General features: G+C 47.3%; 13 protein-coding genes across 16 annotated transcripts; 8 read left to right on the top strand and 5 right to left on the bottom strand.

Moving 5' to 3' along the window:
• Positions 1 to 15,260: 15,260 nt before the first annotated feature.
• On the top strand, positions 15,261 to 17,566 carry LOC101779453 (protein ECERIFERUM 26-like). The gene is made up of 2 exons (XM_012848674.2): positions 15,261 to 15,854; positions 16,335 to 17,566. The coding sequence occupies exons 1-2, from the start codon at positions 15,360 to 15,362 to the stop codon at positions 17,235 to 17,237; spliced, it is 1,398 nt and encodes a 465-aa protein (XP_012704128.1). The 5' UTR covers positions 15,261 to 15,359; the 3' UTR covers positions 17,238 to 17,566.
• Positions 17,567 to 17,936: 370 nt separating this feature from the next.
• On the top strand, positions 17,937 to 19,613 carry LOC105915062 (scopoletin glucosyltransferase). The gene has a single exon (XM_012848673.3). The coding sequence runs from the start codon at positions 17,937 to 17,939 to the stop codon at positions 19,449 to 19,451; it is 1,515 nt and encodes a 504-aa protein (XP_012704127.2). The 3' UTR covers positions 19,452 to 19,613.
• Positions 19,614 to 19,909: 296 nt separating this feature from the next.
• On the top strand, positions 19,910 to 22,302 carry LOC105915063 (heat stress transcription factor A-2a). Its single transcript, XM_012848675.3, has 2 exons — positions 19,910 to 20,963; positions 21,103 to 22,302. The coding sequence occupies exons 1-2, from the start codon at positions 20,613 to 20,615 to the stop codon at positions 21,895 to 21,897; spliced, it is 1,146 nt and encodes a 381-aa protein (XP_012704129.1). The 5' UTR covers positions 19,910 to 20,612; the 3' UTR covers positions 21,898 to 22,302.
• Positions 22,303 to 23,033: 731 nt separating this feature from the next.
• LOC101779844 (transmembrane emp24 domain-containing protein p24beta3) lies at positions 23,034 to 25,944 on the top strand. Its single transcript, XM_004981749.4, has 4 exons — positions 23,034 to 23,455; positions 24,664 to 24,850; positions 25,051 to 25,158; positions 25,526 to 25,944. Exons 1-4 carry the CDS (start codon positions 23,237 to 23,239, stop codon positions 25,657 to 25,659), a joined length of 648 nt encoding a protein of 215 aa, XP_004981806.1. The 5' UTR covers positions 23,034 to 23,236; the 3' UTR covers positions 25,660 to 25,944.
• Positions 25,945 to 26,520: 576 nt separating this feature from the next.
• LOC101780258 lies at positions 26,521 to 29,271 on the bottom strand. Its single transcript, XM_004981751.3, has 7 exons — positions 29,115 to 29,271; positions 27,952 to 28,248; positions 27,761 to 27,880; positions 27,532 to 27,678; positions 27,039 to 27,211; positions 26,840 to 26,945; positions 26,521 to 26,753 (listed from the first exon to the last, which is right to left on the bottom strand). Exons 2-7 carry the CDS (start codon positions 28,189 to 28,191, stop codon positions 26,724 to 26,726), a joined length of 816 nt encoding a protein of 271 aa, XP_004981808.1. The 5' UTR covers positions 28,192 to 28,248; positions 29,115 to 29,271; the 3' UTR covers positions 26,521 to 26,723.
• A 13,525-nt stretch (positions 29,272 to 42,796) lies between these two features.
• LOC101780920 (nascent polypeptide-associated complex subunit alpha-like protein 1) lies at positions 42,797 to 45,676 on the bottom strand. Its single transcript, XM_004981752.4, has 4 exons — positions 45,085 to 45,676; positions 44,565 to 44,640; positions 43,492 to 43,622; positions 42,797 to 43,417 (listed from the first exon to the last, which is right to left on the bottom strand). The coding sequence occupies exons 1-4, from the start codon at positions 45,154 to 45,156 to the stop codon at positions 43,079 to 43,081; spliced, it is 618 nt and encodes a 205-aa protein (XP_004981809.1). The 5' UTR covers positions 45,157 to 45,676; the 3' UTR covers positions 42,797 to 43,078.
• A 10,552-nt stretch (positions 45,677 to 56,228) lies between these two features.
• On the top strand, positions 56,229 to 74,476 carry LOC101781324 (protein SPIRRIG). Its single transcript, XM_004981753.2, has 19 exons — positions 56,229 to 56,815; positions 59,652 to 59,721; positions 59,824 to 59,909; positions 60,049 to 60,184; positions 60,268 to 60,324; positions 60,644 to 60,817; positions 61,090 to 61,281; positions 61,373 to 61,438; positions 61,929 to 62,043; positions 62,276 to 63,405; positions 63,656 to 64,358; positions 64,451 to 64,553; positions 64,665 to 65,755; positions 65,835 to 67,485; positions 67,598 to 70,624; positions 71,344 to 71,652; positions 71,794 to 72,100; positions 72,219 to 72,365; positions 72,734 to 74,476. The coding sequence occupies exons 1-19, from the start codon at positions 56,589 to 56,591 to the stop codon at positions 73,898 to 73,900; spliced, it is 10,758 nt and encodes a 3,585-aa protein (XP_004981810.1). The 5' UTR covers positions 56,229 to 56,588; the 3' UTR covers positions 73,901 to 74,476.
• Positions 74,477 to 75,696: 1,220 nt separating this feature from the next.
• LOC101781720 (stem-specific protein TSJT1-like) lies at positions 75,697 to 78,997 on the top strand. Its single transcript, NM_001280844.1, is given in 4 exon segments — positions 75,697 to 75,905; positions 77,924 to 78,164; positions 78,269 to 78,389; positions 78,519 to 78,997. Coding segments are annotated over 4 exon segments (765 nt in total). The 3' UTR covers positions 78,713 to 78,997.
• A 570-nt stretch (positions 78,998 to 79,567) lies between these two features.
• Positions 79,568 to 87,466, top strand: LOC101782116. The gene is made up of 10 exons (XM_004981755.2): positions 79,568 to 80,132; positions 82,049 to 82,313; positions 82,721 to 83,643; positions 83,736 to 84,159; positions 84,242 to 84,423; positions 85,067 to 85,223; positions 85,313 to 85,540; positions 85,633 to 85,983; positions 86,470 to 86,571; positions 86,668 to 87,466. Exons 1-10 carry the CDS (start codon positions 79,690 to 79,692, stop codon positions 86,896 to 86,898), a joined length of 3,306 nt encoding a protein of 1,101 aa, XP_004981812.1. The 5' UTR covers positions 79,568 to 79,689; the 3' UTR covers positions 86,899 to 87,466.
• Positions 87,467 to 98,054: 10,588 nt separating this feature from the next.
• Positions 98,055 to 101,656, top strand: LOC101782525 (ATP-sulfurylase 3, chloroplastic). Its single transcript, XM_004981756.4, has 5 exons — positions 98,055 to 98,771; positions 99,803 to 100,208; positions 100,626 to 100,886; positions 101,010 to 101,096; positions 101,188 to 101,656. Exons 1-5 carry the CDS (start codon positions 98,227 to 98,229, stop codon positions 101,326 to 101,328), a joined length of 1,440 nt encoding a protein of 479 aa, XP_004981813.1. The 5' UTR covers positions 98,055 to 98,226; the 3' UTR covers positions 101,329 to 101,656.
• Positions 101,657 to 101,974: 318 nt separating this feature from the next.
• Positions 101,975 to 104,158, bottom strand: LOC101782938 (calmodulin-like protein 4). Its single transcript, XM_004981757.3, has 4 exons — positions 103,879 to 104,158; positions 102,698 to 102,855; positions 102,524 to 102,604; positions 101,975 to 102,431 (listed from the first exon to the last, which is right to left on the bottom strand). The coding sequence occupies exons 1-4, from the start codon at positions 103,949 to 103,951 to the stop codon at positions 102,279 to 102,281; spliced, it is 465 nt and encodes a 154-aa protein (XP_004981814.1). The 5' UTR covers positions 103,952 to 104,158; the 3' UTR covers positions 101,975 to 102,278.
• A 1,311-nt stretch (positions 104,159 to 105,469) lies between these two features.
• Positions 105,470 to 107,671, bottom strand: LOC101783345 (probable histone H2A variant 3). Its single transcript, XM_004981758.4, has 3 exons — positions 107,516 to 107,671; positions 107,212 to 107,358; positions 105,470 to 105,999 (listed from the first exon to the last, which is right to left on the bottom strand). The coding sequence occupies exons 2-3, from the start codon at positions 107,326 to 107,328 to the stop codon at positions 105,703 to 105,705; spliced, it is 414 nt and encodes a 137-aa protein (XP_004981815.1). The 5' UTR covers positions 107,329 to 107,358; positions 107,516 to 107,671; the 3' UTR covers positions 105,470 to 105,702.
• Positions 107,672 to 108,119: 448 nt separating this feature from the next.
• LOC101783747 (pentatricopeptide repeat-containing protein At3g04750, mitochondrial) lies at positions 108,120 to 111,985 on the bottom strand. 4 transcript variants are annotated; one of them, XR_002675892.1, is made up of 4 exons: positions 109,901 to 111,985; positions 109,587 to 109,660; positions 109,026 to 109,112; positions 108,120 to 108,841 (listed from the first exon to the last, which is right to left on the bottom strand). XR_002675892.1 is itself a non-coding variant. In XM_022823223.1 (2 exons), the coding sequence occupies exon 1, from the start codon at positions 111,731 to 111,733 to the stop codon at positions 109,922 to 109,924; it is 1,812 nt and encodes a 603-aa protein (XP_022678958.1). In that variant the 5' UTR covers positions 111,734 to 111,985; the 3' UTR covers positions 108,120 to 108,841; positions 109,901 to 109,921. The 4 variants fall into 4 exon arrangements, 1 of the variants encoding a protein (XP_022678958.1); XR_001163075.2 differs by having other exon boundaries at positions 109,587 to 109,664; positions 109,901 to 111,984; XR_215775.3 differs by lacking the exon at positions 109,587 to 109,660 and having other exon boundaries at positions 109,901 to 111,982.
• Between the last annotated feature and the right edge of the window lie 8,276 nt (positions 111,986 to 120,261).

Raw genomic sequence — 120,261 nt, forward strand, 5'->3', positions numbered from 1 at the left:
CCGAGATGGATCGCCGGTCGCCAGAGACCTCAACCTCGCTGCTTGCTTCATGCATCCAAGTTCGTTCCAAGCTCTCACATCCGAATCTGCAGACTCCATTCTCATCCAATCGTGGATCCTCAAACTTAAGCGACACTTGCTAATGCAACCCGTGCATCGATCCCAGGCTCACCTATGTACTAGTCGTAGCAAGCGAATCCAGTTCTGCAATAATGCTAGCTGTGAATTTGTGCTGATACACATGCAGATCATGTCATCATGATCGCTGGGTTTATACTTTACACATGATTGTCTGACAAATCGAAGCTTAGAAGCTGAGACTGATCTGTTACTGGAGTTTGGAGGAAGGTCTGGAAAAGGTTCTCCAAAACACCGCAGCAGCCTAGAGTTGGGGTGAAAGCTGCACTCTGAAAAAGTCTTGAGCCACGCGAGGTACGACCGAATCTGAACTCTGAACATTATCAATGCAATGGTAAAATACTGAAACGAGAAATAAAGATAACATGACAAATGGTGAAATTTTTGGATTTATTAATCTTGAGGTACGCATTATTGGGATTATGAGAAACTGAAACTGGACTGACGACGTTAATCACTCTGAACATCGTTGCAGGAAGAACCGCGAGGTAAAAAGGAATCAGCTGCTGCTGCTGCTGCTGCTGGCTTTTGACTGTTACAATATCTCCTTCTGTGATGATCTAGCAACAAATCCGGGTCAAAAGTTTTACGTTACCTTTGCGGTTTGCAGTCGTCACAGTGATTCTGTGGTGATTTTATTAAACAAAGGGAAACATATATGCCAGTTGCAGCAACCGGGTAGAAAGCCTCGTGTGCAAATGTGCAATGATTGCTTCTATTTTTATGACCAGCAAGCGTATCTGAACTTCTCTTCAGTGTCAACGTTGCTAGAAATAATATGATGATAATGAAATGTGATTTGTGATCGACTGATCGTCAACTGACATCAGATAATGTGACTGGGTAATAATTCTCTCGGTATGGATCTTTCAATTTTGTTGTGGATAATTGAACACCATGCCATGGAAATTTTACCTGCCTTCCTGTTGGGGAAAAAGTTACATGCCCACTTGAAATGCAGATCCTGTTATAGTTTAGCTTAGATTTTTTCTTTAGTACCTCATACAGTCATACTGTCATACATCAAGGTTCTTAGAACATCTGTTCTTCCCTTATTTGTTCAAAGATCATATGATCCTCGTGTTAAATTTGATATATTAGAAATCTTACTGATCGACTGCTCCCTGATGAAAGAGCAGTTTCTGAAACCTGGTGCGACTCCTTTTGTCTAAATATGTAACTGCAAAGGTTACTACTTTATCCCCTTTTTTGTACTAAGATCTGTTGAACCAGATGGTTTCCTGAGTTTTCAAGAAGCTAAAGATGAATTAAATTGGTGTGATCTTCGTGTAGAACGAGATATGTCTTCTTCCAGTTTAATTTGGTTTGATTCGAGACCATTAAGCACAGCATCGCAGCAATGTTGATTCTGTAAGACTGTAACTTGTTCATTCCATATAGTATTTCTTTAGTCATCTTTTGGCGATCGTTATTCCTCTTGTGTTCTGGTACCCCTGCAGATGCAATGATCGGAGGTGACTTATCTGGTACCCTGATCTCTGGTGCCAACAACAACCACATAGACAAGATCATCAAGGATGCCATCACCGCTGGCGCAGTTGCAACAGCTGTTGAGTTCATCAACTACCTTACCTAGTCAGGCAACTACATTCGCAGTGCCATTGTCGTACAATAAGGGCTTCTTCAGTGGAGCCATATTCAGTTCAACAAAGTACCACCTTCAGTCTTGGGCTCCTGATCAGCACATTTGCGGTTAGCGGTCGTCATTGTGATTCCGTGACGATTTATTTGAGTGAAGGAAAACATATATGCAAATTGTAGCAGCTGGGGAGAAAGCCTTGTGTGGGTCTGTGGGATGATTGCTGATGCCAGTGGATCCATGACTAGCGTCTGAACTTTTCTTCAGTGTTGGCACTGCTAGAAATAAGATGACGATGATGATAATGGCCTACAATTTGTGACCGCCAACTCACCTCAGATAATTTGTTTTGGCTTTTGACTTGTTGGGGGTGAAAAGAGCCACATCACATCCTTGGGTAGATTTCAGTGCTTGCAGCCATGGAGGGACAGGGACTGAAGGTTGTCATTGCCATTGATGACTGGATTCTCAACTACTCCGTACGACAGATGCAACGAAAGGCTAGGGCTGTACAGCTCCAATGGTGGGAGGTGGCGCCGTGGCGGACGCAAGATAACGTATGGCGCTGTGCGGCACCCTGAAGCTCTGCGCAGCGAGGGCTCCAAGCTTCTGAGTGATGCGCCCGTACATCTCCAACGATAGGCGGTGGCAGGGCAGTACGGGAGTGTGGGTGTTTTATACCCGATAAGTTACCGAGGGGTATCTCGGGTGGAAAATCGTCGGACTTAAATCAGAAGGTACGGGCTGCTAGAGTAGCGTAATACCCTACATCCTATTTGGTGTGTTGTATATTGCGCTCTGCGCTTGGGTTTTGTTTTGCCTTGATTTAGACTTGAGGATTTTGGGCCTCTGTTGTGGTTCTATGAGGTTTTGGCCTCCCGATCCAGAGATTCCTGCCTCCTTTATATACTCCAGGGGGCGAGATTACTAGTCAGTTGAGGAGTCCTAATAGGATTTACAAGGTATGAGTCCTAATAGGATTACAGAGAAATTCTAATAGAAGTCCTTCTTCTTCCTTCCTTGCGGGTACCGGGGATCTATCCCCGATAAGTCCCCGAGCGCTTCATAGTCGAATGCAGCAGTTTTTGAGTACTTTTCAGATCCTCGCCGAGTAGTTTAGTGCTTCTCGAGTATTTTGTCCGGTTGAATCTTCAAAGTTCTCCAAAACTGCCATGAGGCTATGGTGTGCTCAGCCCTCGTTTTGATTTTGTAATCTTCATCTTTGGAATGTGATATGAAGGGCGACGGAAGTCGCACTCTATATGGAGTAGCTCCCGAGCCTTAGGTTGAATCGAAGAATCAGGCTAAGGGTCAATAAAATCTTGAATCTTCTTTTTTCGTCTTGAAAAAATCAACTGTTGGGTATAGCTTATCAGTTCCCGAGCCTTGGAATGATTAAATAATCAATTTGAGGGTCTAGCGAGCTTATTCTTCACGCCAGTTGTCATGTGAGTAGTTTTGCGACGTCTTATCCCCGAGCTTATGCGCCAGGTGAGCCGTAGGAGTCACATCGAGTAGTTATTTGGCGCTTAGCCCCCGAGCTTGGAAGCTAGCTGAGTCATTGAAGATATTCCAAGTAGTAATTGGCTTTTAACCCCCGAGCCTGGGAGCTAGCGGAGCCATTGGAGGTACGCTGAGCATCCTGGAGAGTCGTCGACCTGAAAAAAAATGCATACATTATGTAGCATATTTGTCGAATATTAAAACTACTAAAATTTATTTAATAATAAATATAATGTAAATATTGTGTGCTATGCTGTTGTTTCGGCCATATTTTTCCGAGTAGCTATCATATTACGTTTAGACTCTCAGTACCTGTTTAGCCATTGCCACTGCGTGTGAGATCTTTGTCTCGTGTACGCGTACTGGCACTGCTGCTATAGAGATTTTTATCTCGCGTCCTAGCGTTTAGGCATGACAGAATATCCAAGGCTTTCACGAATTAAGGCATATACTGCTTGAGCAGATTAGTGACCGCTAAGAGAAGATATTTAAAATAAGTAGCCGGCATTGCAATAAAAAGACTGCGCGATTGCGCGTAAAGTAGTCATTGAGACTTTTCTGCCTTTTTGGTGAGGAGAGCGTGTGTTGCCGCGCATAGGGGTGTAACCGCTGCAAGCCTCCAGCACTCAATGCACCAAACCCGTGGTCGCAGCCTCCGAATTTCGATGTACCAAGCATGTTGGCAGAGCTTCCGGAACTCAGTGCACAAAATCCGTGGTTATAGCCTCCGTAATTCGATGTACCAAATCCATGGCTGTCGGTTAACATGCCCCAAAAATAATTGGCAAAGGGTAGCTCTAAAGGGTAATTTCTGTCGAGAGGCATATACAAATAAGCAGTCGGTGCGTTGCCTGCATGCGGAAAATAAGCCAAAAAATTATATAAAATAATTAAAAAAGTGACTTAGCTTGATTCGTGGACGATTGTCGATGAAGCCGTGGTGGTCGTCGTGAAGCCGCAACAGTTGTTGATGAAGCCGACTAATCGGAGTTGATTCCGACTAGTTGTCGATGGTATGAGGTCCGCCCTCGACTAGAAACTAGTCGAGACGAGTAGTTGAAGTAGTCGTTAGCGAGCCGGCATAAATGTATTCCTCTTGCAGCAGTAGTCGATCGCATCATCGAAGATTTGTTGGTGTTGCCACGCAAGCTAAAGTCCTTCTAATAGGTTTTTTGGCGTGCACATAGCTGAATACACCATTGATTTTCAGCGTCAGAGGAAACAACGACAACTATTTCTTTATTTTGATGCTTAGCATGCTTTTCCATCTCGATCAATAAAGCTGGTCTCCACTTCGGACTCGACTAAGAAAATCGATTCATGTAGGATTCCGTCCTGACGCCGTCCAATTCTATTCCATCTCGAATCAACAGCAAGTGAATTACTCCACTCTGCACTCTATTTCGAATTCCAATTCGATGAGAACAGATGCTAGACTTCACCTCAGGCTCCGACGCAGTTGCACACTGAGTCATCGATTGGATGGGAGAACAATATTCTTGTTTTGTAGAGTAGATTGATCTTGATGAGGTCCTTTGAGCTCGTCCGATGATCTTGACGATCACCCCTACCTAGTGTGCCAGATGTCGGTGTTTTATACCCAGCAACCTACCGAGGGGTATCCCGAGGTAGCAGATTGGTTGGTGGGGAATCGTCGGACCTGGTAAAAGCGAGGACACAAAATATGGATTTATACAGATTCGAGCCGCCAGAGTAGCGTAATACCCTACGTCCTGTTTAGGGTGTTGTATATTGCACCCTGCGTTTGGGTGTTGTTTTGCCTTGGTTTAGGCTCGAGGATTTTGATCCTCTATTGTGGTTCTATGAGGTCTTAGCGTACCGATCTAGGGACCTCTGCCCTCCTTTATATACTTCAGGGGGCGAGATTACTAATCGTAGCAGTTCTAATAGGATTATAAGGTATGAGTCCCGATAGGATTACAAAGGAATTTTAGTAGGAGTCCATCTTCTTCCTTACAGGTACTGGGGATCTATCCCCGACAGAGAGGGCGTACGTCCTCCGACGATACTAGTGAAGAGAAGAGCTGGAGAAGCCCCGCAGGCTCACCATCAACGCCGGCAGCGGACCGCCGACGGTGGGAGTGAGGGGGAGTAATTTTGCAAATTAATCCCCGATTCGGATCGTGATTATTCTCCGCGATCCAATATTTTACGTAAGCCCTCTAAATTGGATCACGATTAATAGTCGCGATCCAAATATTTAAACCCCCAAGGCACACGACATTTTTTCAAATTAGTCCCTTGTTTGCGCCTGCTCTCCTCGCCTCCTCGGCTCTGTCATGGCGATGGCTTTCGCGCCCGTCGGCGGCATGGATACGCCGGAGATCCGCGCCTGCACCTTCTCGTGCTCCTCCGCCAGATCCTCCATGCTTTGCGCTGCCATCCACTTCTCCGTCCCTGGATTCGGTGCTTCCCCAAGTCGCGGGTCTCTGACTCCGCCGCCGTCTGCGTGGGCCGGGCCATGGCAGCTCGACTGGAAGCGCGCCGGCGAGCTGTCCCGATTGAGGGCAGGAGCACCTCTGGAGAGCATCAGCGACAGCACGCGATGCTTTCCAGCACGACCGATTCCGATTGCCACGACGGGCAGCATTAGTATGATGACAAACTTAAACTGAAACTGAACTGACGATGAAGAGCACTCCCAACTTCGATTCAGAAGAACCGTGAGTCATAGGCCAGGATATAACCAGCTTCTGCTGCCGGCGACTGACCTTTGCAATTGCAGTATCTCCCTCCATGATGCTCCAGTAATGATTCCTTGAGAGGCATGCGGATCCAACCTGAAGGATTGAGAGGCACTTTCAGCTCTGCAGCACTCATCCATTCATCAGTCGAGGACTGTTGCGCGATGCTCCAGCTGCAATAATTGGCGCACCAATCCAGCAATCCCCCACTGTGTTATGCCAATTTGGCGCTCATAAATTGCTAGCTGTGCATTTGTGCCGATATACATGCAGATCATGATGTGTGGGTTGATACATGGTTAACTGAGAAACCAAAGCTTCTGAAGCTGACATTGATCTATTACTGAGGTTTTGAGAAAGATCTTGGAAAAGTTCTCCAAAAGGCCGCAGCAGCCTAGAGTTGGGGTGAAAGCTGCATTTGTTCATATATCTACAACACGACACGGTACCATTGAGCGCCTTCTTGTTAGTATTTCCGCTTGTAGATCGCCTTCTTGTTGAGCTAGCACCATTTTTTTATAAAAAAAAATGGTCTAGGCTTGGCACCTCCTTGAGATGAAGCAGGCCCATCTGTTCTGCAAACTTTCATTTTTTTTTTCAAAAAATAATAATGCAATGACTGCCTTGACCCCTTTCAACATTTTGCACAAACAAAAATCAACAAGAACGGCTGCACTCCTCTGCATCAAAATACAAAGACACTTGCTGTCTGAAATTAGATGCATTATTATGGATATCTATACATACGTATATCATATCCAACCCCGCCACCATCGCGCATCAGGTGAAACAATTGCATCAAGGACTAGATATAAACCGCTATGCGCAAAACCCCAAATTCCTAATATTCCGACTTCAAATTCTGTGAGCTTAGGAAGAAAGTCTGGCCTTCCAGGCCTGATGTACTCTCGTTGAAAATTGCACACCACAGTGGTACAACCCAAAAATAGAAGCTCACAAGTGACTCTATGCCAATTTGCATCTGGATCCCCGATTCGAGGCATCATAAACCTTGTTATACTTGATCACCTGTAGACGTTAAGAAAAAAACTATTTTGGGTTATGTGGCTCAAAAATATACACATTTTGGTCGTATTTGTGGTAAAAAGATTCAATAAATTATCAATCGCCACAAATCGACTTCATGTTAAAAAAAACTGAAGCACAATAATCTATTGAAATACAAATGATAAAACTTCTTGTAAACCAAAGGAACATATAATTTGATTAGTTATTATAGGCTTATAGCTTACCATGTTTGATTTTTTTCCCCAAATCAAAACACATCTCTACAAAAGAGGATGGAAGGAGTACAATTTTGCGAAATACATGTTTACATGACATGGTATCCATGGTGCACCTTTAACCACTATATTACACTAGTAATTTACGATATTATGAAAATTTTGAATTAAATCTTTTAAAAGTTATTCTCAAAGGTCCAACCGAATATTACCCAAAATTCAAGTTTACTGACGTTGCAGTTATTCGATGTTGTGACATCGTAAAATTGGCCACTAAAAAAACCCACATGTATTTCCCTTTAAAAACTCTGAGATCGATCACACTGAAAAGGTGCTTCCGACACCTAAGATTGCTAATTAGATCTGCACCTCCAAAGTAAAGCATGCGTCGAGGAGGGTAATACAAAACAATTGTGCTTCATATACATACGTATATCTAGATTAAAAAAAAACATCACACGGAGGAAAGAACGAAAGAGACATAAACAATACAACGATGGCCTATGGGAAATTATGAATAGTTACCGACGTAGAGAGAGTCCGGCCGGCCGCTGGCAGCGCCGCCGGCCTGCGCGGTTCCGCAGCAGCTCAATGCAACGACGTCTACACGTCTTCTTCGGTTATTCCCCAATTTGTAATGGCGAGATCCTTATGCTGACCCTACTTTATATAGGCAAGGTAGCGGCTCGGAACCGGAAGTCGCTGCTTTGCGGCACGGCGGAGTCGTCATAAACCCATGGGCACAGCCTATAGCATGATGGATAGTCCTTGACCCTAACGTGGGCTCACAGTTATGGCATCGATCAGCATTCAGCAGGCTTAAGCCCAGCCCAGACATAAACTCCGGGCAAACCACGTCCGGTCCGAACAAGAGCTGATCGGGATTAAGAGTGGGGTCTCAGAATTCACGACACATGACTGGCGTTGTCGACATTGTTGTCCAGCCACCTTCAGGGTTGTGTGGCTCAAGCAGAGAAAGGAAGATGCATCGATGCTCCAACAATAATTCCTTTGAGAGGCACTTCCAGCTCTGCAACGCCCATTATTCATCAATTCGAGGACTGTTGCGTGATGCTCCAGCTGTGCAAGCCCTAATTGGCGCTCACAAATTGCTAGTTGTGCATTTGTGCCGATACACAAGCAGATCATGATGGGTGGGTTGATGCATGGTTAACTGACAATTGAACGATTCTGAAGCTGACATTGACCTATTACTGGAGTTTGGAGGAAGATCTGGAAAAGGTTCTCGATTTGAAACGGCGCCGCAGCAGCCTAGAGCTGGGGAGAAAGCTCGTTTAAGAAAAACAGAGAGTTGGGGTGAAAGCTGCATTCGTTCATATCCCTACAACACAACACAGTATCATTTAGTGCATTCTTGTTAGTATTTCCGCTTGTAGAGCGCCTTCTTGTTGAGGTAGCCCGTGTTCAAGGCTTGGCACCTCCTTGAGATGAAGCAGGCCCATCTGATCGGCAAACTTTGATTTTTTTTAAAGAAAATAATAATACAAAGACTGTCTTGACCCTTTTCAACATTTTGCACAAACAATAAATCAACGAGCTTGTGCAATTATTTTCCACGGCACACTTGAATAAAAAAATACCTGACTGAAATAGATATATTATTATGTATATCTATACAAACACGTATCATATCCTACCACTATCTCGTCGTGCGTGAGGCGAATCAATTGCATCAAGGATTAGATAACAATAACTATTCGTAAAACCCCAAATTCCTAACATTCCGACTGCAAATTCTGTGAGCCTAGGAAGGAAGTCGGGTCTTCCAGGCCTGATGTACTCTCGTTGAAAATAGCACACCGCAGTGGTACAGCCCAAAAATAGAAGCTCCCAAGCGACTTTATGTAGCGAATTTGCGTTTGGATCCCCGATTCGAGGCATCCTAAACCTTGTTATACTTGATCGATCACCTGTAGACACTGAGAAAAAAAAACTATTTTAGGCTATGTGGCTCCAAAATATGCACATTTTGGACGTATTTGAGGTAAAAAGTTCTTCAAACAGTATATTTTGATCTATAATTTCTCTTCAATAAATTATCAATTGCTATAAAACCAGCGTCAGTTAAATAAGCAGACTAGTAGGCTTCAAAACGTGGCCTCTATTTGGCAAAAAAGTTCACATCTGAGGAGACATCTCGTTTCCATCTCTAGAGTCATCTTCAAGTATATAAGCAAATGTTTACACGCAAGCACGGACGCACTGAAGAGAGCAATGTTAGAACAATAAGATTATGCCGCAATCCGATTCGAATATGCAACTGGCACTGCAGATATGTTGGGTTATATATACTCAAAAGTGAAAACTGCGAACAAAAACTATTCAATGTAAAAGCACGGTGACAAAGCTGGGTTATTATAACAAATGGATATGCACTACGTGTCTGTGACCTTAAAAAAACACTTTACACATCATTCACACAATTAGTATGTTCCGTAATTCCTTCTCTATTTCCGAGCCACTTAAAACATATAACTATTCTTTATTTCCAAATGTATAAAAAAACAAACAATATAATTTCTGAAACAGATATCTCGTTTAACCAAATCAGCACATTATCATCTATTTTGGTTTCTACGGTCCACATCGTTCAAGAAAAAGCGCCTATGGTCCCGCCAGTCGTCCCATGCATCCTCTTCATCCAATGTGTCAAGAAGCAGGAATATAGAGCCTTTCATCCAAGCATATGACCCTAAAATAGTCACTCCACGGACTATGAATTGAACTCCGGAGATTGATGAGCTAGCTCTTGTCCTTTAAGGTACTCCCGTTCAATGTAGCATGCCACGATGCTGCAAGAGAGCTAACCCAGCTCGGCGAGAACTTTTGGCAGCGAATATGCCCATGGATCCCCAGCTCGAGGCATCCTGAATCTTCAGGTTAATCGAGCACCTGCGTTACTAAGATTCTCGGAGTTAACCACATTGGATATGCCGTGGAATAAATTGTCTTGCTTTTACTTTTTTTGACGGCTGCCGTTGTTTGTGAACATGCCAACAAAGAGTGCAAGAGAAAGTACCAATACTCAAAGAAAAAAGTCTTAGAAAAATAAATAAAATTGTTGCCCAAGTGTTCGCTATCCCACTAATTCACGAACTAGTAAAAAAAATCCCAGCTCGAGTCGACTTGATTCATGCGGAGTAGAAAACAGATACAGCTAGGACTGTTCTAGTCTTTTCAATTTTTCCGATCCGATGCTACCAACACTCAAGTACCACCTAAATCAGTGCACGAAAAAAATACAAAAAGTATAGACGATAGCGGATGCAAAGACTTGTGCATAGAAGAAGAAAAAAAAGAGAGAAAAGGAAACAAAACTTGGTACCTGTTCATATATGATTCACAACCCGTAACTATTCAGGTGTTTGATTTATCTTTCATTTTTCTCCTTGCACAGGTTGTTCAACCTCAAAACTTAGATACATAACGCAGATAGTTGCAATTGCATCCTCTATATATCTATCTTTATTTTTTTCATACACCGATTTAGATGGTGCAGGTAGCTGGCACCTAAGATGTTCCAAACTGCTCTTGTCAGCTAAATGTTGAAACCTAATCTTCTCCTTTTGTTGGAAGGGGATTTACTACTTCATAAACTATCAAAATTTATTTCAAATTTACAGTAAATATTGAGGATTTAGATCCCTCCCTCCCTTGTGCCTTCTACACAAGAAGGCGCCCATAAAGATCAGTTTATATATAATACGTGTTTTAGAAAAGTCAATATAGATAGATCCGGGACGAGTTGGTCAACTCACCGCTTGTGTAGATTGCTGACGGTGGAGGACGGCAAACCGGCGGCGGGTTCCGATGCCTCGAAGGGAAAGGGTTCCATAGAGAGTGTTTAGATATTGGGTGCTAAACTTTAGCAGTGTCACATTAGATGTTCGAATGCTAATTAGGAGAACTAAACATGAGCTAATTATAAAACTAATTGCAAAACTCCTAGGCTAATTCGCGAGATGAATCTATTAATTCTAATTAATCCATCATTAGCAAATGGTTACTGTAGCACTACATTATCAAATCATGGATTAATTAGGTTTCTTGCGAATTAGACTCCATCTGTGCAATTAGTTTTGTAATTAGCCTATATTTAATACTCCTAATTAGTATCCAAACATCCGATATGACAGGTACTAAACTTTAGCGGGCGGTATCCAAACACCCCATGTGTGCTAACTGCTGATGATGACCTCCTATTGGGTCGGTGCGTGCTCGCTCCCTCTACTAACTATATAGGCGGGCCGGGTGGTGGCGTGGGTGTGAAGCGCATAGGTTTGCACCGACATATATGGCTCGGCCATGCTCCTCGGGGTGAAAGAAGGCCCAGCGACGACGTGTGTTCAAGCAGTCGGAGCCCACCACACGTACATCCCACCCACCACTTCGTGCGCCGCAAGTTAATAAAACCCTTCCTTCGTCTACCTCATGCTCCGCCCTCCTCCTCCGCAGGGTAGGGTCTCTCCCCTTTCACAGCAAAAATTGCTCGTCTTCTTCCTCCGTTTCTCAAACAAACTTTTGCTCCATATTTCTCTCCAGATGGCCGCCGGCGACGGCAAGTCCAAGCTAGCGATGGGACTTTCGAATGTAGCCGAGGTCGTCAAACAAGGATACAAGCATGCCCCACCTACGAACAGACAAGATATCTAGACGATGAAGTACCACGTCGATTCCATTCTCCATCCCCGAGACCCAACGCGCGGCGGATGGCGGCACCATCCACTTTCTCGTCTCGACCCCTCGGGACGGACTCCTCCTCCCTACCCTCTCCCTCCTCTCCACACGTCGGCGTGAGCGAATCCTACTCGCCATCCTCTCCCTTTGGACCCATCGGGGCAAGGAGTCCCTGCGCTGGATCATGCTGCACGGGAGATGGCCGGTCGGCTATTCAATCCCCTTGCTGGTCGCTTGAAGAACCATGAGATTATCAAGGTCGTGTTGTGGTTGGTTGTGATTTTCCTGGTTGGATATCTACTGAGACGCCGGGCTCAACGCGCACTAGGTCACAAAAGATCCTTGGGGTTGTCACCATCAAAACTAGGAAATTTAGTTTTAGGCATTCCGAAATTGTGATTGGAAGGAGCAGAATGGTATGAGGTATATGGTCTACCTATAGAGTCACCAAACTCAAGTATATTGCGAGGATGGAAATTCGATTGCTCACCCTTGACCAGGGGATGCTTAGGGACCAAGGCCCTATCAACACACCCCTGGTAACTTTGTTCGACGCAGTGGCCGTTGGCCCGTCCCTCTTCCTCGCGCATTGGGACCTTGGGAGGTTGGAGCTGAACACTTGGTTGCTCCAGTACCTCAACGCGCGATGTGAGCTTGCCGACCACCCGGGACAATTCATCCACCGCAGTGTTGATGGTAGGATGCCATTTGTTGACGCCATCGATCATGTCGAGGATGATGTCCAATTTCTTGCTGATGTCCTTGATCTCTGCTTCCGCCCCCGCCATCCTGGTCATCAGAGTGGGAGCCCTGTTGCCTTTTGCCAGATCAAGCAAATCTCTGCCGCCACACGTCGCCAGAACAAGATCCAATCGCCGCCGACACACGCCGCCGGAACCAAAACCAAATCGGAACACAGGTTCCAAGGAATCGACCGAATCTGATACCAAATGTCACGATCAAGACCCAGAAATCAGGGACTGAGGAGAGGAATTTGGGATAGACTCGGCTGAATCTCAGGGAAGGATTCTCGCACGAGGACACTCAGATAGAGAGAGATTCAGGGTTTAGTTGTCTGATACATCTTGTTCATCCCTCCCCCTCATCCTCACCAGTACATAATGGCTAGTACATGAGCTCGGCCCAGCATCACTTTGGTTTCACAGGTCTAGCTTGTTGACGGGCTTCTTGGTTCTCCTTCCGCGGCCCAGCTCCTCCTTCCCTTCGGTTGGTTCAGTCACAGGCTGGCTTGTGATAGGCATGTCCTGCCGCACTCGTACTTACCTCCCCTCAACTCGCTTGCAAGCAAGTTCGATCCTCACGATCTCACCTGACTGCTGGTCAATGTGTCTCGAGAAACCAACAGCAACGAATTCCACGGTGCGTCATATGTGATTGAATTGCATGAATGGAAATAAACCTGCATGACGTGATTAACGTGCATGGAAGGAAGGAACTAATTAACGTGCAAGGAAGGAGGGTATGCGTGAAGAAAGGACGTGATCCATGATTGAATTGCATTAAGGCACCGTTTGGATCCTTGGATTGAATTCCATTTTAATAATCATAATTTAGACACAAATTAATTAAGTTAATATAATTGTATGTGGAATATATATTTATATTATTGTTGGCCATATGAAAGAGATACTTATGTGCTGCACTTCTGCTACATGGAAGCGAGTCGAAGAGCGTGCTATAAGAATTGAATTCCATTCTAATAATCATAATCTATATAATCAATTTCCATCTCCCACCATATGAATTTAAGATAGGCTTATATCTAAACTTTGGAAAGTTGTGGAATGCCACATTCTAAGATAAATTAACCTACTCCATTAAGTAGATTCCAATTCCTTTAAAGTGAAGGGATCCAAACGGACCCTAAAGGAAATAAGCGTACCTGACGTGATTAACATGCATGGAAAGAATGAAGGAAGGCAATAATCAGGATCGTGCCTGTGCGGACGTGATTCCTGTAGTGTGGGTATAGGTGGGCGGGTACGTTTGAGGTGGGTGTGAAAATATTTATATGGATGGTGGAAACATTTTAGAAAACATGATTTTGGGTGTTTCTCCGTCCTCCCCCGGACTGCATTGTGGGTCCAACGTAAGGGGTTACCTAAGAAGTGTTTTCAATTATTTTCGATCCTTATATCATTTGGCATATTTGCTTTCCCCTGCGTTGCTTTTGTAGCAATTTCTATTTATACCTCCATGCTGAAATTGTGTGTCTCTTGTTTTCTTTTTGGCAGGAAATGCATGACAAGCGATGATGCGGTTGATTTTGTCCATCAGCAGTTGAACTCCGTGAGTTTTTTCTTGCCTCATCGAGCAAAGAAAAATGCTAGATTTAATTTAAAAGATATCTCGATCATTGATCTCCTTAGCCTAGTAGTAGGACGACGGCTACCTGACATTTGAGAGCATAACACGTTTGACTTTCCATTTCTTTTTGTTTGTTATTGAGATTAATTAAGTACAATATTCATGAGTGAACAACTGAACATGCAACCAGAATTGTTTTGCGTCCAATGCCTGGTGCCTTTAACACATGGTGTCTGTGAATCTGTGATGGATGCAGGGGGAGACCGATCTCCGATCGATATGCGAGAGGCCCGTTGACCATGGCCTTCCGTCGTGACCGCCATACTGGTTCAGTTCAAGGACGCTGGAAGGCTTGCTCCCCTGACCGGGTTGGAGAACGAGGACGACGGCGACGGCACCATCTCGCTGACACCGGACGCCGCGGTGGAAGAGCAGCCTCTGCTGGATGATAACTGACGAGGGGTAGCTTCACAGAGTTCTGAGTTTTGGGGCAAGAGAAGAAAGATCCTGAGATGGGTTTATCTTTCCTCTTCGTCCAAAGCCGAGTTGAGGTGAACATGCGATGCCACTGTGTAGGATATTCTGTAGGAAATGCTGATGCCAGCTGTGTAGGATACTTTGCTCGAGATCACGCGTACCTGTTGTACAGATCGTTAAAAGTTAAAACCCTGAAGTCAGATGCTTAAAGGATTGGTAAATGTCACAGTATCACCCGAATTTGCATGTTTCGTTCTCATGTTAACACTCATTCAGCTATGCAGTTATATTCTACAGTCAGCTGCTGTTATGGCTCAAAAAAAAATTACCCGTATGATTTTGCATACCGCGGCAGAATTCTCCTCATGAACCGATGAATTGAAGGCCATGACGCCATCTTAATAATGGACGCCCTACTGCCCACCAACCAACCTGACACTGTAACACTATCCGTCCACTCACGGGCCGCCACGTGCCCGCCGAATTCAAAAGTTCGTTAATGCGCTCAACTACCATCAGCTAAACCCTGCCCACCATCCCGGCCTTAAATCTCCCCCCATCCTCAGCCCAATCCTCCCCTCAAAGAACTCGAGCAGTAGCCAGATCTCACCACCACGCGGAAAACTCCCTCCGGTGTGCTCTGTAGCGCGCGCGCGCGGATCGGCGATGCCTGCGGCGGCGGCGGCGGTGGCGGCGGGGATGGCGACGGGGCCCGGCAGCCGCGTGACGCGGTTCGCCAAGTCGACGGCGGCGTCGGTGACGCCCGTGCGGCCGGGCAAGACGCACGCGCTGTCGCCGCTGGACAACGCCATGGAGCGGCACACGGTGCACGTGGTGCTCTACTGCCGCGCCGCGCCGGGCGTGGACCGGGAGCAGCTCAAGGAGTCGCTCTCCGAGGTGCTGTCGCTGTACCCGGCCATGACCGGCCGGCTCACGCGCGGCGGCGAAGGCGGCGAGGGGGCCGCCGCCGCGGAGGCCGAGCCCGCGCCGCGCGGGTGGGTCGTCAAGTGCAACGATGCCGGCGTGCGCATGGTGGACGCCAGGGCGGCGGCCACGCTCGACGAGTGGCTCGCCACGGCGACCGGCGACGAGGAGATGGATCTCCTCTACTACGAGCCCATGGGGGCCGAGCCTTTCATCTGGTCTCCGTTCTACATCCAGGTACCATCGACCACCTGCTTAATCGACCCCAGTTTAGCTTTGCTTGGTGAAATTAGGTGAGCTAATCCATGGCAACTTTAGTGGTATAAACAAGAAGTAGCTGGCAGCAAGCACGAGCGTCCTGTTGCCTGAATGTTTTTTTTTTTTGGAGAGCGTTTGTCTGAATGGTTTGGTGGCTCAGCAGTTGAGTTTGGTGATAATGTGTTTGTGATAGTGATGCTACTGTGACATTTAGTAATTCGGTACATATCCAGAATTAAATGGCTTGCGCTTGGACTTGGAACCTTGTACTGCTATCCACTTCAGGCCGTCAATTGAATGCGTCACATGCATGTATCACTGATTGACTGATTGGTCTCACTCCCAGCAGATGCAGAGATGCAGATGCCTTCTAGGACCAAGAAATCAAGCCTTTGATCACTGTGATAGTGATGCTTTGTTGCCTAACCTGCCATGGCGGTGATTGTGTATGGATTGCAGCTGACGGAGTTCGCGGACAAGTCGTTCGCGCTGGGGCTGAGCTGCACGCACATCCACAACGACCCCACCGCCGCCGCGCTCTTCTTCCAGGCGTGGGCCGCCGCGCACCGCCGGACCACCAGCACTTACCCGCCGTTCCTCCATGCCCCGGCGCTCGAGGTCTCCCCAGCCTCGCCGCCCCCGCCCCCGCCTCTGCTCGCCGAGAAGTCCAGCGCCGCGTCCCCGGCCAGCGCCGACGCCGCCGCCATGTCCTCCGCCACGTTCCACTTCCCGGCGCCCGCGGTGCGCGCGCTGCTCGCCTCCCTGGAGTCCGGGACAACCCCGTTCGCCGCGCTCGCCGCGCTGTTCTGGCTCCGGATCGCAGGCGCCGCCGGCGGCGAGCGGGAGCTCACGCTGGCGCTGGACTTCCGCAAGCGGATGTACGCGCCGCTGCCGTGGGGGTACTACGGCAGCGTCGTCCACTTCACCCGCGCGCGCGCCGACCTCGCCGCCGGGCTGCCCGCCGTCGCGGCGGCCCTGGACCGCCACGTCTCCGGCGTGCCGGAGGACGAGCTGTGGCACGCTGTGGAGTGGCTCCAAGCGCGCCAGCAGCAGGAGGGCGGCGGCGCCGGTGGGCCGTTCCAGATGTACGGGCCGGAGCTGACGTGCGTGGCGCTGGACCACGTGCCCATGTACGGCGCGGAGTTCCAGGCCGGCGCTCCCCCGGCGCGCGTGTCGTGCCGCGTGGGCGGGGCCGCCGGCGAGGGGCTGGTGGTCGTCCTCCCCGCGGCCGAGGGCGGCGAGGCGCGGGACGTGGTGGTGACGCTGCCCGCGGAGGCGACGGCCAGGGTATGCCGCGACGGCGAGGTGCTCCGCCACGGCGGCAAGGTGGTGTTCGGAGCGAAGGCCGGAAAGGAGGCATAGGCTGATAGGCCCGATGCCACGACGGAACGGCAAGAATCCCCCGCTGTTACTCCACGTTCTGCTCTTCGTACCGTGCCGTCCATTTGGTTTAGGTCGATGTTCCTTTTTTCTCCATGCATGTGTGTAATGGATGCTGCATTGCTGCTATTTCTGCCACTGTTTTGTAACTATAACACTTGATCTGTTGCAGCCAAACGAACGGTACCTCCAACCCCCCATGTCTGTACCTATGCATGTGTGCGATGGATGCTGCTACTGCTGCGGCTGTTTGCTACTGTAACTCTTGGTCTGCTGCAGCGAAACGAAAGATAATTCCAAATTTCCAACCAGTCCATGTCTGTACTAATGACTATGACTCGGCAAGCGCCGCGACTAACCAGAGCGCCACCCACCATGCCACCAGGGCTAGTGCCAGGCACTGCACCCTCACGCCACACACGGATCACGAAAACCATTCGCCTTCATCATGCACGCGCCCCGGCTATTCTTGGCGTCTTGGCAAAAAAAGAGCGGATCACAACGACACGTGCGGGCAAACAAGAAGCTCCCAAACGTGCATCTGGACGGGAGTATCGGACATCGGAGCGCGTCGCACGGGACAAACGCGTGCCGAGAGAAAGTGGTCTGATAGACAACGCTTGTCGTAACCTTCCACCCGTTGCGCCGCATGCTGGGCCTGAGCGTCCTGCGGTCGTCTCCATGGCCACCACCGCGCTCAGCTCGCACAACGACGGCGACGCCGCCGCCGCGTCCGGGTCGGGCCCGGGGCGGATGCTGAGGGTGTTCTTCCTGCCCACCTTCGCGCGGGGCCACCTGATCCCGCAGACCGACCTGGCGTGCCTCATGGCCGCGGCGCGGCCGGGTGAGCTGGAGGCCACCATGGTCGTGTCGCCGGCCAACGCGGCGCTCATCGCGCCCGCGGTGGCGCGCGCCGCGGCCGCCGGGCACGCCGTGCGCGTACTGCGCTGCCCGTTCCCAGACGTTGGCCTCGGGGACGGGGTCGAGTGCCTCGCCACCGCCCCCGCGCGCGACGCGTGGCGGGTGTACCGCGCCATGGAGCTGGTGCGGCCGTCCCATGAGTCGCTGCTCCGGGAGCACCGCCCCGACGCCATCGTCTCCGACGTGCCGTTCTGGTGGACCACGGACGTCGCCGCCGAGCTCGGAGTGCCGCGCATCACGTTCCACCCCGTCGGCGTGTTCCCGCAGCTCGCCATGAACAACCTGTTCAAGGTGCGCCCCGACATCATCCAGATGAGCTCCGACGCCGGGGCGGTGGTGTCCGTGCCGGGGTTGCCCGGGAAGGAGATCACGATCCCGGTGTCCGAGCTCCCGAGCTTCTTGGTCCAGGACGACCACCTCTCCAAGACGTGGGAGCAGATAAAGGCGTGCCAGCTCGCCGGCTTCGGTGTCATCGTCAACACCTTCGTCGACCTCGAGCAGCCCTACTGCGAAGAGTTCAGCCGCGTCGACGCGCGCCGCGCCTACTTCGTCGGGCCCCTCGCCCAGCCGTCGTGCTCCACCGTGCACCGCGGCGGCGACTGCGACGCGGACTGCCTGAGCTGGCTGTCCACGAAACCGAGACGGTCGGTGGTGTACGTCTGCTTCGGGAGCTGGGCCCACTTCCCAGCGACCCAGAGCAGGGAGCTCGCCCTGGGGCTGGAGGCGTCGAAGCAGCCGTTCCTGTGGGTCGTCCGCTCCGACGACTCCGACAGCTGCCAGTGGGCGCCGGAGGGGTGGGAGCAGCGCGTCGCCGGGCGCGGCATGGTCCTCCGCGGGTGGGCACCGCAGGTGGCGGTGCTGGCCCACCCGTCGGTGGGCGCGTTCCTGACGCACTGCGGCTGGAACTCGGTCCTGGAGGCCGCGTCCGCCGGCGTGCCGGTGCTCACGTGGCCGCTGGTGTTCGAGCAGTTCATCAACGAGCGGCTGGTCACCGGGGTGGCCGCGTTCGGCGCGCGCGTGTGGGACGGCGGCACGCGCGGCGAGAGGGCCGGGGAGGCGGAGACGACCGTGCCGGCGGAGGCCGTCGCGCGCGCCGTCGCCTGGTTCATGGAGGGCGGACCGCGGCGCGAGGGGATGGAGGCCAGGGCACGGGAGCTGGCGGAGCGCGCGCGCGCGGCCGTCGGTGAGGACGGCTCGTCGTGGCGCGACGTCCACCGACTGATCGATGACGTCGTCCAGGCGAGGGCCTCTGGGCTGCTACAAAAAGAAGCTTAATTTCGTTTTGGCACAAACATTTTTGCTGTAATAAGGATAGAAAATAAAAGTTTTTAGTTCGGTAAGGCCCAGTGGCCTGTTCGGCAGATAGGCCCAGGCCTTTGCACTATGCAGGCCGTGGTGCAGGCCGTGGCCGGCCTGCGGGCCCTCGTGCTGCTGGACGACCAGTACAATCCCTTTTCGTTTCAGACAAGGAGCCAGGCCTCGCCCCACTTGCCCTGCGCCTGCGGCGTCACATCACATCAGACATCACGCATCTCTCGCGGCCAATCCGCGCGCAGCCAACTAGCGTCAGCGCGTCTCCCGCGAACCCGGCTGGGGCCACGCGTCGGCCCACGGGTTGGCCTAAAGCGTCAGCGCACCGCCATTAAAATAAGCTCGGGAAGCTGGAATGCAGGATGGGCGGAACCGGCGGACGCTTCCAGAACTCTCCCCGGCGCCTTCGCGAACGTTCCGCGCCACGTCACCGCGCTCCCCCGAGATTAAACTACGCCCCCCAGCGAATCGCCGAAGCCCCTCGCGGAGAGGCCTTCCAGTCTTTCCAGAAGCGTCTGGAAGGTTCCGCGCCGACCCCGGGGTACGTGGGGGCCTCGCGCCGGGGGTATAAGTTGGCGTGGCGGCCGCGTGTACTTGCCTACTGGTCCTCCGGTCCCGGCGAGCTCTCTGCTCACGCGGTCGCCCTGGTCTCCGACTCAAAAGGGGACTGTACTTTCTGGTCCTTCGCTCTGTCTCCCTCTGTTCATGCAGCGTCGCTCTCACCCTCTTCTTCTTCCTCCTCATCTCCGCCAAGCTCTGCTTCTCGCAGCTGCATTTCTTCACTCGTTTATTTCCTTTCCGATTTGCAAAGGCTTCGCTTGAGATTCTGTAATTTGGGGCACCTAGCGTCGATAGCTAAGATATTGGAAGAATTTTCTGTCCACTGACATTCTTTTCCCCTTTCGTTTTCAACCGATCTTTGGTGGTCCTCGAATTCCTCCCCTGTTTGACATTCAGGAAGGCCATTTTCAGATTGAGCTAGTTCCGCTGAGGCCGCTTTTCCCAACCAAAGATCGCCTCCTTTTGACCGGTTCCTGATTCGTCCGGATTCCTTTCCCCTGCTCCGTTAAGTGGAGCTCTGTTCTGCCATTGTTCGATCGCGTTCGTTGGTTGGTTGGTGTGGCCATGGACCCCTTCCACGGCATTGTGAAGGAGGAGGAGTTCGATATCGAATTGGATTTCACCGGCGCTCCGGCGGGGGACGCGGCGGCAGCGGCGGCTGCGGCGTCCTCGTGGGCCGTCGGCGTGCCGGAACTGCCCCGGCCGATGGAAGGGCTCGGCGAGGCTGGGCCCACTCCGTTCCTGACCAAGACCTACGACGTCGTGGACGACCCCAACACCGACACCGTCGTCTCCTGGGGGTTCGCCGGCAACAGCTTCGTCGTCTGGGACGCCAACGCCTTCGCCACCGTGATCCTCCCGCGCTACTTCAAGCACAGCAACTTCTCCAGCTTCGTCCGCCAGCTCAACACCTACGTGAGTCCTGCTAGCTATTGTTCCTTCGTTGTTCAGTGCTCGCGCCATCAATGGCGATCGATCGGCGGCATTAATTTTTCACCGCGGGGGAGAGCATCCCCGCCTGAATTGCATTGGTGGGCTCGTTCTTGCATTGCAGGGGTTCAGGAAGGTTGACCCGGACAGGTGGGAGTTCGCGAACGAGGGGTTCCTCCGGGGCCAGAGGGAGCTCCTCAAGACGATCAAGCGCCGGCGCCCGCCGTCGAGCCCGTCGGCGCAGCAGGGGCAGGGGCAGGGCCAGGGCCAGGCGCAGTCGCCGGCGGTGTTCCTGGAGGTGGGGCAGTTCGGGCTCGAGGGCGAGGTGCACCGGCTGCAGCGCGACAAGGGGATCCTGCTCGCGGAGGTGGTGAAGCTGCGGCAGGAGCAGCAGGCCACGCGCGCGCAGATGCAGGCCATGGAGGAGCGCATCACCACGGCGGAGCAGAAGCAGCAACAGATGACCGTGTTCCTTGCCCGCGCCATGAAGAACCCGGACTTCCTCCGGATGCTGGTCGACCGGCAGGGGCGCCGCCAGAGGGAGCTCGAGGACGCGCTCTCCAAGAAACGCCGCCGGCCCATCGGGTACCTCCCGCGCGGCGGCGACGGCATCAGCAGCGGTGCCGCCACGGAGGCGGCGGTGGGCGACTACATTTCCGGCCTTCCGGTCGGCGTCAACGGCGTGGCGGAGCCTGCCGACGACGAGAGCCGGCCGGACCACACCGGCGGCGGCGAGGACACTGAGAGCTTCTGGGTGGAGCTGCTGAGCCTCGGCCTGGAGGAGAAGCGCCGGGAGGGCGGTGTCGAGGGGAGCGGCGCTGGCGCTGACGTGGACAACGACGTGGACGACGACGTGGACGTGCTCGTGCAGAGCATCTACCACCTGAACCCGAACCCGGGCAGCCCCAGCGGGAAGTGAAAGTTCCAGAACGTTCCAGAACCCACTATGGAAGCATCCAGTCGTTCCAGCCAGCTGCAAGTAGGGGTTAGTTTATCCTACGCCCAACTGACTTTTTTGTCGCGTTGCTGCGCAAGTGGCAAAAGCGTCTGCGGTTGGCCAGTTGCCAAGGAATGTTCAGGAAGCTCGTCAGGCTGCGAAGCTTCTCGAAGTAGGAGTGGCAAGGTTGCAGGCTACTATCAGTGGCAATGTACTCCTAGATTCTGACTAGATTCGGATGAAGCAAAGGCTCATTCCAAATGGGGGTGATGGTGCCATTCCAGAAGCAGTGGTGTAGCACGACAAACCCCTTTTTTTTGGTATGCATATCTTTCGTGAAGTACCAGTAACTAACGTTGTCTGTGCGAAAGGATGCCTGTCTTGTCTCATTCTGCTGTTCCTCCAAGTGCTGACAGTTTTGTTTTTGATTGAAGATTAAAAAGTGCTGACATTTTCTGCGCACGAGGATCATCATGTCTCATCCGGTTCAACCATAAGAGGGTGAAATTAAATATGCATAGAATATTAAGTTTTTCCTTTTTAGAAAAATTGAGAACAAAGCTCTTGCGAAACTGGAATTACATGGCCATGTGATCATTTCACAATGACCAAAATAAAAAACCATAATACTGCATGGGCCCAGTAGATATTTTCTGCATCTGACAAGGACAGGTACTTATGTACCATGATGCACGTAGGCATCATCCAAGATATTTTCTGCACAAGAACTTTCCTTTGAAAAAATATCCAGAGCTTAATTTTAAAAAATATACATCCAGAGCTCATCAGTTAGCTGCTCAGAGCTCACCCTCATCAACAGTTCTCTCCGTCGTTCAAGAAGGCTTCGATTGAGCCCTAATTCGATGGGACTCATAATTCGGCCTAATTCAGTCCAAAAACATGACGGGCCTCTTAGAGCGATGGACTTCATATTCACTAGCCGACGGCCCATGGTAATGACTACGCCTTCGTCGTTCGTTCACGTAAAGGAGGAAACGCCTTCTTCCTGACGGTTCGAGCAAACGGCCCCGCGACCCGTGCCACGTCAAGACATGGGAACCAATCGCATCCACATGGCCACGCAGGCGGCACGAACCCGTTTCGTGCTCGCGCGATTTCGCGATTCGCAGGGCCCTTTATTGCAAAACCACGGCATCACCTCCCCCTCCGTTTGCCCATCTCGCTCGCGTGACCCCGTCGGCTTCCTCCTCCCCGCCCCGACCCCGCCGTGCACCAGCGGAGCTCGCTGCCGCTGCCCGCCCCGCTGAGAGGCCCGATCCCTGATCCGCACGCTGTGAGCAGTGGTACCAAGGGATTAGCGATGGCGAGGCGGCGGCCGGCGGTGCTGCTGCTGGTAGTCGTGGCGCTGGCGGCGGTCCTGTCGGCGGCGCGATGGGCGGACGCGCTGTCGGTGACGGTGACCGACACCGAGTGCATCCACGAGTTTGTGCCCTACGAGGGCGACACCGTGTCCGGGAACTTCGTCGTCGTCGACCACGATATCTTCTGGAGCTCCGACCACCCCGGCATCGACCTCACGGTACCCGCCCCGATCCCCTCGGCCCCCTTGCGTCCTCCGCTTCTGCGCGGTTGAATTGTATAGGAGGGTCGTGATTCGAATGGGTTTATGGGTTGTTGTGGTAGGGATCTGGCCATCCGGTGGGCTGAATTGGGGATCCGGAGGCGGATGGTTCGTCAGTCGTGATTCCCTGACGCGATCTCTAACTTCCGTACAAGTTTGGGGATCTAGAGTATTTCATTGTCACTAGCATGTGGTTGTCGTATATTTTCGGGAATTTCAGTGGATTGCCACTGCTTTGTTGTATGGTTGCATGTGTATTCTGACCTGCGAGTGCACAATATCGGTGGTTCAAGTTTGATTGGACGATGATGTGCTGTTTCGCTGAGTTGTCCCCCTTGTTTGGATTGTTGATTTTTTGGTAAGGGATTTTGGTAAAATTTGATGCCAATTTCATTTCTGTGCAATTGAAAACGTCAAGCAAAAGTCCCATTTGCTGTTCCATTGTCAGCTGGGTATCTGTTGGCTCTGTCGGTGGGTTCTGCTTCTTGATGGTGTCATGCTGCAATTCATGCTAATAGATGTTTTCTTTTCTATCTTTTCTTAAGGTTCGATTGAGTAAACATTGTCCAGATGCTGTGAATTGGTTTGTATGCTTCCCGCCTAGATAATCTGATTATTTTACCTTCAGTACAACACAAGATATTCCTATGCTTTATTAACAGCTAAAGGATCAGCTCTTAGTTCTCTTCACTTATAGGCAATGTTTGGACATTTGTTTTCTGCTCGTAGTAGTTGCTTTGAGAGGAAGTTATGTTTTAATGTCTCAGTAAACTCTTATAATTCCACTGAATGAAACCTCGTGTGGTTTGGAAAATAATGTGTTTCACTTATTATATGATCAATATCTACATTTGTTGCCTATTATCTTGGAGTAATCCTATGGCTGATCTGCCACTAACATGAAGGCAACAAATGATGTCTGTTACTTTTGGGAATGTCTGATTGATCCTACTCATCTACTTACAATTGGTTATATTGTTATTCATGTGCCTTCATTGTGCTTATTAACACTATTCGTACTTGTAAAATTGATATGGCATTACCTGCACATAGTATTTTCATTGTGAGTGCGTTGTAATGTGTGCGCATATAGCTGTATCATACTGTTGATCTCTTGATCACTTTTAATGATGCTCTATATTGATTTTTCACCTCTACAAATGCAGGTAACTTCACCAGGTGGCAATACTGTACATACGTTGAAGGGGAAATCTGGTGAAAAATTTGAGTTTAAAGCTCCAAGGGGTGGCATGTACAAGTTTTGCTTCCATAACCCATATGGAGCACCTGAAACTGTTTCTTTCTACATTCATGTCGGGCACATACCCAATGAGCACAATTTGGCAAAAGATGGTTAGTGTACTGCCTTTGTATCTTGAGCTTCACAGTGTCTTTTTATTCTGCGAAACTTAAACCAATTTGCAAATATTGAACAGCTATCAATCTGATTGGCCTTTTGACTTTAGGTTTATTATTGTTCAGAGTTATGTGTCATCCATTCAGTTTTGACATGTTAGCACTGCCGTATAAGCCATGTTTCATTTCTGTTGCAGAGCACTTGGACCCCATTAATGTTAAAATTGCAGAGCTGAAGGAAGCATTAGAGTCCGTCACTGCTGAGCAGAAGTACCTAAAAGCACGTGAAGCTCGTCACCGACACAGTAAGCTCAATGGACTTGCATTTGCTCTTATTACAACTCTGAAATGTTTAGCCTATCATAGCATCTATGCTTTCTTCTCTTCCGAAAAGTGACACCTGTGCTAACAGGAAGAAAGGCCCTAGTTGGAATTTAGAAACATTCATGTCGTCATTTTTCAATAATTAGAGCACGACTAATATCTTTGACTTGGTATTGAGCTTAATTTCCTCAATCAATGCATTCTCAGTTTTGCCTGCCTCTTAGTTTATCTTTAGTTCAAAGCCAAAAACATGCCTGCACTAAGATCTTGTCTTTTCACTTGTTTATTGTTACCATTGTTACCATTTATGACAATGCGGAGTTAATTTCCTGACTTGATTCAATCCAGCAAATGAGAGCACCAGAAAGCGTGTCATGTTCTACACAATGGCGGAGTACCTTGCTTTCATGGCAGCTAGCGCTTTGCAAGTCGTCTACATCCGCCGCTTGTTCAGTAAAAATGTGGCATACAACAGAGTGTAGGATACAACTCTACTTTGAAGGCGTCAGTGGAAGCAGCATGTGGCTGGAAGGGCAAAAAGGTTCTCTGTCAATTTGACAAATTGTAGCTCTGCACCCTCTTTTCTTCTTTTGTTAGTCTATAAGCAACACTTTTTTAATTTAATCTTGTACCTTTAGCAACTCTTGTGAGATGTGAAGTGCATTTGTTGTGAACATAGATCCATAATTAATCTTCAGAGGATCATCGAGAATGCTGTCGCCCTGTTACAGATTTTGATTCTATATATAATTCTGTGTTGACTTTAAGAGGGGTCTCTAACTCTATGCCATTGCTGAATCTGTAATGGTATGAAGCAGAAGAGTGGCTCTGTTCACATCTGAGATCAGAAGTATTGATGATCATAATAATTTATTTAAAGAGAAATTAATGTTGGCAGAAATTATACTGCTAAATCCTGACGAGATCTTCTCGCACTCCTGTGCACATGCTGCACAATTTCTAGCATCTAGTACAGGATGGATTATATTCCCATAAACAAAATTATTGTAGAGGCGAGGGAGTTGTCAGCTAAAATCAGGCACATTTTCATCTAGACAAATTTTGGTGCAAAATGATTGGTAGCTATATTTTAAATGCGGCTACGTTGGCACGTAACACACGACTAACAGGTAACAGTGTTCACTATGGAAGTGTTCGCTTTCAGCTTCTTTTCAGCGGCTTGTGTTGCAGCTGTACAGCCAGCCGCTCGGCTGCAGGTTGCGCATGCTACTGCTCAGCTGGAGCTGCTAGACATGGTGCTAGCTGACTGGCTGCAACTGTTATAGCTCCTGTAGCCGCAGCCGCAGCTGCAGCCAACTACCTCTACTACAGCTATCTCAAGGTGAAGAAAGAAGCTGTTGTACTTACTTTATTACAATCAAGTACATCAACATTTTTCTTTGGTGTACATCTGCGTGTTTTGAAATTTGAGATCAAATGGACAATGGAAAAGCATCATTCATTACACCATTGAACTTGGACAGGGGAATTCGGTTGGTCAGAATAAAACGGAAGACCTTTGATTGATCGTATTGCTTTCACTTAATCACACTCTTGGCCACTGTGGACTAACTACCTGCAAGATGAATCCAAAAAATAGTGACAATGAAATTTTCATTTTTAACTTATCGTGTAATACACATTGCCAACGCTGCTACAAACCTCTAGTGTGCTGAAAACTAACTGCATCCGGCTAGCAACTAGTGACGGTTCCTCTGAATTTCCTGTGACAGCCATCTGCTCCAGCTGCAAGGTTTTCACCGGTAACCTGCAGCATCAGTATTAGCACAGCATCAGTATTAGCAACATGTATGAGATTCTGATATAAAAGAAGAACACCGCTGGCTGGAGCTGCTCTTACCATGCCATTCCTTTGACATAGTAAGCGTTTGCGATTAGAGCACAAAAACCTTTCCACTGATGCAAGACATCAGCAGACACCGGCGGGTTAGGAGACCACCTGATAACTGTTGGTTGTGGTGTGCACAGTATTGTGATGAATACTATACTGAGCCACAAAATGCATTCACGAATCTGCATACAAGAGTATCACGGAGACCAATGATAAAACTACAAAGATCTTATAGGGGGTATTTACATCTCTCTTCATATGTTGCCAATGATAACTAGCGGAACTTCTTATTTAAAAAAAAACTAGTGGACTTGAAAATTAATATAAATAAGGACATAGCATGTAATCAAAGCACATTTTTTTGCTATAGTAACAACATCAAAGAAAATTTGCTTGAGTTGACTATAAAGTGCAAAGTAAATGTAAGACAGTAGATTATATGAAAACAGTAGTAGTATAGTAAATCAGATGATGCAACTCATATCGATTGGAGTATGTTGACCTCAAAGGAGTGGACTTTGAACTTCAAGCTGATTTCACCTAAGCCTTCAATCTCAAGACCAGAATCTTCAATATCCATAAGTTCCTTTCTAAGCCCCTCATCTGTACACCCTAGGGCATATGCGTTCACTCCAGCACTGACAAACTCCTGATAACAATGACAGTCACAGTAATTACTAATTGCTGCATATAAAAGTTATGTAAGGGAAGATTTCAACAAGAATCAATACTTCTAGGTTCTCTCCACCTCCTCGATCAATAACATTCTTATACCGCTTGAATAAAGTGATCGCTATGTTACGTGATGAGCGGAAGTCGTCATCTGACGAAGCATTAACATGGAATCGATGCTGCATACAACAAGATGCTTAAGAGGGAAAAAAACAGTGATTGAAATCATCAAATGGAGGACAAGGAATACCAGCCAGTGCCTTGTAGTTCTTTCATTTAAACTTTTGCACAGGTGATGGCTCACTCTAGTAAAGTTAACTTTGTAGCTATGAACAATGTGTGGCTTCTGTACATGATGGCCTTCCACTGAATTGTAAACTGCACTGCATCCTAATTTACTATGCAAAATAGAAGCACCCTTTCCAGACAGTTTTAGGTCCCAGCAAGAACCGGGCCTCACAAAAGGAACAGTTGCTTGTAGCATCAGCATGACTAAGTGCTCATCAGACTCCAAGCGATCAGCATCAGAAGTGGCAGGCAATTCAACCTACAATAGAGTATGTTTAATCAGTTATTGAATCACCGAATGAGGATTAAGAAAACCACGGATCTTGCACCCTCAAATTATGCTATAATACCAACAGCAACCAGCTAGTCACCCACTCTTTAGTAGCATATGAGTTATGTGTCCAAAAAAATAAAAACAATCAATGGAATATATTGATGAAGATACTATTTCTCAATGGCAAAGATGGATACTATTTCTTACACATCTTACCATTAAGTTTGGAAATAAAAGCAATGATAATGGAATATATTGATGAAGAACAGACCAAATGGGAAGTGTTATGCCATCAATATATTAAAAATAAGAGAACCAAAAGACCTGCTACTTGACAAGAACAAGGTAGGTTACAAAATGTTGCAGCAAAATTTTCACAGACCAAGTTGAACAGTGAACTATCGTGCCTACGTACGGTTTCAAAATACACTTTCAAATATCATGATACAAGATAAATGCCTTTAACAACTCACAAATACTCAATAGAAAGGATGGAAAATAAATAGTACCCCATAATCTAAAAATCTGCGCATTGGGATTATTTCAGTGGGCAATACTTCATATCAGACAACCATCATTTGATTACAGATTAGCACTGAAATTTGCGCGTACGTTGCATACAGAAGCAACTCATGGTTGGCAAAAGCTAAAAGGGGAAAACAGTCAGTATCGGTAAAGATAAATTAGGCAATGGTCCCCTTTTTAACAACCCAACCAAATACTATAGCTGAAGAAGATTCTAGTTCACAACTCCCAATCCATACATGCAACCCAACCACATACACCAGATCCCAGGCCCTAAATGAAACGATCCAACCACGAGCGAGGAGGAAACGGATCAGCAGGCTTACCTCCCGAGGGGCAGCGGCCGGAAGCTGGCGGAACCTACAGGGCGACGGGAGCAAGGGGGGAAGGTGAAGAGGTGGAAATATAGATACGCGGAGGGGTTAAGTGGCTAAAAATTGGCCAGAGAAATGTAACGGAACAAAGATATTCGGGGGCCACAATTAAAAACGACTGGCGAGGCGAGCTGGGTTGGGGAGAGCGAGGACGGCAGCCCTCGGCCCGTCGCTCTCACTGAATCTTGTGCAAGATGGGCCTGTTGGCTGTTGTGTTTATGGCCCATGCATGGTGGGAATCCGTCCGAGCGATGAAATATATCTCTCCCGCATTCATCCACTTTCACAGTTTATCTGAGCACCGAAATGTTCTAAAAATCTTTTCAAAAAAATGTTCTAAAAAAATCTGAGCACTGAAATATATATTTTAACACACATCACAGAGTGATTTGAGCAACGAAAATTTTTCAGATGTTCACAAAAAAATGTTCAGGAAGTTGTGAAATCACCGAACAATCACTGAATCAGATGTTCAGAGAACTTGAGCTGATAGAAGGAATGTAATGGTAGATCGAATGAGACATAGAAATCAACCGCACAAAAGAAACGGATTAAAACTATTATCTTATACTAGGGCGAGAGCCATTTCAATCCAGTATTCCTATGGTTGGGTATGCTACACGGATACGCGAGGGAGGTGCCTTATCCGTATCGGATACATATCCGATACGAATACAGCAAGGATACGCGTTGAGTACGTATCAAGGGGTATCCGGAATAAAAAATAAAAATGAAAAAGCTGATACGTCCACGGGTACGTATCAAGACTGATTTACGATACGGCTTGCCCGGAGGCCGTGCTGCCAGCCCGCGTGGCCCCGCGACAGCCTCAGCCGCCCCGCACGGTCGCTCGCCGGCGGCCAGCGCTGATGTTCGCGTCGTCGCCCCCAAGCCGCCAGCCCGCCACCCGCTCCAGCTTGGCCGTTTGGGGCTCCGCCTCCGGCCGCTCGCAGCCGTCCCCACAGCCCTGCACCACCAGTTTTGCCTGCGCTCCTGCAAGCCGGGCGTCTGCCTGCGCGGCTGCAGCAATTCGCAAGAGACAGAGCGGACGGAGACGGAGGATGGAAAGAAAGAGACGTACGGGGACGAGAGAGAGAGGAGAAGCCATAGAACTGAGGAGATGGGATGAGCTGTGTGATTCTTATCCTCTCGTCCTGTGAAATATCCTAGCATTTCTACAGTATGACCATTAATAAAGATAGAAAACACGCATAAGTCCTTTTGAATAGCAAGGGATAAAAAATAAAATAAAAAATTACTTGTACACAACTTAAGTACTCTGTTATTTGCATATGTTAAACTTCTTATTGCTCTGACTTGTGAATCTTGTTATTTATTTATATTTAAAAGAATGTTGAAACGTATCCGCGTATCGGATTTTTTTCCCAAAAGTGTCATATCCACGTATCCGTATCTGTCCGATACCGATACACGTATCCGATTAACATCCACCGGCTGACTGAAGCATCTCCCCCAATACTTGAGTGCTAATTACCATGACATGATTTGATTAGCATGACATTTTACAGCCAAAATGCCACAGGACTCTCAAGGAGGGACTCAGTCGATGCTTTGCTAGGCACGTTGTAGTATCGAACCCGGCGGCTCTTGCCAGTCGTCAGGTCTCCATTCTCGCCATAGCTGAGAGAGAACGTCGTCAAGCGATACATGTAGCACTGACCGGCGTTATCGTCCTCAACAGCGACGCACTGCACGAGGCAGAATCTGCTGTTGCCGCCCATGTGGACAAGGGTAGCGCCTACGTGCCTCTCGCCCGGGTCCTCGCCGAACAGATTCTCCCTGCCGAGCTTCCACGCCGGGGCGGGGCGCCTCCCGTCGCCGGTGCCGGAGAAGGCCGCGTCGCAGCAGCAGAGGTGGCCGACGGTGTCCGGGTCTTTGGAGAGCCCGACGAAGCCGCCCAGGTCGTGGTCAAAGTGCGCGCGGCCGGCGAAGGGCAGCGCCCACTCCCCGTGCCGTTTCCACAAGAATTCCCCCGCGTCGAAGTCGAAGGTGAAGGTGACCGCCGCGGCGCCGCCGCCGCTCTCGGTGCTGACGACGACGAGGGCAGTGCCTCCGTCGTCGGGGTGCACGGCGTAGGAGGTGACGTGCTACCTCTCGAATGGCGGCGGCGGGGGCTCGCACCACGACGACCACAGGCGCCAGCCGCCGCCGCCAGGTTGCTCCAGCGGCAGGGGCGGGAGCAGCTCGAAGGAGCCGGCGCCCAGCGCGAACAGCAAGTCGCCGACGGGGAGGTAGATGGGCCGGGCTGGGTACGTCTTGGGCCGAGGCCCGAAGATGACGCCCCGCCAGCGGACGTCGAAGATGGGGAAGAAGCTCTCGGGCACCAGGCGGAGCCTACCGCCGCCGTCGTCGGGCCCGGGCGGCTCCCTGGGATGCGTCGCCATGATCCTGGTGCCGAAGGCGGAAGCGAAGTACTCGGGCAACCCACGCGGCGCCTCCAAGCGGAAGGCTTTGGCAAGCGCCGCGCAGCGCCTTCGCCTGAGAAGGCTTGTGGCGGCGGCGCCGTGATATCATCTGGATCGGAGCAGGACGACGACAAGTTTACCTTGCGGATGGTGTATCCCCGCGACCAGCTATCCCAACGGGACTGATTATTCGGGACTAATACCGACGGGATTAAAAAAATATCACCAACCGGGATTAGAGAATTTTGTGAAAAAAAAAGGATTAAAGAATTTTGTGAAAAAAATATTAGAAATTTTTGGGAGGCCCTCCCATGTGCGCGCACGTCACGAGTCACATCTAACTAAGCAGTGGATGTAATCCTTTTGTAATAACTCGTGGGGACTTTTAGGTCACCTTTTAGTCCCGATTGGCATGGAGACTTTAGTTCAGGTTTGTAATACTAATCGGGTTAAAAACAACTGAGATTTTTGTTGAAAATGAAAAGTCGTAGAATTAAAAACAATCGAGATTTTTAAAAAAAATGAAAGGTTGTTTTTCTACGAATGATAGTCATCGAATACGAGTGATAGTCATCGAAGACAAGGCAAAGGTGCTGCCGCCGACGATTTTCCGAACTACCGCCGCCACGCTCACCGCGCCGCCGCTTTGGCATCCTTGTACCTTGTTCCTTGCTCGTCTCCTTCTTGGAAATCGCATGTGCGCACCTGAAGAAGACGAGCGGTGAATGGCGGCGCCGGCGGAGGGGTTTGGAGCAACAGAAAGCCAGGGCCTGATAGGCTGTTTCCCTGATGAAACATGGTGGGCCTAATGGGCTGTAAGTCAGAGGGGATACGTACTTCAAGTCTTCCACCTACAAAGGTAGTTCCTCTCCAAAAAAAAAAAAACTACAGAGGTATAGTTCCTCTGAACAAATGGTAAACAATCTGCGGATAGTCGAATTCATTTCCTGACACTTTGCATCAAGCACAAATTATTGAGTTGAGCTCGCTCGAGACACCCAGATCAAGGTCCTTACATCCAGAACGCCACGGGTTCGCTCAGCGTGAACCCATTAATCGATTCGGGCACTTTGTAGCACCGAACCCGGCGGCTGTCGCCGACCGTCGGGAGCCCATCCTCGCCGAACCTCAGAGAGAACGTCGTCAGCCGGCACACGTATCTGCATGGCCGGTTCACGTCCAACATATTCCCCACGGGGCAGCCACCCTCGACACGCACTCCACGAGGCAGAACTGGCTTCTCCCTCCCATGGACACCAGGGTGGCGCCGACGTGCTTCTCGGCCGGGTCCTCGCTGAACAGCTTCTCCTTGCCAACCTTCCAGCCCGGGCGGCGGAGGAGGCCACCTCGCAGGCGCACAGGGTGTCCCTTGGTGTTCTTGTCTCCGAAGAGCCCAACCCAGTCGTCCAGGCTGGGTCTTGGCTGGGTCTTCAGTATCGGGTCCAAACCTCTATTTAGTTCCGGATATGCAACCGATATTGCTAAGTCGGTATTGGAGATTTTTAGTACCATTTCAAATAACCGGTACTAAAAGAATCCTTTAGTACCAGTTGGGGAGACCAACCGGTACTAAATTGGCTGCCACGTCCTGCGTGGCCGAGGCCAATTCAGTATCGGTTGATCTCCCGAACATGTACTAAATTTTTTTTCTTTTCTATTTCTTTTCTCATTTTATTTTCTGTTTCTTTATTCTATATTAGTATTCCTTTACGTATACTAGTTCTAATACGTGAAGTTGTATTTGATCTATAATATTACATTTGAGATAATATTATACATAAACATATTATGCATACACATATATGAATAATATTACATTGCATCAACTCTCCAAGTTCAACATTTTGGATCAACTATTCTGAACCCGAAACCTGACGGTGATGCAGATTTGATCCATCATTATGGAACTCTCCCGCTGTATTTACTACCTCGTCCAGAAGAAATCCACTGAGTTGTTCTTGAACTGCCCTGATTTTTTCCGTCTCGATGAGTTCTTCCTTCATGTGCATAATCTATGTCATTAGCAAATGTTATTATATTAGGTCGATGGATATGCACAATTAGAACTAATTTATTGTTAAGAAATCTGTATACGTACTCTGAATTCGTGATCAATTATATGCTTGGGACGTATAAAGCCATGGATGAACTCGTATACGTAGTATCCGCATAAATTATTCCCCGAATTCTGTCTCAAACACTATATATATGGCAAAAGTAGTTATGAAGTATTTGCTGTGTTCAAGGAAGTGACACGAGATGAGAAAATTCAATACATACCGGAAATTCAGAGTGGATATGAAATTGCTTCTTGAATTCACTTGAGTGATGTTGACGGAAGCGAACCTATACTCTGTTAAGCATGTCTATAAGGTCGGTGTATTGATTTCTTATCTCCTCTGAGAGTTTAGGATCGATCAACTACGATATACATATATCGATAGTGAAAAACTATTTTAAAAAATAAAATACAATTAAAATAAAATATATGAGAAACACGCTCACTCGAAGTCAGTACCGGGTGGACCTTAGGAGCCCCAACCGGTAGGTCATCGGTACTCTCGGGACGAATGTCGGGTCGAAGTGCGCGCGGCCGGCGAACGGCAGCGCCCACCGGCCGTGCTCCGTCCAGCCAAGATGCTCCGCCGCCGTGTCGAAGGTGAAGGTGCCGCCGCTCTCGGTGCTGACGAAGATGGTCCTCCCGTCGGGGTGCACGGCGTAGGAGGAGACGGACAGGCGCTCCACGGTCACGGCATTCATAGAAAAGGGATGCATCTGGAGCCGGCGCCGGGCGTTTTCGACGGTGGGTCGAGCACCTGGAAGGAGTCGGCGGACAGGGCGAAGATCCTGCCGCCGCCGACGGGGATGAAGATGGGCAGGACCAGATCCACCTCCGGCCGAGGGCCGAGCATGAAGCCGCGCCGGCGGAGGTCGAAGACGGGGACCGACGTGCTCGGTGCCGAGGGGCGGTACTCGAACCCGCTCCTCATGGACAGGACGGCGATGATCTTGGAGCCAAAGGCCGCCGTGAAGACGTGAAGTGTGGGGGAACCCGTGCTGGGCCTCGACGCGGAAGACGGCCGGAGGCACGGGGTGTTCGGGTGGGAAGGCTTGTGGTTGTAGCGGCTCAGTGCTGTCGTCTGAATCGGAGCCGGACGATGACAGGTTTACCTTGCGGATGCTGTACCCCCACCACCAGTCATCGAGGACAAGGTAAAGGTGCCGCCGCCGGCTGCGCTTTGCCGCACGGCCACCGCCGCGCTCACCGGATCTTCGCTTTGGCATCCTTCTCCTCGCCTCCCTGTTCACTTCAATGGCTCTTGTGCTGATCGAGTCGCTGACCCTTCCCTGCAACTACAATTCGAATCCGTCGTAAATTTTGGAACCGATAATCCTACTCCTACTGCAGCTTAGCTACACGAATCCTAATATCGAAACATGAATCGAGCGCAACAGAGAAAAAGGGGTGAAAATCACATTCGCGCACCCTCCAGGCCTCCACGCAGAACGACTGTACTCGGCAGTCACCGCATCTGTGCCATCCCCCCTCGATCTGACGGAGGCAAACCAACCAAACTCATCTCGCAGGCCACATAACAGCAGGTCGAGTGGCCCATCTCGGCCCAGACTCAATCCTTCCCCTCCGCCGCCGTCTTTGTCGTAGCAGACGGGCGGTCTCGTCGGCTCCTCGTCGCTGCAGCGCACGGGCATCGTCGTCCTGGATGCCGCCGTCCCAAGGCTGCGCGCTGAGCATTCCCCACCTCGCCCGCCGCCCGCGGGACGGCCACCCGTTCGCCTGCCGCCATGCCGTGCTCGCGCGCCGCCCGGTGGTGAGAACCCGGCCTTCTTGCTGACGCCCCCCTCCACCACGGACGAGGTGGAGTCCCTCAATGGCAATGCGTGATCGATCTGCAGCTGCGGAGCATGGCCACAAAGCCACCAGACTCAGAGCGCGGCCGCAAAGCTCAAGCTGGATGCAGTGTGTTTTGTAAATCATCACTGCCTTGTGTTTTGTAAACCGTACAGGTGCTAGCAGGCAAGTTGTAATTGTATAAGAAGCAGCAAGGACTCTACAAACTGTACAGATGGCAAATTGTGTTCTCAATTGTGCTATCACTGGAAGGAACAGAAGGATGCAGAGTTCAGAATGTTCTATTGTTCTCTGGCATGCTAAAGCACAAATATAAAGGTTGCAGAGCTCAAAATGTTGCAGAGCTCAAATGCTCAAGTGTATATGACATACTGTAACACCCAAAATTTCTATAATTCAAACTCATTAAAATTTGCTCAAATTAAGGTGTTATTTAAATTTTAGGCATTTAATTCTATTTTCTTTAATTCAATTAATTCATCATAGGAATTATTTGTGCATTCATGCTGGAGCATAATTTTTGGTTGCTTGAGTTTGAATCAAAGTTTGAATTTTGAATTTCCAAATTTGAATTCAAATTCCAAAACCCCTTTTTTTTTTCTCTTTCTTTTTCTTTCTCCCTCTTCTTCTCCTGGGCCGAAACTTCCTTCCCTCCTCTTTCTTTTTCTTCCTTCGGCCCAGCCGCACCATCACCACCGGCCCGCAACAGCTCCGCCGGCCTCCTCCTCATTTTTCCTCCGCGCGGCCCAGCTCCCCGCCGCGTCGCCCCCTCCTCCTTTTCTCCGCGGCCCAGCTCCGCCTCCGCTCGGCCTGCTCCGCAGCTCGCCCGCTCGCGTTTCCTCCGCGGCCCGCGAAGCGCCGGCCCACCGCTTCGCCCCGGCCTGCCGCTCACCCCCGCCTCGTGGCCCACGAGCGCGCGCGCCGGCCCGCGCAACCGCGCCAGCCCGCCTTCGCCCGCGGCCGCCGACAGGTGGGGCCCACCACCGTCTCCCACCTCCGGCCGAACTCCTCCCGCAACCGCCGCGCGCCGTCTCCGCCGCAGACTCCCTCCGCTCCGCCTCCTTCGGAGGGGTTTAAACCCCCGGGGCCTCTATCTCCGAGCCCTATAAAAGCCGCCGCCTCCTCCCGGTCTCCTCCGCCCAAACGCCAGCGCCGCAGCACCCGAAACCCTAGCCGCCCGAGCTCCTAGCGCCGCCGCCTCTTCCTCGCCGTCGCCCGCCGCCTCCGGTGAGCTCCCGACGACGAGAACCCCCAAAACGGGATCGCCGCACCCTCCTCTTTCTTCTGGTGCAACCCGCGCTTCAAATAGTGCCCCGGAGCGCCGTTTCGGCCAACTCCGGCGACCCGCCGCCGCTCGCCGTCGCGCGCCGCCGCTCGCCGCCGCCGCCGCTCTGTTTCCCCGCCGCCGTCGCGAGTCGTGGACGACCGTGGCCGTCCGATCTCGATCCGACGGTCGGACGCGAGTCAATCAAGATCGCGTACCGGTCAACCGAGCCGCGCCGCGCCGCTTTTGCACTTGAGCCCCTATCCTTTCCGCAAATCAACCCGCGGTTCAGATCGCGTTGAAAATATTTACAGATCTGCCCTCGCCTTTTTCGGTTTAACCCTTGAGCTTTCCAGAAATCAACCCGCCGTCCGGGTTTGTTGTTTTTACGCGTCAGACCCTCGGTTTATACGCATAATTACGTATAAGCCCTCGGTTTTCGCGGATAGGCCCTAAAAGTTTTGTTTTTCTTACACAAAGGTCCCTGGATCTTGTTTTAATCATATCTTTTGCATCTTAACTCAGTTTTTCGCGTTCTTTATATCCACGTGTTCGTTTTAAAGCGTAGATCATCTTTTCAAGCTTATTTTCTCTGTTTAACTATGTTTGGTGTACTGTTTTCTTACTTTTGCCTATGTTTGCTTGTTTGTGCTCGTGTGACGCGTGTAGACGCCCCGCAGTTCGAGGGAGTTGCCGATCAAGCCTTCGAAGAGTACGAACAGCAGGAGCAAGGACAAGAAGGCAAGTCGTGTCCTTGATCACTATCTTGTTGTCCTATACACCTTTACTTTCTCGTACTTAACATTTACGCTATGCACATATTAAGATTAAATTGATGGGTCCCAATTAAGGTTCGCCTAGATTGATTTACCTTTGCCTTGACCAACCGGTTTACTTTATGTTGGGTAGCTCATGCTTAGTGCTTACTTGGTACATGGTGGTTTAACTACACACAATGCTTAATCTTGCTTTACTTCTGTTATACCTTTCATTAAGACAAGATCATTATTTGTTAATCGGAACATGGAGAACCACCCAGGAAAACAGTGCTACCACAAGACTAAATGGCTCTGGTCTTGGCTGATTAATTAGAAACTCTAGCGTGGGGTTACCTTACCGGAAGGGCAAGAGGGGAGGCGTTGATGGGATATAGCACTCGCTCTCTTGGGAAGTGGGCTTGGCTAAGACACTATGCCCTCTAGGGGACTGCTATGTTTCGCTTCGACCTGAAACCTTAGCGGGTTACCACATTGCTAGCGAATCTTTGTAAAGGCCTCGTAGCGTCCCTATGCAATCACACCTCGGAAGTGTGGTATGGTGCCTAGCTAGCATCGCATGGTTGGGTCCAAAGTTCTTTTGAACTTTTACGCGACTTGTGGGTAAAGATGTGCCACCTCTGCAGAGTGTTAAACTGATCGATCAGCCGTGCTCACGGTTAAGAGCGGCCTGGACCCTCACATGATAATAATATCGAAAGATGGATTAAACTTGTGATCATTTCATGCATTTGTTGCTTGCTTTTTGTTCATGTTTAATTTCGGGTGGTATGAACTTATACTTAGTTAATTGCTAATAAAATTTGGCCAACTTAATTAAAAGCGAATGCTATTAAAGCCTTAGCCATACCTTGAATCAGCCTTACACTACACTATTCCCCACGACTTGTTGAGTACCAACCATAAGTGTACTCACCCTTGCAAAACCGCTGTTCAGACCAAGTTAATTGGGAAGAGGAGTACTACCCCGACTTCGAGGAGTTCTAGGCGTACGTTTCTTCAGTCGGCTGCCTGTGGAGTCGTCATCGTCTTTGGAGTTCCGCTGCGTAATGATTAGACTTTGTGGTTTATGTGAGACTTTCGGTCATGTAATAATGGTTAATACTCTCTTTATTCGATTTAACACTGTCTTTGATATTCACTATTGCCGTACATGTGTGTAACTTGATCCTGGCGCACATGTATTTATTGCACTCGATTTTGTCCTTAAAATCGGGTGTGACACATACTGAACTTTGCACTTGAAACACAGAACCAAAAGCTATTCTCCAAAAGACCAAAATCAAGCTCGATTACTAGAACTCAGCATTAAAATCATCGGTCGTTGCAACCTGCAAAATAAAAGAAAAGTAATTTAACTCTTTGTGCATATCACTACACTGATAATCACTCTGAAATATTACCGTCAATAGTTGAGAGAAGGTATTGATGGCCATGTATGATTGAGAAATCCCTTCATTGGACTGAGAAGTACTGGGTGTGTGTGTGTGGGGGGGGGGGGGCGTGATGGGATATTATGTACTGCTGCACCACCATCGATGGCCACTTTTGCAGTTTCTTGTTCCTTCCGATAGAAGAGAATAAAACAATTTGATACAATTATACCTTTTTTCCCTTGGATACAATAAAGAGAATCAAATATAACATACCACTGGACCTTTTCCCTTTTTCTTACTTCCCTTCTTTGTACCCTTGCGCTTCTTATCAAGCTATTATTTCATCTTCAACTTGCTTGCTAAGGATGTCAAGTGTGTTATTTACTAACAAGGTGCACCGTGGATGGCTGGCAGCTCGAAGTGCCAAATTTAGAAATTTGCGAGTCATGTCTTTGTAGCGAAGCATATCATTTAATCTTGGATCCTCCACTATATTTCGGCCTGTCTTGTATTATTCCACTACGTGCTTCAATACATATTGTTTTGGTGATGATTTGATATTCATCAAATCAAGGACTTTTAGAGCATGGCCACACAATATTTCAATTCTGTTGAACTGCCCACAGCTGCATGTGCTGGTTTGCTCTAAAGGATCACCAGTAACTTTGTACTCCTTCTCAAAGGTAAAATTTTCATCAGGACTCCCAATTGCTACAAGATATTCATTGTTGCCTTCCAATGCCGTGGTGCATGCTACCATGGACCTTTCATATTCACCTTGAAACGCTTCGAATATAATTGGTGTGTACAGCTTGGTAGCTTGGATCAGCATAGGTGTCCTCATTTTGATTCTAGGTAACTTATTTCTTGACTCAAATTCAACATTCATCTCATTTTTCCTTTTGTCTTCCACCACCCTTTCAAAATGCTTAAGAAACCGAATGATATCAAAATCAGATTTGAAATGTCTCTTCAGTTAACTATTCAGATTCCCACTCAATTGTGTACTTCTCATCCCTAATGTGAACACATCTTTCATGAAACATTCCACCCATTTTTCTTTCAACTTGTATATACTATCCAACCAAGTTTGCTTGTTGGCCTTTGTCCTCATGATGTTAAATGCATCTTCAAATGTTTCCTCATCTTCATACTCATAATACATGCACTAAAGTCTGAGAGAATACTTGGTTCTTTCTCGCTGCCTTCATCTACATGTTTGGGAGAAGCACTTGATTCTTCATCATCGGGTTCAGCTAGATGTTTGATAGCGTTCTGCATAATGTGAAAAGTGCACAAACCATATCATGATTCTAAAAATACTTCCTTCACTGCTTTTCCCAGAGCAGGAATAGCCGATTAGGACCAGAGCATGGAGACGAAGGAAACTGTTGGCCTGATGGGCCGTAACGTGAGGAAACATATGGATTTTTTTATTTTTTTATTTTTTATTTTAATATTTTGCAAAAAATATATGTCCTAATAAAAAAGGTGTAAATCTATATCTATAGCCAATTGAAACAGCGCAACCTTACCGTCAGTTGAACCGGCGGAATTTACCCTCTCTGGGCAACACAGTTTCAAAAAATCATAACTAATTCATATGAATTCACATGGAGATAAATTTTATATGAAAATTGCAGATCTCGACGAGATAAACTTTGTAGTTCAAACTTTTTTCATTTAGAGCCACCTTGGTGCTCAAATAATCAACACAAGTTTGGAAGCACACATTCAAAAAATCATAACTAATTTATATGAACTCGTATGAAGATAAATTTTATATAAAAATTATATATATCAATGATATATATAATTTTGTAGTTAAAACTCTTTTCATCTGGAGCCATCTCGGTACTCAAATAATCAACACAAGTTTCAATTTTAGATCTGAAACAATTTTAGATCTGAACTTTTATCAATTATTTGAGCATCAAGATGTATCCAAATCAATGTACAAAATAGCGGGCTATAAGATTTAGCGTAGAGCTGTGCTCAATCGCTATAGCTCCGCTATAGCCCGCTATAGCGCCGCTATAGCCCGCTAATTAGTACAACAGTGTTGTAGCGGCAATTAGCATCAAACGCTATAGCGCCGCTATAGCCTCGCTATAGCCCGCTATTTTGTACATTGATCCAAATGAAAAAGTTTGAACTACAAAGTTGTAGATCTTATTGAGATTTATAATTTTCATATAAATTTTTCTCCATCCTAATTTATATGAATTAGTTATGATTTTTTTGAAAGTATGCAACCCAAGAAAGTAAATTCTGTCGGTTCACTAGCTGTTGCTAATGTGTACCTTACGCCGTTCCATTTGGCTATAGTCGCAGTATAGATATAAATTTGCAATTTTTTTATTAGGATATATATTTTTGCAAAATACTAAAATAAAAAATAAAAAAATTCAAACATATGGTGCACCTGATGGGCCGTCGTTTGTCAGGACCAGCACCACTGCTGGCCCACTGGGCATTTCGAGCCCACAAAACGGGAGTAGTTTATCCATTTGCCAGAATGTTCATCGTGGACGGATACAGTAAGAAAAGTCACTCCACAAGACGCTGGATGTTTTTACCATTTGATAAAAAATTGTAAGTCAACCGCCGTTTCGGGTAAAAAAAAGTGGTTATATTTTTCCCCTGTCGATTGACCCAGTTTATCCAAAGCATCCCGTTAATTCTGACCCGATCTCTGCACACACGCGCGCGTGTGCGATTTATGATCACTGGCGTGCTCGGGTGCTCCTGCTGCAAGCACCGTTGACCAAGCATAGATTTCGGGTCAATGAGAAACACTCCATAACAACTAACAAGGCCCTGGAAAATTCTATTTGTTCCAGAGTTACAAATTCATTGCCGTTTTTTGTCAAACAAAAAGAAAATATATTTTTTGTTTTCTCCTGCTGATCGCTACAGTTTATCCAAACCTTGCCGTTTGACCCAATCCCTGCGCAGTACCAACTCTACCCTAAAGGCATTAGCAGCAACGCTCCAGGCTCCAGTCAGAGACGAGATGACGAGGTGCTGCACAGCATATGAAAGCACTGTTGACCAATAATTCTGAATTCATTTCCTGTTTCCTTGACTGTACGATGAACCTGCCAACGCGTGTTGATTACGCTAAACACTGTGGATGGTCATCGGATACGAACATGCAATGGGAAATATTCACAAGAGAAGTGTGTTGGTGGATAGAGATATGCAGCTAAGATGCTCTCGTCAGATGGGCGACTGGTAAACTGTTTTCAGCTCTAACCGATGCTCGATGCTTCTTTATCTGTCGTGACTCTTATAATTCTTATCCTTTTTTCTGCGAAAATTATAATTCTTATCTCATACGGTAGCAGACTAGATTACCAGTCTGTCGTCTTCTCACGGTTTTGCAAGAGCTTATCTCCAAGTGGACTTTCGCTACCACGTGGAGGCGTAGTGGTGTGAGGCGACCCTGTGTTTTGAACCATGGGCATGGGCAGTTGATGGATGGCATCGATGCCATGTGTGGGTTGTCCCTGAATCGTGATCCGTGTCGCTGGTTTGTGCCGGGTCCCTGTCCTCGCGTTCCTGCGAAGCTTCGCTTGCTTTGTTGTCATCCCAGGGGGCTCTGTCCGGACTGGTGACCACGAGATCAGAGGGCACTCGCCGGTTTACTCAAGCGGAGGCCCGTCTGCTGGTCAGAAGCGGCACGAATTGTGCTCTTCACCCCGTGCTGGGCAGCTGGCTTATGGATGGAGTGCAACGAGGCCCATTGTAGGGACCTCAATCGCACACACATTGGACAAATATTGGGCAACCCAGGCACCCAGCGATCTGGCATATGGGGAAAAAAAAAACTTTCCATTCCGCAATCAGCAGAAACCCAGCTCACCAGTGATCGTATCGCATCAACAAAGGTGAAAAAAATGCAAGAAAACTGTGGCATGGCTGAAATATCATTATATCAATGCCAGAGAGAAACAGCATTAAGCTATAGACTGTTGCTGTAAGCAAACCAGAAAAGATGGAACCATGTTGCGATGACCTTAACCGAAGAGAACCATGTCGCGATGACCTTAACGAAGTGAACCATGTTGTGATGAACTTAATCGAAGTGCAAGCAAGCATGATAAAATTATCTAAGCATTATGGTCCACAGATAACACTCAAGCTGCATAACACTACAAATTGGGGGAAGGGGCTTTCGACCGCAACAAAAATAAAACTCTAATTTGTCAGCTCCATAATGGCAGTGACAATGTCGCCCTCGGCTGCCTTGAGAGCCTTGACAGCCTTGGGCCTTGAGACGGATGCCTGGGTCATCACCAGCTCAATGTCCTTGGGCTCGACACCAGTGTCGTCGACCTCCTCCTCGTTGTCCTCCTGGCCAAGGCCAGATGTTTCAGGCTTGGAGATCATCTGGCTCAAGTCAGGAGCCTTGAACTGTTCAGCAGCCTGGGTCTGCAGCTGGGAGCTGAGGTCCTCGATCTTGGCCTCACCGAAGATGACATAGGTATCAGAGTTCGGGCTCTTGAACACATCTGGCTTGGAGATGACAAACAGTATCTGGAAATGCAGCTGTGTTAGCCAAACAACCAGAAACATTAGTCAACTGGTGTGACTGGCAGCAGTGAACTCACATTCTTGCTTTTCTTCACGGTGACACGGCTGACACCAGTAATGGGCTTCATGCCAAGCTTCAGCATGGCCTTGCGGCTCTTCTTCTCGCTCCTGCTTTGCTTTGATTTGCCACTGGCATCACCTTCTTGCCCTAAACATGACAAAATGGAACCAATACTTGTCAGGTCACAGGTGTTGTGCTTGTTTCACAAACCAAACAAAAAAAAGAACATTTAACAACTTCCGAGTTGAAGGGTACAGCTGTACAGGGGCAATAGGAAAAACAAAACCCATGGCTTATAATTTGTTTTGACCACACAGGCTTCTGAAGTGAGAGTACCTAGCGATGCAGTTTACTTGCCTTCTATGCATGGTATCCAATTATGCATAGTTGGCATGCAGTTTATCTTTTAAGGATACGGTTGGCAGGTAGTTGATACAGATGCTAGGGCACACATAATCAGTAACGACAAAAATAATAATTAGCTACATGAATTCACTGCAAGCTAAACATAGTAATGTAAGCATAATGCCAATAACTAGCAACTGGTAACGTAAGCATAATGCCAATAACCAACAAGTTTAGGCAATAAGTAGGGAAACTCCATTCACAACTAACTCCATCTAACAGTCCAAATAAACATAGTAACGTAAGCATAACCTCAAACTTCACATATTCTACTCCAGCCTTTCAAAGTTTACAAATGGCAATAACCAGCAACCTTGAGCAATGTATACATGCACCAGAAATAAGGAAACTCAGTTCACAATCGAACTCCATTTAACACTCTAAATAGCATTCACATATCATGAGGTCATTACACTTGCGACTATACAATGCCCAAATCCCCCACGCTCTAACATGTACAATATTTTACAATGAAAAAAGACCCATGGAATTATAGCAGTACCATTGCTTTGCCCTAACTGATTCTAATACAAAACCATTGGAACTGCCAAACCATTTGCAGAATGAAACGGAAGACAGATAAAAGACACTTTAAAATGACCAAGTGATTGTGCTATGCTACAGATGACCACAATTAATTTCGGAACGAAGGGAGCATATGTCAAGATGATCGCAATAACTTACCCTCATCATCATCCTTGTCATCATCGTCGTCGTCCTCGTCGTCATCATCCTCGTCCTCAACCACAACCTCCTCTGCCTGTCAGTAACATTCAAAAGAGAACTCATCAGGTGCCATATAAATAGTAATAGATGATGCACAGCCGTATACGAAAATGGAAGGCAAATCAAATCATACAAACAGGTGAGATTAAAAGGATCACGCCACCTCGCGCAAATGAACAACAAACCGCACGGAAGCGATGGGCTCTAACCCATCTCATATTCACTCCCCTCACGTATGGCAAATCTGGCGCCAGGAAAAGCACACAACTAGGAGAAGAATAGCAGCACCAATCATTTCCACCTGACCTAATAATACTACAAAAGATGCAGCTTTCCATGATCCAACAAGAACCGCCAAAGAAAATCCAATCTACTTCAGGTTCGCGGATCTACTTGATCACATAATCCCAAGCCTACGCGACACAGATTGCACTTCGAATTCGTACCATTATGGAGGGGAGGGTGTGAGATATCTGACCTCGTTCTTCTGCTCCTCGAGCTTCTGCTGCTCGATCTGGGCGGCGAGCTCCTCGGCGGTCTGCTCCGTCATCTTGGTGTACGGTGGGTGGGAGGGGATCCGGGGGAAAGAGAGAGGCGGCGGCGGCGGCGGCGGCAAAAACCCTAGAGCAGACTCGCGCAATGGGCGGGTTGGGGAGGGGGCGCTATGCACTTATTTAGGCCCCGTTAGATAGTGGGAGATGGATGGCGAAATGACGATTCTGCCCTCACGCTGACACGCAAATGCTTTGCTCGCCACCGGCGTCGCTCTTCTGCCTCCCTCCTGCTGCTCGTCGCCCCGGCCGCCGAAGCTGCTCGCCGGCCTGGCCCCTGCGGCCGCTCACCTGCCCAATCGCTGCGGCCGCTGGCGGCCTGGCCCCCGGCGCCGCTCACCTGCCCGCCAGTCGCGGCCGCTCGCTTGCCAGGAGCGGGGAGGGAGGGCGGGGCACCGCTTGCAGCACCAGGAGTGGGGAGGGTGGGCAGCGGCCGCCTACGCGCAGTGCGGGGAGGGAGGGAGCTCAGGCGACGGAGAGGAAGGGGAATTGGGGGAGAGCGAGCGAGGGAGGGGGACGGCAGGGAGTGACGAGAGAGCGAAAGGAGAGTGGAGTGTGGAGAGCGAGCAAAGGAGTCATGACGTGTGTGCCTGAGGAGAGAGATTGACCGGGGGTAATATTGACATCTATCCACCAATCACAAAAATCCAACCATATGAAGTGCCTGACATCCAAACGGCATGGATTTTTAGTGCCTGTTTGGCAGAGCTCCACGTAGCTCCAGATCCTAAAAAACAGCTTTGCTCCCAATTTTTTCAGTCAAACAGTTTTAGCTCCAGCAACTCCACCGCAGAGCTGCTCCACGAAAACGGTGGATCTACCCCCAGATCCATGGATTTGGTGGAGCACCTCAGGAGGTGCTCCACGAAATCAAATTTGGTGGAGTTGGAGAAAATTACCCACCACTGCCACTCATTAGTGGAAAATGACCGGTTCGTTCTATTTTCTTTTCTTCTTCTCCGTGCGACACGCTGCCGTCCTTATCTTCTGTCATTGTCCACCCCTGCCTGCGGGAGCGCCGCCCGCCCCTACCCGCCAGAGCGCCGCCTGCCCCTGCTCGCCCCACCCGCCATGCTCGCTCCACCCGCCAGAGCCCCGCTCGCCTCTGCTCGCCCCGCCCGCCCGAGCCCCGCTTGCCCTTGCTCACGCCCGCCCGCCCCGCCGTAGCCCCGCCCGCCCCTGCCATTGGAGCCCTCCCCGCTGGAGCCCTACCCGCCCCTGCCGCCGGAGCCCGCCCTGCCGTAGCCCCGCCCGCCCCTGCCGCTGGAGCCCCGCCCACCCCTGCTCACCCTTGCCGCCAGAGCGTAGGAGGGCGGTGGGTCCGCAGGCGCGGTAGGGAAGGCAGCGGAGGCGTGGGGAGGTCACACTCGCCGCGAAGAAGACGTTTTTTCTTTTTTTTTTAATTCTGATGCATGGGTCCAAATTGCCAGCGAGACAAAGACAAGAGTGGAGCTGTACCAAACGCTTTTTGAGATTTCAGATCCACGGTGGAGAGCTCTATGGTGGAGCTAACTGGATCTATGGATCTGGAGCTATTTTTTCAGAGCTGGAGCTCTGCTAAACAGGCCCTTATTATCTAGAATCCCAGATTCTAGAATCTCTCTCTATGATCCAAAATTCTTACAATCAAAATCCAACTCAAACGGAACCTAAGATTTGGTATCCAGAGACAAACGCGCCATGATAAGGCTCGACCCTTTTGGCCTCGTAATGCAGCGCCTTACAACTCCTCCACTGCTCTCCCCCTTATGCCATGATTGGACTGTACTACTATACATGTCATATGCATGTACACACATTTATTTCACTACCAAAATATTCATGGAATTTATGTTAAAAAATCATGGAATCTTCTGAAAAAACGCATCACCTAGAAAAATGTCCACCTTTTTTATTTGAAATCGTGCGTTGCTACGAGTCCTTACTTACTCTCACGTTATTATTCGTTTGTTCCTAATAGGCTTCGCTTCACAATATGTTGGTGCGTTGTCCCTAATAGTGCTCTCTGTGCAAGTATAGTAGCAGAATATATTTGTAGGTGCTTTGATGCCATATGTTTATTACGTGGGACCCACACATGGAACTCGTGCGTTCCGACGGAAGCGGGGGCGGGCACAGCTCTGAGTGGCGTATCATCGTTCGGAGTCCCATTGCCGCGGTAGGAGGCAACCTACGATGGGAGCGGTGTCAAGATGTATGACGTCGATGATGGCGCAACCGTTGTTGGGCTCTGTAAATAGAAATAAAGCTAAGGATGGGAATGATTAAGTTTGAAGGGTGTATTTTTTAATACAAACTTTTGCATATAATCTCGGATGAATACAAACTTTATATTAAAACTGAAGAGCTCAATGAGATTTTAAACTTTACAATTGACAACTTTTTCATTCGAGATCATTTAGTAGTCCAAAAATATATTATAAGTTCAAAGAAGAAACACATTTGCCACGTCATTGATCCACAGCTCTGAAATCGGGCATTCCTGTTAGCCGAACTCTCCTCCCACCCTTCCCTCTCAACTAGCCAACCTTATATCCTCCCTCTCTCTCTTCTCTCCCACCTCTCCTCTCTCTCTCTCCCGACCCTATCTCCTCTCTCTTCTCTCCCACCTCTCCTCTCTCTCTTCTCTCCCACCTCCCCGGCGCGCCAAAATTATCAAAACATATTTCAAGGACTACGGGTTGATTATAGAAAAGTTTAGGGATTTTTTGCAAAATCATCCAGACATATTCCAAGAACTACGGGTTGATTACCAAAAAATTAAAGGATTTTTTTGCAAAATAACCATGACGGTTGGAAGAAACAGCCACACTTTAATATTACTAGCAAACATGCCCGTGCGTTGCAATGGGAGGAAAAAAATCCTCACACCTCCTTGCTCAACCAGGCGATTACTTATTATTTTCAAAATGGACCTTGAATTCATGCACAAACCAAACTTATTGATTTAGCCACATAAGAGCAAAGCCAAAAATAGAAGTAAAGATTGCCAAGATCGAGTGTCGTTTTTCTTTGAGCAATATGGGATCATGAGATTGTACCATAACTGGTGTAGACATATTTAGATAAAACAGAACAATGGAACTTGCCGTAGTCTCAATCTCACATCACGCTTTGAATGTTGAAAACAAACATATTCTCTAGAACTACCTTTCAATCTCAATCTGATGAGTTATATAAATGATTCTTCGTAGCGATGAGTGTTGCCTCGCATTGTACGATGTGTTTTTTCACGATTTCTCTTTGCAAGTTTTTGCTCACACATCATATCTTCATAGCTAGAGCTACCTCTGATGATCACATATCGGCAAATCACCTGTCTCAACTCGATCGAGTTTCAAATTTGCGTAACATGTCCTACCATATGCGCGTCTTGTTCCAATTTGCTCAGAGGTGCATTATAATTTTTCTTGCACATATCGCCGATACCCATCTGACCATTGTGTTCTATGTCAATAATGCCGTCTGTAACTTTCTTTTGCCGACGAGATGCTTCTTTAGTAATTCATCCTTTTTCTGTTGAGATAGTGGTGCATGTCTGTCTCTTTCTTGCTGCCTCTTGTGTTCTTTAGGATTAGTGTGTAGTTCTTGATCACCAGATGTCGTGGACCAGAGTGCCCCTTATCTCCTCTCAATGGTTCCTCTCGTGAACGTGAGGCCCTCGTCTCTCTCGATCGGCTCATGTACTTGCTCCCTCTCTCGGTAATCTCTGCTTCTATCTCTGCAGCACAACGTCCGGCAAGGTGTTCGCCTCAATCGCACGTGGCGACTGGTGAGCCACAACACGGTGCTCAACAGGGCGCTCGCTTGGCCTTGCGGGGCGTCCGATCCTACGCGGTGAGGGCTGCACGTCTCAGATCTCGTTGCAGCAACCTACCTAATGCGGCAAGGATAGCGCGGCGCTCGACTCAGCAGTTAGCACGCGAGGGGCGGCATTGCATCCGGTCCGACGCTGCTAGTTGCTAAGCAGCACTTCGAGGTGTGGTGTGGTGCGGTGAAGACCACAAATGCACACGGATCAACACCTTGACGGTGGTGGCTACTTCGGGTGATTGCGGCAATTCAGTGATGGTAGGATACGTGGGGCGATGCCACGGCGCAGCGCTCGGCTCAGCGTGCCGAGGAGCGGCGTGGTGCGTCTCGTCGCTCAGCCTGTAAGTCGGCACGGCGAGGCTAAGTGCATGCTCGGATCGATGGTGGCAGCTGCTTCAGGTGATGCTCGGCTTCCACCTCCTTTCGCTAGCATGAGCATGCAAAGGCCTCGAGGGGATTCTTTTGCTCGACCGGACTGCTGTGTGGATTTATACTTCGTAGCAGTTGTGCACGACTCGATCACGAACTTATGGAAGGCTAGGGCGATGAAGAACGAGTTTTTTTTGTGGGTAGACAAGAAGAACGAGTTGGAGACGGAGTGACAGGCTAAGTTCAAGTTGTTAATAGCTCAAGACCCACGGATGGATGAAAAGCTCTAGGAGGCGGAACTTATAGGGCTGCGGGTTGATTACGAAAAAAGTTGAGAGATTTTTTTTACAAAATAACCACGACGATCGGAAGAAATAACCTCACTTTAATATTAAATATAGGTAGAGAAAATGAAAAGCGATATTGTTTCATGGATATTAGGATATCGGTGATCAGAGGAATGATGCACTTGATCGAGCGATTAAGAAAGGCATCTAGATGAGAGGTCTTCTAGGGTTCAGGAGCATAGCTTTGTTTAATGATCATTTTCCAACAACAACACTTGAACGGACAAAAGGAAAAAATCTCTAGAACGGCCGACGTGTCTCCACGGAGATTGCTCTCCCCTCGTATTCACTCACCAAATGATGATCGCATGCGCGATCGGTGTGCCATCAACAGGCGGGCCGCGGGCAACAGGTTCCAATCGTGTGATGTTGCTTGGAGAAGAATGTCTGGCCTGTCTTTACAAAGACTTCAACCGGTCGGTTAAGCTTTGATGTACTGGACTACTGGTAGTTGCAGTGAACGATAGACTTGAAAGGCTGCAAACTAACAAGCAACTTATTTTAAGTGCTTGTCGAACTTTTTTGCGAAGAGAATTGATGCTAGTGATAGGGATGCGAGTGGGTACCTAATGGAGTTTTTATTTGTCAGCTTATTAACACGTGGCATGATATTTGTTCGCTCCTATACCGTAAATTAATTACGTGGCAATGCCATTTTAATTCATTTTAACAAAGTTTAGGCCGACTATCCCAAAACATAGTGGAACTTGTATCCCTGCTAGTCACATGAGACTTAGTCATGTCCATTTGACTATTTCATATAAATCGTTTGCCAATCATTATCTAAAAAAATCGTTTGTTGATCGATACGTTGGATTAAAGACATGCAACCAATTGTTTTGACAGTTTATTTAGCTGACAAAATCCAAACTTTTTCAAGTACCTGCACGTAGGTCCTTTTTCAGGTTAGGCACCAGATATACTTGTATTTCCACCCAAGCAATGCAACCAATTTTCGACACTTTGAAGACGACACACGTACTGCTCGAGTGCAAGTAGAAGTAGAGCTTCTTCCTCCACGGCTCCACCGACAAAGGTCTCCTGAAGAAACAGAGCCCTACCATGTTGTAGATAAAGCCGGTTGCCAGGTAGTGCAGGGTCCTGAATCTTGGATGGATTGGTCAGAGCGGCCTTGACTTTGCCATTTAGCTGTCTCGCTTTATGTTCCGCGACTTCCGCCGCCCCCGTCGTAGACTTCCCGGCCTTTTTTGGCCTTTTTTTCTGGCTTCTGTCACGCACCATCCTCCACCCGGCCCCCTGCTGATCTGATCCTATGCCGAGTGCTTGCTCCACTTGCGTGGTGGGACCTTGGAAGAAGCGCAAATGGTGATGGATTCAACAAACCTTTAACGTGTCCGACCAAACATAGCGAGCAACGTCTTTGTAGGAGCACAATATAAAAGGAAAACTGCTAAAGTGCCTGTGCCAACGTTACATGAATGTGCAGAGGCAAACGTTGTACTGGGAGGTGGCAGTGATTATTGGAGTCCGGCAGACCGGTCCCACATGTCATTATACCCAAAGCAAACTTGAACTGTCAATTCTTGAGACAACTGAGCCTAAACCCTAAACCTTAGTACTCCCAGTCTCCCACCAAACTACAAATTCAGAGCTTGTTTAGAAAGTTAGGATAAGAACGATTCCAATATCTGCAACTAAAAGATAGGAGTATTTCGCATTATTTAATTCACTCACGGTTTGGAAAGAACAAGGCACATGGTTCATGCCCTAAATCTGTGCCTTGCCTTGTCCAGCCTTCCAAGGCACGGAAAAGTTTTGCGTTCTAATAAATCGTGCGGCTGCTACGGTTTAGCGCACGCTGCCGTGATCATGGACGAAGCAGGCAGTGGCCGTAATGATCTGCTCCACGTCTAAACCCCCCCCCCCCCCCCCCCCCCCCCTCCCTGGTTCAGGCCTTCAGACATGGTGTAGTGTATCAGTTCAACCTTTAGTCTTTTACTCTTTTTTATTATTTACAACCTGATGATGACGATCTACCGCGACGAGTCAAAATTGGAACCGGTCCAGACCAGTAAGCACGACGATCTTGCACGTTTGCGCTTGCGCACGCTCATCTAGTAGGAGTATTTCACAGATTCTCGACAAAACGTGGCAGATATACTACTCGTCGGAGAATCCGCCGTGGATGCACGCGGACTCAGTCATTCGAACGCGCACGTCGCACGCAACGATGTTTCCCGGCGGCGACCTGGCGAGGTGCCGTGAGGCGAACAGGTCTGGAGCCGCCGATCGAGCACACGCCGGCCGCAGCCGCCGCCTCGTGCTTGCAGCGAGACGAACCGGTCCAGGGCGAGGGTGCGCTCCGCTCTCAGCTTCCTTGTTTCGATTACCTGACGTTGACGGCTTATCCATCATCATTCGGGGATGATTATGCAGGAGCGTCAAGATGAACGGATTCAAACACTAAAACCGGACAAGTTTAATCTCTGAACAGCTGAATCTGTGTGGAATTTGTTATTCATCCATTGCTCGAGCGTAAAAAAAATGGCATCTGAAATCGAATACTACTACTAGGGATTGGACTATATGCCGCTCATTCGATCATCTCGATCGAGTTGGTTGGCATGCATACGCATGCAGCGCAGCGTGTCTGGACCATCCCTATAGGAAAAAAAAAACTAAGGCATGTATGTATGAGCCGTTAATAGAGTCCGTTCGATTCAGGCCAGGCCGCGACTGGCTCGCGCGGTCGGCCGATTCATTTTCTAGCTCCAAGTAGTCCAACATGTCATGCGCGCGCGAGCGGGGGAGCCGGACACCGTCCGTGCGTGCACGTACCGGACGAAAGGCGAGCTCGCTAGATCCTTGTCGCGACTAGGATCCCTCTCTTCCTTCTTCTTTTCCTAATCGATCGGACAATTCCCGAACCAATCATCGGCTCCGGAATGCTCACCCGAAGATCTGATCTGCACGCACGTCCTCCGATCCCATGCATGCAGCCGATCCAAATGAATAAGAAAATTAATGGCTTTATTATTTCAAAAAAATAAAAAATAATGGCCTCTTGTTGCTTCCGCAGTCGATCCACCGGGACTCGATCCATCCATCCATGGACCGTGTCAAAGCTCGAGACGAGGCGTTCCCCTGATGCGGATCGATCGGGGATATGCACGATAGGGGCCGTGCCTACGCGATCGACCAGCCTGGTTGCATTAGAATTCAGACGCTGTCGCCGTCGTAACGCGTCGACAGCACGGCCACACTGTACGCCTGCGCGCGTCCGCACCAACCGGCGTCGTCACCGTCGCTGCCCTGCGCGCTCACGCACCGTGGGTTCGCACGGATTTCCTTCCGGCGGTCAGGGGCTCGGTCGCGGTCGGGGTCAGGGCCCGGAATTATTGCGACCTCAGAACAGGCTGCGAATCGTGTTGGTCGTAGCAGCAGCTAGCCTAGCATTAGGCATTAGCGGAGCTAGCTAGTTTATGCTCGACCAGACAGACCTGGCGAGGCCGTGTGCGTGGAGTACTCGCTTCGCCGTCACTGCAGAATTATTGCCGCCATGTGCGCCCGGCGGTAACATTCCGGCCTCGCCAACCACCGCGCCGGATCATGGGCGGTAGATGACGGCTTCTGTAAATTTAAAATGTTATTAACCATACAAACAAACCTCGAAACAAAATCAACACTCGAATCTCAAAGTAAGATGAAGATAATACGTGCAGGTAAAGATATTTTTTGCCGAGTATTTATTGGTAGACAAAAAGGGACGACGAACATGGGCAGAAGCAGCACGGAGCGACGGACGACGGGATCAATGCACGTTACGAAACATCCCCGTCCATGTTTGCCGGAGTTGGACGACGACGACCACCACCACCGGTTGGCTGCGAGTAATTTGCCGGCTACTAATCGGCAGCCTCCCCCGGCTTAAAGAATAATCTAACAACACCCAGGCCGTGTTTAGTTGGGGAATTTGGGAGGTGCCAAATTACTGTTACAGCACTGTAGCACACTGTAGCGTTTCGTTTGTATTTGTGAATTATTGTCCAAATATTGACTAATTAGGCTCAAAAGATTCGTCTCACAAAGTACAACAAAACTGTGCAATTAGTTTTTAATTTCATCTACATTTAGTACTCCATGCATGTACCGCAAGTTTGATGTGATGGGGAATCTTCTTTTTACATAGTGTCAAAGTTGGGAGTTGGGAGTAACTAAACATGGCCCCAGACTTTTAATTCAAAAACCAGGGAGCCACCCTCCGCATGACACTGTCACACTGATGACACGGACCAGCGGGGGGGCCCACCGCCCACCGCCACGCTTCGTCTCCACGCCTGCGACGTCACGCGACGGGGATCCCGCATCCCCAGCGCCGCGGCAGAACAGCGTCGCCGCGCGCGGCCGGCCACGGGGGAGGGGGAGCGCCCCACCGCGCGCTTTGAGATTCGCGGGCGGGCGCTTCGCGGTGGATAAGATTTCGTGGGGGCGGCGGGAGGAGCGGGGTCCTGCCCGCGCCGTTGCGCGTATGGTGGTGGGGCCGAGGAGCGGGTGGTTTGGTGGGTCCCGCTTGGCGGTGTGCGAAGGAGAGGCCCGCACGTCTGACCCTGGGGCGCCACGTGGGAGAGGCCAGACGGTCCGACGTGGTACGCGGCAGGGGACCGGACCGGACCGGACGCTCCGGGCGGCCGATTTCTTTTGTTTTTCTTGTAGCAAAGCCAATGGAATGCTCGATGCCTCAAAGAAACATCTATGATCATGGATGGTTTGGGATATCATGAAAAGTTTCGAGGATATACAGATAATCTCTAACAATCAATGGCTTTCTAGTGATGGATGATATCCAACTTCCTAGCTGCAGATCAAATGGATTTTCCTTTGGATATCAGATATCACTGTAGAGTGAGTAGATATTTGGGATGAGTCCCTAGATTATGCCATCAGGAGTTATTGAAATCATTAATCTGCCACTGAAACAATCAATGACTTTTCTAGTGATGCATTTCCTGCTTGCTTGCAGTCGCATAAAAACTGCATAAGAATGGAATTTTTATCGCCGTAGCTGGAAATGAAATAGTAATAAAATCCTTGGGACTGCTATGTGGATGTTCTTGAATTTTATGAAACCATTAATCTGTTACAGGGAAAGAATTGTCCATGATGATTTTTTTTCCATGTATGACACTACCATTGTAATTGAGTTACTTTTAGTTCTGCACTTTATAATCTCAAAAGATGTTGCATAGGTAATGGAAAATCTTTAGTACCAACACATGAAATAAGCTTCGTTGGTTGGCAGTAAAGGATTTGATATTATCAGATGATCCATACACAAACTACCTTTAGTCTTTATCTTTCAGTCTTTTTAATTGGATACATAATGAGAATCATACATGCCCGCATATTTTCTTCTTCATATGGAATTCTTTGCATTTGGGACGATGACTCATATTTCAAAAGAATATTTTTATAGGCATAACACTAAGGTGGTAGGTGAGAAAAGCTCTCCTAATATTTACCTGAAGAGACATCACGAGTCACCGATCTTTTATTTGTTTACGAAACCACCTCCTCATATTTCCTCAACCTCAATGTATAGTTGCCACTCTCTTTTTTGCATAGTTTGGAAAACACCCCCCACTCCCACACCTTGCTACTTTAGGGTTTGACGCTATTCAAATCGCCTCCTTGCTAGTTTAGGCTTTGATGCCACTCGATCCCCCTCGTTTGCTACCTTGTTTCATGTGTGTGTACGGCGATGCTAAGCATTGATTTTACCACTTCAAATGCCACCTAATAGCTTTGCATTCATCCACTACTTGATTCCCTTTTTATGGAGTACCATGAATAACCTCCTCCCTCTTTTGATGATCCACTGCCACCGCTACTCAATTGATGTCTAGGGTACGCAACCTCGATCTAGATGTAAGATCAAAGAGCAATGATAAATAATCTAGACTTAAAGTCAAAAAAGGGCCGATGGTTGACCTAGAAATAAGGTAGGATTGACTACAAATCTCCTGGTTCCTATCCTCATTTATATTCGATAGCTTTCCATCAAGATGTAAGGTTCAAGATAACAATAAAGAGAAAAGTGTTCGTGTGCCTCAACCTCTTTTCAACGCAGGTGCCAGCGCTAGAGGTATCTACCATAACTGCACTCAATAAAAGATGAATCATTTTTAAGTTTAATTTTATAGTACTATTTTTGTAAATGCTGATCTACATCGACCGTTGTGTATGTTAACAAGAAGCCTTGATGAAAAAAAAATATTTAGAGAAACAAAAAGTAAATAAATTATTTCGTCCATTAAAAATTATCCTTTTTGCTTGCCAATGTGACCATTTTTAATTTTGTACCTTACATCAAATATGGCACCATCATAAAAGGGGAAATAGTAGGAACACATAGCTCTCCTCTAGAAAAGTCGTAAAGATAAAAGAGTATAAACACGCATGAAAAAAAGTCAGTAGTCAGACAAGGTCATAGTATTGTTGTTACGATGTTACCTACAAGAAACAAATTAAATAAAAAAAGAAAAGAAATAAAAATCATATGGAAGCATAGCAAGCAACCAGGCAACGAAGCCAACCACCATTTACAGAGGACACACTCAAATGTTGCAAACTCGAATAGACGGAGCAGAGCAGGCAGAAGAGAGGCGGCGTCGCGGCGAGGTAGAAGAGAGGAGAGAGAAGGGGCGGAGGCGCGTGGGTGAAAAAGAGGAAACAAAAAAGAAAACGAGGAGGTAGAGAAAACACAAGCAACAGACAACAGCAAAAATAGGAGGTCGGAGGCGACGAGCGGGAGGCGGAGGCGAGGAACAACGTGAATAAAAAATTTATTCGGAGAAACAAGGGGAGGCGGGGAATCGCGTCGGAATTCCGGCGAATCGGCGGGATCCGGCCGGGATCTGCGCGCCGGATGAGGGGTCGGCACCATGAAATGGTCCACATTGCTTAGTAAGGTCGTCTTCGCCGCCGGCCAGCAGCAGGAGCAGCAGCCGCCGCCCCCCCCGCCGCCGCCGCCGGGGTCGCCGCTTCGTCGCCAGCAGGCGGACCAGGACCTCGCCACCCCGAGGCTCAGCTCCGCCTCCACCGGCGGGGACGAGGGCGGCTTCGACGCGGCGGCCGGGAGCTCGCCCTCTGCCGCCGCGTCCCCAGCCAGGTGGGTTCCCCTAGCCGAGTCAAACGCCCAACGGGTCTCGCGTTGCCTGTATCGAATCCGGTGATGCATAGCCAGCTCCGATGCGATCTCGTTGCTCTCGCTTTCCGGGTTTAGCAATGGCGATCGGATTTGGATTCGGGGAACGTTCGATCTCAGATGCTTGCTTTTCCGTTTCATCTGCCCGTATTTGGTTGCCTGTTTGGTGATTTGGTTGGTAGATGTGGGATTATGCGTCATATTAAGGTTTTGACTTGTAGGATTGATACAACTGAATGCCTTTTTAGCTGGAGCTTGGTGACAAACTACACGTCGTTTTGGTATTGCTCTATGGTAGACATGGTGACTTCGGTAGCAATATGCTGGATTAGGACGGTGCCTTGGCGAGAAATGATGCCGGACTAGGATGGTGGTTGCGCGATTCGTTAGCTGCATAGTCAATTCTAGGATTTCTATGTCTGAAGGCTATGGCCCTTGTCCTTTTGGTTTCTTGTGTTTTTGCACGTGCTTTTGAAAACTAACAAAACTGTGGGATTTTGCATTTATCGTAGTAGAGAAAGTGCAACGTTTAGTCATCGCCACTGGGGTTAATTTGACAAGTCGCTTGATTTGCAGTTCGATGTTTGAACTGGGATGCATTGTGGCACTTACCATTCTAAGGTGCTGTGTAGTTTGATTGACTGTGCTGTAGGTTGTTTCTTGAGTTACTGCTCTGCTATGGATATACTTATGCCTTCATTGAATCTTGTTAGATTTCATGCGCTAGCTAGATACTTATAATGAATGTCCTGCTAGGGTCATAGTCAGTTGCTACTATCGATAGTACTACCATATTGATATGCGGGGATAATGGTTAATATTCTCCGCGACCTCCTTTCTGCTGCATTGTATTGGCTGGACAATGGCTGATGAGGGTTGCTATGTTATCAATGTGTAGTTACACGATTAGCTGCTTTGGACCCATTTCATAGAGATCATATATATAGAATAAATTATCTAGTTTACTGGGGAATGGAGATTTATTAGCCATACGTGCTTAATTTTGGTTGGGAATTTAAGATTCCTGATTGTTCATTTTCTTATTGGCAATGCTGCAGTGTTTGTGAAACACCATTACACTATTAGGAAAGAACAACGGCTTACTCATTCATGCACTTGTCATTATACTATCCATTTCCCGAACTAACTGTGTAATCACTCGGTAAAGGGACAGATACTATGTTATCAGTTATGTTTTCTTGGAACGGGTATAGCATTTGGACCTGATAACAGAAGTTTACCTCTTATATGCTAGGTTTCTATTTTACCTTTTAGTTTTCTGCCAATCTCTGCAAGCTAACTCATGTATGTGTATGGATCTATGGATCACATATTACTGTACGCGCTCTCGCACATGATAGTATATGCTCCATAGGTTAGGTGTTTGGATACCACCAGCTAAAGTTTAGCACCTGTCACATCGGATGTTTGGATACTAATTAGGAGTATTAAATATAGGCTAATTACAAAGCTAATTGCACAGATGGAGTCTAAGGCCCTGTTTGTCATGGCTCCAACTCCGGGTGGAGCTGCTCCACTCCAGAACTCCACATGGAGCCAGCTCCGCTCCAAAACTCCAGAACTAAAATGGGATGTTTGGCTAGATGGGTGCTCTCAGCTCCAAAAAGATCGATTTCAGTGTGGATTTCCATTGTTGCCCCCAATTAAGACCCCACTTGTCATCCTCTCTATCCCATCTTCTTCTTCCCCTTTCAATATGCCAACGGGTTGTGTGTATTTTACATCCATCTATCCCCTTTCAATATCCCAACATATGCTGTAAATGAATGGATGAACATGGTCAGGAGGAGTGAAACTCAAAAGACTTTTCAAATGTTTCCCTTGGTCTGTTAAAATCTTCCACTTTCAATATGCCAACGGGCGGCAGGGTGGGCGGCGGGCTGGGCGGCGAGCGGCGGGACAGGCGGCGGGGTGGGCGGCGAGCGGCGGGACAGGCGGCGGGGTGGGCGGCGACGGGCGGCGGGGCAGCTTGGGCGGCGACGGGTGGCGACGGGCGGCGACGCGGGGCGGCGACGGGCGACGGGCGCGACGCGGGGCGGCGACGGGCGACAACGGGCGCGGTGCTGGGCGGCGACGAGCGCGGCGCTGGGCGGCGACGGCGACGGGCGCTGGGCGGCGACTGGCCTTGACGACGGGGAACAATAGAATAGAACGAAACATTTTTTTCCATAACCAGTGACATTGGTGGGTAATTATCCACCAACTCCACGAGGAGGTTCAAAAGAGAGGTTTCTGGAGCAGCAAAAGAGGTGCTCCAAAACTCCACCTCCATTTGCACTATAGCTCCATGGAGTTGGCAACTCCATGGAGTTTTGGAGTTGGGGTGTTTGGCTGAATTTTTTGATGGAGTTGCTGGAGTTTAGGAGTGGAGCCGTGCCAAACAGGGCCTAATTCGCGAGACAAATCTATTAAAGCCTAATTAGTCCATGATTTGACAATGTGGTGCTACAGTAACCATTTGCTAATGATGGATTAATTAGGCTTAATAGATTCGTCTCGCGAATTAGCTCGGGGTTCTGCAATTAATTTTATAATTAGCTCATGTTTAGTCCTCCTAATTAGCATCCGAACATCCGACGTGACACTGCTAAAGTTTAGCACCTAGTATCCAAACACCCCCTAAGTTCTTGTATTCTAGCTTACAACAATCAAATCAAGGATCTGTGTTCTTCATTTAAAATATTCATTAGGAATTTGGTTCTGCTGTTTCAAGTAAATGATTATGTGCCGCAAAAGCTCTTCATGTTTTCCATTTTATCATTCTTTCAATTGTACTCAGGGGAAAAGATGAGTTGGAATCGGACTTCAGGAGGTTCTGGGAGGAATTTCGCTCTTCCAGCTCTGAAAAGGTACCCTGGCGCTTGTTTTTGTTTTTCTCACCATACATCAATAATCACAACTTGAGCTGGTTCTTACCTTAACATTTTGTTCTGTTTTTTTTTTCGCTGCAGGAGAAAGAAAGGGCCTTAAATTTGGCTGTAGATGTCTTCTGTAGGCTAGTCAAGCAGCATTCTAGTGTAGCTCAATTAGTTGCAAAGTATGATTCTTTACAATTGCACACACTACTTTAATTATTTATGCTGTTATATTGCTCTTATTTTGTTGAGTTCATATCTATCGTTTATGTAAAAAACTGAATATTAGTCTTCTGTTTCTTTCCTTCATAATTTCTACAGGTTAGTAGAAGCACATGTTTTTTCTTTTGTTATTGGAAGAGCTTTTGTTACCGATGTAGAGAAACTAAGAATCCACAGCAAAGGAAGATCACTGCGTGTTGCTGATGTTATTGGCTTCTTTTCAGATATCACGGAGGTTTGTTCTTGTATTGTTTATATAGTGCAATTTCTAGGTTCCAGGTGGCCGTCTCTTATAACCCTTTTCTTTCCACAATCCAGCTTGGTATATGTCCAGGATCGAACTTGTTGTACGCAGTCGAAGTTCTTGTGACAGAGGTTAGTGCAATTGCTATAATTTGATCAAAACAGATTCTGTTGTTCATATATTCTGTTTTCTTTCAAGGCAATGTCTGTAGTACTTCGCAAATTAGTGAATGTAATGAATAAGATGAAGAAGCAAGAGGCATCTGCTTTCTCACGCAATTAGTTTCAAAGGGTATTGGGGTGGGTGTCGGGTGGCTCATGGATAAAAATGTACTTAGCTACGATATAGACTTGCTCACTGGTGCTCATATTTTGTATCCAATATGAAACATAACTATGAAATGTTTAAACTAACAAGCATATCTTGTGATGTTTAATTTCTTGGTTACAGACTAATGATAAGCAGCCTCTGTTGGACTCTGGTATTTTGTGCTGCCTTATATATATCCTCAATTCTCTATTGAATCCCAATGAGTACTCCCCAAGTACCTCTCCTGCTCGCCAAGCAGGTTCAAAAATTGAGGAAAGCAAAAAATTGGATCCAACACAATCACGACGGCTTGAGGTAATGCCGATCTTCTGGTTCTCGTAGAAACAGGACTTCCTTTGCAAGACTTTATTGTTGAGATACACAAAATCATAAATCATTTAAGTATTTAACATAGGGTTGGCTGAGCTTTGTGTTTCACCATTCTGCTGTATCCACCTGTATTATCAGTTTATTACAAGTCTTTTGCTTCATGTTCATATGTGGTATAAGGTGACTATATTTCTTGCTATCATTTTATCCTGGTCAACAAAGGTTTTGACTTCTATTCTTGTTTCTGTTCTATGGAGATTGAGGGGAGCGTAATACATATAATGAAAGCATTGTCGAGCCATCAATCTGCTGCACCAAGTTTAATTGAAGATGATGCCCTACAAGTCCTTTTCCACATGGTTGCAAATGGTTCGCTCTCTGTATTTTCGCAATTCAGGGATGGTATTGTTCCCCTTCACACAATTCAGCTTCATCGCCATGCAATGCAGGTAATTTGAAATGATATAACATCATGTTTTGGAGGGTCATGTTTCTGCTGCATCAACAGTTGCTAAATATATTATGTTCATAACTGAGCAGGTTCTTGGTCTTCTTCTTGCAAATGACAATGGGACTTCTGCCAAGTACATCAGGAAGCACCAGTTGGTACATCATCTATCTGCTCTTTATTGTGGATGAAATGCTGTCCTGTTCTTGGTTTTAGTTGGATTTCTTGACATGAAAGTACAAAATAGCATGTAGCAATCATCCTTAGTTATTCGATCTTCACAGAGAACTAAATATGTCTAGCTGTTATCTGTTGGTATTAGGACATTAGGTTCTCAAACAACAGGAAAAACTTCATTTAAATATCGTAGTATTTCATTTAGGCATTCTTTCAGAAATCAGGCTGATCCTTTTTGGATCGCCAGCTAAACCATTGTAACTGGGCTACCAAAGTTCTGTTTTCTCTCCTTTTTCCAATCACTTTTTTAGGATCTGTGCTGGCAGCATGCCATGATTTGACCACTCCCCATTGTGGTGTTGGGCTGCCATCTTGTGGCAGTTTTCCTTCTATTATTTTACTGGAAAACATCTATTCTTGTGCACATATGTCTGTTCAATCTTACTGACCCTTTCCTATCATGTCTTTTAGATTAAAGTACTCCTTATGGCTGTGAAAGATTTCAATCCTCAGAGTGGTGATGCTGCTTACACCATGGGCATTGTGGATTTGTTACTGGAATGTGTTGAGTTGTCTTACAGGCCTGGTAAGTACTGACAAACTTTGCCACTCAGACGTATTTCTTCCGAGTAGAGATGCTTTGATTCAGTATTTTTCAACGTGTAGAAATTAAATGGCCTTTTTGGTCTGTGTGGTTCTGGTTGGGCTCCCATCTCTAGCCTATCCTGACTTGTTTGGGACTAAATGCTTTGTTACTGTACAGATTAAATGATAATTCTTGTCTTGGGCTAATATTTAGTATTTGGTTTACTTTGCAGAATCTGGGTCCATAAGGCTCAGGGAAGACATACACAATGCTCATGGTTACCAGTTCCTTGTTCAGTTTGCTCTTACACTTTGTAGCTTACACAAAAACCAGACTCTCCAATCCTCATCCAAGTTAGTAAGCGGAGAGGATGGGTTCGATCCTTCTCACAGATTAGAACAAGATATATTCTCATGTGACCTTTCACCTCAGTTGTCTAGGTTGCTTGATGTTCTGGTAAATTTGTCACAAGTTGGACCCTCTGAAAATGGTGGTGGTAAAAGTTTAAAATCCTCTCACGCGAAAGGAACAGGGCACAACAGAAGCCGAACTCCATCTGCTGACAAATTTGATGAGGTGATGGAAGTTAGTAGCCCCAAGGTAAAAGATCTTGATGCCATTCAGATGCTACAAGATATTTTTCTGAAGGCAGACAACTTGGAAGTGCAAGCTGAAGTTCTCAATAGAATGTTCAAGATTTTCTCGAGCCATCTTGAAAATTACAAGCTGTGCCAACAACTACGTACAGTTCCTCTTTTTATCCTAAACATGGGCAGCTTCCCTGCAGCACTACAAGAGGTCATTTTAAAAATTTTGGAATATGCTGTCACGGTTGTAAACTGCATTCCAGAGCAGGAGTTGTTGTCACTCTGTTGCTTATTGCAACAACCAATTTCTACTAGTCTTAAGCATACAGTGCTTTCGTTCTTCGTTAAGCTCCTCTCCTTTGATCAGCAGTACAAGAAAGTTCTCAGAGAAGTTGGTGTCTTGGGGGTATTGTTAGATGACTTGAAGCAAAACAAGCTTTTCTTTGGAGATGAGCAACACAACAAGGCCTTTGAGTCTACAGAGAGGATATCTAATGCAAGTAATTTTCAGAAGACGGTGGACAACAAAGATGCAATTCTTTCGCCAAAGTTAATGGCTTCTAGTTCCGCAAAATTTCCCATGTTTGAAGATGAAGGAACAATTACTGTTGCATGGGATTGTCTTTTTTATCTGCTGAAAAGAGCTGAGCCTAACCAGCAATCATTCCGATCGTCCAATGGCGTCAACATCATTCTTCCTTTCTTGGTATCTGAAAGTCACAGATCTGGTGTATTACGACTATTGTCATGCCTGATAATTGAAGATTCTCTTCAGGTTTGTGTTTGTAGCTGACTATCCCATGAAAACAACAAAGCATTTTTCTTCTGAAACATTTTTAGTTTAGGAGCCTAAATGTTAAATTCTCTAATTCATGAGTCTTGGTGGAGCACATGTTCAAGTTGAAGGACTTCACTTTCCTATGCTCACTGTATATTTCTGACCATGCCTAGTGATTTTTTTAGCAGCAGCAGTGGCATGCATGTGAACTTGACCTAACTTTACATATGAATACTTCTGTTTTCAGGCTCATCCAGAAGAAATAGGATCACTGGTTGAAATCTTGAAGAGTGGGATGGTATCAACCTCATCAGGTTCTCAATTCAAGCTTGATAATGATGCAAAATGTGATACATTTGGTGCTTTGTGGCGCATTCTTGGGGCAAATAGTTCAGCACAAAGAATTTTTGGAGAAGCCACTGGATTTTCCCTGCTACTGACAATGCTGCATAGTTTCCAGAACGACAGCGAAAATGAAGAGACTGAATCATCTTTACATACTCATATGAAGATCTTTGGTTTTCTATTGCGAGCAATGACAGCTGCAGTATGCAACAATTCTGTCAATAGGGTAAGGCTGCACACAATACTTTCGTCGAACACTTTCTATGATCTGCTCTCTGAGTCTGGGTTGCTCTGTGTGGACTGTGAAAAACAAGTTATTTTGCTTTTGCTTGAGCTTGCACTTGAGATTGTTCTTCCACCCACGAGTAACTTGCAAGTAGAGTGCATTTCATCTGAAACCTCAGAGGATGAATCGAGCTTCTTATCTGCAACATCATTTGGACTTTCAAGGCTTGACAAGGAGCGCGTGTACAATGCTAGTGCAGTTGTTGTGTTGATCCGTTCTTTGCTGGTTTTTACACCTAAAGTGCAACTTGAGTTGCTGAGATTCATTGAGAAGCTAGCAAATGCTGGTCCATTCAACCAGGAGAATTTAACTTCCGTTGGTATGGACAAAAGAAATTCTTGTTACCCTTTTTCTTTTGACTCATTTTGACAAGGGCACCTTATGTTTTTTTGTTACTCTTTCATTACGCAGGATGTGTTGGCCTTCTACTTGAGACAATCAGCCCGTTTTTGGAGGGCTCCTCTCCTATTCTTAATCATGCCTTGAGAATTGTTGAACTGCTAGGTGCTTACAGGTCAGTTATATCCATTGCATTTTCATCGCAACAATTCCATCTTCTTGTTTTTTTTTGAGGGCAATTCCATCTTCTTGTTTTGTGGTACATGATTTCTCTTCTATTTCCCAGGTTGTCTTCCTCCGAGCTAAGACTTCTTGTGAGATATATTCTTCAGCTGAAAGTGAAGCGTTCAGGTCATCTTTTTGTTAATATGATGGACAAATTGATTCAAATGGAAGATACCAGACATGGAAATGTGTCTCTAGCTCCTTTTATTGAAATGGACATGAGCAAAGCCGGCCATGCATCTATTCAAGTTTCATTAGGAGAAAGAACATGGCCGCCTGTTTCTGGGTACTCTTTTGTTTGCTGGTTCCAATTTCAGAACTTCTTTAAAGGCCAGCCGAAGGAAACAGAAAAAACATCTAAAGGGGCCTATGGTAAAAGGAGTGGGCATGTTTTGCGCATGTTTTCTGTAGGTGCAGTGGATGATGCCAACACTCTATATGCTGAACTTTATCTACATGATAATGGTGTTTTTACTATATCTACGGGCAGTTCAAGTTCATTGTCATTTCCTGGCATTGAAATGGAAGAAGGAAAATGGCATCATCTTGCTGTTGTTCATAGTAAGCCAAATGCACTAGCTGGTCTTTTCCAAGCAAGTGTAGCTAGCCTGTATCTTGATGGAAAGCTGAGGCACACTGGGAAGCTTGGATACTCACCATCCCCGTTTGGTAAATCTTTGCAAGTAACACTTGGCACGCCTACTATCCGTGGGAAAGTTTCTGATATGTCATGGAGGCTCAGGTGTTGTTATCTTTTTGAGGAGGTCTTGACACCCGGGGGCATTTGTTTCATGTACATTCTTGGGCAAGGGTATCGAGGATTGTTCCAGGACACTGATCTTCTGAGATTTGTACCAAATTGGGCCTGTGGTGGGGAGGTAATGGCAATCCTGGATTCATTAGAAGTGGATGTACCTGCATCTTCAAGTAGCCAGCGTGTTGACAGTTCAATGAAACAAGGAAACTCTAGACTTGAGATCAGTGGAATTGTTTGGGACATGGAAAGGTTAAGAAATCTCTCCTTACAATTGTCTGGTAGGAAGCTAATATTTGCATTTGATGGAACCTCATCAGATGCTTTTCGAGCATCTGGGACCCTTTCGTTGCTGAACCTTGTTGATCCAACTTCTGCTGCTGCATCCCCAATAGGAGGTGTGCAATGTCGTCTAGCTATTTTTTTTGTTTTTGAATTGCAATACACCAAAATTCAATTAGTTGTTCATATTGACAGGTATACCAAGATATGGACGTCTAAGTGGTGATGTTTACATCTGTAATCAGTGCACAATTGGTGACACTGTTCAAACAGTCGGTGGGATGCCTGTTGTGCTTGCTCTTGTTGAAGCTGCTGAAACTAGGGATATGCTGCATATGGCGCTGGAGCTGCTTGCATTATCTCTTCAGCAGAGCCATCAAAATGTAAAAAACATGCAGGCCTTGAGGGGTTATCATCTTCTTGCACTTTTTCTGCATAGGAGAATGTCACTATTTGATATGCAATCTCTCGATATCTTCTTCCGTATTGCTGCCTGTGAAGCTTCCTTTCCTGAGCCAAAGAAATCAAAGATAAATCGGACAGCAAGCTATGCATCTGGGATGTCCCCAGATGCCAGCCTTGATGATCTTACCTTACCCAAGTTTGGCGATGATGTGTCGTCCGGTGGATCACATGGGGATCTAGATGAATTTTCACCTCAAAAGGATTCATTTAGCCACTTGTCTGAGCTGGAGAATGCTGACTTAGCTGGCCAGAGTTCTGAATTCATAGTCTTGTCAAATGCTGATATGGTCGAACACGTTCTCTTGGACTGGACTATATGGGTTGCTGCTCCTATATCAGTGCAAATAACACTTCTTGGATTTCTCGAGAGGATGGTATCCATGCATTGGTTCCGAAATCACAACCTTACAATACTGCGCCGGATCAATCTTGTTCAGCATCTTCTTGTTACTTTACAACGTGGTGATGTTGAAATTCCCGTGCTGGAGAAGCTAGTTGTGCTACTAGGTGTCATCCTGGAGGATGGTTTTCTAGCTTCTGAGCTGGAACTTGTTGTAAGATTCATAATAATGACATTTGATCCTCCAGAGCTTACACCAAACCACCAGATTGTCCGGGAGGCTATGGGAAAGCATGTTATTGTGAGGAACATGTTATTGGAAATGCTTATTGATCTACAAGTAACCATAAATGCTGAAGAATTGCTGGAACAATGGCATAAAGTTGTCTCGTCCAGACTGGTCACATATTTCCTTGATGAAGCTGTACATCCAACTAGCATGAGATGGATCACGACTCTTTTAGGAGTTTGCCTTACATCATCAACTACATTTGCACTGAAGTTTCGTGCAAGTGGAGGTTTTCAAGGGTTGAATCATGTGCTTCCAAGCTTTCACGATTCTCCAGAAATATACTATATATTGTTTTGTTTGGTGTTTGGGAAGCCTGTTTATCCTCGAGTACCAGAGGTCCGAATGCTTGATTTCCATGCTCTCATGCCTAGCGATGGAAACTATGGAGAATTGAAGTTTGTGGATCTATTGGACACTATAATTGCAATGGCAAAAGCTACATTTGATTCCTTGATTATGAAATCTATGCTTGCACACCAGAATAGCAATCTTTCACATCTTAGTGGCACCTTGGTTGCTGATCTTGATGAGGCGACCTCGGACATGGGAGGTGATCTTCAAGGTGAAGCTCTGATGCATAAGACATATGCAGCAAGGTTAATGGGTGGTGAAGCAGCAGCACCTGCTGTTGCTACTTCAATATTGAGGTTCATGGTTGATCTGGCAAAGATGTGCGCACCATTCTCTGCTGTTTGCAGGCGGCATGATTTCCTGGAAAGCTGTGTTGATTTATATTTTTCTTGTGTAAGGTTTGTACAATGTGTCAATGCGCATATATCATGTTACTTTTTTTTCCCACAGCAATATATCATGTTACTTGGTGCAGAGATGTTTATAATAAGCCTTGGTTTGGTTATGTAGGTCTGATTGTGCTCTGAAGATGGCAAAAGATCTTACAACTGCTGCAACTGATGAGAAGAATGTCCATGACAATGACAATGGAAGTTCAAAGGACACCTTTTCAAGTTTACCACATGATCAGGAGCAATCTGCCAATACAATGAGTGTAACAAGTTTTCCTCAGGAGCCAAAAAGTTCCAGTTCAGAAAGTACCGGCGTGCCGAACGCTTTTGAAACCGCTGAAGTAAAAGCAGATGATTCTTCGAATCGGGAGCAGGAGCTCAGTACTAAGGTTTTAAATGGTCAAGCAAACCAAATGTTTAATAATGCTCATGATCAAGGACGGATCACAGCACCCAGTGCAAATGGCATTGCTGAATCCCACCAAGTAACTGATTCACCCAACTCTGTTTCTATGAATAATGTTGGATCCCCTGTTTTATCCGAGAGATCAACCCACAGAGCGGCTAGTACCCCTTCTGCATCTCCAATGGCTCCATTCACATCTTGGCCTGGTAGTGCAGGATCATATAGTGATGGTAGACACCTGACAGCCTCTCCATCCATGGCTTCATCTATATCTGGGATAGACCTGGACTCATCCCCAGATCCGAAGACACATATTCAGAGTTCGCCTGCCGTGAATACCCTTTTCCCAATCAGTTCCAAGCTTTTGCTTGACATAGATGATTTAGGTTATGGGGGTGGCCCATGTTCTGCAGGAGCAACTGCTGTTCTAGATTTTGTTGCTCAAATCCTTGCTGACATTATATCAGAGCAGTTTAAAGCAACACTTTTTATTGAGAGCGTTTTGGAGTCCGTACCCTTGTTTGTTGATATTGAATCTGCTCTTGTTTTTCAAGGCTTGTGCCTAAGCAGATTGATGAACTTCCTTGAAAGAAAGCTCTTGCTTGATGATGAAGAAGATGGGAAGAAACTTGACAAGAGCCGCTGGTCTGCCAATTTGGACCCACTTTGCTGGATGATAGTTGATCGTGTGTACATGGGCTGCTTTCCAACCCCACTCAGGGTACTACAAACGCTAGAATTTTTAATGTCCATGTTGCAGCTTGCTAACAAAGATGGCCGTATCGAAGATGCTGTGCCTCCAGGTAAAGGTATTTTGTCCATTGCTCGAGGAAGCAGGCAACTTGATCCTTACATCCATGCCATATTGAAGAACACAAACCGGATGATAATGTACTGTTTCCTGCCAACATTCCTTAAAAGTATGGGGGAAGATGATCTACTTGCAAATCTTGCATTCCTAACAGAAACTGGGAGGAGTTTAGCTTCTAAACCTCATCAGGAAGACTTTTCTGTTGATATTTGTACAGTTCTTCAGCTTCTAATTGCCAACAAGAGACTGGTGCTCTGCCCAAGCAATGTTGATACTGATCTAATGTGTTGTTTCTGCATAAATTTAATGGCACTTCTCCAAGACAAGAGACTAACAGCTCAAAACTTGGCGGTTGATTTACTTAAATACTTGGTAGTGCATCGTCGCCAATCTCTTGAGGACCTTTTAGTTTGTAAGCCTAACCAAGGGCAGCAACTGGACATCCTTCATGGAGGACTTGACAAATTGCTCACTGGAAGTACCTCAATGTTTTTTGAATGGCTCCAAAGTTCTCAGCAAACAATAAGTAAAGTGTTGGACCAGTGCGCATTAATAATGTGGGTTCAATATATTACTGGCTCAGCAAAATTTCCTGGCGTGAGAATAAAAGGAATGGAAGTCAGGCGCAGGAAAGAGATGGGACGGAAATCTCGGGAATCTGTAAAACTAGATGTCAGGCACTGGGAACAGATAAATGAGCGGAGGTATAATCTTGATTTGGTTCGTGATGTGATGTCTACAGAGCTAAGAGCAATCCGTCAAGATAAATACGGATGGATATTGCATGGGGAAAGTGAGTGGCAAAGCCAGCTCCAAGAACTTGTTCACGAGAGAGGTATTTTTCCCATGCGGCAATCATCCACAGAACCTGCGTGGCAGCTATGTGCTGTTGAAGGACCATATAGAATGCGGAAGAAACTTGAACACTCCAAATTTAAGATAGATACTATTCAGAATGTTCTAACCAGCAACCTTGGATTCGATGATGCTAAGATGACCAGTAAAGAGGATGGAGACTTGTTGATGACATCTGGGTCAGATACAATGTCAGGCTTGAATCTTTTGGATTATGGCACTGAACAGAAGGATCTTGATGCTGCTGAATTTGCATCGTTCAAAGACGATGACGACATATTCAAAGGAGGAAGCACAATTTCAGCTCCAATTGGCTGGACTGATGATAAAAGTAGCATTAATGAACAAAGCCTTCATTCTGCTACGGAATTTGGAGCAAAATCAAGTTCCCTTTCTTTTCACATGACAGAGAGTCACCATGGTAAATCTGAACTTAGTTCGCCAAGGAGGGCACCTTCAGTAAAAGGTACTGATGCAAAAACTTCGGAGGATAAATCAGAAAAGGAGTTGCTTGACAATGGTGAATACCTTATCCGACCCTATCTGGAACCCTATGAGAAAATAAGGCATAAGTACAACTGTGAAAGGGTTGCAGGTCTTGATAAACGCGATGGAATATTTCTAATAGGAGAACTTTGCTTATACATTATTGAGAACTTCTACATTGATGATTCCAATTGCATTTGTGAAAAGAGCAGTGAAGATGAGCTCTCCGTCATTGATCAAGCTTTAGGTGTAAACAAGGATATAATGGGAAGCAGTGAATCTCAGCTGAAATCACCTTCCATGTGGGGTGCGACAGCAAAGGTCGGTCTTGGTGGCAGAGCATGGGCATATAACGGAGGTGCTTGGGGTAAGGAGAAGCTTTGCAGCAGCAGCAATCTGCCTCATCCATGGCATATGTGGAAGCTTGATAGTGTTCATGAGCTACTAAAACGTGATTACCAGCTCCGCCCTGTCGCAATAGAAATTTTCAGCATGGATGGTTGCAATGAGCTTCTAGTTTTCCACAAAAAGGAGAGGGAAGAAGTTTTCAGAAACCTTATTGCCATGAATCTCCCGCGGAATAGCATGTATGTATTCTTAATCTCTTGCAGTTACACATGCTCAGTAGTTACCATGTGAATGCATAGCAGTAAGATACCACTTCCTAGTTCCTAATAGACTTAAAATGAATCCAAAACAATTAATTGGCTATCTATAGAACTATAATGGTGTGAAAGGTAATAGGTAGCAATTCTTGACATCATGCTCCAGAGGAATTAACATTCATTCTTCAATGTGAGTGAAGTTACTTTTTTGTCAGCACCTTGCTTGATAAACATGCAACTGACTGTTTTTGTCGTCGTAAGTTCTGGCATTTAGGACATGTAGTATCGGAACCACAGTATATTCCTACTTTCCATAGGTTCATGGCTCAATTTCCATTTTCCTTGCTCGATAGGTTTTCTATTAGAATTATCAGTCTTGATATCGCTGGAATCTGGCTGCCTTTTTCACCAAAAAATTATATATCAATTATGTTTTTTTTTCTTGCACGGTGTTGTGACTTTTGAAAGAACACCATAGTAAGCTCTATTTCAGTGATACACTGGATTTTTATGTTTGCTATCTGTTCTTCTGTATGTCTCATGCAGTTAATAGGTGAAGATGTTTCCTTTATCTTCTGCATTGTGTGAACTATTTGTAGTTGTAATTGCAAGACCTGGCATTTTATTTGCTATTACTTATCATTAGATTTCTTGAGCATGAGAACCTTATTAATAATTGAAGAAAACACCCCTTTCTGCAGGTTGGACACAACCATATCAGCATCCTCTAAACAGGACAGCGGTGAGGGGAGCCGTCTTTTTAAAGTCATGGCAAAATCGTTTTCTAAAAGATGGCAAAGTGGAGAAATTACGAACTTCCAATATCTCATGCATCTAAATACACTTGCTGGTCGAGGTTATAGTGATCTCACACAGTACCCAGTATTTCCATGGGTTCTCGCAGATTATGAGAGCGATACTTTAGATCTGAGAAATCCACAGACATTTCGCAAGCTTGATAAACCTATGGGATGTCAAACAGAGGAAGGAGAAGACGAATTTCGCAAGAGGTTGGTTCATCTCTAGCATCAATTTTTATCCTTTTGTTTTTCTTTCAATTTTTTTAAAAAACTAGCATTTTTAAATTTGCTAAATGCTTGAGGTCTGTTTGTCTAACTCTCAATTGAAATTCATTCTTTTGTTCCTTTCAGATATGATAGCTGGGATGACCCTGACGTACCAAAGTTTCATTATGGTTCTCATTATTCAAGTGCTGGAATTGTCCTTTTCTATCTCTTGAGGTTGCCTCCTTTTAGCACAGAAAATCAGAAATTGCAGGGTGGACAATTTGACCATGCAGATCGATTATTCAACAGTGTGAAAGATACATGGGTAAGTGCTGCTGGCAAAAGCAACACATCTGATGTGAAAGAACTGATCCCTGAGTTCTATTATTTGCCTGAATTTTTGGAAAACCGGTTTAATCTGGATCTGGGCGAGAAGCAATCAGGAGAGAAGGTATACTTTCACAAAATTGCACCTACTAATCTTTGCTCTAGACCAGATGCAATGACTCTGGAAAGCTCAGGTCGGTTGGAGGCAAGCATGTAATAACTTCCTTAAATGATGCTTTCAGGTTGGTGATGTTGTTCTGCCACCTTGGGCTAAAGGCAGTACCAGAGAATTCATTAGGAAGCATCGGGAAGCATTGGAGTCAGATTATGTATCTGAGAATCTACATCATTGGATTGATCTTATTTTTGGATATAAGCAGAGAGGAAAGGTAAAGCATCTCTGGTTTCTGCATTTGCATTTTTTCCCTAGTGGTGTTGCTGTTACCCTCTCTAATCATCACAGCACAGATATGTTTTGTTTTGAAACAAGGATAGCATCTTTTTCTATCAATCCATCTGCTTCATATTATATGTTCCCTATTATACTTGCATGGTCTCTGAGATGTAATTTTGACCAATGATTACCACATATTATGTTAGGAAAGTTATTTTTCGGGGGTTCCTTTCCACGCACAGATTAAGTGACTTGTAATGTGAAACAGAGGGTATTTCTGTAGGTCATGTTATGCATTTCATTTGGTAGTATTACTCATTTACCGACATGATTTTGATATTTATTTTGTTTTATATATGGCAGGCAGCTGAAGATGCTGTCAATGTCTTCTATCACTACACATATGAAGGCAATGTTGATATTGATGCAGTATCAGATCCTACCATGAAGGCTTCAATACTGGCACAAATCAACCATTTTGGTCAGACCCCAAAACAGTTATTCCAAAAACCACACCCACAAAGACGGACTGACAGGAAAGTCCCTCCTCATCCTCTACGGTACAGCGCCTATCTTACACAACAAGAGATTCGCAAGACAGCATCTTCAGTGTCCCAGATTGTCTCCTACAATGATAAGATCCTAATTGCCGCAGCTAACAGCTTGCTCAAGCCAATAGCTTACAGTGAATACATTTCCTGGGGATTCCCTGACCGAAGCTTGAGAATATTGACATATGATCAGGATAGACTTTTGTCCACACATGAAAACCTTCATGGTGGTAGTCAAATTCAGTGCACTGGAGTGAGCCATGACGGCAATATTCTCACCACAGGTGGTGATGATGGAGTTGTTGCAGTGTGGCGATTTGTGAAGGATGGCATCCGCCGTCTCCTGAGAATGGAGAAGGCTTTGTGTGCTCACACGGGCAAGATAACTTGCGTCTATGTCAGCCAGCCTTACTCATTAATTGTGTCAGGCTCTGACGACTGTTCTGTTATTTTGTGGGACCTGACAAGCTTGGTCTTTGTGAAGCAGCTACCAAGGTTCCCAGCATCAGTATCTGCGCTACATGTGAACAACCTCACTGGTGAGATTCTGACCGGTGCTGGTGTTCTTTTTGCTGTTTGGAGCATCAATGGGGACTGCCTTGCTGTGGTGAACACCTCACAGCTTCCTTCTGACCTCATCTTATCTGTGGCAAGCACAACACACTCGGACTGGCAGGACACCAACTGGTATGTGACAGGTCATCAAAGTGGCGCTGTTAAGGTATGGAAAATGGTGCACTGCTCGTCTGATGAGGCAGTAAATAGCAAGAGCAAATCGCCTGCAATCCCTTCTGGTGGGCTTAGCTTGAATGGCCAAACACCAGAGTATAGGCTACTTCTGCAGAAGGTGCTCAAGTCTCATAAGCATCCTGTCACTGCCCTTTGTATACCACCGGACCTGAAACAGCTTCTTAGCGGGGATGCCAGCGGTCACTTGCTTTCGTGGTCATTGAAAGACGACAGTTTCAAGGGTTCATAGCGACAGTCAAATTTAGGGATTCATCTGCACATGTAGAAAGCGCTGATTAAATTATATCTGGTCTCTCATCCAGAACTGATGAGCATAGGCGTGCATTGAGAAAAGAGCTCAGATCGGCGTGCTACCAGAGTATATGAAGGTTTCCTTGGATGCCCATGACCTGGCCATTCGATGATTCGGGCCAGAGGGAAATTGAAATACAACAGACACACGTTGAAAGGATGAAGTGGATGAGGCCATTGAGGCGTCGCCGCGCTGACATCATAATCTTATACTGTGAATTATCAGATGGCTGTACCTTCTCTTCTTGTTTTTTTGAGGAGAAAAGGATTCATGCTGGGGGGTTGTAGGGTGCGCCAGTGTTTGTAAAGTTTGTACAGGGTAATTTTGGTGGTGCCGGTTTGAGGCGGACGATGATGATGTATTGTCTCGATGTTTTGTTTGGGGCTGCGGAAGCAAAGGAAAGAGGTGTTAGGTTCAGTTTCTCTCCCTCCCTCCCCCCCTTGAAGTGTTGTTGTTCATTCTTTGACTGGGTGTAATTTGCGCACCCTTGTTTACTTGTGTTCGGTCAGATCATTTGCGCTTGCACGTACATACATGCACGCAAGAGTTTTGCTCAACAAAGCGAATCCATGGTTCAGTTGGGAGTATAATCTGTTGTAGATCATTCCGGCGCGCATTTGCGATGCAATTGTAAACGTGGCCGTACGCCTCCACGGATTAACAAGTCGGCGAGGTCACTTTTTGCTGTCATTTGACGCGTCCCATAGAGATTTGCGCTTTGCGGGGTTCATCTAGGCCTGCACGTTGGATCTGACTGACTGACGGCACTAAGATTGACGGATTTGTGAATCAATCAAAAGGATCCGCTCACATGGTCCTACGATTAGTTGTTAATTTTCTATTTTCTCTTCTTGTTGGAGACTGGACTCAACAACGTCTCTTTCATTGGCAGAATGGCGGTTCCTGTCAGCAGTGGACAGGTAGGTGGTAGGGGCACACCAAGCTGTTGAAAGCGATACGCTACTCCGTTTCAACAGGGGCACAGCGGTACAGCACGCAGGGCTCTACAGTTTTGGTGGGAAGGGACTTGCAGATTTCCACGCGTCCAGGCATTGACTTTAATGCCTTGAAGAAGGTAATCCTATCTACAGGACAGCGCGTCACGTCAGCCGTCCTACACATCACCACGACAGCGTGCGGTGGAATGTTAGACCTAAACTGGATAAGGACAAATTTTGCCAAAATTTATCCACAGTTTGTGATGTCCAAACAAAGCTGGGCGAGCAGTTAAAAAGGCATCATCTGCATGTGCTAATCAAAACTCCAGCTGGGTATGCTTAATCTATCCTGGTTTATAGTAGGATAATGGAGGTCACTGTACCTTTTTCCACGTCAGTGTGTAATGGGAATATTAAAGGGAAAAATGGATAAGCACGAGAGACTTTTTGCTCAACTAATTGACCAAACTACCCTGGAACACGATTCGTCATTTGTCCTACACCTCATATATACTGTAGACATCCATGGTGCAGAAATTGAATAGAAGTTCCAAAGCATGCCTTTATCTGGCCAGGACAACTAGAAAAACACGAGGAAAAATTTTTTTCCTACCCACCGACCAAGGGGCAAAATGGGGAGACGAAAAGTTCTATATATGTTGACTGGTGGGCCGTGGGTGCTGGTGGTATTCAGCGTTCCCGTGTCCAGCAACAGACAAGGCAGAGTATCAGAAGAGGACAGCGCACGGAAAGCGAGGAGAGAGGAGGGAAGAGCACGCATCGGACGGCGGCGAGATGCTGGCGGTGTTCGATCCCACGGTGGCCAAGTGCCCGGAGGGCCTCCGCAGCCCGCTGGTGGCCGGCGCGGCCGCTGCCGCGGCCGGCGGCGTGGGCGCGCTCATGAAGGGCTTCTCCGCCTCACACGACGGCACCGTCACCGTCAGCCTGGGGCCCTCCGGCGCGCTGGCGTACTCGGCGGCCAACCAGAGCCCCCTCGTCCCTAGGTGCTGTGCTCCCCCGTCCCTGCGCGCTTCCTTTGTCGAATATGTGCTTGTGGATCGTGATGCCTTCGGAGATGCGGAAATGCTTGCTGTTTGTGTGCTTCGCCCCGAGATTCGGTGGTGTGGTCCCCTCGTACGGGTCGGAAACTTGGAACGGATTGAAACCTTTTGAGGTTTCGGCTGGAATGCGTTGAGATCTTCTTTTGCCTTGGTTGCTTGTGGCTAGCTAACGATGTGGGCTTCGATCAGACCTGTTGCTGCTTTTCGTGCCGATTCTAGGCGAGATTTCTTCGTGTTTTTTTGCGGGGTTCAAGTTGGTTTGCACTTTCTCTTGGCAAGGATGAAACGGACGATGAATAACTATGTTCAGATTTTGTTTTCGTGAGGGTTATATGGTGTAACGTGTAATGTCTAGCGTTTCTCGGGTAAATTTGGGAGTCTTTAATGGCGTAATGGTAGGTCATGCTCTTCTGGTTGCTTAGATCTGGTCCAAAAGTTGGTTGAGTCAGCACGTTTGTGATTTTCTTTCCCCGAGCAAATCAGCACCGTCTGTGATTAACCCAGTGGTTAGTTCGTTTGGTCCTTTCTTGTTAGTAAGCTCAAGAAAAAGAACAGGAATTTCCACACTGGGTTTGGCATAGTTAGTTTCTTCGTTTGATGTATTGTCTGTTTATTATGATTATAAACTATTTGGCCAGTTGAATTCTGTATAAGTTGAGTCTGTATAAGAATTATATTATTTTCTGAGATAAAGTTGGACAATCCAGCTTGCAGCAATTAGGGAAGGAAGAAAAACATTCCTAGTTCTCAGTGTAGTCACAGTCGCATCATGTGATCTACGTGTTTAGGATTCAGTACCTCTAGTGCTTTGTGCTTATCCGTCCTGAGCCATTTAGTTCAAACTGCTAGCTGTGAGTTCTGATTTTGGAGTACAATCATCTTATCAGGTATATATGATCGTTATATATCCAATGTAAAGAGAGACTTCCCTATTATTGTGGAGAGTTGGGTAACCTTCTGTGTTGCTATATCTTTCTTTCGGACGTTCTCTGTGTTACATCTGTTATTTTAACATTGTATCTGTCATTGTACTCAAAATATTTAACAGATAGGTAATGCTGAACTAGGATAGCCAATACCATGTCTATGGGGCTGTTTGGAAGGAGGAGGCTAAACTTTAGCCCTGTCACATCGGATGTTCGGATACTAATTAAGAGGACTAAACATAAGCTAATTACAAAACTAATTGCAGAACCCCTAGGCTAAATCGCGAGACGAATCTATTGAGCCTAATTAATCCATCATTAGTGAATGGTTACTGTAGCACCACATTGTCAAATCATGCACTAATTAGGCTTAATAGATTCGTCTCGCGATTTAGCCTAGGGGTTGTGTAATTAGTTTTGTAATTAATCTAAGTTTAATACTCCTAATTAGTGTCCAAACATTCGATGTGACGGGGGCTAAAATTTAGCCCCCTCCTCCCAAACACCCCCATAGTATGTCTTGTTGACACAACTGAATTACATGTCAATTTGACATCTAGTAAGCATTTGTTCCTTGTCAACTCAAACAGGGTGATGGTGACTGTAATATTTCTTATTAGGTAGTAACACGTCTGTTCCAGCAAATGAAAATGGTAGTGGACCAGTTGGGGGTTGAGTCCCTTTAAACTAACTCAAAGCGCATCGTATGTACTTTTCTATAGATAGAGGACTTGTCTGAGCATTTGCTATATGAAAATAACATAAGCCTGTTGTATTCTAAGCATCATTCTATTGGTGCAGTGAAGGAAGTCAAACTACTGGGAAATATGTTTCATTTACGCTTTGTAGGAATTTCATCAACTGCATCGCCTGGAATTTCTTTTAAACAAAACATTTTGACCTTGTCAAAAAATGCATGGCAGTACTTACACAACTTCTTGAATCGTGATTGATCCCGATTATTTTGTCATCTGACTATCTCTCACACCATTGCCTACCTGACTCTCTGCCTTGTTCTCATGCGGTCATGCCCAGGTTGTTTGGTGCTGTGAATGACATCTTTTGCCTGTTCCAAGGGAACATTGAGAACATTGCCAACCTGAAGCAGCACTACGGCCTGAGCAAGACCGCCAACGAGGTGACTATCCTCATCGAGGCCTACAGAACCCTGAGGGACAGGGGTCCCGTCCCAGCCAGCCAGGTTGTGAGAGATCTTAGTGGAAAGTTCGCATTCATCTTGTATGACACCCTGTCGAAGTCCACCTTCGTTGCTGCTGTAAGTTCACCTATTGTAATTCAACCATCTCTTCTTCCTGAATCATACATTTGCTACCCTGTTGACAGTGACTTGATCCTTGAGTTGCAACGGCCTGAATGCAGGACGCTGATGGCAGCATCCCCTTCTTCTGGGGCGTCGACTCGGAGGACCACCTCGTGTTCTCTGACGATGCTGGGCTACTCAAGACCGGCTGCGGCAACTCGTTCGCGCCATTCCCTAAAGGTAACTACAACAACAGAACGTCATTTGATCCATTCATGCTTGCACCTTCAGAAATGAGAATTCAGTTGAACGTTTGAACTCTGCAATGTGATGCCGTGATCACCGACTCATCGTCCATGTTCGTCTCAGGTTGCTTCTACACCACCTCCGGCGGGCTGCAGAGCTACGAGCACCCGCTGCACGAGGTCAAGGCGGTGCCGCGCGTGGACAGCCAGGGCCAGATGTGCGGCTCCACCTTCAAGGTCGACAGCGAGACCAAGAAGAAGCAGGACGCCAGCATCCCCCGCGTCGGCAGCGCCGCCGACTGGTCCAACCAGTTCTGACCGGCGGGCGGCGGCTTCTTCCACCGTCTTCTTGCTACCCATTTCCACCGGCTGCTGTGAGGTGCCGATCGGTGTATCCGCTGAACCGCTGAGACGCTGAGTTCTGCTACGTTCCTTACGCATTTGTCGAACGCTGTGAGACTCTCAGATCGCTTTTTCTTATCGTGGTGCTGATACTAATCATACCGAGTGTCCCAGGTGGTGGTAGATGTATCTGCTAAATCTATCTCCCATGTTTCAATAAAGCTGAATAAGAGGCTCACATTTGGTACTGTGAAATTGTAACGCTGCGTGTTTTTTACCTTGTGTTGTGTGAGCAATACTTTGGGGGCACTTCTCTCTCCATGCTGCATTTCATTACTTGGAACATGTGTTTCAGATATGTATCGGCTTGGCTCCCTACGATACTGTTAGGATCACGGCAAAATTTCTCGATTTATAATTTCATATGAAAATAAAAGAAAACACGGCAGTGAAAGAACAAACTTGCTGCCGTGGATCTTTGAACATCCAGAGCAAAAATTAAGTCCAGTTGGATGGGCTGCATAGTTTTGCTCCGGGCCTTGGGCCATTAGGAATATTGGGCTTGGCGCGAAATTAAATTTCCTGGTAGGCCTAAACCTGGGCTTCGAGTAGCGCTAACGGCTCTATTGCTGCTTACCGACCGAACCGGACCAGCCCAAACCGAACCAAGTAGAGCGGTGAAAAACCAGGCCGAACCGAACGAGTACCCACGGCCTTTTCTTCGAGGCTTCGTCTTCTCGGGCTCGCGTAGGCGCGTGTCGCGTCCCCACCAAGCACTCCTCTTCCTTTTTTTTTTTTTACAAACAAAACTTTTTATTCCCACCTCCGTCTATGTCTCTCTCTCCTCCGCGCTCCCCGCTCTCCCCCTCCCCTTTCTCTCTCTTCCCCCGTACGAAACCCTAGGCTCCGCCGCTCAAAACCCCGTCGCCGCCGCCGCCGTCCGGCGGCGCCCCATGGCCCCGGCCTTCTCCTTCCCCGACGCCGAGGACCTTCCCGCCCGCAGATCTGACGCCGCCGACGTCGCAGGCAACGTCTGGGACCTCGCCACCCTCCCCACGCCCCCCGCCGGCGGCGGCCGCGAGATATACATCTACCGCAACACGTTCAACCTGGTCCCGCGCTCCATCGGTGGCCGAGGCCTCAGGTCGCTCAAGTTCTTCGGCAACGATGTGGAGGTGCTCCCCACGGACGCCAGCGGTGAGCTGGATGGGCTTGAGAGCCTGCAGGTCAAGGTGTCGGCGCCCAGGGTCTCAGGGGCGCCGCTACGCCGGATGCAGGCGCTCAAGGAGCTAGAGCTCTCAATGGTGCCGCCCAGGCCGTCCTCGTGCTCCATACTGGCCGAGGTTGCCGGGCTCAGGTGCCTTACCAAGCTGACCATATGCCACTTCTCGATTAGGTACGTGCCACAAACTCGATTCCCAGTGCCTGCGTGGCGTTTAGTTGCCCAATGGTTTTTATTATCATTTACGTAAATGCTACAGTTCTTTCCCAGCGATTTCAAGCTCAAATGAGGTTGCTTTATTGTCTTCTCTGCTGTTAATTTTCTGTAGTATTCAATTTAGTAGCATGATGGTAGGGGAAGTGGTGTGAATGGCAATGCTTGGATGGGTAACAACTAACAACGATTAGTAATGACTGTTGGTTAGGCTGAATTTTGCCATGCTAGTTACTTTCTAGTAACCATGATTGCTTTTGTCAAGTGTTGATTTAGGTAGGTGGAACGATCGTTGTTCATGATGTTTGTGACTTTGCTTCTGTCATAGTGATGCTTCACCATGTTTCAGATTTTTTATTCATCTGTCTACTGTTCAATTTATAACAGTAGGAAATTACTGAATTGCACATAGCTTCTATTCATGTTCGAAATACACTTGAATGCGCAGGCATTATTTTGTTATGCCTTTGCGTCAGTGGTTGCGAAGCACCCGTTGCTTGCTGTAGTTACGCATAACTTCTCTTAATGCTGAAAATATATTGGTAGTCACGGGCAGTGTGGAACCTTTAAATTGCTGAATTGCTGGAAGGGCCATCAAATGGTTCCATGAAGTTTCATCTGCTTTTGGAATGTGGATACAGGTTAGACTCTTAGTTTCTGGAGTGGAAATGCTGATGTTTTGGGCCAGTTAGGCAGCACCTTTTACCAATTAAACACCAATGTCATGTGCTATGAACACAATGGTGTTTCAGGCCAGTTAGGCAGCACCTTTACTGAACAAGCACCAGTACCATGTGATATGAACGCAATGATGTACTATACATATGTAGCTTTCCTCGTAATGTTTTTTTTTGTTAGAACCTAATTTTGTTGAGGAAACGTTGTATTGAAATTATGGTTTGTCAAACTCCTAACCCGCCACCCCAAGCCTCAGTTCTGCACATGTTTTATGCATTAAATCTGCTCTTCGTTGCACTACTTTGCTCCATTGCTGATTTGTGTGCCTGGTGCCAACTTATACTATGTTTCCTCCTTGTATTCTTCCTAGCACTACTGCACTAGAAAAAAGGGGGAAGAAAACATTCCCACCTGTCACATAAGTGCCATGTTGTGTATGTGCAGTCAAACTTTGGTCACTTATGAATATTTAGAATGGATACATGAAAATATATAGGTAGGTTCGTCTGAAAATGACTTTCACTGTATTAAGTTTTACTCCATCTGTTTCAAATTGTAGGTTGTTTTGGCTTTTCTAGACACATAATCTTTTCTATGGACCTAGATATACGTTATGTCTAGATACATAGCAAAATCTATATATTTACAAAAGCTAAAACGACCTATAATTTGGAACGGCGGAAGTATTTGGTAATAATCAATGGTCGTAGTTGATGTTTTTGGGGACTGTGATGGTGTCAGAAGTGTGTATTTGGGATGGCGGGGGGCGGGCGCGCGACGGCGGTCGTGTACCGCGGCTGCTTCTCGCGATGCGCGCCCCCCATTCAAAAAAGTGCAGGTTTTGCCGTGGGCTGCGGGCGGCCGCGCGGTCACCGCGGGGCGTTCAGCGGGATTATTCCTGCGGTCGCCGCGTCCACCGCCGCACCGCGGTCCCAAACGGGCCGGAGTAGTTGACTGAATTCCCCTGTTTTATGAACTACTCTTTTGATTGTTTGCCATAACTGTGGTATGGTAACTGTTCTATATTTTACCTAAACTTTATCATCCGCTTGATTATCCCTTTAGTCCCATATAAAATTTTCAATATTTATGTAGTTTCCATCCCTCAAATGGCTTTTGTTGAAAATCAGTTACTTATTGTTGTCCTTGTCATACAGATGAAGGAAATGACATTGTACCTTTCTTTTAACAATGTACAGGTACCTCCCTCCTGAGATTGGCAACCTCAGGAAGCTCCAAGAACTTGACCTTTCTTTCAACAAACTGAAGAACTTGCCTAATTGTATAATTGAGTTGAGTGCGCTGAAGTTCCTCAAAGTGACCAACAATAAGTTGGTGGATGTACCATCAGGAATCTCGTCTTTGAGATGTCTTGAAAGCCTTGACTTATCAAATAACAGATTGACTTCTCTTGGATCGGTTAAACTAGTTTCTATGCTTACCCTGCAGTATTTAAACCTTCAGGTATGCTATCTATTTGCTAAGCCTCTTTTCACGAAATGTCATGTTTTTCTTTATTATTTTCTATAATCTTTTTGTGTCAACATATACTCCACTGTATATGTTAGTGTTTTTGCTGAACTGGTTGCTCAGTGTTCAGTTTAGCAATAGTGGGTTGCATATATTTTGTGCTATCCATTTAAATCCAAATGAAAATTTAAGGGTGGATGTGTTCGAGGAGTTATTTAGCCCCAAAATAAACCATAACAGGGTGTTGGTTTTATGGGCATGGGGAGGGGGCACTTTTGTTTATACTAGTGATCTTATACTTACTTTTTGATGCTATTTAATTTACATCATGGATGCTTTTATGAATTTAAAGGCCACCAAATTTAAATATCATACAGTGACACTTTATTTTCTGTTTCAAGTTTAATAGGCTCTCCCATTCTTATGTAATTCCCTCATGGATATGCTGTGACATGAGGGGAAATGGCGAAAATGCTATCAAGGGTGGCAAGCTGAAGTACTCAGGTGTAGGAAGCATGAACAGTCTAGCAGAATCTAGAACTTCAAGTCGTGCTTGCGACATTGCCCTTTTATGCTTGCAACCAGAAGCTTCCCCAAGTTTAAAACACCATGCCCCACAGAAAATGAAGAAGGGCTGGAGGAGACGCGATTGTCTGCAACAACAAGCTCGCCAGGAGCGTCTAGAGTCAAGCAGGAGCAAGCTCAATGAAAAATACATAGATGAAATGGCTGTGAACATGGCTGAAGATGAATGCCCTTCTAGTTTACATGACGAAGAAACTTCTGTACAGGATTCGTTGAAAGAAACGAGTTCTATATCTGAAGATGTTTCTTCGATAGTCGATGATGACTTGGATGGGCATGCAAAAGATAGTGGCATGATGTTACAAGACCACTATGGTGAGGAGAAACCTGGATTCAATATAAGAGTTCACCATGATGACAATTCTTGTATTAGTGCGGAGCCTACTTGTTTCAGCAGAGGCAGGATCCGTAGTGTTGAAAATGAACTAGATGATACTGCTTCATCCACCCATGATGTTGTGGAGATTGCTCAAGGGAACCCTTCAGTGGCATCCAAGTTTGCTTCAAAATCTAAAAGGCACCCTGATGTGGACAACAATCCTAAACCGAGCAAATGTCCTCGAGCAATTGATGAACGCTCAAAACTTTCATACAAGTACAGTGTGGAATCATTTTGCAGCATAGATGACCATCTACCAGATGGGTTTTATGATGCAGGCCGAGATATGCCCTTCATGTCATTAGAGGAGTATGAAAGGAGTCTTGGGTTGTATGCACGTGAAGTTATTCTATTGGACAGGTTAGTGCCCATTCCTATCCATGCATGTCAGTCTACATTTTTCTCATGCTGTATGAGTGTATGTTCTGATAATGTTCTTTTATTTTACTTAGAGAACAAGATGAAGAATTGGATGCAATTGCTTCTTCAGCACAGTTACTGCTATCTAATTTGAGAAGGCCAAGCTCTTTCGAAATGGATGAAGATCCAAGCCATGATTTACTGAGGGCATCAGTGCTTGCTTTGTTTGTTTCTGACTGCTTTGGTGGTTGTGACCGAAGCGCCTCTCTTGGGAGAACCCGGAGAGCTATTGTTAGGTTAAGGAAGGAACAGCCTTTTGTTTGTACTTGTTCTGCTGGAAACATGTGTGACAACAATGAAGCTTCTAAGCAGACCAATACCCTTTCTGGGAGCTTTGATTTTACTAGTCTGTGTAATAGATCAATACATATCATTAAGGAAAGAAGAAATTCGGGTATCGTACCTATAGGGGCACTGCAGTTTGGTGTTTGTAGGCACCGAGCTGTCCTAATGAAGGTAGTTCACCTGCTCCCTGTGCAAAGTTTCATTTTGTATTTGCTTCTTTGAAGTTTGAACGTTGCAATCATACTCTTTGCAGTATTTGTGCGACCGGGCGGATCCTCCAATTCCTTGCGAGCTTGTGCGGGGTCATCTTGATTACACCCCTCATGCTTGGAATGTTGTTCCTGTTAGGAAATGGAACGGCTGGGTAAGAATGATTGTTGATGCTTGTTACCCCACCAACATAAAGGAAGAGACCGATCCAGAGTACTTTTGCAGGTGAGCAGTTTGTGATCTTCTGTTCTTAACTCTGTGTAAGCACTAAGCACCCATCAGGCTAGCTTCCTTTTTCACTTTCTTCTTGCCTGTTGTAAAAATAATTTTATATTGAATGCATGATGCTATAAGAACTGCACCATGTATGCTAATGTTGTCAGGCAGAAATTATGGCCTACAAAATGCCACATTACATATTTCTAAAGCAGCTAATTTCCAGTTTTTAGGGTCTATTTATGTTGTAAGTTGCTTAATTAATGCTTTAAGTGCAGAGGGTGAACAAGATGGTTGTCCTATCTTTAAAAGAATGATATATTCAAAATTTGACCTGTCCTGCCTGCACAGTTTTCATTTAGTTAATTTATAGCATCTAAGAAAATATCTTCACTTTGTGGCAGGGACCGAGCCCTTTTTTGTATTTTCAATCCTTGATTTGGATATTGCTTATAGATACTTTTTTAATCCTTTATTATTTTGTTCACCTGATGGTAGGGGATCTTGTCTGCTGATCTAGTGTTGCATGCATATTAGTCATGCTGTTTCAGGGAGGCGTTGAGCACAAGTATTACATGTACATGCAGGTTCTTTCTGAATCCAAGATCATCACCCTATGTTTGATTAAACCATTATCTTCATGCGGTTTCAGGTATGTACCGCTCAGTCGACTTCAGATTGCACTTGATGATGAGGGCTATACTCCTCGGTGTTCTTTCCCATCTGTCTCATCATGCAAAGAAATCGAAGTTACAGCTTCTAGTACGGTCTATCACTGCAAAATTGGTGCTGTTGATGCTGCAGCAAAGGTTTTTGTTCTTTCACCTTTATTCTTTGATGCCTTCTACGTGGTATTATTTTGTTTGGTCTAGTTATTTGACTTTGTTGTCGATTGCAGATACGATATCTAGATACTCGCAATGCCTCAAATGATGAAGTTAAACTTTTTGAATACAAGCTTCTGGGGGAAGTAAGAATGCTGGGTGCATTAAGGAAGCACAGATCCATAGTGGGCATATATGGGCACCAACTTTCGTCTAAATGGGTTCAAGTTGATGGTGATAAAGAATACAGGATATTGCAGTCTATAATTTTAATGGAGTATGTAAATGGAGGTTCTCTCAAGGTAAAATCATGTCATGTTTATGAACATGTATTTTTTTTTCAACATCAATTCAGATGTTCAGTTTTGGTACTGAACCTGTTATTTCTCTTTAGGGCTATTTGACAAAGCTACTGAAGGAGGGCAAGAAGTGTGTACCCATTGATCTGGCGTTTTACATTGCTCGGGAAGTTTCTTGTGCATTATTGGAGATGCACAAGAAGCTCATTATTCACCGGGACATAAAAAGTGAGAATGTTTTGGTTGATTTGGATTCTAAGAGGAATGCTGGCACACCCATTGTCAAACTCTCTGATTTTGACAGATCAGTCCCTTTACATTCTTTGTCCCATACATGCTGTATATCTCACCTTGGTACACATCCACCCAATGTTTGTGTTGGGACACCTTGTTGGATGGCTCCAGAGGTTCTTAAGGCCATGCATGAAAAACACCATTATGGACTGGTAAGAATTTGCTTTCTGGTTTCTTTGTTTATTCAGAATGTTAATTCAATTGTTCTGCTTATTCGTTGGGGGAACTTTGCTGATATTTGTGTTCTCTACAACCTTCATTGTGGCTATGCTTTAGTTGAGTTTTAAGCTTTAGTATGTTCTAGCTGGGAATCAATTATCTTGCAGTAGCAAATTTTGCATACATCTTGTGGAGACTGGAGACAATCTATTTATACTTCAAACATTACTCTGACCATGGGAACAATCATGCATTTGTTTATTCTGGCAGCCTGTGTCTATGCATTTCTATTGGATTCCATTTCAATCCACTTCAATTTATTAAATTGAGGTCCATTTGAATTGAATAACTGTGTTAGTACTAATACATAGCCCCCTAGGTACCTGCAAGAGTATGTTAGTCAAACATTTACAGATCTACCCCACTTAACCAAATCCCCAAGAGGCTCAGTTGTCTGATTAAATATCTCTTGGATGCAGGAAGTAGATATCTGGTCATTTGGATGTTTTTTATTGGAGATGCTTACACTTCGGATTCCCTACCATGGACTTCCTGACTCGGAAATATATGATCTCATAATGGTAAGGCCCCTTTACATCAGCAGCAAATTACTGTTTTTGTAGTTGCTCTAGTGGTTGCATATGAATGTATAACCATTTCATAAACCATCTCTTCAGAGGAAGAAACAAAGGCCAAGGCTATCTCAGGAATTAGAAGCATTCTGGACAATGGACGAGCCGGTTACGAGGCTGAAGTTAGGGATCACATCTGATGCTCATGCAGATAAACTGAGACATCTGATAGATCTCTTCTACCAGTGTACAAGAGGGAATGCATCCAAGCGCCCCAAAGCTGAGCAAATTTACAACTCACTGTGCTCCTTACCCACATGTTATGACATGAGGTGAATCTTTGGATCTTGAACCAAAAACTACTGAATGATGTAGTGAAGCAGAGCAACAAACCGGGCAAGTCAAGGTGGGTGGTTTCAGCAAGGCGTGAGATCTTGCCAACTTAAGCGGTTTAAGCTCAAAACATCACAATGGCCCTTTCACTGCTCGGTTAGTTGGTCTTCAGGTGGCGCCGTGGTGGCCAGGCAGAACATGAGGTGCGGGACCAAGGCAGTGACTTTGGTCGCCAGTGCTCCTCCTGAGTCTAAGTCAGTTTTGTAGCTGCACGGCATCTGGGTTCACCTGTTGTAATAGTCATCATGTATTTGTATGTGTCACGTCATCCATTTTTTGGTTCTCATTATTGCCATCATCATTTGATGGGTTTTAAGTTATTAATTTAGGCCCAAGGCATTTGTCTGCTAGACTGATGCATGTGCATTTCTATTTATCTTTGTACACAACTGAGTCCATCGGTGACGTATCGTCCGTGTATGTAACCATATACTGCTGAGCTGTTCTACTGTTTCGTGTGGTCATTTATGCCGATTTTCACCAGCCATTTTCGGCATCAGCTTTTCGGGAACTTACTTTTTTTTTTGCAGCTAGACTTTGCTCTACAATTTGACAACTGTTTGTCTATATGCGTCGTGAAATGGTCATCGTCCATTGTAATTCAAACATGGAACATGGGGGGCAGTTTCTACTTCCAGCCGATAAGTTCGACTTCAGTGGAGCTTTACATGATTGCTTGGTTGTTCTTGTAGTATGATGCAAGTCTGTTCAGGGGTCTGAGAAACCTAGCTGTGTATTTACTCTATTTTTGAATATATGATTTATGGCATGCTAAACACCATATATTTAAGCAATCTTCCTTGTATTTTTCTTTGTTTGAACACTCGAGTATTATTTTGAGCCTATTACACCAACAGCCTGCAGAAGTGCAGATGCCCTGATGTTTGACTATGGTGCACCTCTGCATGGACCAGTCTTTCTACTCTAGTATAAGCCGTTTTAAACTCGCGGTTTGCCTTCTCGAGACGGGGGAATTTTGTTTGCAGGCGAGGACAGGACGGGGGCAGTTTAATTCCCGGTGGCAGGCCGGGGCCATGTTCGCCTCCCCCGCGGCGCGCCACGGCGCCAAGAGTCCACGACAGGGCCGCGCCCCCCTTGGCGCGCCGCGCGCGCGCGCGCGCATGTGCCGGCCTCGCGTTTGACTTCGCGCCGATTGGCCGGCCGCATCGCTGGCTGCCATGGCATGGCATCGCGTCTCGGATCCCCGCGCGCTCGCAGCAGGGTCAGCGGCGACAGGGCGAGGATTTGTTTAGGGGGCGCCATCTTGACCGCGGGAGAGCCTCGGCCACCCCCCATGTGACCGATCTCTGCCCGGCGATCCGATCTATATAAGCGGCGGCCGGACGGCCATGTGGTGCGATCCTCTAGCTCGGTCCTGCGCTCTCGACTTGTACGAGCTGCGGCGCCATGGCGGCCGTGACCGTGAGCTCGAGCTGGAGGCCTTCCGAATCCGCCACGGGAGGATCTCTCCCTTCTGCTCGCTCTACGGAGAAGTAATGTGAGTGCCCAAGAGAAAGAGTGAAGCTGCCAGCATGATCTAACTTGTGTGGGGGCGCAAGCGGTGAGGTTGCTGCCGCGAGGATTTTTGGGCGATGGTGTTAGATCATGCTGTGACAGTTTCACTCTTTCCCTTTGGGCACGTTGATATCCAAGGTGCCAACAACCAAAGCCACAACCGGGACGGTGATCAGGTGACAGTTTCACTCTTTAGCTTGTCCTACTAAATCAAACTTCTCTAGCTTTTGACCAACTATATAGGAAAAAAAACACTAACATTTACAACTCCCAATTAGTTACATTATGTCCATCATCATCCACCATAAAATATGTCATGGTAGTGCATTTATTTAGTACTATAGATATTTCTAAAAACTTGATCAAAGTTAGAACAGTTTGACTTAGAACAAAGTTAAATTGAAGTGTAATTTGGAGCAGATGGGAAGTTAGTTGACTCATTGTTGTCCTACACCAACCCTCACCTGCTGTTCCTTGGTATTGTTGTCATGTTAAGTACCAAAATCAAATGCTGTAGTTTACAATGCAGTCGGTTTACATCCAGAATGCCACTGGATTCTCACAGACAAACCTAGTAACAACCCCTTTAGGCGCCTCGTAGTAGCGAACCCGTCGGCTGCCACCAGTCGTCAGGTCCCCATTCTCATCATACTTGAGAGAAAACGTCGTCACCCGATACAGATAACGAAACGCCTGCGGATCCACATCCTTCTCCTTCAAGTTGTAGGGCTTCGCACGGTACTTGTAGTAGATGATGACGCACTCGAGGAGGCAGAACCTGCTGCCTTGCCCCGTGTAAACAAGGGTGGCGCCGACGTGCGTCTCGGTCGGGTCATCGCTGAACAGCTTCTCCTTGCTGAACTTCCAGGACGGGCAGCGCCCGTGACCGGAGCTCGCAGACACCAGATCGCAGGCGCAGATGTGGCCGGTCTCCAGCGAGTACATGGAGAGCCCAACCCAGGCGTTCAGGGAAGGAACGAAGTAGCCGGGTCCATGGAAAGGCAACGTCCACTTGCCATTGTGCCTCCACACGGGGCTTCTGCCATCAGCAGCCGTCTGGAAGCTGAACGTGGCGTCCTCGGTGATCAACCCAACGCTGGCGAAGATGGTGATGGTCTGTTTGTCATGCAGAGTGGCGTAGGACATGACCTCCCCGGTGTCGAAGGGCGCGTCCGGGAGCTTGCGCCATGACAGGGATTCCAGCTGGAAGCTCGGATCGTCCATCGTCGAGCAGCTGGAGGGAGTGGGACCCGAGAGCCAGGAGCTTGTTGCCGATGGAGAAGTAGATGGGCATGAACTCGTCAGCGTGCGCGTGCCGAGGGATGAAGTTGAGGCACGCCGTGTGGACGTCGAAGAAGGCACCGCCGCAGTTGGGGTTGCCCCTATCTTCCTTGGGGTGCATGGCCACGATCCTAGAGCCCAGCGCGGTGGTGAAGAACATGGGCAGCTCGCGACGCGCCTTGAGGCGGAAGATGGGAGGCGGCAGCCGGACCGCGGCGACGACGTTAGGTAGGACCGGAGCAGATCAACAGGGTCGCCGGAGGACACGTCGATCTTCCGGATGCTGTATCCCAATTTCCAGTCATCCAAGATGAGGTAAAGGTGCTGCTGCTGCGGCGGCGACTCTTCCGTACGGCGGCGCTTCGAGCTCCTTTCTCCTTCCTCGTCGCCTGTTGCCTTGACCTTCGGCATCCTGCGGTTAACTGCCCACTCAGAGATTTGGATCCCTTGGTGCAATGCTATTTCCTTCCTCTAATTTTGCCACGGAGTCATGGGATCTTAGGATCTGAAGAATCGAGATGCTGTAGGAGTAGGATTCGGGATTGATTGATTTTACGTGGATCCGTCGGATCTTAGAATTCGTCGATCTAAGTTGCAGGAGTAGGATCATGGTGGATTGATTCTTAGTATTTGCAACGGACTCGAACTCGAATTGCAAATGGCCAAGGGATCCGCGGCAGCAACAAGTGCACGGGATTGCAAATGGCCACGCACCCTGCTCGCTGCCCCGTGCGCGAAACACCGTGGGCTGGCCTGTGGCACTGGGATCTCCTGCCTACCAGCCCATTAGACCCACCACATCTCTTAACCAACGGCCCAAAACTTCACCACTTCCCTCCTCGTTCCGCAACCGCGCAAACACGTCTAGGTCGCGCCGGCGCCGCGCTCCGCTGCGCCGCCGTCGCCGACACGCTACCGCAGCCACCCACGCTTCCAATCCCGCCGCTGCCGTATCTACCACCGCACGCCCTCCGTATCGTTTCCGGGATAATGACGTCCTCGCAGCGTCGCTGGAGCTGCAGCGGCTGTACGCTCGTACAGCGCGATCGGTTCAAGCGCAGGCGTGGCGGTGGCTTCAGCAGGGCCCGCTCGGTGGTAATGTTGATGGATGCCAGCCATATCTGTTAATTTTATTTGATTTTACTACGCGGATTCAAGTAGGTTTTCAGTATTTCTTAGTTACACTATTCAAATTAAGAGGGAGAAAAAAGTTAGTCCTGAAGTTCAAAGTAATGCAGTATGAATGAATACCCAAATTTCTTAAACCGTAGTATGAATGAACACTCAAGTTTCTCAAAACTGTGATTCCACTTAGGTGTTACTGTGTTCTCCTAAGTCCTAACAGTGTAGTGCCGAACTTCTTAAACTGTGATTCTATTTTGTGTTAACACGTTCCCCTGACAGCAACGGCAGACATGTTTGGTTGGTTGCCAAAATATGTCGTGCCGAACATTACTATGTGTGTCTTTGTTTCTTAGGCGTGCTTTCATTTCATTTCACTGCCACAATTATGGCCCTCCGCAAAATTTAGTAAAACTAGAACCCCCAGCTTCCTGCCCAATTAGGTTTCTGCCAGATATAGTGCCTTACACGTTGCAACCAACAGCTACCTGCCCAACTAGGTTTCTGCTTGATGCCGCATGCCGTCAACACTGTTGTGTTAGTACCCGAGAAATCTAAGAAGGGTTCATTGTTCATTGCATGACATGGACAGTCACTAAGATCATTGGTGACATGTCACTTCTTTGTTTCAGAATGTTATTGGAATGGCAAATGGTCCTACTACCACTCAGATTCTTCCAATTGGTCCTACTGCTACACAGATTCTCCCAGTAAGTATAATCCGCCATATATCCATGTACTATTCCAACCTACATCCAATGCCACCTGCATGTTATGCATATGAGTATGTTGCTTATGGTGATCTATCTTGTAGGGTGCTATTAGGGAATTATTCTTTTCTGATTCTGAAATGGAAAAGCGTGAGAAGATGCTATCGTTTGTCGCTTCTGAAGTACCTGTGATGGAAATTGCAGTACCAGGTTATACCAGGAAGCGCATCAAATCCTCTGATCCTGCTAGACACACCACAACTGCTATTGTGATCTGGCTGTGTGATCTCCATAAACATGGCTGGACATTGAACGGCAAATTTGATGCTTCAGATTTTGGTATTACTCATCTTGGTATTCTTAAAGGCGAAAAACACCTCATGAACAAGTTGAAGAAGCTCGGTGGGAGGATGAGGTGGAAGGACATGGAGGCAGGGGCCGATATGATCAAGCATGCTGTGTATTCTGATGGTTTACTTGTTGGACTGCCTGCTGACACTGAGGACCTAATATTGCTGATGAGAAACTTCAAGCGCAAAAACTATTTTCTGATTAGGTTCCATATTTGCCATGATAACGAAGTGAAAAAATCTTACCTTTTTGTTCTGATGTATAATCGGCTGATGGTAATTCAGGTTATGGACAAAGTAAAATATGGAAGAATCATAAACAAGATTCGATGTGGCAGTAAGAACTGGATTAGTAGAGCTAACGAGAATCTCAACCATCGCCAGGATCATTTTGCTAAAGATGACTCCATTGACATCGGGAGTTGGCAAGCAGATTTACCGGTGGCGACAGCAGAATCAGCACAGCTTGCGGCGCAAGTGGAGCACATGTACAGTATCATAGCGCCTAAGATGCTGTGCCGGTTTCAGAAGGCGATGCACAAGGAAGGCGAACTTTCTGAAATGATGTGGTATGAAGACTGTTGGGTTGTCCGCCTCCTTCGCGAATGACCTGATCATAGTAAGTCGGTATCATGTTGATGCTTTAGGGTTTAGGGGAGCTTTAGCAGCGGCAAATATTGGGATCTAGCGGTACTATGGATTATGTCGTCAGTTCAACATCTGGTGGCCTAAATGAAGAGTCTGTCGGTGTTTTATACTCGGCAACTTACCGAGAGGTATCTCGAGGTAGTAGATTGGTTGGTGTTGAATCGTTGAATCTGAAACTCAAAGATAAAAGTGAGGACACAAGATACGAATTTATACAAGTTCGGGCAGCTAGAGTAGCGTAATACCCTACATCCTGTTTGGATTGTTGTATATTGCACCCTGCGCTTGGGTGTTATTTGGTGTTGAGGAAGTTGTAGTTCTATGTGGTGTTGGCCTACCGATCTAGGGACCCTGCCCTCCTTTATATACTCTAGGGGGTGAGATTACTAGTCGGTAGGAGTTCTTGTAGGATTACATGGTATGAGTCCTAGTAGAATTACAGAGGAATCCTAATAGGAGTCCGTCTTCTTCCTTCCTTGTGAGTACTAGGGATCTATCCCCGACAAGCCCCTGAGCACTTCATAGTCGAATGCAGCAATCTTCGAGTACTTTTCAGATCATCACCGAGTAGTTTAGTACTTCTCGAGTAATTTGTCTGATTGAATCTTCAAAGTTCCTCAAAGCTGTCATGATGCTATGGTGTGCTCAAACCCTTGATCATCTTGATTTTGTAATCTTCATCTTTGCAATGTCATATGGAGGGTGGCGGAAGTCGTACTCCATATGGAGTAGTCTCTAAGCCTGAGGTTGAATCGAAGAATCAGGCTGAGAGTCAATAAAATCTTGAGTATTCTTTTTCCGTCTTGAAAAAATCAACTATTAGGTGTAGCTTATCAGCCCCCGAGCCTTGGAATGATTAAATAATTAATTCAAGGATTTTTAGTCTTCACACAAGTCATCATCCGAGTTGTATTGTGGCGTCCAGCCCCTGAGCTTATGAGCTAGGTAAGCCATAGAAGCCACGTCGAGTAGTTATTGGCGTTTAGCCCCCGAGCTTGGAAACTAGCTGAGCCACTGGAGGTATTCCGAGTAGTAATTGGTGCTTAGCCCCCGAGCCTGGGAGCTAGCAGAGCCATTATAGGTACGCTAAGCATCCTGGAGAGTCGTCGCCGAAGTTTGACCTGCAAAAAGAGATGCATACATTATGTAGCATATTTGTAGATTATTGAAACTACTAAAATTTATTCAGTGATTAATGTAATGTAAATGTTGTGTGTCATGCTCATGTTTCGCCTATATTTTTTCCAAGTAGTTAGCCTACTACGTTTAGGCTCCCAGTCCCTATTTAGCCATTGCCACTACGTGTGAGATCTTTGTCTCGTGTACGCGTACTGGCACTGCACGGAGATCTTTATCTCGCGTCCTAGCGTTTAGGCATGACAGGAGATTCGAGACTTTCACGAATTGAGGTGTGTTCTGCTCGAGGATATTGCCGACCGCTAAGAGAAGACATTTAAAATAAGTAGTCGGCATTGCGATAAGAAGATTGCGCGATTGCGCAAGTAGTCGTTGAGACTTTTCTGCCTTTTGGCGAGAAGAGCGCGTGTTGCCGCGTAGAGGGTTTGTGCCTCTTTAGGGTGTAGCCACTGCGAGCCTCCGACACTTAGTGTACCAAACTTCATGGCAGATCCTCCTAATTTGGTGTACCAAGCCTAAGGCGGAGCTTCCGGAACTCAATGCACCAAGCTCGTGGCGATAGCCTCGGTAATTTGGTGTACCAAGCCCATGGTTATCGGTCAACAATGCCCCAAGAATAGTCGGTGAAGTGTAGCTCTGGACGGTAATTACCGTCGAGAGGCGTACACAAATAAGTACTCGGCTCGTTGCCTGCATGCGGAAAACAAGCTGGAAAAATTATATAAAATAATTAAAAAGTGACTTCGCTTGATTCGTGGATGATTGTTGAAGAAGTCATGTCGATTGTTGATGAAGCCAGCTAGTCGGAGTCGATTCCAACTAGTTGTTGATCACGTGGAACCCGCCCTCGACTAGTTTTCTAGTTGAGACGAGTAGTCGAAGTAGACCATCCTCGACTAGTTTTCTAGTCGAGACGAGTAGTCAAAGTATTCGTCAACGACTTGATGCGGCAGGACGTCGGGATAGCAGTGCTCACGTACATCTATGTACGTTAGGCTATGATTTTAAGGTCTTGTGGTAGCCTTCCATGTACGTGTAGCACAGTTCCCTCAAAATTGCTTTTCACAGAGAGTAGTTAAGCTGATTATTTGCCTCAATCCGCGTGTGACTAACAGATCTTTGTCATCTTGGGAATTATGGTGTGGGTCCCTCGGCCTACCTGATCTCCCAACTCGAATCGGATTTTCCTCTGCCTTGATTGACGAGCCGTATGCAGTAGCCTGCGGTGGAAACCGACTCGGTCTTCAACTGGAACGCGGAGCGCATCGATTCTGTCTCGATGTAGATTTGTTCGCTCGGAACTTCGACTTGGTGACTTGCTTCTTGTCGGGTAGACTGATCTTGATGATGAGGTCCTTCAAGTTCGCCCGATGATCTCGACGATCACCCCTACCTGACGTGCCAGATGTCGGTGTTTTATACCCGGCAACCTAACGAGAGGTATCCCGAGGTAGTAGATTGGTTGGTGGTGCATCGTCGGACCTGAAACTCGAAGGTAAAAGCGAGGAAACAAGATACGAATTTATACAAGTTCGGGCCGCCAAAGTAGCGTAATACCCTAAATCTTGTTTGGGGTGTTGTATATTGCGCCCTACGTTTGGGTGTTGTTTGGTGTTGAGAATTTGGTCCTCTGTTGTAGTTCTATGAGGTGTTGGCCTACCGATCTAGAAACTTCTGCCCTCCTTTATATGCTCCAAGGGGTGGGATCACTAGTTGGTTACAAGGTAGGAATCTTAGAAGGATTAGATGATATGAGTTCTAGTAGGATTACAGAAGAATCCTAGTAAGAGTCTGTCTTCTTTTTTCCTTGCGGATACTGGGGATCTATCCTCGACAGAGTCGAACATCAGAATTTGTATCTTGTTCTCATAAGGAAATGGTTTCTACTATATCGCACCGGGTGTCAAAGGAGATGTCAGTTTCTCCACTCCTTGTGTCTTAAAAGCAGGCACTGTTGCTGTTATAATTTCTTCTGTCGCAATCGGGTCATCAGAAGAACTTGAACCAGAAACTTAATTAAATCTTTTGAAACTGAAGTTCAAACTATATTGTCTGAAGTGCTGAATCTGAAGAAATGTGTTGCATATATCAGGCTCATTGCCATCTAAAACGTATATTCTGAAGAAATATGTTGTATGTATCAGGCACTTGCCATCTAAACTGTTTCAAAGAGCTCGTACTATTAATTGTCAAGTACTCAAGCGTGTGTCTTGAGACTGCTCAACATTCGAGAACAAGAGATAACTGAAGGTAGCTTGGCGGAGTGTGGTTGTCGATCGTAGTCTCCCGCAGGTCGTTTGGCCTCCTCGTGCTTGAAGAGCGTCGCGACTTCCCCCGGTCCACGGCCCGTCAGTTCGTCACTGCTGTCGCCACTTCCCACTGACTCCGATCGGCGCTTGCTTGCTGATAGCGACCAACTCGTGCCTTCCTCGCGCCTCCTGCGCCGGCCTAAAACGCCTGCGCTTGCGCGCGACGAGGGGGGCGGCCAGGGGCTGGGAGCTTAGCAGCTGGCCACGTTCCTCGTTCCGGGAACGTCGTTCCAAGTTAGGACGTTTCAGGAACAGAAACAATTTAGTGTAAAAATCTTTCATAAGTGTTTTTCTGAAACGTTCCAGGAACAGAAACATGGCTGCAAATCTTCTTTGCTGACTGGCATAATACTAGGAGGAAGTTTAACCTGAAAATTAAACACCCTCGGTCCGTTGCCACCAGAGAGGCGGGGCTGAACCACGCCGTCCCCGATTTTGTCACGGACGAAACGGGCCGATCGCGCGGGCAGGTCAGAGGTTGCCGCGTCACCGTCTCGCGTTCAGTCGCCACCGCTGTCAGTCACCATCTATCTGTTCCTGTGTTCGGCCGTGAGTACACAACGTGCAACGGCTACGCACGTGTGGCTCATGGACACTCGTGCTACCATAGCCGTAAATTTGTTGGGCGGTAATAGCAGCTCCCGAGAGTTTTGTTTTCCAATGAATAAAATGCAGGTAAAAGGTACGGAGTTGTACAGATACACGACAGATGTGTTGACCTGTCCTTGTCATCCTAGCGCGATCCGTGACGGCCGGCCCAGCTGCCGAGCAATCAAGCTCTCGTTTGTTTCCATTTGCACGCAACGACGTCGTCTTCCGATCACTTAATTAACATAGTGATTTACTAGTAATTGCTATACGCTTCAACAAAAAAGCGTCCCGAAAAACAACATATGGAGACAAAGAGCCAAGTTGTACACAAATGAGAGGCGTCCCAAAAAGAGAGAGAGAAAAAGAAAAGGGCAAGAGCCAAGTGGCATGAGATGGCACACGTGTCGTGCTGCGACCTGACGTTGCTGTTGTCTTCGAGTACTTCTACTATTTTTTTTTTGGTTGTTTTGTGCATCCCTACCATCCAAAACGGTTTATTTGTAAACTAAGACCAACATAGTCATACGTGCCGGACGACAGATCTCTCTTCCAAGCAATTCCACTGTACATCCCCTAAAGAAAAGCAATTCCACTGTACGACGAGGTATGTTGCGAGTGGATAAAGATTTTTGCTAACAAGTACCACACAGAAAGGAGGTCGTGCCTGCAAAGGTGCAAAAGGCCGCCACTAATTCAAAGAGCAAGGAGCCAAGGATGATCCTCTACGTCGAGTTATTAACGTGGACCCATAGTGCTATAGATTATTATGGTTTTATCTCGCCTGTTGCTTTTGTTTCACGAAACACAAATGGATTTTGAGTTTTGGCTAGTATTTTAGTTTGGGGAATTCGGCATCTTTGTACAACACAACGCCTAGCAAAATGCATAGGAGGTTTGTTAAAATCTTGGTCTATGAGAAGGAAATCTACCATTAACATCAAGCAACAAGTCACTAGATGCTTACTTACTTACTCCATTCTCAAATATATGTTTATTTAGATTTGCACGAGGTCAATATTTTTACTTTCGAGATATATCTTATTCATCTACAAATACCTCCTATCACATGTCTACAAAGATGACTAAAACACTCGCGCATGTGTACTAATATATGTAAATTGTAGCCGCTATGATTTGAATTCCGCCGTAGGATGTACCACAGACTTTGCCTGCGTAGAGAATCCATCACATAGGTTCTTACGTTAGGAAAGGTGTCATCACACTAACAGCAGTCCAAATCCAACCATCTCACCACCCTAAACAAAACAAAACACCAAAGCCAAGCAGACTGCCCGATGATCCGTCCTCGTCGACCCCCATTAGCCCTGACCCACGTTCCCCTCCCCCGCCTGTCCCTTGTCTACGTTCACCGCGCCCATACCCGCTCCGCCCCGCAATCCCATCCAGGTTCACTCGCCGTCCTCGCTGCCTTTTCCTAATCAAATCACCCACGCAGCCACTGCGAAGGCCCCGTGGTGGCCGCCGATGCAAAAACCAAACAGAAAGCACCCGCATTATAAGAGGAGGCGACCAAGGCGGGAGGTTGAAGACGAGGAGGCGGCGACCGACCGGCCGAATCGAGAAGCAGCAGCAGCCAGCTAGCTAGCCATGGCGACGCAGGCCGCCTTCCTCGCGAGGTTCCCGCAGCTCGCCGCGCAGCCGGGCCGCGACCGCGCTGGGATGGGGGGCCCGGCGCGGGTCAGCGTGGCGGCGATTGGCAGCGCCGCCAAGGTGGGTGTGGGCATGAGGGCGGTGGCGCGCCGCGGGGTGCGGTGCAGGGCCAGCCTGATCGAGCCCGACGGCGGGCGGCTGGTGGACCTGGTGGCGCCCGAGGAGGGCGGCCGGCGCGCGGCGCTGCGGCGGGAGGCGGCGTCGCTGCCGCACCGGGTGCGCCTCGGCCGCGTCGAGAAGGAGTGGGTCCACGTCCTCAGCGAAGGGTGGGCCAGCCCGCTGCAAGGGTTCATGCGCGAGCATGAGTTCCTCCAAGCACTTCATTTCAACGCCATCCGCGGCGAGGATGGCAGGATGGCCAACATGTCCGTCCCCATCGTGCTCTCCCTCGGGGACGCGCAGCGACGGGCCATCCTCGCTGACGGCGCCACGCGCGTCGCGCTCGTCGACGACCGCGACCGCCCCATCGCCGTGTTGAGCGAGTAAGACAAATCGAAACTCCCCCCTTGTTTGTTTCCCTGTCCTGTCGCTGTTCATATGCCTATATGCATTGGTAACCTGAAGATGATGGATGAGAATGTGCTTTGTGCTGTCTTCCCAAGGACATAATTAGTGCTGGTTGGTACGGAATTGCTAGGCTGCTCTTGTGTGCAATTAGGTTCATTAGTAATCCCTTTAGCTAGGAACATAGCGGATTCTGAAGGTATGTGTCTTCCCACATCATTCAGGTGCAGAGCTTGACTCTCTCCAAAATGTGCTGGGTGCCTTCCTAAAACTTGTTATGCCAGTACTGATTCTATTCGACAATAATCTAGTGAATGATATGCCACCTGATGATATCAAGTTGACTTTTGTTAGGAGCAAATTTTATCATGAGGTTGATAGATTTATGTTGGCGGTCAACGTATTTTTGATAGTACGCGGTTTCCTTTTTTGTCAATTCTACTATTCTATCGGGAACCAGTGTCATACTATATCAGGATATCTACGTATGTTGGTCGTTATCAGCGACAATGCGGTATGTATGCACCAATAGGCATTCTCTCAGCCTCGTCCTCAGTCGTATTATACTAAATTGTGTATCACTTCCGCTAGTAGATTTTGTTTCGCTATTTTCTCCACGTCCCAGTATTTTAGTTACATGCATTCAAAAGTGGCTCGTGATAGTATACACCATATGTCACACAAATAATTGTTTCTTATTTGTCTACAAGCATCTGTAGATGTCAAATCGTCTGAAAGGAATGGAATGTCGGTTTACACGTGTAGTTAGAAATGCATAAAGTGATGTAATAACGTCAACCTTGTACGTCTCTGCGCCTCTGTAATCTCTAATCGTGAGAAGATGATGTGGATATTCATCTGTTGTCAAACAATGATCCCAATATTTATGTTGTTCTATAATATAAGTAAACAAGCATAACCTATTGCTATACATAAGCAAGTTTCTTTCGCTTTGTTTGAATTTCTCACTTCCTGTTGTAATTGTAACACCTCTCTCGTTTAATTTCAGCATTGAGATCTACAAGCACAATAAGGAAGAAAGAATTGCAAGGACATGGGGGACAACTGCACCTGGATTACCTTATGTTGAGGAGGCAATTACCAATGCTGGTGACTGGTTGATTGGAGGGGACTTGGAGGTTATAGAACCGATCAAGTACAATGATGGTCTTGATCAGTATCGCCTGTCTCCGGCACAGCTGCGCGAAGAGTTTGCCAGGCGTAATGCTGATGCTGTATTTGCCTTTCAGCTTCGCAATCCTGTACACAATGGGCATGCTTTGCTTATGACCGACACACGCAAACGCCTCCTTGATATGGGTTACAAAAACCCTGTTCTTCTGCTCCATCCACTGGGGGGATTCACAAAAGCAGATGACGTACCTCTTAGTTGGAGAATGAAGCAGCATGAGAAGGTATTCATCTATGATCATTCTACCCTTCCTTTCATCTTAATTAATCGGTTCCTGACTACTCTATACTCTGTAGTAGCAACTATAACCTTGAATTAAGCATATTGTTTTGATGGAAACTACATGTTAGCACTCAGAAATTTTGTTACAGCAGCCACTACGTCCTGGAATTTAATATTACATTGTGATTGAAAATACTATGTAACACTGAAAAGTTTACTTAGTCTTCCAGAAAAGTGTTCCCAAAGGTTATTTAAATTCCAGTAAAAGGGTCCCTTTAATTCTGGAACAGCAATTACATAAAACTCCCGTACGAACTGAGTGATGCCTTTTCCAAAAATCAAATAGTTGGTTGGTACAACTAATATGTTGGAAATTCTGATTCTTGCACTGTTCTGACACTGTCGTGATTTCTGGTAGGTTCTTGAGGAAGGTGTCCTCAACCCAGAATCAACTGTTGTTGCAATCTTCCCCTCTCCAATGCATTATGCTGGGCCAACTGAAGTGCAGTGGCATGCTAAGGCTCGTATTAATGCTGGTGCAAATTTCTACATTGTTGGAAGGGACCCTGCGGGTATGAGCCATCCCACAGCCAAAAGGGACCTTTATGATGCTGATCATGGAAAGAAGGTTTTGAGCATGGCTCCTGGGCTTGAGAGGCTCAACATCCTTCCATTCAGAGTATGTCATCCTTCCTGAACAAATATGCATGCCGCTTCAACTGCATCATTTAATTTTCAAATAGAATAATGTTGAGATTATTTTCCTGTTTTCTTGACATTTCTCTCAACACTTTTGGATCAGGTGGCTGCATATGACACAAAACAAAAGAAAATGGATTTCTTCGATCCATCAAGGAAAGATGATTTCCTGTTCATCTCTGGAACAAAGGTAATTCTTTTCAGTATTTTGTTGGGATGTTGTAGAATTTGGCGCCAATCAATTTTGGCTGAATTCTAAAAATTCCTGCCTTCTTATTCAGATGCGCACTCTTGCCAAGAACCGCGAGAGCCCCCCAGATGGTTTTATGTGTCCAGGTGGCTGGAAGGTCCTCGTGGAATACTATGACAGCTTGGTGCCATCAGAGGGCAGCAGCAAGCTCCGCGAGCCAGTCGCAGCCTAGAAGCTGAAAATGCTTAAGATAATGGATACTACTATATCTCAGCAAGGGGTTCTTTGCGACATAGAACCAATGTTATATGATTGTATGCCGGTCGTAAGACTCACTGGGCTTGATTCAGACATTACTGTGTGGTTTGTAACTGGTGTGCCCTATCCGCTGGCAGTGTTGCACATGCAATGGAGCCCATCATCACGTGTTCTGTGCCAATAAGGACGGACTCTGTATGCTCTGCCAGATTGTACATATACATTGTGGTGATATGTTTACAAGGCTTGATATGCTTGCTAAGATCTCGTAAGCTAATTTGGTTTGCAGATTTCTCGTCCAAGCTTCGGTTCAGGCTCAGAATGATGAATTGTTGTTTGTCATTGATTTGACCATCACAGCTTTTTGGATTGAATTTGATAATGCACTATTTGATTTAACCTATGAGTATAACATTCATGTAATTTTACTATTAAAAATCGTTTATTTACTTTTATCAGCGAGCATTACCTTTTAGGTTAACCTCGTATTTTCTGAAGCATCGTACTTTTAAGACGCAATTCCTCACTTGGTGATGAATTCACTAAACTTCAAGAGTAAGATGCTAGAAACGAAGAAGAAAACACTCATGGTTCAGAGGAAATAAAATGGCTAGCGGAAGGGATTGCAAAGGACAACATATGTATTCTTAACATAACTTCAAGAACCTGTGCACATTGTTATATGAACTGCTAGATATCTGTGGAAATTCTAAAATCCTATTTCAGGTCACGTAGCTAACACTCTAGAATGAAACAAATCACAACCTTACAAACAGAAAGCTATGCTTGTTACACATGGAGGACTAGGGGAATCCAACACTTCGTACAACTTAAAATCATAATACTGAACATACAGTTGCAATTTACAGTAAACTTATAGCAGAAGCATCCAACCTGAGGACTAGTGGTTTCATTACGTCCCCTTTATCCAGAGATCTTCCGTTCAGCATTCTTCATCATAAGCACAAACTCATCATAGTTCACCTGCCCGTCGCCATCAGTGTCTGCTTCCCTGATCATCTGCTCAACCTCCTCATCGGTCATCCTCTCCCCAAGATTGGTCATCACTGTCCTCAGCTGCGCGCATTCACATGAACAAGGTATTCTTGAATAAAAAACAAAATGGAACCAAACGATCTGAACTTGTAAAGGCACTAAGATAATAATACCTCGTTTGGGGAGATAAAGCCATTCTGGTCCTTGTCTAGGACCTCAAATGCTTCCTTCAGCTCTTCATCACCATCACCATCCTACAATCAGCAACCAAAGCAACAGCAGTTAGATGTTGGCAACTTCAATTTGAGAAAAATCGAAGCATCCATCAGAGGCAAATCAGATTTCACCTTCATCTTCCTGGCAATGAGGCTCTGGAACTCCTGGAAATCTATGATCCCATTGCCATCCGTATCGACCTCGCTCATCATGTCGTTGAGCTCCTGATCGCTAGGATCAAGACCAAGGGAGCGAGTCACTGCAGCCAGTTCTTCCATGGTGATGCATCCTACACATGGCAAAGGTTGCATCCCACTTTAAAACCAATAACAATAAGCCTTCGATTGCACACAGGTCTCTGTGCAAATCCATGTAGGACCACGAGTCCAAGACAACGACAAGTGGAAAGCTTGGTCAGAACTTTTGACTAAGATGCCCAAAGTAAGAGCATGATTGGCTACTTATTATGTAAAGCTAGAGATGATTGTCTACTTAACTATGTGCGGATTATAAAGCTCAATGACCAACAATATGACCACTTGAACCACAACCATCACAAAATATAGTTTCCAAAGACATGATTGGGAAACTTGAGGAACTCGACAATCACTTAGGTAGCACTGAGCAACTTGGCAACAACTTTTCCCAAAGGAATCAGGTGGATTACTCACAGGAAAGATTTAGAACCCTTCTAACAATCAAAAACTGTGGTAGTACCATTCAAAAAAAAACTGTGGTAGTAGCAAACATGTTTTTGGTCACCAGCAGAAAGGTTCTTTGGCTAAAATAAGCTAAAAGAATCAGTAATACAGCACATTGCTGTCACTACAGCTAAAAGAATTTTCAGGGAAGCATCTCCCCGCAAAATACAGGGCCCATCTATTGCTTTTCTCGAACGTTATCGCTTCACAGTTGACATTGACACCACACAAAATTACACGAGACCGATACATCAAAAAACTCTGAGCCAACACTGATGATTCAGGTTAGACCTGCTTGCTTTTTATTGACGAGTTTACCCCTTTTCTGTAAGGAGAAAAAAAGCCAGGCTTCAACTACTAGGAATGCAATAGAAGTCCTACGCAACAGCGACACAGTGCATGATTACATCTCATTAATCAAGAACTGCGAAGAACAAGGGATCATACACATACAAGGCTATCCACAGAGCAGAACACTAGCATTGCTTCCGAACCCAATAGCTGCAAGTCTACAACGGAGCAAGAGAAAACAAAGAAACAATCTCAAGAACAAGCACCAAACCAAACCAAAGATCAAGCAGAGCCATGGTCAGAGAGGAGAGGCAACAAACCGTCGCCGTTCTTGTCGAAGAGCGAGAAGGCCTCCTGGAACGCGATCCTCTGCTCGCCCGTCAGCCCTTCCATGCAACCGTTAGACCCTGACAGCAAGCTACAAGCAAGACCACTATATCAATGCCAGGAGGAGAGAGAGAGAGAGGGAGGGAGGGAGAAGGTAGGTGAAGAGGTAGGCTGGAGCAAGGAGCAAAAGATATAGGGACGGCAGGGGAGGAGGGGAAGCAGGGTGGAAGCATCCTGCGATTGGAAACCTAGGTGCGAGTAAATAAAGATGACCCCGCTGGGGCTAGACGGTGGGTTCTGTGGAAAAATATGGCGATCTAGTGGTTTTCCTACTCATTTCCGGCGCTTTGCCCTCCCTCCCTCCGACTCAGGATGGCGACCACTGTCACGGCAGCTCAACACGTACCACACCACACCTCGAGGGAGTCGAGATACAGAGAAAGGAAAAATGCTGCGATTTGTGCCACGCAAGGCCTTGCTGGTATTCTGGTCAATCTGGTGTTGCGAATAGCAGGTGAATTGCAGCTGCAGAGTGAGACGAGAATTTGAATACTTGATACCTCTGTGATGCCCAGATGATGCCGGTGATGGAGACGTTGTCCCAGGATGCGAGTACAGAGTAAGTTTCTCAGGATGAACATATGGGGACCCTGTTTATTTGGTTATTGGTTTTAGAATTGACTTTTAAAAAAAAACAGTTTTGGAATTAACTTGAAGACAGAATGGCCTAGCATCGCTGCTTGCCTGCATTCGGTAGCTCGGACCATAAACCATCTCTGTTTCGGGATGTCTGGAAGACTGGAACTGGAAGGAACCGCTTCACTCATTATTGGAGGGTGTTTGAATCTTTAGTCCGGACTAAAGTTCATGTCACATCGAATATTCGGAGACTAATTAGAAGGACTAAACATGAGCTAACTATAAAACTAATTACATATATGGAGGCTGATGTGATGCTACAGTAAATATGTGCTGATGATGGATTAATTAGGCTTAATAGATTCGTCTCGCAAATTAACCTTCATCTGTGCAATTGATTTTGTAATTAGTCTATGTTTGATATTCCTAATTAGTATCTAAATATTCAACATGACAGAAACTTTAGGAGGGACTAAAGAATCAAACGGGGCCTTACTTTTCTCCTTTCAGCAGGAGTCAGGAGTGCAGGGGAGTGCATGAAGAGTACTGACTGTTCTTGAAATTCTTTCGGAAACTGCTCAACTACAGAGGTGGTGAAAGGTGACTGATGACTGCTGCATCTGCTTATGCTGCAACTGCAATGCAAGGATCGACGTATATAGCACTGGAATGGCAGTCAGCAGAACTTACATAACTTGTCATTCTGAACAACCTGACGGCCATAGCTGGTAAATTTGCATTCACAAATCACAGAGCAGTATTTGCAAAATGACGAACAAAACCGAGCTGCAACCTTACAACAAGCGGCTGGAGGAACAGCACAACAAGCAGCTGGGGAACGGCAGACAACTGATATTACCCGGCACGCATCTGATCTCCCACGGCCCATTCAGATGTAATTGTAATAATAAAAATATAATTTGAAAACAACAGCACACCATGACATGAGCTGAAATAACAGGCAGTCACAAATAACTAAATAAGCATCCAGGTTTGCACCCCTGAAGTTAACAACAGACACGATGTTCAAATAGCGGAAGCAGTTCCAGGAAAGCGTTACATGGAAGGATCACTTTAAACCTGACAGCTTAACTAAGACCTACATAACGACCAGGACTTACAACACAGGAGCGCACAAAAGTCCAGTTTAAACTAAGATGCACATCATCTCTAGCCCCTCACTCCTTGGAGGACTTGTTGATCAGGGACTTATGGATGTGCGGGATGACACCTCCACCGGCGATGGTGCCCTTGATGAGGGTGTCGAGCTCCTCATCTCCTCGGATGGCCAGCTGAAGGTGGCGAGGGGTGATACGCTTCACCTTCAGGTCCTTGCTAGCATTCCCAGCCAGCTCCAGAACCTCAGCGGTCAGGTACTCCAGGATGGCAGCAGAGTAGACTGCTGCAGTGGCACCAACACGACCGTTTGCCTGGGTCCTCTGCTTCAGTTGGCGGTGGATACGGCCAACAGGGAACTGAAAATGTGAAGGTAAAATTAGCAAACTCATGTCATAGAAACAATAAACTCTGCATATAAAGACAACAGCAGCAGCATCATTCATCAATCGCTCAACCCCTTGATTAAACCATGTCAACATCAAAGTTGTCTTCTCACATCACATGAACACAAAAGAATCAAACAACTGAAATCAATACACCTAACCATTGATGCTACAAAGTCAATGAGAAATGTCTGGTCAGTAGCAGCATGTGAATAACAAACAGAACAAGCATACAGATGGTGGGTCAATCACCACAACAAAGCACACATGTAGCATATAAATGGAAATTTGGAGGAAAGAAGGGACAGTCCATGTATCAGGTACATGATTTCATTTTCATTTTGGCAAAACCATTGTCCATTTATCTGCGGGGAGAAGGGAAAGACGGCTTGATGTACTACAGTAGTTTCCCAGCAGATAAATAACCAGACAACCAATCATATTGCACAAAATCTTGTCTACCCAAGCTTATGTCACCCTCTTACACCTTGCCCATTTATCAGGTACATGATTTCATTTCATTTTGGCAAAACCATTGCCCATTTATCTGCAGGGAGAGGAGAGAGACGCTTGATGTACTACAGTAGTTTTCCATCAGATAAATAACCAGACAATCAATCATATTGCACAAAATCTTGTCTACCCAAGCTTATGTCAACCTCTTACACCTTGCCATCATCACAAATGTATCACGTGATTCACATCACAAACCCTGCCCCCTCACCACGAATTTCAACACAACCCTAAGAATGCCTGACAGGATAACCTGCAAGAACCCACAATTGTTCAACGTGCTAAAGCCCAAATCAACGAAACAAATCATATACACGCCAGTCCACATGAGATAGCAAGGCAGACCAACCTCTGCTCCAGATCTAAGAACTTGGCAGAACGACAGAAGGCCTAAACTTTCAAACATCTGACATGACTAAACGCACGCGCGCAACCTTCGCAACACTGCAGCTTACCGAACCCATACGCAAAGGCAGCTCTGCTAACCGCGCTAATCCTTAAACCTAACGGGCGCGACCAGGGCGAGAACAAACAAACCCCATACCCAGCAGCTACAGCCACGCGCGCTCCCGCGGCAGTTCAAATCTAGACCGTGCCCTAGCAGTCGCGGTGCGCCGAAGCAAAGCTAGCGGAAAGCAGAGCACGCGATGAAAGGGGGAGGCCGCAAGTCACCTGCAGGCCGGCGCGGGAGGAGCGGGAGACGGGTGCCTTCTTCCCCTTGTCCTTCTCCGCCGACTTGGCCGCCGTCGTCTTGGCCGCGAGCAGCCCCTTGCCTCCCTTCCCGGCCATCTCCTCCGCTCCGAGTGGAAACCCGAGTCCCTGCAGCGAACAAGCCAAATCCGACGGCGCCGGGGCCGAATCAGAGCAGATCGGGGCGCGGATCGGGCGGATCTCGCCGCCGATTCGGGAAATCGAGCGGCGAATCGAGGGGGGGAAGGGTTCGGATAAGACGGGGAGGGGGAGCCGGAGCCCTTACCTTTCGCGAGTTTTGGCTTCCCTCCGACTCCTCCTCACGCCACGCGAAACGAAAGCGAGATTTTTTTTTCGGCTCCGCGTGGGAGCTGGGTGTGGGGGTCCTTATAGACGGGAAATTATAATTGAGCCCCTGAGGTACCAGGGTATTTTTCACACGGTTGCTTTTGTGCATTTCTGCTCAGAATCGTTGCCAGGTGTGCGGTTTGGAGAAAGGAAGAGGGTGTATTTTGTAAAGTTCGAAAAGCTCAGCTCGTGGGCTCGTGAGGAAGGCGGGGGACCCCTGCGCGGTTACTCCTGCGACGAAAATTTCGAAATTACGTGGCTGGCCGGCGGGCCAGGGAGGCGGCAAGGCGGGAACCAGGAGGGATTTCGCGAGGGCCTCTGCGGAAGATGGAGCTGGACGCGGGATTTTCGTGGGGGGATTTTGGGGTAGTTACCAAACTGCCCCTCAGGGGTCGTTGACCAGCAGCGGATGCAGTGGTGAACAAGGAATTGAGAATTGAGAATTGAGATAGGCCTGTACTTCTTTTCAAAAAAAAAAAAGGAGATAGGCCTGTACTAGTAACTGAAAAATAAAAATATCGGTGCTTCTTGTTTGATGCAAATAGATCAGACTTGCGATAAGTTTGGCATTTATTTCCGTATCCTTCGTACCGGAACATATCAGACGTGAAATCATAAATGAAATTCCGTGTGGCTACACTACATCCCTCCGCGTATCCCGACTCTACCAGGCTATTCTGAACATCAATGCCATCATCAAATGTGAGAAAGGAAATCCGGGTGTGCTATACCCCTAATTCCTTCCTTCTATAGAATTGAGGTCAGAAATTGATTGTCCTATCCACACATTGTTACCTTTTCTTCAGAGGAATGCAGAAATTCAGAAAGCACCACATTATGAACTTTCTCCAGAGGTTGGATCAACCAGACATTACATCCACCGTCCAAAGATGTGGATAGCTTAGATGACCACTTATCTGCTTGTATGTTTGATATCCTGCCTTCTTGCCTCTGAATCGGATCAACAAGGCTGGCCGCTTATATTTGCTTGTATGTTACATCCAGAGTGCTAGTGATAGTCCTCCAGCAAGCACAGGGCTCAATTGTGTGCCAATGCCATTGGCTACAAGCGCATCAGATCAACGATGCTGGTTCATCGGTCCATGTCACGTCGTCAACGTACTGGTGACTCGAAATCCTCAAACTGTAGCAGGACTTGTCGAGCTCCTTTATCTCTTGCCTTCATGTGACACAACACAACGTATTATTGTTCACAAAATTGGAGCACTTGAGCGCCACCTCTATGAATCTGCCATTATAACAACTGCAAAACAATTTCGGGATAATCTGGAAGGTTGGTGACCATCATCTTTAAGTTCAGCGAAATAACATAGCAGGAAAACATTACAGTCAGTGATGGGTGGGTGCAATCTCCAGTATATCGTGTGGAAAGAAATTAATTGCATAGTGTTTATTTCCAGAAAACCAACAGAGCAACGAATCACTACCTTCAACCAGTTAGATATAAAATGTGGTTATAGTTGCCAGATGACTGCACTGTCGGAATGGCTTGGTGCCATGGTCACACCATGAAACTGCACCAGACCACAAAAAAAAAACACAGATACACATCACTTAAGTTGCAAATCTTGCTACCACTTACATGAGGAAGGGCTATACGTTCATACAAATGCACAAGCATAGAGAATTGCTCTTCTGATACAAGTAGAGCAAAGTCAAAATTTCAATTGTTAACGAAAGATTTTAGTCTTAAAAACATGAAGGACCCAGAAATTTCACAAGACAACATGCAGATCACATAATTTGACCAGACTTGTACTGTCATCGACCATTATAGAAAATTCTCCCAAATTTCAGAAGTTGAAAGTGGAATTATTAAGTGACAATACTATCATTGGACATGATTGAGTTTACAGACATGTAGTTGTTGAATGGTAAAACCTTTAAATCCCTGTACGAAACGAACATGTTGGCAACTTGGCAAGATTCATTCAAACGATTATAAATGACCAAAGTGGAAACAGAATCCTCGTATATTTCAAACTTACATCAAAGAGTATGGCTAAGAGAATCAGTTTTCTTCTCAATCCAGCATACTGCACTAATTTTTTCACTTCAACTCCTGGCTAAAAAGTTAAAACAAAAGCAATAAACACTGTTCAGTTCAACATAAACTTTCTGTAAGGCGTATCTCTAGTTCTACCTGTCAAGAGAAAAACATTATTCGCTAAACTAAAAACTCTGACCCTCATGCCCCAAGAGGAAATAGTAGTAACTTTTCATGAAATGCATAATATTCTATCCATTCCTTAGACGAAAGAAGCCTGCATTTCAAAACATGGATTGTAAGTAGTGGTCTTACCTGGCATCTGAAGCAACAACATCAACATCCAAAATTACTAGCACCTGCTGATTTTCTCACTCCTTTTCTTTCCATGTTCTGCCTCACTTTGTCACTGTGGTCCCAATGACCTCCAGCCGCATACAAGTTGGAAAGCAAGACATATCCACCTTCTTCTGCCGGGTCAAGATGAAGAAGTTCTTTTGAAGCAATCTCAGCGACTTCAGTATTTTGACAAGCCAAACTTGCATTTAAAATGGAACCCCATATAGACCGGCTTGGCCTCATTGGCATCCTCCTAGCCAAAGCTAAAGCATCAGTCAGCCTACCTGATCGTGCAAGGAGATCAACCATACACCCAAAATGTTCTATTCCTGGTTCAATACTGTATCTTTGCTTCATAGCATCAAAAATCCTGCATCCTTCATCCAGGAGGCCAGCATGACTGCATGCACTGAGAACAGCAAGCAATGTGACACTATTAGGTGTTACAACCTCCGCTTGCATCTTCTGAAATAAATCCAGTGCTTCGGTTCCATGGCCATTGAAAGCAAGCCCAGAGATCATAGCTGTCCACAAGGTAACATCCCTGTCCAAGGCCTTCTCAAACACAGAATAAGCTACCTTGACATTTCCAAATTTGCAATACATGTCTACAAGAGCAGATGCCAAGAATACATCCTGATGCCCAAATTCTTTGACCACCCAACTGTGGATACATTTTCCATAACGAGATCCTGAACTTGCAGCCGCAGAGATCAAGGTAACAGCAGTCACTTTATCAGGATTTACTCGACTGGCAAGCATATCATCAAATATTTTAATCACTGCACTGAAATCTTTGTATCTCACGAATCCAGACAGAAGCGCGTTCCAGGATATTCGATCTCTGGAAGGCGCCTCAAAGAAACATTTGCAGGCAAGGTCCAAATTGCCAGCATTCACGAATCCTGCAACCATGGTATTCCACGAGATGCCATCCTTCTCGTCAGCTTCACCAAAGACTCTCATAGCTGCATCCATTTCCCCACATTTTGCATACATATCCAAAAGAGCATTCATCAGAATCAATCCCCAATCTCCTGGGTCCATCCTCCTAACGATGACACCATGAACTGACCTCCCGAGAAATGCATTCTTCAGACGTCCGGAGCAAGTGAGCAGAGCAACAGCCATATACTGATCCACAGCAATCCCCTTGGACGCCGTATCACGGAAAAACAGTAGAGCTTTGGCCGTGCACCCTTCGTTCACATACCCAGACAGCATGATGTTGAAAGACACCGTGTCCGACACCGGCGTTGAACCGAACATCAGCTCGGCCGTCTCCACATCGCCGGCGTCGAGGTACATCTTGATCAGCGAGTTCCGCAGGTACACACGCGAGTGCAAGCCGCTCACGACGACATGGGCGTGCACCTGCCTCCCCGCGGACAGGCGCTCCACCGACCTCAGCAGCGCGAGGAAGGTCTGCTCGTCGGGATGGACAGACGCCGACAGCATGGACCTGTAGAGAGCCACCGCCCGGCGCGGCGAGGAGGAGGAGGAGTCGCGCGCCGCCGCCGCGGAGATCATGAGGTTGTAGATGAAGAGGTTGGGGCGCGGCGTGAAGTGCCGGAAGAGAAGCTCGGCCTCGCGCGTGAGGCGCGGGGAGGAGGCGACGGTGGCGAAGTGGAGAAGCCGGCTCATGGGGAACGTCTCGAAGGCGAGGCCGAGGCGGAGCAGGTGCGCGAGGATGGCCCGGAAGGGCCGCGCCCCACGGCAGCGCTCGAGGAGGACGAGCGCCGGGTGGCCCAGCCGCAGCGAGACGGTCGGGTCCCACGCGCGCCCCGCGGCGGCGGCAGAGGCGGCCATCGCGAGGCGTGGTGCGCTTGGGAGGGGGGTCGAATCTCGGCGCGGTATCAGGCTACCGGGAGAGTTCGCTAGTCGTGGATGAAGCGCTGTCTGGACGCCGGCGCCGCTGCGGCCGACCGAGTGGCTTGGCGGCGGAGCCGGCGGTGGGTGCGGCGATGGTTCGGCTCTCACAACGAAGGGCCGAAGAGGGCGTCAAGTGGCAGCCACCCAACTTGCTTGCCATGGCCCAGCCAACTCTCCTCCTCCATGGGCCCAAATTTCGTAAGCCCGTAGAAAATCCTGGGCCAGCCCAAGTAAGCTCTGGGCCAGATATTTGTAAACTTTTCAATGCGTCTCAATAACCAACGCCGCCGGTTCAGAAAGAAAAAATAAGATGTCCTCAAAAAAGAAAAGAAGAAAAATAATAGCTTGTTCAGCTCTAGCTACTCTCTCAATTTCACATCAATCTGTTATACGTCTATCTCCTGAAACTTTATGTTTGTGACAAAAAGCGTCCGTCACTCTCGTACGCATGCACGAACGTGTCATCAACACGGCGCGCTTGTTCGACTCCCCGTCACTAGGATGGCACTCGGACAGGTTTACACCCGAGACCTACGGGTTTTGGATCCGACGGGGGTGGGTTTATTTTTGCCCCGCGGGTCTGCAGGTTCAGGACCCGAAATGGGGTGGGGGCGGGGCGAGTTTTGAATTTCCCCCGCGAGTGCCCGTTCGAGGTCAGAAGTTTATTCCCAGCTCAACGAAGATGTAACCCAACCCACGTAACATAAGTAACCTCTAAGTATATAAACCGGACCACCACCACTTCCTAGGCCACCAGCCCCAGCCACCATTCGTCTCAAGGTTGCCGCCGCAGCACGCGCTCGCGCCACGCAGCTTGACAGCCACGAGCAGCACGGGGACGGCCAACGCTAGGCACATTGCCGCCGCCCTCCTCACGCCATCCACAATGCCGACGAGGACTGCCGCCCTCCTCATGCCGTCGCCTCCACCCGCCACGCCGCGTGCCCAACGACGGGAGGCACCGCCGCCACGGTGCGGGCCCTGGAGCCGGGCGCGCGTGAGAAGAGGGTGTCCATCCCGGCATCCGCACGTCCTCCACTCGTCCTACAATCCTCCCCAATCCCTAAGGTGAGCCCGAACAGAACTTGAAACAGATCCTATTATGTCAATTAATATGTGATTTCTGCGATTGGTAAATTGGCAGCTCTATCCCCGTGCATTAGGATGGTTGCTCGTGCTCGTGTTCCAAGTCTCCTTTGGGAGCATTACAGCAAGTTTGCGGAGTCACATCAAAGAGAAGATAGTGCGATGGAGGAAACTTTGGGCAAAATGCAATAGATGCAACTACAGATCTCATGCTGACTCGTGAGGGGCATCTCTCAGCTTTGGAACTACTTGAAAGTTAAGCACCAATTCCAAGCTCCTCAAATTGGTGAAGCTATCTATTGAAATGCCAAGCTGAAGCAAGTGCTGCACTCGCTAGTCTGCTATACTACTACATCTGCTCTTGTTCTATAGGAGTATTTCACTACCGCACTTTGTTATAGACATGATCATGTGATGCTGCATGTTTACTGGCAGTCGAGATTCTGAGATGATGCATTGTCGGGTTTCGTGGACCCGATCGAGTTTCGGGGACCCGACGGGTTCAGGAGCGAGGGAGGATTTTCACTCGACCCGTGGTTCAGGGTCGGGGCGGGTTTTTGTATTGGGTTTTGGGGATGGGTCCGCGGATGTTCCACCCGAGCCCGACCCACCCCGTTGCCACGCTACCTGTCACGTTGTCACCCACGAGCTTTCACTGACCATGCCACGAAAAACCAATCAATCTGATCTGTCCCCCACGAAATGGGCATGCGCGCGCGCTTCACAATCCGGCATGCGTTTCAGCATCTGCGAGTCGCATTCCCCATTTGCTGCCTCTCGCGCTGAATCACATCGATGCGGAAGTGCACTAGCTGCGAATCGACCCCCCGTCTCCTTTCCGTTGAACCGAGACCGGTGCAGACTGCAGAGCCAAGCCAACCGCCATCCCTCCAAGCCCGGGATCTGCCGCCGCCGGGAGAGATGAAGATTACGCGCGCCGAACTCGCACCCCGACCAAAAGGTGCGCGCGGATCCTCGGTTCGTGTCAGGATCAGGACCGACGGCCGCTCGCCGGGCCGTTGCACTGCATGGCAGATCGGCAACAGTGAACGGCCGCGGAGATCCTCCCCACGCGACGCGACAGGGGGATGGTGGGGTGGCGGCGTGGCGCGCGTGCTCCTCACCGGTCGCTCTCAATTCCAGTCTCTCCTGACTGATGATATACGTGGATCGGAAACCGTGAGTCAATTCAATCCAAAGCCAGCTCGTTCCAGAAGCTCCTGCTGCTGAGTGCAGAGCTTTCATGCATGGTTTCGGCAGGGAAACACCGTTCGGGCGCTGTTCATCGATCGATCGTGCACACAACTACGTGGGGCGATTGATCTGGCCATTTTCTGGTCATCGATGCGCCCAAGTTGATGCTGACGCTGTAAGCCTGTAACACGCCAACGCCAGGAAGGAAACAAAGAACAAATGAAAAGAATGGGAGCAAGTGCATCGAGCGGTATATTCCTCAGAGATTGTAGGAGCAGTTTGTAGGATTATGTCCAAGCTACACCGAGATCGGGACAGCATTGTCTGCCATGAAGATCTAGAGAGAAGTATGGAGTAATGGAGTATCCACGATGTTTTTGGCAAGGACGCATGTCTACGTGCAAGTGGGCGCGGCACAACGCGCCCAAGTATCGGAACCGTATCGCCGGACACGGGATTCCAGTGACTTTCTGCGATACGGTGCGGGAGGCAGCATATATCCGTTCGGTACACCGGGCGTGAAGCACATGCCATCTTGGCAGCACAGCATTTCCTCACCAGTCACCAGATCCTCACTCTGAACCACTTGCAAATCCGCCGATCGAACCACCGAACAACCGCAGCTTAAGCTGTGGCGTGGCCCGTGTGGACCAGTCCGAAACGCAAAGGCAAGTGGTGAAGTGGATCCTATCGAATCGAGAGGGTACTGCTCTCAACTCCGGAGGGAACAGCTTCAACTGCTCGTGGTCTGATCTCGGCAGTCAGGATTGGAACTCAGGATCCTCAGTGGAATGCGGGAACTGCCTCTCGGACTAGTCAACAACATCCGGTCACGCGCGCGCGGGGGGCGCTCGACGCCATCACACGTCAGGGCGGCCAACAAACCGTTGGATCGATCGATCGGGATCGGAGTGAGGCCTGCCGACTACTTGTAGGTCTGATAGTTGTTAGTACTGCGGAGATGCCAGTGTTCGGTACCGTTGCTACCGTACCATGTGAGCCGCGGCAGCGATCCATGGCGCCAGCCGCCAGGTCCCCGGATCAGGCAGGCCGCAGGCGACGCCGCGGCGGAACGGGACGAAAGGGGAAAGCCCGGTTGGGCCGGCCGGAGCAGGAGCAGGAGCAGCTTCGAACTCGACACCCTCTGGGGGCCCCGGCTGCATCGAACCAGCACCACCAGAACGCCTTGGCGGCTCTTCCCGCTGAATGATGTGTGGTCCAGGGGAAATGGCTGCAGTGGCCGGGGAAGTGGCAGTAGCCCATGCCCGGGCAAGTCATGGTCCATTGATGGGCGCACGTGGGCGTGTCCCCTCCCGCGCCCGCCCGCCGGCCGGCCGGGCCTCTTCACGTGCCCTCGCGCGTCAGCGGTCGGCCGCCCGTACGTCGTCGTCGCCGCCGCCAGCGACCGCGACGCTCTCTTTCTTCCAGCCATCCATCGACCGTGGTGGTGGTGGCGGTGGGCGCGCGCGCGCTCCGGGGCCGGATCCCAGTTCGATCTCTTCGTCCGCGCGTGCAGCATGGCGACGTGTGTGGACGCCGCGCGTCGGGAGCGGAGTGGCGCGACGCGGCCCGCTGGCGCTTGCGTTGCGTTGCCCCTTGCCCGGATGGGTGAGCGGGCGGTGAGGCGGGGTGCAGGGTAGGGTCGCGCTGCGTCGGGTTGCGATTGTTCATGTGCCCGTGCTGGTTAGGATAGGCGCACCTGCACGTACCGTGCTCCGGGTCCGAGCTCCCCCAAGTCGCCGTCGCCGGCGCGCGGTCCCCCTCTGCAGGTTCAGTTCCTGGCCATGGCATGTGTGGTTTCTCACCTAGCTAGCCTGTGGTTGGATTCAGGCCCGTAGAAAACGGCAAGCGCGTGCAGCAGCTGGCAGCTAAACAGGGCACCCCGGATCTTACTTGATCTGCACTTCGTGGTGGATAGCCAAAATGCAAGGGGCTAGCTGCTCGGTGAGATCGAGCGTCACAAAACCTGCCGCTGCAGCTGTGTTAATTCCCACGAAGCCGAGCCTTCCTCGTGAACCATTTACAAAGCGTCCAGTACATTTACCCTTCCTCAAGTAATAATTATTATTCCCTCCGTTCCAAATTGTAGATCGTTTTGGCTTTTCTGGATTCATAGATATTATTATGCACCTAGACATAAAAAGTTAAAACGATCTACAATTTGGAACGGAGGGAGTAGAAATCTTTATGATGGTGCTTTTGTTAGTTCGATCAAACTTTTTTTCAAAAAAAAAAGTTGTTAGTTGTCAAAGGGTTATATAAGGAGCGGAAAATCCTACTCTTTTATACGCGAATCTGATGTTTCATTTTGTCCGAGATGAATTACTACCATTTTCTCCATGGAACACTCTGCCTGTGTTGTTTGGTCCAAGAGCATTCCATTAGAAGGAATAACTTAACTAGATTCATTTAGGATCAGGTGGGTACGATACTCTTTATTAGAAGTTAATACAGTGGCTTTTGTATTTGAAGGTAATTTTAGGCATAAATCAATCATAGCCACGAATAGTTTTATAGCATGAATACCTTGCTAACCATCGACACTTCTAAAGTTGAGAACCGAGCCGTATAGCATGATGAGGCTATAAATTTTTGCAGCCATATTTAAATTGAACAGGTTATATATGTCGAGCTAGAGTTTTAAGAAACATCAGTAACAAATTCTTAATGTCTAACACATATTAATAGATATGTTTTTTAACCAAAACGCCAAAACCGTTCATAACAAGACAAAAAAGAATGTTCTCATGGGTATGAGGGCGCATGTCCCCGTTCCTAGCTAGGAGTCTCGCGTTGTGGGTAAGCCTTTCTCGAAGCCTCAACTTGGCTAAACCCCTTTAGTTTTCAGGATCTTGTTGGTGCAAGTTGTTTCATCAGTGCCATGCATTTCCTTTTGTTACAATTATAATGGTGATGTCATTTCTGTTTATTACAATTGAAAATCATGACGGTTATCTTATCAGTTGATACTAAATGAAGATAATTATCAGTTGATACTAAATGAAGATAAACCTTTCCCTTTGGTAGACACTTCCTTTTGGTAGTCCTAAGGTTAAGAAATTATTACGCATGTTCCGTTGGAGAAATAGGTGTTGAAATTCTAACTTCCTTCTCCTTGTTTCCTACTTCTCATTCTTTCTTTATGAAATCCTTGTTGATTTTCTTTGTTGATTGGTGTTATACTAATACTTTTTTAAAAGCGTGTATATAACTCAGGCATTAATATGGGCATATAGAAATGAAATGACATATAGATGGGTTATATGTCCTTTGATCCTTAACCACCATGCACACCAAGTGTTTTGCATTATGAGCATGATGGCGCCCCAGACACTACAAGACACGATTCATAAAAAAAAGTACACGTGAGGACCTGAATTTGGGTGGACACACATTACACTACTTGAAATTGTCGTCCATAATTTTTTTTGAAATATAATACGGATGTAGACACTCATATACACGTACATCACTCTCTAGGAATGCACGCAAGCAACCCTACCTCTATTCCTACCTCTATTAGTAATTCTGAAATACCGAGCTGGTAGATCTTTATATTGATGAAGTGACGTCTACCTTGGTCTCTGCTTTACACCATTAACAAACCTCCATAAGGGGCATCTAAACATAATATGATTACCTGTTTCTTCCAAACCACAATGTGCACACCACTCTACTCCCAGACCAGTTTTTCTTCAAAAGCTGGCCAGTTCATTGGATTTTGTTTCTGCGTAAGATCCGGGATCACTGTAGCCGGATCATCAAAGAAGTGGCGCTTGCCTACGGCGCAATGATGGCGGGAAAGCTACGTTACGCTCGGCGTCCGAGCCCGGCAGCGAGTGGGCGCCGACGGCGACAGGAGATCCCTCATCGCACGGCACGGCCGAGTTTTGGCGCTTGCTGGTTGGCCGCGGCTCCAGCGCCGGCCCCAGCCGTGCGCGCAGTGCTAGCATACCACTGATGGATCGGTGGTGTGCCGTACGCGCCGGTCTCGGGATCTAGCCCTCTAGGGATAGCGAGATCGACCGCGCGCGCGCGCTCGGGATCGCAGGGTATGTGCGATGTGGAGTCGCTTGGCGAGGTGCGCGCGCGCGCCAGTGCGGCCGCGTGCTTTGGGCTACCGGTATTGGCAGGCAGGGCATAGCAGGTCGGCCATGCTTGCTCCGCACCTCCACTCTGCATTTCCACTCGCTCCACGCCATTGCTGCTGTCGCCTCCTTTTGCTCTTTCCTGGATCGATCAGTGCTTTCAGTGGTTGTAGCTTAGCTATAGTGGCGTCCTCGTGGGGTTCAAAATTCCAATCGGCTGGGGATCATGTTTGGACTGAAGAGAACCGAAAATTCAGGTACACTAGCATTAGAACTGTGTCCTGCTAACACACACAAGATCGGGATACGTTTAAGATAATTCAGTTCAGCCCCTTCTTGCTCGTGTCAAAGGTCTGTTTGTTTGGAGCGTCAATGGTATCGGTTGGGTTTACTCTTTTATTAAGCATTGTCTGAACGACTGAACCTCAACCAGTAGAGTAGAAAAAACCGGTGAGAGTGAACTGTTGGCGCCGGTGCCTGTATTCAGTTGCCAGTTGGTCCCTCCGCGCGAGTCACAAACAAGTACGGCCGCCACCGTACCACGAGTTTTCTAAATCGGAGGCTCGAAGTCAAACTGAGACCAAGAGAGATAGTGATGAATCAAAAAGAAAAAAAACTGTTCTTCCTACACTACAGTACACCGGAGACTAGCACATTCCTTCCGGGAAGAAGAAATCCAACAGGACGGTACAGCCGCGTACGTCGCCTGCCGAGCATGGGTTCCCTCGAGCTCCTGCCCGGCCGCGACACCGGGACGTGCCCCTGACGCCCCTGCGCCGCCGCACGCGGACAGGACACCTGCATCGCAGCATCAGCCCGAGTCAGCCCTCAGCCGTGGTGGTGTAAAACCACGCCATTCTTTTCATCAATCTGAAACGGGGACACGTTTCCCAGCGCGTGCCTGCCGGCTGCATGCCGTTGCCAAGAGGAATGGTGAAGTGCCGAGCTGGCGTGCGTGCCCATACGAGAAACTTGCTGCCCCGGCCGGCCGGCCGCCGTGCAGGCTTCCCTTGACATTTTCTTGGATCGTGCTGATCGATCGATGGATCGGTGTGCACTGTGTGGCTAGGTAGGGTGGGAATCGGGCACATGCGATGGACGGAACGGATGGATGGAGCATGTTTCTAGGCAACTTAGTTAGATGCGAGCGTTGTCTACTTGTCTCTAGGGCTAGCTACTAGAGCTCGCTCGAGAGTCATGCGAGTATTAGGATATGTGTGTGTCTCTAATCCCAACCACGCCGTTCGTTGCTTGCAATGAAGAGCTAGCTAGGAAGATGATGATGATCCCAATCATGCCCATGATTATTTGGCTAGGAGTTCGTTGTGCTATGGGTTCTAGGGCCGTCTCGTCCCGAACAACACGCGCTTTGCTTACGTGGTCGGGCCTGCGAGGACTGCTTCTTGTTGCTACAGACAGTAGTACCACTGGTTAATTGCTTTTCTGTTGCTACGTTGCACTCGTACCTCATCATCACATCAGTCAAGTCATCATGAAACGGTAAAAGAAGAAGAAGAAGAGAGAGTAGTACTTCTAGTACTATAAAACAAAACAGATCATTCACTAACCACTAATGTCAGTGATGCGGTGACGGCATGATGACACGAGATCCCTGAAGACAAGGGTGGAGAAAACTACGCGCATCGGGATCTGTTTACGTGTAGTAAACAAGCAGAGCGCTAGGCTCTAGACCCTGCGCATCGCGAAGCGTAGCATATAGCAATAGCATAGGCGCGGCAGCATCGGCCCCCAGCATGCGCACGGAGCGCGGGCACGGAAGCTGGGGCGGGTTCAGGGGTGGTGGGGCGCAGCGGCCCGGGGCACATGGCCCTGGGTTTCAACGCGCCGCCGCCGGCGACACCCACTACACCCACCCACATGCCGGCGCTCCCCCCTCCCTTCCGCTACACTACCCCACCACACCCAACACCGAGAGCCAGGCCAGGCGCTCAGGCAGCGTGCCGGGCGTCCTTGTACGCGCCAATGCCCGGGGCGATCGCTGCCAATAATATAGAACTCGTGCTGGGAGTTTCTTTGGTGTTTTCTTTGGTCACTTACTGTGTGTGATCATGGCCGCTATTATTATGCTAGCCGGGC

Source organism: Setaria italica, chromosome IX (genome assembly GCF_000263155.2).
Source record: "Setaria italica strain Yugu1 chromosome IX, Setaria_italica_v2.0, whole genome shotgun sequence".
Classification (NCBI taxonomy): domain Eukaryota; kingdom Viridiplantae; phylum Streptophyta; class Magnoliopsida; order Poales; family Poaceae; genus Setaria; species Setaria italica.

Excerpts from the sequence above, each read along its gene's own strand:
- LOC101779453 (XM_012848674.2), top strand. The coding sequence starts at position 15,360 with ATGCCTGCGGCGGCGGCGGCGGTGGCGGCGGGGATGGCGACGGGGCCC. Across the intron at positions 15,855-16,334 it reads GGTCTCCGTTCTACATCCAG|CTGACGGAGTTCGCGGACAA; the intron begins GTACCATCGACC and ends TATGGATTGCAG.
- LOC105915062 (XM_012848673.3), top strand. The coding sequence starts at position 17,937 with ATGGCCACCACCGCGCTCAGCTCGCACAACGACGGCGACGCCGCCGCC.
- LOC105915063 (XM_012848675.3), top strand. The coding sequence starts at position 20,613 with ATGGACCCCTTCCACGGCATTGTGAAGGAGGAGGAGTTCGATATCGAA. Across the intron at positions 20,964-21,102 it reads TCCGCCAGCTCAACACCTAC|GGGTTCAGGAAGGTTGACCC; the intron begins GTGAGTCCTGCT and ends CTTGCATTGCAG.
- LOC101779844 (XM_004981749.4), top strand. The coding sequence starts at position 23,237 with ATGGCGAGGCGGCGGCCGGCGGTGCTGCTGCTGGTAGTCGTGGCGCTG. Across the intron at positions 24,851-25,050 it reads GCACAATTTGGCAAAAGATG|AGCACTTGGACCCCATTAAT; the intron begins GTTAGTGTACTG and ends TTTCTGTTGCAG. Across the intron at positions 25,159-25,525 it reads TGAAGCTCGTCACCGACACA|CAAATGAGAGCACCAGAAAG; the intron begins GTAAGCTCAATG and ends GATTCAATCCAG.
- LOC101780258 (XM_004981751.3), bottom strand. The coding sequence starts at position 28,191 with ATGCTGATGCTACAAGCAACTGTTCCTTTTGTGAGGCCCGGTTCTTGC. Across the intron at positions 27,679-27,760 it reads GAGGTGGAGAGAACCTAGAA|GAGTTTGTCAGTGCTGGAGT; the intron begins GTATTGATTCTT and ends CATTGTTATCAG. Across the intron at positions 26,754-26,839 it reads TAGTTTTCAGCACACTAGAG|GTAGTTAGTCCACAGTGGCC; the intron begins GTTTGTAGCAGC and ends TTCATCTTGCAG.
- LOC101780920 (XM_004981752.4), bottom strand. The coding sequence starts at position 45,156 with ATGACGGAGCAGACCGCCGAGGAGCTCGCCGCCCAGATCGAGCAGCAG. Across the intron at positions 44,641-45,084 it reads TCGAGGAGCAGAAGAACGAG|GCAGAGGAGGTTGTGGTTGA; the intron begins GTCAGATATCTC and ends TGTTACTGACAG. Across the intron at positions 43,623-44,564 it reads TGACAAGGATGATGATGAGG|GGCAAGAAGGTGATGCCAGT; the intron begins GTAAGTTATTGC and ends TGTCATGTTTAG.
- LOC101781324 (XM_004981753.2), top strand. The coding sequence starts at position 56,589 with ATGAAATGGTCCACATTGCTTAGTAAGGTCGTCTTCGCCGCCGGCCAG. Across the intron at positions 59,722-59,823 it reads GCTCTTCCAGCTCTGAAAAG|GAGAAAGAAAGGGCCTTAAA; the intron begins GTACCCTGGCGC and ends TTTTCGCTGCAG. Across the intron at positions 62,044-62,275 it reads TGAGTTGTCTTACAGGCCTG|AATCTGGGTCCATAAGGCTC; the intron begins GTAAGTACTGAC and ends TTTACTTTGCAG.
- LOC101782116 (XM_004981755.2), top strand. The coding sequence starts at position 79,690 with ATGGCCCCGGCCTTCTCCTTCCCCGACGCCGAGGACCTTCCCGCCCGC. Across the intron at positions 80,133-82,048 it reads ATATGCCACTTCTCGATTAG|GTACCTCCCTCCTGAGATTG; the intron begins GTACGTGCCACA and ends AACAATGTACAG. Across the intron at positions 84,424-85,066 it reads GATCCAGAGTACTTTTGCAG|GTATGTACCGCTCAGTCGAC; the intron begins GTGAGCAGTTTG and ends ATGCGGTTTCAG.
- LOC101782525 (XM_004981756.4), top strand. The coding sequence starts at position 98,227 with ATGGCGACGCAGGCCGCCTTCCTCGCGAGGTTCCCGCAGCTCGCCGCG. Across the intron at positions 98,772-99,802 it reads CCCATCGCCGTGTTGAGCGA|CATTGAGATCTACAAGCACA; the intron begins GTAAGACAAATC and ends GTTTAATTTCAG. Across the intron at positions 101,097-101,187 it reads TGTTCATCTCTGGAACAAAG|ATGCGCACTCTTGCCAAGAA; the intron begins GTAATTCTTTTC and ends CTTCTTATTCAG.
- LOC101782938 (XM_004981757.3), bottom strand. The coding sequence starts at position 103,951 with ATGGAAGGGCTGACGGGCGAGCAGAGGATCGCGTTCCAGGAGGCCTTC. Across the intron at positions 102,605-102,697 it reads TCATTGCCAGGAAGATGAAG|GATGGTGATGGTGATGAAGA; the intron begins GTGAAATCTGAT and ends TGCTGATTGTAG. Across the intron at positions 102,432-102,523 it reads GCTTTATCTCCCCAAACGAG|CTGAGGACAGTGATGACCAA; the intron begins GTATTATTATCT and ends GAATGCGCGCAG.
- LOC101783345 (XM_004981758.4), bottom strand. The coding sequence starts at position 107,328 with ATGGCCGGGAAGGGAGGCAAGGGGCTGCTCGCGGCCAAGACGACGGCG. Across the intron at positions 106,000-107,211 it reads CCTCCCGCGCCGGCCTGCAG|TTCCCTGTTGGCCGTATCCA; the intron begins GTGACTTGCGGC and ends TCACATTTTCAG.
- LOC101783747 (XM_022823223.1), bottom strand. The coding sequence starts at position 111,733 with ATGGCCGCCTCTGCCGCCGCCGCGGGGCGCGCGTGGGACCCGACCGTC.